This window comes from Vicugna pacos, chromosome 2 (assembly GCF_048564905.1).
Source record: "Vicugna pacos chromosome 2, VicPac4, whole genome shotgun sequence".
NCBI lineage: Eukaryota > Metazoa > Chordata > Mammalia > Artiodactyla > Camelidae > Vicugna > Vicugna pacos.
This window is the reverse complement of record NC_132988.1, coordinates 117,862,284-117,985,164: the sequence shown is the minus strand read 5'-3', so window position 1 is coordinate 117,985,164 and position 122,881 is coordinate 117,862,284. Positions and strand designations below refer to the sequence as shown.

Sequence of the window (122,881 nt, the reverse complement as noted above, 5' to 3'; positions counted from 1 at the left end):
AGGGGTGGGAGGGGAGAGGAGGAAGCCAGAGGCAGCCTGCAGGAGGGCAGGGCTGAGTCTCACCAACCCGCTCCCTAGCGCCTGGGCGGCTGCAGTTTCACCTCCACAAGCAACCCGCTGTGATCTCCACTTACATGTGAGGACACTGAGGCGTGGACACTCACCAGGCCTCCTCACTCAGTCTGGACCCCTTACAATTGCATACTTCATGGGGATTAGAAAAAGATCGCTTGGCATAAGCAGCTGCCCACCACTCCTTCTTACAGTGGGACTTTGGCAAGATGGAAATTTGGGAGTGTCAAATGGGCTTTGTGGTCACAGTGTCCAGTTTGAATCCTGGCTTCCCCATTCACTAAATGTGAGACCTCAGCAAGTAATTAACTTCTCACTGTGCCTCAGTTTTCTTGTCTGTAAAATGGGGCAATTGTATCTACTCCCTAACACTGAATATTGCTGAGAAGATAAGAATGCCAGGCACAGAGTGAGCCCCCGGTGTTCGCTGTCACTATTCCCGGCACAACGTCGACACCACCCACGTCCGCTGCAGCTGTCATCACCAGGTTGCTGGTTTGGTAAAGTTAGGAAACTGGCTCCGAAACGCTATTCACTACCTGTCAGTGACGCAAGGCCAGCAGCAGGTCTCCGAAGCAGAAGCTCCCGTCCTGTCTTCACGCCTGCAGCAGCCCAGCCTGAGAGGCCACTTGCCCAGCTGCTTTCGAGAGAAGCTGGGGCTGGGCCTCTTTCTGTTCCTGGACTGCGTGCAGGCGCAGCGGCAGCCTGAGCACTTTTGATATTTCACTTACGCACAGGCCTTTACACCCCTCCGTCCTTGGGGAAGCATGTAGCTGTGCCATCACAGCTCCAGGTGACCAGCCACCGTGCACAGAGCAACCCCACTGAACAGTATCTCAGCCCCCAACCCTGCTCTTGCGGGTGGGCGTGCTTGTAAAGTAATTAACACTCTCAGGCATTTAAAGAGCCACAGCGGAGAGTGGGACAAAGGGTTGTCATGGCCACAAGGCACCCGCCCGTGCGCGAGGTAGTGGACAGGCAGTCCAGGGCACAGCGGTGCAGGTGCCCGAGCACACACCTGCGGAGACCTCCTGTCGCACCCAGACACGGGGCCACCCTGCTGCACCAACAGCCCCCAGTCCTGCCTCAGGTGCCTCCGGGGAGGCAGCCGGCCACCTGTGCCACCTTGCCCCCGAGCTGGGCACTGCCACCAAACCACGGAAGATGTAGCTCCTGCCATTTCAGCCAGTGGTGACAGTAGACGCATCCTGGAACGGCTTGCCCACTGGCTGGTCACAGGCTAGCACTGGGAGGCTCAGCAGGTGCAAGGCACCTCTTCGAACTTTCTGCCCTGGGGTTCCACCCTGACAGCCCCATGCGGATGTCACCTCAACTACGGTTGGGTAAGGGCTTCATAGGAAACGCTGTTGAGGGGGCTGGCCAGCGGCTGGGGAAAGTGAGGCTGACTCCTTCAGCTCAGTCCTTGTCCACGGAACGTCTGGGGCAGAGATGCACTCTACGTAACAGGGGAGACCGTTTCTCTACTCTAAGGATGGAGTGAGCACTTAGAAACATGCTTACACATCCCAGAAACCATAAAGTAAGTGGGTAGAAGACAGTTCAAATCCTCCTGTAGAAAACTCCCCTCCCCTCAACCCTGACGAAAGGCACATTAAGTGCTCGCTTATGGGTGGTGAGAAAAAGGACGTTCAACCTCAAACTCAGGTCAAACCGGCCTCGTGTCTGCATGATGCTGGGGACACTGTGACGCGCAGCAGGCGGCGTCCCACAGGCTGGAGCCACCCTTCTGGATCGTATGAGACCCAGGTGTAAGGATGTCCGCAGAAACGCCACTCGGGATACTGAACAAGCATGAAACGAATAGTCTAAATGTGATCCACGAGGAACCTGTTAAATCTGTGTAATGGAATATGCTAAAAAATTATGTAGATCGTTACTAACGTAAAAGATGTCCGAGTAAAAGCCTATTTCTGAAGCTACACAAGAGCGAGTACGCTGTAACCCTTTAAAGTCCATTTCTCTCTCCATTCACGTATACACTCAGCTGTCCAGAAGGGTGTTCTGTACAAACGTCAGAAGCCGCCACCTTAGGGTGAGGGAGGGACTGGTGGAGTTCCCTTTACACTCTTTAATACCACGCTGATTTCTTTCTTACAATGTACCTTGATCATGTTAACATAAATACACAGATTATTTTTTCCCCAGAACAAGAAAACTAAGCTTTGTCTATCACCCAGGGACAAAAATGTTGTGTTCCTTGCAAGATTCAGGTGGTGGTTCGTGGGGCGGGGAGAGGTGGACTCGTGTCTCAGCAGGCCCCTCCGCTGTCCCCTCCAGCACGGCGCATGCCAGGCTCCCGGCACCACCCGTAAGAGGCACTAAATAGCCCCCACCCGGAGTGGTGTGACGCAGGCATGTTCTCTCCTCTGCAGACACGTAATTGAAAGGAGGCTGGGGTTCTTTACAAAAGAACCTTTGCTGTGATAAATGAAGACAACCACTTGCTTTTTAAATTTTTATTTGGTGTTAACTCCACAAGAAAACAAAAAAAATCAGTTACTCTGGTGTACGTGAAATCAGAACAATACAACCACGGGGAAAAAAATCTCAGCCCAGGAATGGAAAACTGATGCTTCAGTGCTACGGATATGCAATGCGCTTCATACCACAGTGCGTTTCAGCGTTTTGCCAACTTTTTCAAAAATGCTTTTCTTTGTAATTATCCATTCACAAAACTAAAAACCACACGTTCACCTCTGTCGCTGAAAGCCTCTGGGCTTCAGCCACTCAGCTACGAAAACAAATAAATACATAATCTGTTACCCACCTTGCCCATTTATACTCCATTCCCATTCCCCCGTGGAAGGTGCAAGGTCTTCCCACCAGCGGGGAAGGAAGTCAGCACCCTGACCACCTGGAGCCCTTTCCTGATAAAAAGCAGCTGTCCAAAACCAACCGAGCTCAAGGTTGTGTCTGAAATATATGTATTTGGTCTCTGCTACGTAAGTAACGATTTCTAAGATGATCGTCACTGTAGTGATTTTAGGAATTTACAACTTCCAACTCTTTTTTGCCTTTGCTGTTAAATTATATTTCAGTGCAGATGCTAATCAACTTTTAGGAAGCTCTGGAGAAAGAAAAATACATAAAACCTTATAAAGTCTGTAAATAAATAACAGCAACATAAAACCTTACACGCACACACACACAAACCCACTTTAAAGTGTCAAAGACGTGCTGTAAAAAAAAACCACCCGACCTGCGGCGAGCCCGAGCCCAACGGCCCCACGGGCCCCACAGCGAGGCCCTCACAGCCCTGGAGGGAGCTCTCTGTGTCGACAGGTACGAGAAAAGCAACAAAACCCAATGCTCGAAGCAAATCGCGCTTCTCAGCCAGTTCCGCTCCCGGCTACTACATTCTGTGCTTACTGCCTGCCAACGTTGGCGGTGAAGCCGGCTCGTCCGTGGCAGACTTCTCTGCCGCTCCTGATGCCGCAGACACTCTAAACTGATTCCACACATTTTTTTTTAAACAATGAGTTGGTTAAAAAAAAGAAAACAACTTTGAATGTTTAGATTTTGCAGCTATTGCTCCTTCTAACTTCAACCTGTTGCACAGAGGCATAAAAGCTCAAGGAGGTGATCGTCACAATGGACAGGACTGGACGAGACGGACCAACCCCCGGGGTTCCCCAGTGCAGCGGGGAGGCGGGTCCCACGAAGCAGTCACACAGGTATGGGAGAAATCAGTACTCTGCCCCCTGACCCGCCACACACTGAACTTGCTCGAACATTCTCTCAAACACAAAATGAGATCTAAGCTACACTAAGTCACAGCCACAAGAGCAGCTAGCTGCCGCAGCCAAGGTTTCTTTGGGGTGATGAGGTGGTCTTTATTGCATGTCAAACATTTACAATTTCAAGTTCTGGGGGCTTCAATTCAATGTTGGTCACCAGAAAAACCATAATTTGCAATTAAGGTCCTCACCAAGTTTTGTTAAGATCACCACGAATAACCCTGAACAGTGTTTTGGTGTAAGTGTGACTTTCACGTAAGAACAGGGCGGGGTGCACTCGCACCCCACGTGGCCCCATGTGCCAGCCCATGCGCCAACTCCTTGGCTGCTTCAGGTAGCCAGAACGTCACAAACCATGGTATTTTCCATGATATTCTAGAGGGAAATCCTAAGAGAGAAAACACAGTATTTTTTAAGTCTCTAAAAGCACACCCTCGTGGTTTCTATTCCAAATGTACAGGAGATTTTACTAAATGAAGACGGGGACGAGTCCCCGTGCTGCCCTTTCGCCTTCCGAAAGGCACTGATCCACTGCAGGGTAAGTATTCACATCCCAGTTCTTAGAGGACAAAGCCTAAATGTCCCAAAGCTCAAGTCTCTGAATAGCAGAAGTGGTTGCTGACACTGCGATGCTAAGAAGGTAACAGTGATGTGGCTGCAGCTGGAAGGGAAGGAGCTGCAGCTGAGATGCAAGAGGCAGCGGCACTTAAGACGAGCACATGCACACCCATTCTCGGTTTGACAACACAATCTAGTCTATTTCAAATAGCCAAGAATTTAACAGCTTGGAAAAAAAATCTTCAACAGGATAGCTGTCCTCAACTCTAAAATAAGCAAGAAGAGAAAGCTAATTACTGATCTGAGCCAGTTAAGTGAAGAAGAAACCTAAGTTGTTGTTTAGATTAACAGGCCTCACAAAAGGGAAATTACCCCTCACATAGCGATTTTAAAAATAATTTGTACTACTCTGCAGGTTTAGAGATGAGTTCGAGAAAAGAGGTCCTCTTCGCTGGGGTCCACCCACTCGCCTCCGCCTTCCGAGCCCGTGTCCTCCGAGTCGGAGCTGGCGCTGGAGTACATCTTTCTGCGGAAGCCGTTTGATTTTGCTCCAGAATTTCTCTCTCCTGTACACCTTGCTTCATAAACAGAAGACACCTAAGATTAAGAATAATTTTCAACATATCAAAAGTCAGATAATTTTCCAGAAGGGCTGTGCAAGATGCTCTTTTACATACAGAGATTAAGTAGCAAATTGCTGACGTTTTCCTGCGGAGAGTTACAAAAATATGAAGATCTTCCTGTTTCAAAGCAAAACAAACAAGCTTTTCTCCCTGATCCATAAAGGATCCCAAACCCTGATCCTCTGTGTTCAGCCCCTTGGACAGAACGTCAGCTACATCAGGGCTGGACGGAGACAAGTCTCTGAGCACCCACCAGAGGCCAGACTGCAGCCGGCACGACCTCCACTGGGAGGGCGACCGCCCGCGGGGGGCTCCCATTCTGAGGGAGACGACGGGGGACAACGACAAGCAAGCCAAGGGCACACACCATCCCGCTGCCAGACGAGCTGGGGGCATGGCAGACACATAAGAGAGGCTGGGGAGGTGGCTCTTCTGAGGAGAGGTCCCCTCGCCAGAACAGCCAGAGCTGGCCTGGGACCTGGGGCTGTGCTTCTGAACTGGGGGCCTTTCAGTCTCTGCTACCTTCCAGGGAAACTTCTGGCTGGGCGGGACTGTAGCCCACACCCCAGATGGTCAGCATCCCTGGCCCTACGACACGACATGCAGGCGGCAGTCCTGCCCCAGTCATAACACCTAGTAATGCTTCTCTCTCCCTCAGAGTGACTAGCGCGTCTGCACCCACCCCACCCCCCGTCATAGTGAGCAGCACCCCCACTTACAGCAACTAGCAACACTGCCAGGTCACAGTGGCTAGCCAGCAACATCCCCCGAGCGGAGTAACCAGCACTGATCCCATTTCCATGTGGTAGCACCGTCCCTGGCTGAGCCCCAGGAAGGAGCACAGAAAGACAGCCGCGCTACTGGGGGGGCGGGGGAGAGGTACAATGGCGGAAGGACAGCAAGGCCAGGGGTGGGAGCAGAATTGGTGCCCAGCTCAGGTCTGCACTTGGTTCTGAGTCTTCATGGGCCTTTAGCTTTCTCTTCTGCAGAATGGAGGTGACAGCCCCTACCTCCTGGGGTGGCTGTGAGACTAGATGAGGCAATGCCTGGGAGGTCATCTGCCTTGCGGTGCAAGGAGAAGACCGGGGAGGGACAAGTGGCCACAGGAGACCCAGGAAAAGACAGGGCAACCGTGTGGAGGGGGAGGCGGTGCCAGGGAGCAATGGAGGTGGAGAAGTGGAGGATTTGGGATGGTCAAGGGGTGGTCGGGATGATGGGCAGACAGACTGTGTGTGGAAGGTGAGAACAAGAGGAACAAAGAATGAGTTCCAGGCACAGGGGCTGAAGCTGGAAGGTGGAACAGGGCACTATTCACGAGATGGGAAGACTGGCTGGAGAGGCCCCACACATCTGCCTTGACGGGTTACGTCCGACAGGTCCATGAACACCAGCAGCACAGGGTGCTGCGGGAGAAGTTCCTCCCAGGACTCCAGCTGACACTGACAATCCCACTGAGAAGAAAAAGACGTTTCCTTAGGTTCGTTCACCTGCCTGCCTAACTGGGCGAGGTCTGGGCCTAGACTAACCGGGCACAGGCCCTGCACCTCCCTCAGGGAGCTCACAGGCCTGGGGCGGGAGTGGGGATGCGGGCCTGAGTGCAGCCAAATGCCACGGGGCCACGACCAGAGCTCTGCTCTGGGAGCAGCAGGGGGCACAAGGGGCTGGGTCTGTCCCACGGAGGCCGGGAGAGGCGGAGTCGGCGCACCAGAGGGCTCCCTCATGGTTGTGCTCTGAAAGATGAAAAGGGTGCCCACCCGAGGATTTTAGGGGTAGTGACAGGCTCAGGTGTGCACTGAGAAGCTCCCTCTGGCAGCAGTGTGACGGACTGGAAGGGGAGAGGGACATGACCTGGGAAGCCTTGGCAGTAGGAGGGGACACAGACCTGCGGGCCCGTCCACAGAGCGTGGTGATGGGGAGGGGCAGTCACAGGACCCCCAGGTCTCAGCCTGAGTGACAAGGGGGGGTGGCCATTTATAAGTCAGTAATAAGGAGGAGGCAGTCCACTTACCCTATTAAAATCTAACAGACGCTCTTCATTACTGGGTATTTCTTTAACATCTGGATATTCTTCTATACCATTCTCTCCCTTGGCATTTGTATAACATTCTTAATCATTGTGAATGGAGAAGGGAAAAGAGGGAAAGGAGGGGAAATTTCATTAAGACACAGTATGAAACACATATTCTTGTTTCATTTTTCACTGAAAAGTCAGATCGGTTAGGTCTACAACCCGCTGGAGACCTTAAGTAGTCACTAAAAGCAGACACGGTCGGGTCAGCCCGCCAGGCGTGTGCAAGGGACATGCTGGGCCAGTCTAAAACTCTTCCAACAGACTGTTAATGAGTTAAAAAAATGTAGGCCAGCAAAACATACATTCTTGTTACCCAACCATGAGACATTCACTCAACAAATACACACTCATGCCCGTGAGTGACGGGCCCCGGGAGCACGGGAGAGGAAGAGCACAGGGTCTGAGCTCTCAAGCGTGAGCGCCGTGGGGAGGGAGACAGACGACGCACCAGGCATGTGTTCACAGGACGGATGAACGAGCGGTTTCAGGCGTGAGGAGGGCAATGAGGAAACAAACAGGGCAACATCCGTCCTGTTCTTCCTCGACTCAGCAGCAGAGCAAACCATCCATGGAACAGGGGGAGAAGGGGGCTAGTCGTCTGACTGGGTCAGCGGCCCACAGGATGGGATGGGCTGTAAACTGGACTTAGAAGGAATCAAATCGTTCAGTCTAAGGGCTCTCAACCCTGGTTTCACATTCAGATCAGTGGGGGAGCCTTAAGGGAAGTCTGGAAGCCCAGGCCAGCGCCTGACACCGACTGCATTGGTCTGGGGCAGGGTCTGGGTATTAGCGTTTTTTGAAAAGCTCCCAGGTGACTCGAGACACAGCCAGGGCTGAGATGCTCCCACTTTCACCCAGATCAGCCCCCATTCCCCTCAAGGCGTCACTACAGAAAAGGCAGCCGGAGTGGAAGCACCCTGACGTCCCTGTGTGCCAGGCCTCTGCCGCACAGCTGGAAGAGAAGGCCCACCCCCGGAGGGTCCCGGCAGCGGCAGGGCCGGCTCCGTGACTGTGGGCCCTCCTCCCAGTGGGGCGCAGCCTGGGCCAAAGGGAAGGTCACCTGGGCCCTGCCTGCCTTCCCACCATGTACCCTCCATGACCTCTAGTTCTCACAGCCCTAGGCCCTCAAACTTCCTAATTTAGGGTCATTAAAAAAAATCCAGGCTCTGGGATTAGACAGACGTTAGCCGATTCCTGCTGGCACTATGTACTTGTGATGTAAGTTGGGCCAAATTACTGGCCCTATTGGAGCCCCAGTTCCCTCGTCTCTGTAACAAGGTTCCCATTTGCCCTCACAGATTTCTGTGCAGGTTAAGAGATGAGGTGTGTGCAGCCTCAAGTACAAGGCTGGCACACTCGGTAACATCTTCCACAGCTGCTAGCCTTGGGCTTGGGGCCTGTCCGCTGCAGGATAGCGGGGGAGGACGCCCTGCACTGTGATGAGGCGGGGGACCCCGTGCATCCGTTCTGGGCCACCGCCTTTCCCTGGCTGGCCCACCAAGCTCTCATCCACCGGGCGCCGCACCACATCTGGTGACCACTAGTACTTGGCGGGGCAGGCAATGACTTCCTTGACTAGGATATGCCCACAGGTGGGGTGGGACCCCTCCCAGCCCTCCTCCTCCTCCTGCTTTAGGAAAAGGGGTCTGCGGCGCTGCAGGTGTCGGGGCTTTCACGACCCTCAGGTGGACAGCTCTCATGTTCCCGGTGTGACTACGTGCCATGCCTGTTCTAAGCACTTTGGTCTTCACAGCCCTCCTTTAAGGAGGCATTATTTTTAGCCTCTTCCTTACTAACACAGACAATGGAGACACAGAAAGGTCTGGTCATTGCCCAAGGCCTAGCGTCGGGTATCGGAAGCACTTGATTCCAGTTCAGTTTCGTCTCCTGAGCACTTAACTGTGATCTATACCGTCTTCCTACGGGGCTCTCTAAGACTAAAATAACACAAACACAACGAGCCTTCCAAACATTTCGAATCCAGCATATGAACTCTGGAGCTGGGAGCTCAGGACGGGCCTGCCGTGGCGCACGTCTGCAGGGCCTGCGTGGTCTGGCTCCGCCGCCTGGCTGCCCTTGCCGCCCCTGCCCTTCGGCACCGATCAGCTTTGCCAGGCACCCCGGGGCCACACCAAGGGCACCCCTGGTCCTGCCCCAGCTGGTGCTCCTGCCAGCACCTCTCCCTGCAGGTAGCCCCAGCTGTCAAGTGGCTTGTGCCCTGATTCCTCAGGTCCCTGCTCAGACATCACCTTATCAGGACGGTGGGGACGAGGTCTGCGTGCCTCTGCGTTCCCAGCACCTAGGACAGCGCCCAGCACAAGGTAAGTGTGCCAGAAATACCTGCAGAATGGGTGTGTGTGGACACACAGCGAGGTGGGCAGTGGCTGGGCTTTCGTGCTGGAGGGACTCCCACACTGCTCTGGGGCCGGGCCAAACGGCCTCACTAAAAAAAAAGGGGGCAATCCTCCTCCTCCCCAGGGAGGCCGGGGGCTCCCAGGTGAAGCCATGACTCAGAGCAGCACAGGCGTGTTATTAATCATGAGCAATGTCAGAAGCTTCTGGAGCGGGGACCAGAGTCGGCAGTCGCGTCTGCTGAGTGGGTGAGCGACCACCTGCTCTCCGGGTTAACCTCCTCCTGAGACTACACGCGCCCCTACCCCACAGGCTGAAAGAATGATGCTCCATGACGTCACTGCAAGGCGACTGTGCAGGGGTTTAGCCCACAGTTGTGAGGTAAAGGTCACTCAAAAGCCGGGTTACCGTCATTCACCACTGAGAGTTTCTTTACTCTCCACTGCACAGCTGGCTTTAAAAAGCACCTCGTACTAACAACCATTACAGCGCCCACCGACGGGCTGCACAGATAGCCCCGACCTAGAGCTAAGGGCTGGAAGGGAGTCCTCACTAGTGACAGAAAACCGGCCTCACGCTGCCAGGACAGCCTGCGACACGGTAACGAAGCACGAACTGGGCACCCAGCGGAGACAGCTGCTGGAGAGAGCAAAGCTTCTGGACCACGAGAAGCCAGCCTGGACTCAGGGCTGAGCTTAATAGCTAAATGCCTGATTCTGGGCAAATCCCTGAACCTGAGACTCGGCCTCCTCATCTGAAACAGCGGTGACATCTCCCAAGGGTTTTGTGGGTTGTATAAAACATTGAGAGCACCTTGTAAGTAATGAAGAAGCAACCCAAGTGTTAGCTATTGGTAGAGCAACAGGCCTTTAATAATGCTGTTTAGTAAACAAAGATGTTAATAAAGAAGACTCTGCCCTGTACTCTCGTCATGACTCAGCCAAGGTTTGGGGAGGAGGAAGGCAGGGTTTGGGGAGCCATTTCTGTGCCCAAAGAACAAGCAAACAATCCCAGCCTGCCTCCTGCCACCCCGTCAGCTGAGGGAGGCCAGGCTGGAAGGAAGGCCAGCAAGGCATCTGGGGCCTGGGGCGGCGCAAGGGCGCTCTGGGCAGGAGGGCCACCACCGGCCCCAGGTTAACTCTAATGAGCTGACGAGACGCACACACGTGAACGTGCAGACAGTAACAAGCGATTAGCTGCCCTCAGGGTCTGACCCGGGACACTAATAAATACAACCTGCAGCTGACAGAAGCCCGGGACCAGCGGTCCGCGCACACTCGGCCTCCCGAACCGACTGCTCAGGTTGCCTCCTTGGTCCCACACTTAGCCCCAAACTTCAGATCAAAGTTTTTTTTTATAGCTTCTGGGTATGTCCACCTAGGAGGCTCACAGACTAAACCTGCTGCTGTCCCCGGGCCCTCTCTACCTGGCCTCCCCAAACCCCCTCCTGCTATTCACTCCTCACAGACAGGCATTCACCAAACTCTGGCACCCTCTGCAAAACCTCTCGATGCTATTCTGTGCTCTCCATCCCCAAAGGGGCTCTAGCCCAGGCCTTCCTCCTGTCCCACCTAGATCACGGCAAGGGCCTGAGTAGGCGCCCTTCAGTTTCCCTTGCCCTTCCCCACTCCAGTCTGTTGCTAGGATTGTTTTAAGACACACACCTGCCACGACACCTCCAGTCGAGATCTCTTCTGTGGTCTCCTCTCCTGCCTGTCTAGCTCCACCTCACTCAGCACAACCCCGAGCCCTAACCAGATCCGCTCGCCCCCCGCCAGCCTTTCCTGTCTTGCGACAACCCGGTTGGGCCCAAAGGGCCCCTGCTCCCCGCCAGCCTGTGCTCGGGCTGTTCTTCTCAGGGGGACCCCGATCCCCACCTCCCCACCTGGGCAGCTTCCTGCCTAAACACAGGGAGTGTGTGGGGCCTGTGTGTCCAGGCCCCTCGCCACCTCAGGCTGTGGTGAGTGTCAGAGCAGGGTCCAGTCCTCAGTCATCTCTGTGTCCCCAGTTCCTGACAAACTCCAGCTGCACAGAAGTCCCCTGGTAAACGTTTCTTGGACTGAGATTCACAGCAGAAGAATTTACTGCTCTTAACGACCAGACAGCTGAGTGAACGAATGAGTGACCCAATACAGGCCTCCTTACCTTCACACTCTGACGCAGGAAAAAGAGGAGAGTACAAGGCTTTTTCCCACCAGGTCTGTTTTTCTTGACTTCTATTCATTCCTTGTACATCAGTGTTCAATACAGGCAACTGTTTAGGTTAAACCAAATACAGAAAAAGTTTACAAACTTTCAAAACAAAGAAAAAAAATTCAAGCTTTATTACCTATGGATTACAAACCCAGGACTTTTAAATTGGTGGGGTTTTTTGTTTGTTTTTTCCTGCTCTAGACAAGGTGAATAAAAAAGCCAAAGTGTTCACAGCCTATAAGGGAAGTTTCTCTTAAGATGCTTTTACATTGGAAATGAAACAAAAAAAATCTTTCTAAAAAATACAACAAAACTCCATAAGGGAGGCAAAAACGTAACAGGAAATACACTCAGGTAAAGCAAATTCCTGGATTTTGGAAGTGCAGAGAGAGAACGGGGTAGCCCAATCCTCCACTAGTGTGAGGGGCCCTAGAGAAACAGGGAGGCCCCTCTGCTCCTTCACACATTCAAGCAGGAGGGAGTCAAAGAGAAAATGGAACAGAAGGAAGTAACTCTATAAATGAGTTAACAACCTCATGTCTTTTACAGCAGAATTATCTGCTTTGGTGAGAACCAGAAGGAAGCTGAGACTAAAACCAAATAATAAAGCTGACAGTAACTCAAATTCAAAACAGGAAACAGACATTGAAATGAGAGGAGGGCAGGACTCCTGAGAGCAGGAGACCCCATGCTCCGAACATGACCATGGCCCTGGCGGCGTGGAAGACACTCACGTCTGGGAGACCCAAGTTCGAACTGAGGCTCCATCCTTTATTGGCTGAGCTCCCAAATCCCAGCTGGACCTCACCCACCTGCCTGGGCAGTGAGGACAAGATGCAATGTGGCTAGTGTCCCTCATGATCAAGGAGTGTCCTCATGAGTGGTCATTAGAAGATGTGGCCCTCTGCGGCCATCACAGGTAAACCCTGGTTTGCTGGGGGTTGGGGCAACCTCTTCACGTTCCCTCCACGCTGTGCCTGATGCCAGGCCCTCCCAGGGTAAGGCCTGGCATGGGCATCTCTGTACCTCCCACAGCCGCTCAGTCTCAGCAAGTGTCTGCTCAGTCAGCGGACAGGACCTGTCAACACTGCCTGCATCTTTATTGTTCTACAAGACATTTCATTATGTATTCAAGTTTAAAACCTGAACTATCTTAGCAACTAATGATCTTCAATTCTCTAATAGGATTTTGTTATCTCTTATAAAGTATTTTTTATTAAAATTTTTTTGATTCAGTAATTTTTTTATTACTTAACTAAATGGGAAATGCATTTCAAATTTTCATTTTCACTTAACTTTTCAGACATACTCCTAAATTAAAAACCGAAGGAGAACTGTACTATCTACCCAGAGTGGTCAGTTAACTTTCACCATTTTCTCCTGCGGGTTATTCTAACAATAAAAATTAGTAAAGTTATTACACAAACAGGTAACAAGGCCAACAGCGCCGACAAGGCCAGGCTTAATGCAAATAAAGCCAGCAATATGCAAGGTCTGCAGTTAATTCAAGGTGATTACTGCATTCGGCACGTAATTCACAGCACCGTGAAACCGTCCTGGAAAGGCCTTGCACTCTCTTCCAAGGCAGACCTATTCTGTGGGAAGATTACGTAGTCTGCTCAAGGTGAGTAAGGACGTCGCCTGGACAGAACTCTGTCCATCATCCCCAAGGCACTACTGAGGAGATGGATTTGAGGGTAACAAGTTCTTACTTGAGAAAGAAAATGTCTGGGGGCAGGCAGTGGAAGGACCAGAGCTTTATTCACATGAGTGTAATGAGATTGCTTATCTTTTAATTCTTTAAAAAAAAAAACAAAACACGGGGGGTGTAATTAGGTTTATTCATTTATTTTTTAATGGAGGTACTGGAGACTGAACCAGGACCTCATGTATGCTAGGCATGCTCTCTACCACTGAGCTATATCCTCCTCCCTTAATCCTCTCTTGAGACCGTGAGAATGGGGCAAAGGGTAAGAAAAAGGAGAGCACTCATCAGGATGGCAGGACATGGTGGGGCAAGCAGGCTGGAAGGGTCAGGGTTCAGCTGGGGGGCTGGGTCAGCATGAACAGGAGGAGGTCAGATCCAGGCGGAACAAGGCGGTGAGCTTCTGCAGAGCAGGGGCCAGGTCTTATTTACCTTTGCATCTCCAGAAACAGGGCCCAGAACAAAGCAGATGCTCAGTGTCTGCCAGCCTTAAGAAGAGGTTCCACCTGTCGAAGTCCCTGATCACTGAGCACACCACTCTCTCCCCCTCTCTCTCCTGCTCACACCATCCGATCACGCCAGCTTCTGGCACAGTTTTAAGATCTGAGTGTCAATTCCAAGGGCAGGGACTGACTTACCCCGTTTTACACTGCACTGAATACGGAGTCAATGAATATACATTATTTTGACATATTTCCGCTTAGTTATTTCCAACTTTTAGGCTACAAAGATGACCATGCTTTGCTTAAATAGTGTTTAATGTATTAATTCAACTTCTGGTTTAGCTGAGAATGAAAAGAATGCAGAAAGAATGGAGAAATAGGAGAAGAGAACAGAGCACAACTTGGGATGACCTGGGTGCCCTTCTGCCTCTGTCCCGCTCCCCTCTGCCTCCAGACAGCTGGTTGGCTCACTTTCCACCTGCAAGCCCTCCTTAAAGTTGCACCTTTGCGAGGAAGCCAACCCTGATACCGTGGTTCCCGTGGAAACTCCTCCAAGCACCCTCGCCCCCCACACCCCTTATCCGGCTCTTCTTTTCCACGGCACTGGTGTCCTAGCACACTCTGTCCCTTCACGTTGCTCACTGCACGCACCTCCACAAATGCAGGGATCTTGGTCTGTTCCTTTATGCCCAGCACCTGAACTTAGTAGGCTCTTAGTATTTGATGAATGAATGAAACAATGAAAAAAAGGAGAGGACATGGACTTAACCCAGAAAACCTGACCAGAAATGTCTTCAGCAACAGACGTAATACTCAGCAATTCTTTAGAAGACGGAAGTTAGGCGAAGGCTCACTGCTTTAAATTTTCACTAACTATTCTTAGTTCAGGTTAGAATTCAGAAGGGAAAGGTTGGGTATTCCTCCTTGGGTTTTACTCTGGGAACAGAACCCTGAATAGTGCCCCCTTGCCACAGTCAGTTCTCTGTTACTTGGGTCACAAAAGGAAAAGAAAGCCTCCCTTGTTCTTTGGAAGAGGAGAAAGGAAACATAAATGGAGAGATACGTGTGCTACAGAGACAAGAGACACGGCACTGACCGTCATGAAGTTAGGGAAGGACTCGGGCTCTGGCCTCCGTGTCCTCAGCGGTCACGAGGGTAAATGAACCACCACAGAAAGTCACTATGGGCACTCAGGAGGATGATGGTGACAAAGCAGAGTTGGCACAGGGCCTGGCAGAAGCCGGCTGGTCGCCATCCCCCAGGGTGGCCTTCACACCTACTCCTCAGGGCCTTCTGACTCCCATGGCCCTTGTCTGCCGGGCAAAACGGCCTCTTCTCCTGGACGAGGCCATGAATTCCGGAGGACGAGACCAGGCTTTGTGCTGCTTCCCTGCACCTTAAAGCGCACGGCACGGAGTCAGCAATCACGCCAATGACAAAGAGCACACCTCTGCCACCAATCTGTGCACAAGTGGATGCCAGTGGCACACTAGGCTCCTCACCTGTCACTGCGAACTTCAGAAGCCATGACTTAACTGTTGGCACCTTTCCTGAACACCTGAGAGATTTCAAGCCTCTTTATCCTCGTGTATGCTATTCCTTCTGCCTAGAGCGTCCTGCCCACTCCTTTCTGCCCTGGACGCTCAGGTATGTTCAAAAAGCCTTCCTCAGCTCTCCCAGGGTGGCCCGGCTCTCCTCTGGGTTCCCGTGGCTTCCTGTACCCACCTTCCCCACGCCACCTACCATGGTGCTTAAAACTATGTTGGCCCAAATGCCCTAAAAGGTAAGGAACTGCCTAGGAAATTCTGGTACATCAACACAAAGGAGTAGTATGCAGAAAGTAAAAAAGGAAGTGTAATTATAGGAAAGTGCCATTTCAGTTTAAATAAACAGGAGAAAACAAATGTGAACATGTATTTATTTATATCTGTATACAGTGTCCTTGGAGGGTACACCCCAGGGCCCACACTGGTGGTTGCTGCTGGGAGGGGGGGAACTGGTTCACCATGCATATACCCTCCTGTAACCTCTGAATTTGAACCATGGGAGTGAATTACCTATTTCAATGAAAATAAATGATCTGTTCAAATTGGTCTTCATGACCAGCCTGAATTCTCTCAGGGCAGGGAGAGTGTCTTGTTCATTCAGGGCCTCTCATCTCACAGATGGACATGGACAGCTCAATGTTTAATGAATGTTTTGCTGAATTGAACTGAACCAAAGTTTTGAAAAGAATCATAATTTATGTTCCTGGGCACCAATTCTTCTGGAAATCCTACATTTTAGACCTCTTGCTCTGAAACAGGTTGGCAACCAGTGACTTTTAAAACAGGGCTTCCAGATCGCTGTTTGTAAAGACTGTCCTCACTCATGAAAGTTGGGGAGAAGACCCTCACAGGAACTCCCCAAGACTGACAGGCACCATGAGAGTGAAAAGGCACAGATTCTAGTCCCAGTCTGGCCCCAAACTGTCCCTTAAGGCTCTCTCAACCTTTCTGCACCTCAGATGAATCTGAAGCAAGCTCCGCCCTGGCCCCGAACATAAGTGACGCTGCTGAGGCCCACAGCAGCCGGCCTCTCAGCTCAGTGTCCTCTGAGGACGTCACTGGCAGCTAAGACCTTCCGAGACAACCCAGAACTCTGTAACATCAATACATCAACATACTAGAAAGCGAAGGAATATGGCAGTGGTATGATGCAGAATCTCGCTTCTTTCCTCTTTTTCTTTCTTCCCCATCTGGAACCAGGTAAAATACAAAGTACGTGAAGGAACATTTAAGGATGAAAAGTGGGGCAAGAAACAAACAGGTAAAGCTAACAACATTGTTTCTTTGTTCCGAGCAGTTCACATTTCAGTGTTTCCATGGGATTCAATGCATGTCTCTTTAAGGACCCCCAGGCAAGCTAATCACTGCAGTGACTCTTCAGTCCCCTGGGGGCTTCCCCCCACCACTTGCGCACAGGTCCACACCTGGGCACAGACCGGCCACCAGTAAGGCATGATCCTAGCCACGAGGAGCTTGTAATCTAACAAGAGAAAGTACATAAATAACTCATGAAAAATAGCAAGTGCAATTAAAAAAAAAGAGGCATAAAGCACATAAAAATTATAAGAAGGGAGAAATGACTTCTGATGTGGGTGGGGGTGGAGCAGGGGAGAGAAGAGGAATGAGGGACGCAGCAGTGAAGGAAATGGGAGCTGACGGGGCCTCACGGTGTGGGCAGGACCCAGAGGGGCCCAAGATGGGTGGGCTGTGCAGGAGGACAGAGGGGAGGGAGGGGACACGCTGCTGCTCTCCGGCTACAGGTGGCGGGACTTCTAAACACCTCTAGTGGTCTTTTTAATAAACTGCCCCTGGAACAAAGCCAGGCACTGCCGCATCAAATAGTGGCTGAGAAATGGGCTGATTGCTATGCTTTTTGGTCAAACAGGTTACAGCCTTAAATGTTATTTCTTGTAAACTCAATTTAAACTCAAATGACTTCTTAGGAATAATCAAATGGTATAGTGACTCCCATTAACAAAAAGATCATTGTTAGCCTCACTTGATAGACTTACCCGTGTAATTCACGTAGCTTCAGGAATATGCACTTTGTATAAAGCAAGGTAACATCTGTTCTGTAGAAGTTACTTTTTGCATTCGGATTGTGGGTTAATTTTTACACATACTACAATATATTTTAGAGAATTCTATATAGATATAATTTATTTTACATAAAAAACATAAGTTTCAATGAAGGAATCAATGTTTCAGAGGCAGATGGGCTTGCTACTTAAAGAAACCCTTCCCTGCCACTTCTGAAGAGCAAAGGGCCTTCTGAAGAAGAAACAACCACCTCCTGATTCACTGACTTTGAGAGCTGGAGCACTCACATATTAGATTTTGCTTTAAGCATAGTACATGCACATTAAGACATCACATAAAAATCTTATATCCTGTGATTTATTTAAAAATGTCTTTTCTCTGCAGAAAATGTCTGTCTAGTTCAAATTTATAAATATCAAATCCATTTTAAGTCCTTATGTAAAATCGTAAGAATCCTAAGTTTTATGACATTTAAGCCAAAGTCCCAATAATTTAACCCAAAACTTCACTGCCTGAAATGGCTGTTCTTTAAGATTAAAGTCTGATCAAATCCTTTTATCAAATACCAATACATACTGACACATACCTCATCCAGCTGTCCTGAAGAAGCTGGGTTATCTTCATAAGCAGGCAACTGACAACCTGCTTTGCAACTGCAAAAATTATTAATTTCTTCCTCACATTGTGCCATTATTTTACAATTTGCTTCTGAGCTTTCTAGATCAATTTCCAGAGCGTCATTCATGTTACACTCCAAACACGGATTCTGCTTTCCTCCTGGCAGAATCCCAGCTGATTCCTCCTGGGAATCCAGTGATGTCTGAGCACTCTTTTCCATTCCGGACTTTTTTAACCTGGGAAGGAATTTTCCAGACTCAAGCTCTAATTTTCCATAGTAATGGCCTTCTTTCTCTGCATCTTCTTCCAGTGGTTTGAGATCTGCCTGTGGATCTTCAAATGCATCAACTTGAGAAGGAATGGGAATGGTTGCTTCATCTTTTTCAGATTCAAATTCTGACTCGCTTCCTCCTCCTGGGGACAGTTCAGATGCAGAAATTGGGCGAAAGTGAGTCCGAGGAGAGATCCGGATAGCCCTGTACTGTGTTCTGTCAACGCCACATATCCTGGGGTGGAAAACTTCACTGTCTGAATCAGAGCAGAGGATTGATTTCGGTTTAAAACTAGGGCTGAAAGATGCAATCCCTTCAGGTTCAAATGAACATTCTACATGAAGAACTTGTGAAAATGGATTGCTTAAGTCAAAGGAAGAGAACGAATATTCAAGTCCAGGATCTTCAACTTGAAAGTTACCACAAGCTCCTAGTAAGTCTTCATGGAAGATAAAAGAAAATCCCTTATTCAACCCATTTTCCCCAGTCTTCGGCTGATCATTCTGTTCAAATGACATGAAGGGCTTCCATAACTGCCTGTGGCCAGGAGCAAAGCTGTTCCCTGGGGTCATAAAGACATCTGTACCAGCTATTGTCACCACGTCAGAAGCTGCACACTGTAACAAACTTCCTTTCGTGTGGCTGGGCGGCACGACTGCCCACTCCCCATCGCTGTTAAAGGATTTGAGCTCTCCATAAACTCCTCCGAGAATGAAGGAGTTCTCTTTATCCTGGGCCACATCCCAAGGTTTAGAGGGGGTGGTATAATCACCACCGTCCACCTTTGACAGCTCACCAGAAACAAAAGCCCCCTTCTCCAGGTTCTCCTTCTGCCCCTCCCACAGGTGGTACTCTGATCTCTGCACGGCCTTACTGGGCTCCTGGAGCGGCTCCACTTCAGCTTCGGCGTCCAAACAGCAGCAGTAGTTATTTACATCTGTCGAAAACAACTCGTCATCAATTCTCTCTGTTTCTACCGCAGCTACAGAGTTTCTGTCTGCCATCTTTGTCCAAATGTCTTTAATTACCCCTGAGCTGTAGCCATCTCCATGCGGACTGCTTTCACTACAAACCTGTGTAGCTTCAAAGGTTTTGTTTTCTGGTTTTTGTTCCAGCTGAATACCACAGACAGATTCTAGTTTAGATTTTTTTTTGAAAACCAACGTCGGAATTTCTCCTAAAGTTCTGTTTTGCTGGCAAGTTTCATCTTGCAAAAAATCTAGAAGTTCTTCATCTACATAATTTGACGAGACTCTAGGAACTACATAATTAATATCATCTGCGTTAAACTGTGTGGGTTCTTCAAACTGAATATTTAATGTCTCATTGTCTGAACGTGTTTCTTCTGAATGGGACCATGGACTACAAGTTCTCGTTGAAAGATTAGAACAGTGTTCGTTTTCTTCAAAGGCACTATTTTTGGTCCATATTAGCAATCTAGACTGTGTTTTCCCAAGCATATTAGCACTAGAATCTGTATTTTCATTTCCCAAGTTGAGTGTTTCAAAAGAAAATGGTAAAACAGAATTACTGCATTGCACTTCAAACACTGAAAAACAAGAGTTTATGCCAGATCCTTCATTAATATCTGAAAAGAGCTCTTGATTGCCAGCAAGCAAATGCGGACTGAGCGCTGTGCTGTCTAAGATCGGGGAGAGTCTAATAGGAGAGTCTCCTCCAAAGCTCTCTCCATCGGCATCGCCAGAGCTGGACGAACAGCACTCCCAAAACTGAGCCAGATTGCCAAGGTCTTGTAGGAAGAAGCCCTCGGCGCCCACAGAGCTGGTGGAATCTGTCCATATTGCACGTTCCCCTTGCAACTCCATTCCATCTAACACTATGCAACATTCTGCCTCAAAATCTGTTTTCTCTTTGCTTTTCTGTCGAATCATATTCAAAATCCGACTTTCTCCTTGCATTGTTTCTGAGGCACCAGGATCCAACATGGATTGGTCAATATCCACTTCATAGAAGTGCGTTAATTCTGACAGATGAATATCATCCAAGTATCTGTTGTCCTCTGGTAGAGAACAGAATGAGGTCCCAGTGAGGTCAAGGTCCTCATTTATAACTGCAGGCATTTCTACAAAATGACCATCAATGAAAGTACCCGCTGCGAGGTATGTTTTATGAATATTATTGTTGCTGATACACAGACCGTGCACTGATTCAGACAATTCATCTACTGCCTCAGTTGTCAGATCACTTGTGTCTTGTCTGTTTCGGTATGTGGTCTCTAGTTTACTTTTTCTGCTCAAAGGAACAAAATACTCCGCAATCGGCTCGGTGTACCACAGCGGCTCCTCCTTGTACTCTCTGTCGTTCCTGCTCTCTGCGCACAGGTCCCTCCCCTCGATGCTCCCAGTGTCTCTTCGCCCCGGCTCCTTCAGCGGCCTCCTGCCCCGCCTGCACAGCTGCTTGACGGACCCGCTGCTGCTGCTGCTGCCGCCCCCGGCCTGCAGGCTTCTCTCTGCCTTCTCACTGTGTTTCAGTGAGAGCCTGCTCTGCCCGTTCCGCCCTTTTTTGTTTCGAATTTCCCGTGTCTTGTGTCTCACTTTCACGCACTTCATGGATGCTTTCAGCTCTCCCTGGTTACCACTTGAGCTCGAGCCTGCCTCGCTGGAGCCGGAAGACCAGGAGCGAGGGCGGCCCTTCCCTTCGGGCTTGTGTCGGGTCTGCTTTCTGTACAGAGCAGGCTTCTCTGCACCTGTGCCGTCCCTAAACGTGGTCTCCTTCTCGCTGTGACTTTTGCTCTGGGCCTTCTCGTGCACGGTGTTGGGCACGTCACTGCGTCTCTCCTTGGTGGCCTCACCTTCGCTGTTGCAGTCCTTGGGGGAGGACGTGTCTGTGCTAGCTGGCGGGGCTGTGGATGACGAAGAAGAGCTAGAGTAAGAACAGACTTTAGACTTGTTCCACACAGTCATGATTTCTTGCAGGCAAACTGGTTTCTCAGAAAGTGGTGGGAATGCTTCATAGTACCTGAAAAACAAGTAGAGAATTCAAAAGTGGGCACTCAGATGTATCAGATACAGTAAAACAACATCACCAATCAGAGAAATGGGATATTTCATCTCAGAAGTCAATGTTTACATCGTCCATGAATTACTAACTTAAACAATTAATAATACAGTAAAATATGTCTTATATTTAGTTCTATGGATCAAGCACCTTTATGTTCAGCACTGGGATAAGCATTATAAGGGTATTTAGAAGACATGCAAGGGACGTGTTTAGTGTTTGGATTCTAACTAAGAAGTCACAAATGAGAGACATAACACAGTGGAGAGAATGTAATCTTTTGATAAGAGATATGTGGATTTGAACCTCAGCTCAGTCACTGACTGTGCCTGTGACTTTGAGCTAATCATGTGGTGTCTCAGTCCATTTCCTCAACTGTAAAATGGTGGTAGTATGACTTACCTCACAAGGCTGTTGTGAGCACTGGAAACAGGTGTAGGTGAAAAGCTGGATAACAAAGCAGTCGAGAGCATGAGCTCTGAAGCCACACTCCCTAAGTTTGAATCCTGACTTTGCCACTTACTAGCTGTGTGACCTTAGGCATGGTCCTTAACCTCTCTGTGGCCTACAAAATGGGGTAATAGTATCTGCCTTGGAGAGCTGTCAGTAAAGGCATTAATATGCGAAATGAGACAGAGAGCACCCCAGTGATTACTGCTGCTATCATGGCCTTTTCCCAGGAGGCCAGGGCAATGCCCAGCATCAAGCAGGCCCTCAGAAATGGCAGGGGTCATGGTATTCAAGTGCTCAGAAAAGAGGGTGCTGGTGAGGCCTAGAACAATTAGAGAAAGTGGACCACAGTGGAGCCTTCAAGTGTCAGCCATGCAGCAGTTTGGTGAGTACTGTGAGGCCTGGGACCCTGTGTGAGGACACGAAGATGCTGTGCTCATGGAACTGAAGCCCCACTAGACCAACAACTGCTGGAAATGCAGGGCAGGACAACCAGGAAGGCTGGTTTCAGAGGGCTTGAAAACAAGAAAGAAGAGTTTGCAAGAAACTAGTAGCCATTGAAGGTTTCAGAGCAAGACAGCCTGCCAAAGGAAGACTCGAGAGTCAGTCTGGCTACCAAGGTGGCCTAGACTCGACTCTCCTTTTCAGTCTATACCAGCACTGTCCAATAGAAATGTATTGTGAGCTTCACAAGTAATTTTCAATGTTCTGGGAGTCCCAATAGAAGTGTAAGAAGAAACTGGTGAAATTAATTTCAACAGTGTATTTCACTTAACCAAATATATCCACATTAGCATTTCATATGTAATCAATATTTTAAAATACTAATGCAATATTTTATATTCTTTTCTATATGAAGTCTGAACTCTGGTGAGTATAACACATACAGCACATCTCAATTTGAAGCAGCCATATCTCAAATGGTCAACAGGCACACACAGCTGTGGTTACCATGCTGGACAGAGCATGCAACACAACCAACTGAATGCTGTTTTTCCCTTAAGACTTAGGAGTTCATAAGATTCAAATAAAATGTATAATAAGGAAGTCTGCTTACAGTGCGGCCAATTTTAATACTAGCCATTTACAGAGAAAGACAGAAAAGCATCTTCAGGAAACAAGTCTGACGAGGTCATTGACTTGCTTGGCTTCCTTGTGTGTAAAACAAGAACAAGCATAATTTCTCACCACTGTCTCAGAGGACTGGCGTGGATGTCAAAGGTCATATATGAATGGATCATAAATAACAACCTTGCTTGTCTGATTGGTTCATTTCAAACACTGATTTAACATGTCTAAAAAGGAAAAGACCGTCTTACTCACCTTCGAATTCTCAGTGTCAAGTACACAATACGTGCTCAATAAATGTTTCCTGGGTTATAAAATATCAAACTAAACAGAAGATGACAAACACTGTAAACCATGCAGCAGTCATTAGTCTGATTTTAACAAATGCACACTTTATTACTGAGTACAAGCTTACATACATTTCCACTTGATCCTTTGCTGTAGGGGATAATTCTGCCTCTGGAGAGGGAGACCCCTCTAATTTTTTGTGAATCTTCTCTTCTGTTATGAAACAAAAATTCAGAAAGATTTGTCTTATATCTAGTAATGCTTGTGATTTTACAAGTTTCTCAAGTAAATTTAATCAGGAATTAAACAGGTTTTTGTGGCTTAAAAAGAACTCTATACCAGTTTGCCATTTCAATAAAAATCTCTCTCTTCAGTGTGCCAGAGGGAATTCTCTGGCTAAACTACATCAGCATTGGGCTGAGAGCTGAGAGGAGTTCATCTCAGCACTGACAGTGCTCTGGAGGTACTTAATTACCAGACTGAAATCCCCTGGGTACCTATTAATTACACCAGAAGGAGAGAACATCTATTTAGATTCCAAAAATACTTTCTCACAAAATTCTGCACTCACGGACTTTATATTGCCTCATCTTGACTAATACTAACATGAAAGAAAGTTATTACAATTAGCTCTGTTACTAGGTGAGCAAGGGCTGTGTTTCAACCAAAATAGAAGCAAAGGGCTATACTCTTAGCTTAGCTCATGATACTGACCTCAGATTAGAAACAAATAAACTGCGCCCTTGAAAGGCAGGCTCACGGCTTGCTGGACCGCAAAATAACCACGAAGAGGACGTGGGAAATAAAGATCCTTAACTTAACAGGTAACTTCCATTCTACAGGCTTGCAGAGAAGTTGGGAAAAGCAGCTGTGAGGGTGATTCATGAACCAAAATGACTTAATGAGTTTGTCAAGTCTGCCTGCCCCAAAACTTCCAGAGTCAAGGCAGAAGTTCCTTCCAAACCTGTAATGATTAGTTTTGACACCTTTGGAGGCCTTGATGTCAACAGGCAGATATTAATTAGGGTGTGTGTGGGGAGGGATGGGAAAGAGAAGAGATTATTGCTCCTGATCCCTGGGCTTCAATCTGAACAAAAAGAGAAGTCTCCTCTCCCTGAGGGCACCTGTGGATTAAGTCACTCCTCTGAGAACAGGGATGTATCTACGAGTGATGGTGGAGGGAGGGCTGACCCAGAAGCCACTTACAGATAGAGACACTGCCTGATACCAGGCCCCGGCCCCATGACACACCGAATACAAAGGCTTTGTTCCTGCTGCCTTTCCTTTTGGATCAATTCTATTTCCCCCAATCAAACTCCTTGTTGACTAGATCCTACTGCACACAGACAGCCTTTTGGAAGCGGTGCTCTCACCTTGCTTACTCTGAAGGTCTTTCAGCCTGGAGCAGAGCTCCTCCACTAAAGTCTCGATACCAGAGCTCTGCATGAGAACAAAACACACGTTAGTTTACTGCCAGGTATGCACAAGTCAGGGATTTGTATACTCTTGTTTTAGTACAAAAGTTTTACAAATCTTCCATGTTTCAAAAGAAATACATTATCAATATTTAAATGAACACAAGTTTAAAAATTACAGGCTTGCAGATCCAATTAAGTATAAATATTTTACTAATAAAGTATATTCAAAGGCACCTACTAATAAAAAGCGAAACTATCAATGTACCTCCCAGACAGATTCTGTCTTCCCAGGGATGTAGCATCTTGCCCACAGGGAAGCCTAAGGACCTAAACGCCCATCTTATGGTTAAGTCAGTCACCATCGAAAGCAGCATTCTGTACCTGTGGAGCAAGTGCTTGTAACCAGATTCAGTACAAATTAAAATCACAAAAATCTCACTGTGGGCCTCTAGGAGCTCATGGTCTGAAGAAAGCAAGGTGATTTTTTTTCTCTTTTAAAGTGCACACTCGTGACTGGAACAGAAACAGCAGACAGAAAATATACATCGTTACCGTGAACAAATGTGAAAGCTGTACTTCAAGGGTCATGAACAGGGCATTAGCCTCTGCACAGACCTGGGGTAAAACGCAAGAAGAGCACGTAGAGAGTCTGAAATCGGGAGGATGAGAGTAAGAGCCAAATTCTGAAGAAAAATGAGTGCTGGAAACAGGCATGAACAAATCTTCCACCACGCCGACTGCAAACTTCTAAAATTCTCTATTTCTCACAGGGGGAAGAAAGATCTTTTACAAGGAACAAAAAAAGTGAATGTACTTCCTAGGAACTTCACATTTATTCAGTGGCTGAAAGTCCTATGTAATGTGGAATTGAGTCTCTCGGCGGGCACGATCCAAACAGATGCACAGGACTCTGCTCGCCCGCGGCCCTCAGAGGGCCTTGAGGGGCTAAAAATAGAACGTTACCCCATTCACTTCCCTCAGAATGACTCAGCACAAGTACTAGAGAAATCCTAAACAAGAAACCGCACATTACACAGTTTGAGCAGTGAGAAAAATTACCATGAAAACGATTAATTATAAACACTGACAGTCACATTCCATTCACGTCATATCGCAGCTTTTACTAGGAGAAAGGACAGGAGAAGAAAGGGAAATGGGCCAGAGAAGAGCTGTCCTTTCCTTAAAAACACTCTTAAAAACCATGGTAAATACTAGTCACAAACCCAGCTCTGACTACACAATTCTATTGGAGAGACTTGGCTTACCATAATGTTCAAGGTGTGATGAGTATGGCCGTTTTATTCCACTTCCTCCAGGCCGTGAACCTAACACCGGCGTCAGCTGACACGCGGCTGCACGCTTTCCTATACAGCCAGTCTGTGTCCCTGTGTTTCTAAACCTGGTGCCAGTCTCCAGGGCAGAGCACCGAGCCCCTAGGGATCGCTTATTCCACTCCGCTCAGTGCTCTGAAGCGGCGGGCTGTTTACAGGTCTCCATGGAACAATCACCACAACCTAGTCAACAGATACTATTTTTTACGCCTCATCTTGGAAATTACCTTCACGCAACTATAACTTCAGTTGTTCTGGACAGTTAACGCAGCTTAGGAGTATACACGTTGCTGTCAAACATAAACGGAAAAGCAACAACGGGCTTACTCCTGATCTCTGTGACCAAGAGCAAGCTCTACCCACACCAGGCCTCTGCCTTTCTTCCTTGATTCCTGCAGCATCCTACATACACATACACATACACATATACATATATAAATAAAAATTGTTAGACCACTGGGTTCCCGTAATAGCAAACTGAAAAACTAAAGGGGGTAGCAAAAGCAGCACTGTACATTGTCATCTTATGGCAGCTGTTCTGAGGTGTTGATTTGCTGTTAATGAGAAGTTTTACTTACTTTCCCAATTATGATATAAACTACTAGATAAGTTTAATGATCATATTTTAATAGTATACCATATCCACAGGGGCATTCAAGAATACAAAGAGACTGCAGTATCTTAAGAAAGAGGAAGTACATTACACCCACATTTTAGGGAGAACTCTACAGAACATGTTGTAGGTGAAAAAAAATACCAACATTCTACCACTGAATTCATGAATTGTTTTCTCAACTGTAAAATGGATATTACCCACTTGCCCCTCAGAATCAAACTAACATGCAACAGTGCTCTGCAAACCGTAAGAGTGCTCTAAAGTTCACGTTATGCTCCCCGGGTCTGAACGCGTGGAGCTGCGCGCACACAGGGACTGCGCGGCGCAGCAGCGGGCCGGGAAGCAGTCTTCCAGGTGCACGGCCGTCCACTGGTTTCTCTCTCTCTCACCCTGTCAACAAATGGTCAGGGGCCCCCAGTGTGCCAGGCAGGACACCCGGGGAGACAAGCTCCCTGCCCTCATGGAGGCTACACTCTAATAACCCTTACTTCTCCAAGGAGATGGCCAGGAGGAATGGATGCGGGTCTGCACTCCCACCCTGCCGCATACTCCCCGGGCAGCAGGCTGTGGGCCTCTCCCTGTCTCTGAACACCTGCCTCTCAAGAAGCCCGCGCATAAACTAAGAAGATGAACGTGTGAGGCACCCATGAGAATGCCTGTCATATCAGTCACCTAAACACTGGTGCCTTCTCTAGATTTTGCGTATGTTTTTGATTTTCCAAAGTCTCATATTGGGATTCATTGCTTTTGAAAAGCCTTGAATTTCTGCTGCTATTTGAGCTGGAGGCTGGAGGAGGAAGAAACATAACTCATCTGACCCAGATAACCCAGAGGCCCCTGGATTCTGCCTGGGCTCTGGGTGCTGGCACTGCCGCGTCCCCTCCCCTGGGCTGCAGGCTGGAGTCAGACCCTCCCGTGATGGTGGAGACGGAGCCTGCGTCAAACACTGCAGCCACTGTCCCACTGCTTCTGGGAGTCTTGTGTGTTCCCAGACACATTTCTGTCATTTCCCATCCCACAGCATTTCCAGTGCTTCTCCATCCTCCCTGCCTCCCATCCTGCTCAACCAATGACCTTAATCATTAGGATAAAGAAAACAAAGGCAAGCTGATTTATTTTGCCTCGTTTCCTCTCCTCTCCATATTCAAAGGTTTCTGCAGCTATATGAGTCATCTCAAAGGTTAATCCTCTATGGAGAACCCTTTTGGACTGGATATGCTCCAATACTGGACAGGTACTCCCACACCAGCCTTGTGATCACTAAGCAGCATGATCCTCAGGGACATTCAACGGCCCGTTCCATTCAGGGGCGGCAAGGTGGGAGTCAAAAAGAACTGGGTTTGACTTTCACCCCAGAGTTAGCCACATGACTAGTGAGCCATAAGTCACTCACCTACTGAAGCCTCACTTTTCACAGCTGGAAAACAGTGCGAATACCACTGACACAACTCCTAATAGTCGGTTTGGGGGCTTCTTGCGTCAGTCCCCTCATTTCTTTTTTCTCTCGCATTTACAATTTCTTCATTTTTTGGTTCCTCCTTCTGGGAGATTTCCTCAGCTGTATCTTCCAATCCTTCTGTTGAGTCTTTTCATATTACTATTTTTCAAATTTTCAAGAGATCATCTTGTCCCTTGAGTATTTCTTCTTTGCAGCAAGCTTTTCCTCAGAGAGAAATTCCCCGTCTTCAGAGTTCTGGCAGCCAGGCAGAAGAAAGGGGTGGGGATTCCCCAGTCAATTTGCCAACTTTCATTTGGCCCCCAATGTTCATTATGGGATCTCATGATTTCCCTCAGAGGTGCCCAGTGTCCTAAGCCTGTCTGTTTTCCATCTCTCCAGAAAGTACCTGCCAGGATGGGGAAAGCCTATCCTTTGGGGCCCCAGGGAACCATGTCTCCTCCCTAGTGCAGGCTCCTCTCACAAGTCTGCTGGGATTCCTCAGTGAGACACTACCAAGTGTGAAGCATGCCCTCCTGGGCTCCCCTGCCAGGTGCAGAAGCCTAAACGAGCCATGTAGAGAAGGTGGCTGAGCTGCCAGACAAGTGAAAAGAGCAATCCTGGATGTTCCAGTCCCAGCTACCACTGACTGCGACAGCATGAGACCTCAGACAGGACCAGCCAAAGAACCTCCCAGCCGAGCCCTAGCCAACCCACAGGACTGTGAGCAGCTAAAATGGCTGCTGCTGTCAGTCATTAAGTTTTGGGGTACCCTGTCATGCAGCAATAACCAAGGAACAGACTTCCAAACATTCCTGTGTTCAGACCCACCCTGCACATGGAAGTCCGTCTACAGTTTTTCAGATCTCATACTTTAATGTCTAAAGCAGAGCTAGGCACTGATGGAATGATTACTGGTGACCATTCCCTGAGAATAAGGGATCAATTCCATACTTTACTGAGTGGAAGTTTTTAAAAGCCTTTTTAAAATTTAGAACTAAATTAAGGTTGAGTCATTAAACAAAAGAGCACCAATGAGATAACTGAGAATATACAGCAAGGTTCATAAACTCGTGCCTCAGTGGCCAGGGAAGTAACATAGACGTGTGACAACTAGGTCTAATGCAACAGGAAGCAGTGGTGCACGTGGCTATGAGGATGGAATAAACACCCCTGGCCATTCAAAGATAAAAAAAAATTTTTTTAATCCAAATTAAAAAAAGGCTGTCTCTGTCAAGGCACCTGCACGAGGGCTGTGATTCCCAACCTAAACACACGGGGGTCTACGAAAATCCACTCACTGGCCTGCCCCCAGCCTGGACTTGTGCTTGCTCTCTAGAACATGGTACAGAGGAGGAGAGGTGTCTCCAGTGGATACACGTTGTCTGCATGCCTACCACAGGCCAGGGAGGAAGAGACCTACGTCCTCTTGGAATGATGGACAAAACACAGTTAAAGTCTGTCATAAGAAGTAGAAGATGTCAACCTCTGTTACAAGCAATGACCAAACAGCTTGATTAAACAAAACTCAGAAAAGCGCAGCTCTGCTTTGCCTCACTCTTTAGCAGGGCTACGGTCTGGAGAGCATCACCTGGACAGGGCAGAGATGCCCGGGTCGCATAAAAGCTGGACAAGGTATTCAATGTCTCTGAGCCTCCGTTTCATCATCTACAGAAGAAAATACTTCAACTTGAATATTCAAGTCCTTCAACCTTCCTGGTTTCTGGTAGCGTCCTGGTGATTTAGGCAGACCATATTTTTAATGTATGCAGACAAATGTCCTGTTTCTAACTTTAATTTGGAGGTGGCAGTTTCTCTTCCCGTCAGATATCTCTGTTCCTCCTGAAACAACCAAACTTCCTGAAGGAGATTCAGGAAAAGGAGCTTGGAAGGCTCCAGGCTCACTGTCTGGATTCACTGCTTGTCACACCTCACTGGGGGACTGACAAGAATAGCCAAGTTCCTCAAAGCAGAACTTAGAATGGTTATTCTTAATCCAGGAAGCATGAACTCTTAAGGAGGCTACCAGTGGGCACATAAGAAAAGTTTATGTGTATCTTTCAGGTTAGGTCTGTAGCTTTCATCAGATATTCAGGTCTGTGGTGATGCCAAAATGGTGGGAAAAAACCAACAACTGACTTTAATGTAGCAGCTGATGCCTAAGGATAGACTCTGCAGAAAGCACGGCACATACACGAGAACATTCCTTCCGGCGCTCTTTATAACAAGCAAAACTGGGAAACAACTGAAAGGTCCGTTACCAGGGGAATAAACAGCTTTACGGTGTTACAATGGACAACTATTTAGCAGTGAAAAGAAATTATAAGATCACACTGTCAACACAGATCAATCTTTAAAAATGTTAACTAAAAGAAGCAAGTTGTAAAATACAGTATGATACTACTCAAGTAAAGTTAACATGCAAAATAGTCTCACATTTGTGTATCTCCTCAAATACCATTTGGTAAAAGTATAAAGGCGCACGCGGGAGAGAAGCACCAGTTCATAGCAGTGGGAACCTTGGAGAGCGGCGCAGAGAAGCACCGTCAGGAAAGGGTGCGGGGCCGAGCCACGCTGTGAGTGTTTCCCAGGCCGCATGCATGGGTGTGCACTGCTGTGTCTCTGCACCTGCTCCGTGTCTGCCTGTCCACCTCCCGTACCGGGTCGCTCACAGCCCACACCATAACCCCACATATACCTCTTTTTATGCCCTTTTGCTCACCTCACTCTCAGATTTTTATAGCAGCCCCTCCCCCTGGTTTCCTTTTTCATACCCTCACTTTCAGCATTTGATAGTTCAGGAAATTTCCTATAAAAATCCCAATTTTCTACCTTTTCTAAGAGAGAAGACCTGGCATCACCAGGACAGCACTCGCCACGGTAACCACCAGTGAGCGCCAGGGCGGGCCTGGGCCCTGCGGTTCACCACAGGCCTCCCCTCTCCCTCCCGTCTTACTCACTTAGCTTCCTGCTCAGCCCCGGGAGACCATGAGCCAGCGAGCTCTGGTGAGATAAACAAGCAAGGGGTCTGTTATTTAACCTCCTCCCCAAACCACCCACCCATCAGCCCGACATGCATATCCAACTGTGTTTTCAGCATCTCCACTGCACTCTCCTGGGCACCTCACATTCAAATCTTAATTCAGACCCATCCACCTGCAAATTAGTGTTCCATCCCTAGTTTCCTTTTCCTCAGTAAATGAAAATCCCATTCTTGCAGCTGCTCAGCCCCAAAACCCTGGCTATCCGCCTCAACCCTGCCCCTTTCCTCCACCTCACGTCCATCCTGTCAGTTCCAACTTCAAAACAGATTTGGAATCTAACCAGGTCCCATCCTTACCGACCCTCTGGTCTGATATGATGGATCCTTAGCTGCTCTCCCTGCATCTGCCTCGGCCACTCCAACCAGTCTTCCTGCAGCGGCCAGCGGGGCCCTTACATTACCCCTACTCCAAACTCTCCAATATTCGTGGTTTCTCAGAGGAAACGCCAAAGTCCTCAAAAGGGCCTCGAGGCTCCCCTGAGTGCTCCCGCTCCATCCACGCCCGAGGAGATAGGCCTGGGCTTCCCAGAGCAGGGCTGGCTGTGACAACACAGCAATTGTGAGCCTTCCCAGCTTTAATAACGTGGCTTCTCAGAGGGCTGGCCTGTAGAGGGCGCACAGCATCACCTCGTACAATGTACACAGAGCACCAGACAGGTACCACACACATTAAGTGCTCAATAAAGATTATCACTGTCTGATGCTCTAATTATCCAGAATGAATTAAGCTCTAACATCAGCATGCAAAGAAACAAGATGTATGGTCAAAATCAGCCCTGAAAGTACTCCCATGAACTACTTTACATGGTTTTTGTACATACAACCCTGCACAGCAGATAAACAACACATACACGAAATACTAAGATGTACTGTGTACTTTAACTGGCAGAAAGAATTTTACCGGCAGGCTTAGCTGAATGTGAAGATATGAGCAACTAGAGTAAGACTCCACTGTACCTGGAGCATAAGTCCTCTGTAAGGCTCTCTACAGAACCACAGGTGGAGTCAGCTACCCAGGGTATGCAGCAGCGCTGTTACTTTTCAAAACTAACTTAACCAAAACAAGTTATCATTGCATCCTAACTTCATTTACTCCCCGAACAGGGCCTTGTTGAGTTTCTGATATTCTTCCAAAGTGGAAGATGAAATCCTAGCTTTGATTCAGTTTTAAGTAGCTCAGTTAAAAATATATATATATATATAACTAATTATTAAAAATAAAACAAAACCAAACAACATAAAAAGCTTGAACTTTGGGGATAGAGAAAACAGAACCAAATAAACTTGAGGAGTCAGAAAGCAACAGCTGGCACAGTTCAACTTTGTTTCATGTTTTTAAAAGGGAGGAGAGGTCTGGATGCACACGCCATGTCCACTGACAACAGAAACAAATCAGCTTAGGATAACCTTCCGTATCTATAAAGTGCCCCATCACTGCGTCCCAGCCCCACTCCTCTCTACAGGCCCCATTACTAACTGCACTCAAAGCAAGTGCAAAATGTTATAGAAAACGAGCACCCTGAGAATTACCTCTTATCTGCATGTGTGAATGAAGAGCATTAGAAAGGCAGTTTCAGCTGGGACCTAACAATGAGGCCCATCGAAGGTCATGATGCCCTGGAGGGATAAACAACCACCACCCGCAGGTCTTCACAGGTGCCGCCAACGTACAAAATAAAAATTCGACATAACTGAGCTTCCATGTGGTTTTGGCAACATTTCTCAGATAAAATATTGACCTGAGCAGGTCAAGAGACGTGCTGTAATGTGGGGCATAACCTGATGCAAGAATTACGTGGAGGCACAGAGTCACATCACAGGTACATGAAAGGGAAGTCAGCCATTCTACTCACACCACGACGCGGTGAGGAGTCTGATACCTTGGGGATGCTTTTATAGAAACAGCTAACACTGCAGCTGTGACAGTCTCACACACACACACAGGAAAGTAACGAGAAAAGAATTCGTCTTATGTAATACATAACATCACCTCTACTTACCTGGCCAGCAGAGTGAGAGCCTATGTTACAGCCATGTGATTATGTCATTCACATTTTAACCAATTAGATTGTAAACTTATTAGTGGCTTTGGGTTCTGAGCAGTTTGTAGTGACTACACAGAGCTGCACTAAGAAGAGCTCTTAGTTGCCACTAGAACTGGGTGGGAAAGCAAAGCACAGAACCACGAGCACTGCCATCCTCAGCGTTTAGCAGACGAACACCACACTATACACAGACATCCACTGTGGTCAAAATATAAAACAGAACTTTGGCATTACAATTTCCTATGTAGGGCCTTCCTTGCTCCTTTCTTTTCACCGGAGCCACCAGACATTCTAGAAAGAAAAGCCAGGGGACACACAAATAGCCCACAGTTCATAAATGACCACACTGATTCCTTTCTATGGTTACAGGCCATAATTTAAGAGGGTTCTTTTCAACTTCTTTCCATTGGCTCCCCAAGAACCCGACGAGCTGGCTTACAGGGCCTGTGCACCGATGTACAAACAGCAGGTGGCTCAGGTACGGGGCTCTGGGCTTGAAGACTTCCTACTTCCTTTTCATTCTGTCCCCAAGCACTCGGTTGAGTTCCTGGTGTATGCCTGGCACATTCACTTCCTCAGCCAACTTTAATTCGATAAGATTAAAAAACAATCACTATTAGGAAAAAGCAATGCAATCATTTGCCATAAAATGAGAAGGACAGAGTAAGACACGACAAATAGACTTCATTGCGCTTGTAAACAAAAATCTTGCCTTTGACAGCCAGGCAAAGGAAAGCATTTTCCAAAGGAGCAACTCAGAGAATCAAAGATCTTTGCAACCCACTCTCCTTCCCTGTGCTGTTTCTACCCAACACCAAGCTCCTGTCTGCACACAGCCTGCTTGGCTAGGATGGATTACACACACTCAGCAGGCTGCAGGAGGAGCCGGGTCTTGCACTGCACTAGGACAAGGTATCCTGTGCTCCCTACTCTTCCACAGCTGGCTTCAGCTGTCCTTGTTTTTCACTCCGCTTCACCATGAGTCGAAGGCTAGAGTCATTTCTCAGCAACTTTGGTCTAAGGCAGAAATAAGATCCTGTCCCAGATTGAAACTCCCTGCTCATATTTTCCTCCCAACCATGACTCAGCAGCAGCTTCTCTGGACTGTACTCAAAGAATTTACCTGAACTAACCTCTCACTTTTAAAAAACATCTGCATTCTGAATTCCTTTAAAAGCTCCAAATTCCTTTACCAATCTATTACTCCCTTCAGTGTCCCCCAGAAGACACCTTTTGGGTAACTGTCCAACCACCCTCTTTTCTCTGAGGACTGCCTGTCACTGCTGAAAGGGTGGACCTCCAAGCAACTCTGTCCCCTCACCACAGCTTATCAAACCTGGGGTGGACACCTGGTCTAAGCCTAGCCAATCAGATTCTCCCTCTAACTGGATGGGGTTGGGTTCTACACTTGAGCAGTCATGCTGAGCCAGGGCTAGAATGGTTGTTTTCTCACCATGTGTGTGCTGAAGCGGAGAAAGCCAGACTTCAGGAAGAGAGGGAGTGACTCAGAAACAGAGAGAAGCAATGGGAGACTGTGGGTCATCAGAGAAAATGACTGGCTGCTAATCATTGCGCTCCCAGTTCAGGTTGCTCCCGAGGCTGCTGCAGTTCCAGCACTTCGTTTCAGTGAGGTATCCTGTATCCTTTATGTATATTTCCATTTTTTTCTTAAACTAGGTTACGTATGTTCCTACTCTTTGTAACAAAAAGGTACCCAAGACAATTATATGAGCAGTAACTTCCACATTCCTATCCCACAGTCTATGAGGCAGCCACTTCAAGAAATCAGAAGTTAAAAAATCAAAGGGCCCAGGAATCCCGCTCTTGGGTATATCCAGAAGGAACCCTACTTCAAAATGACACCTGCACCCCAATGTTCATAGCAGCACTATTTATAACAGTCAAGACATGGAAATAGCCTAAATGTCCATCAACAGATGATTGGATAAAGAAGATGTGGTATATTTATACAACGGAATACTACTCAGCCATAAAAACTGACAACATAACGCCATTTGCAGCAACATGGATGTTCCTGGAGAATGTCATTCTAAGTGAAGTAAGCCACAAAGCGAAAGAAAAATACCATATGAGATTGCTCATATGTGGAATCTGAAAAAAAAAAACAAACAAAAACATAAATACAAAACAGAAACAGACTCATAGACTAGAATACAAACTTGTGGTTGCCAAGGGGGCAGGGGGTGGGATGGGACAGACTGGGATTTCAAAATGTAGAATAGATAAAAGATTGTACTGTATAGCACAGAGAAATAAATACAGGATCTTGTGGTGGCTCACAGCAAAAGCGAATGTGACAATGAATCTATGAATGTTCACATATAACTGAAAAATTGTGCTCTACACTGGAATTTGACACAACATTGTAAAATAACTGTAACTCAATAAAAATAAATAACTATCTCGCAAAAAAAAAAAATCAAAGGGGTGGGGGAAAGGAAAATGGTGGGAAGAGGAAAAAGGACAGGATGAAAAGGGGCGACTCTTTGGAAACTGAGGTTCAATTCAGTTCAAGAGAAATTGAGTACCTTTTACACAATCGGCGCTCACTGCTAGGCACCGGGAGCTGCAAAGATGGGTAACTCACAGTCCTGGCCCCCAAGGAGCACAGTGGAGGGAAGACAGGAGGTGGGGCGTGCACGAGGTTCCGTGTGCACGGGCCCGGGAGCTGGGCTCCTGCAGACAGCGCTGAGCAGGATGAGAACGCAGAGCTGGGAAGGGCTGCACAGGCTTTAAGGCGTGTGTGACAGGTGGCAGTCAGACAGAATAAACTTCTGCAGATTACCACATGCAGCAAAGCTGCTTACTCCAACATGAGGCCATTAGATATTTAGTTTAGGAAGGAAGTTTGCAGAGGTGGGAAGCCTCTCTAGATACCTTGTGTGAATCTTCTCAATTTAACTTTACATTATAAAGGTACTTAAAGCACACTATTTCAAACAGCACAGTGAAAGCAAAATAATTTTCTAAGTAGTTATGGTCTCAGAGATTATACCTTACAGTGAGTAATTCAGTAAGAATTCATAGTATTCATTTAAAAAGGCAATTAAATTCTAAAACTATTGTTATTTCAGGATGCTGAAGGACATGAGAAATATTATATATGAAGTGTTAAAAGATCAATAAAATAATCTTACAATATTTTCTTAAAAACTAAAGCAGGGGAGGGTATAGCTCAGTGGTAAAGCACTTGCTTATTAGCACGCACAAAGTCCTGGGTTCAATCCCCAGTACCTCTATTAAAATAAATAAAAATCTAATTACCTTCCCCCCAAAATCAGAATTAAAAAAAAGAAGAAAAACCCCCAAATTATGAATCAAGCAAGCAGAGTGTTCTTAAATGTCAGAACTGCTATCTCAATTCTAGGAATATACCCAAAAGAAATAATATAGACCATGGAAAAAGCCACCCATGAAAATATTCTAGACAGCATAACAAAAAGTCAAGAGCAAGCTACATATCCATTAATACAGAGTATATTAGACTGCTATTAGAATATTATTTGATGAAATATAACTTAGCCACTAAAAAGAATAAAGATAATATAGTAACAAAATGAAATATATGTTAAATGGGAAAAATCTATATAATTTTTTATCCTGTAATTAAAAGTCCATAAAAAAATATAAAACTCAATATATAGATAGAAAAATGCTTTAAAAGAAGTGATAATGCTTATGTAGCAGTGGTAAGATAATGAGTAGTTTATTTTTCTAAGTTTCTTTTTAATCAAGATGTAGTAACTTACAATGAAAAAGAACATGAAAACAAATATATGTATGTATGACCAAAACATCATGCTGTACACCAAAAACTGATGTCCCTCCTTTTTCTCCCCAAGTATTAGAAATCAAAGGGAAACTTACTTCATCAGAAGCAGATCGAAGACACTGGACAGCAGCCTGCTTTTTCATCTCTTCTAGAGTTAGGTCTGAGCACTTTTTCTTACTCTTTCCCCATTTCTTATAAGCTCCTTTTTCCCAGCCCAGGAAGATGTCATTCTCCTAGAATAAGATTGTACAAGTTTCAATGACCAACACTAAATAACAAACTTCAAACACTTATTATTTCCCACATACTTACACACATTCCCCTACCAAATATTTTCATTTACAACAGTAGGTACACACTAATAAACTGAGAGACCACAGAACACCGTCAGCCAGAGCACTTCAGCGTAGGTAATCCATTGGTTTGGTTATCTATTATTGAGATTATTATAAGATTATTATTTAGGATTTATGATCTCAATAACTGACCCACTTATGTTTATAGTAAATGCTCATAAATAATTCAGACATTTATATGTAAATTCAAGTATTATCATTTAAATTTCAGCATAAATTCTAAACTTCATACACAATTAAATGTCCTCTCTTCTGTACTTCCTACTCTTTAATAATGTGTTCATATTCTATCAGATTTTAACATTTAACAGTTGAACGGCTCACTCCTATCTCTGTATCTTAGTCTAAAAATCAACAGATATAAAATATTTTATATTAGTATTTTAAGCTTATTTTCCCCTTGATTGTATATGCCTGTCATAAAAACTAAGGAAAATTTGAAAAGCAGGAAGAAAGCAAATCATCCAAGATCCTACCACCCAGCAAAAATTAGAACAATTTGGTCTGTTTCATTTGGTCTTTTTCATCTGCTCTAAAAAAACACATAGTTGAATTCACACTATTTGTACAATTTTGATTTAACTTCTACTGTAAACATTCCCCTTATGTTACTACAAATTCTTTTACTATATAATATTCCAAGATGTAGGCTTAGCTATTTCCCTAGACTGAGATTTTAGTATTTTTAATTGCTTTGCTACTTCATTTTGCCTTTTAAAAAGCGTTTCATTCGGTAAATTAAGATTAAAACCAGTGGACAGACAACAAGGAAAAAAAAACATTAGAAAGAAAGACAATAGCAAAATTAAGAAAATTACTTGGAAGAGTATTTGGCCTACAGTGGGCCCTCAGGAAAGATACAAATGAACGAATGAGATGGAATAAAGCAGCAGCATAATAATAATTAAAAGAACTTTTAGGATCAAGTCAGATACCATCAACTGTCTAGCCAATTTTAATTTTGTTCAAATACACAAAAATTACTTTCATGCCACCAAAGAGTGAGAGAAGGATCTCTCTCTCTAAACTCATCATAATTGACATGCTTTTTACTTAACTTCTTGGGCATGTTTGTAGATCCTCATGAACCCAAAAAACATTTTCTGGCTGAGTGGTGTCAATTCCATTTTCCAAGGGAAAATGTGTCTGATGGCCAAGTAAGACCTATCAGTATATCTCCACTTAGCTAACGTGTTCGGCTGGATGGCAACTGAAACCTGCCATTTCTTACTATCGGTATCTTCTAGAGATAGGGCTTGTCCTTTACCAGGAACAGAGGACAGAAGCATAACAATGTAGATTTGAAGCTTCTGAAGGCAGAGAAAAATGTTGTAATTTTCCTCTATTGTTCACAGTGTACAAAACAAAGAAGGTAGAAAAGTTGTGTAATTACTGAAAACAAGACTCCATTCTGTTTGAATTGCTGAGATTGGCTCTTTCTCCTCACGGAGCATTATAAACGTGCTTTTCTACTGAAGCTGTACTAAAGCTCAGCAGAGTTAAAATACACATTCAAAGGTCCAAATAAAGTTTTATTATATGGACAGAAGGGACTTCCAAAATTCACATGGACACAAAGTCCTTCTGGAGGGCAGTCTGACAATGTAAATCTAAAATCTTAAACATGTGTATGTACTTTTGACCAATAATTCTACTTCTGGGAATTTATCCTAAGGAAAAAAAAATCCGCAAAGTGTGCACAGATTTAGCTACAGTGATGTTAATCATACAGCTGTCAATAACAGCAAACATGTTGAAACCTAAATGTCAGCTGAGGGTGTGGCTAACTAAGCTACGCTATGTCCAGGCAATAAGACATTACAGCCATCAGAGATTATGAAGTATATTTACTAACAGAGAGAGCTATGCACAATATACATAAGAGAAGTAGTTTATACCACAGTATGATCTCATTTTTGGTGCACACACACACTGACTACCATGCATTAAAATGTCTTGAGAGAAATGTACTAAGGGCCACCAAGGAGCTCGTCTCTTGGTGAGCAGGAATAGGATACCTTAATTTTTCTTATAATTCAGTCATACTTCTTTAACAGTCAAAAGCTGTTGTTTGTTTGTTTTAATGAAAACCTTGTAAGTCAAGAAGAGAAACGAGAAGAGTTCCTGTCCTCTCCACCTAGACAGGTATGTCGCACTCGCTTTGTTTGCTGTCCAGCATCTCTGTTTACACGTGGATATGGATTCATGCATTCATCCAGCAACCATGTCAGTGTCTTCTTTGTGGCACTAGGGGTTATAACAATGACTACAACACAGTCCCTGGACACCACAGTCCACTGTGGAATAAAGACCTGGAAGCAAACAACTGTGGCACAGTCACTAGGATTACAGAAGTCTGCAGAAAGCACTTAGGAAACACCAAAGAGCCACACTCTATTCTTGGCCTGGTTGGTCGGCAAAGGCTTCCTACAGAAGGAGGAAGGGTCACTGAAGCAGAGTCTCAAAGAGTGAACACAAGTTCGGGCCAGGGTGAGAGGGGAAGACTAGGCAGAAGAAACACCGTGCCGAAGCAAGGGATAGCAAACTTCTCCTCTAAGGGCCAGAGAGTAAATATTTTAACTTTATAGGCCAAGAGACAAATTAAGGATTCAATATAGGTACTTTTACCAAAAAAAGAGAAAACAAATTTTCACAATTATTTATTGCTAGAATCCAGAATATAATTCAGTATAATTTTTAATACAGGTCTACTAATGAGAAGAATGGAATTCTTTTGTGGGGGGGTGTGAGATAATAATGCTTAATTGGGGTTCAAATTAAGTGTTCTCTATCATCAAAATCAATTATGTTTATCTGTTTATGCTCATTTTTTAAATAACAGCTTTATAGACACAAAGTTGACATACCACAGAATTTACTTTTAATGTATACATTTCAGTGGCTTTTAGTATAATTCAAAGGGTTATGCAACAATCACAAATATCTAATTTTAAAACTTTTTTCATCACCCCTAAAAGCAGCACTGTACCCAGTAGCACTTACTTCCCATTCCTCTTCTCTCCAGAGTCACTGGTAAATACTAATCTGTTGTCTCTATGGATTTGCCTGTGCTGGACATGTCATAAATTATACACGTACTTTTGTGCCTGGCTTCTTTTGCTTAGCATAATGTTCTAAAGGCTCATCCACGTTGTAGTATGTATCAGTACTTCACTTTCTTTTATGACTAACAGTCCACTGCATGGATATACCACATTTTTTTAATCCATTCATCTACTAATGGATGCCTGAATTGCTCCTACATTTTGGCTACTGTCAGTACATAATACTGCTATGAACATTCATATACAAGTTTTTTACGGACACATTTTCCATCTTGTTGGTACATCCCTAAGAGTGGTCCTGCTGGATCACATGGTAACTCTATGTTCAACCTTTTGAAGAGCTACCAGGCTATTTTTCAAAGCAGCTACACCATTTCACAATCACACCAGCAGTGTCTCAGGGTTCTAATTTCTCTACATCCTCACCAACATTTGTTACTGTCTGTGTTTCTTATTTTAGCTCTAGCCGTCCTCGTGAAGATGAAGTGGTATCTCATCATGGTTTTGATTTCCCTAATGACTAATGAAGTTGAGCATCTTTTCATGTGCTTATTGGCCATTTATGTATCTTCTCTGGACAAAAGTCTATTCAAATCTTTTTCCCATTTAAGAATTATCTATTCTGAATACACATCCCATCTCAAATACATGATTTGCAAATATTTTATCTAGTTCTATGGGTTGGCTTTTCACTTTCTTGATGATGGCCTTTGAAGCATGTTTTTCATTGTGATGAGTTTAATTTATTGATGTATTCTTTGACTGCTTGTGCTTTGGTTTCTTATCTAAGAAATCACTGCCTCCTCTAAGACACAAGGATTTACTCTTCTCTTTAAGTTTTACAGTTTTAGCTCTTCCATCTACATCTATAATCCATTTTGAGTTAATATTTGTCTGTGGTATGACACAGGAGTCCATTCTTTTTACATGTGATTACCCTGCTGTCCCAGCACCTTTTGTTGAAGACTGTTCTTTTCCCCACAACCGGAATGGTCCTGCTGGAAACCAAGTGACCAAAACTATAAAGGTTTATTTCTGGACTCTTAGTTCTGTTACATACATCTAGCCATATGTATGCCACTATCAAACTGTCTTGCTTACAGAAGCCCAGCAGTAAGTTTTAAAATTGGAAAGTGTGAGTCCTGCAAGATTTTTTTCTTTTTTAAAACTGAATTATAGTTGGTTTACAATGTTGTATCAATTTCTGGTGTACAGTATAATGTTTCAGTCATACATACACATACATATATTTGTTTTCATATGCTTTTTTCATTATAGGTTACTATAAGATATTGACTATAGTTCCCTGTTATACAGAAGAAACTTGTATACTGATTTTATATATAGTAGTTAGTATCTGTGAATCTCAAACTCCCAATTTATCCCTTCTCATCCCATTTTCCCCTGGTAAATAAGTTTATTTTCTATGTCTGTGAGTATGTTTCTATTTTGTAATTAAGTTCATTTGTGTCTCTTTTTTAAGATTCCACATATGAGTGACATCATATGGTATTTTTCTTTCTCTTTCTGGCTTACTTCACTTAGAATGATGATCTCCGGGTCTATCCATGTTGCTGCAAATAACATTTTATTCTTTTTTATGGCTGAGTAGTATTCCATTGTCATCTGGTGATGAACATTTAGGTTGTTTCCACGTCTTGGCTATTGTAAATAGTTCTATGAACACTGGGGTTTATGTATCTTTTTGAGTTAGAGTTTCCTCCAGATGTATGCCAAGGAGTGGGATTGCTGGATCATATGGCAAGTCTATTTTCAGTTTTTTGAGCCATCTCCATACTGTTTTCCATAATGGCTGCACCAAACTACATTCTCACCTTCAGTGTAGGAGGGCTCCCTTTTCTCCATACCCTCTCCAGCATTTATCGTTTGTGGACTTTCTAATGATGGCCATTCTGACTGGTGTGACGTGATCCCTCACTGTAGTTTTGATTTGCATTTCTCTGACAATTAGTGACATCGAGTTTTTCGTATGCCTATTGCCATTTGTATCTCTTCACTGCAGAATTGCTTATTTAGGTCTTCTGCCCACTTTTCCAACTTTGTTCTTAATTTCAAGATTCTCTTGGCTATCCTGGGTCCCTTTCATTTCCATATACGAATTTTAGGATCAGCTCTCCAATTTCTGCAACAAAGGCAGCTGGGATTCTGATAGAGACTGCCTTGAATCAGTACATCAGTTTGGGGAGCACTGCGGTCTTAACAATATTGTCTTCTAATCATGAACATGGGCTGTTTTTCCATTTATTAGGTCTTCTTTGATTTCTGTCAATGATGTTGTTTAATATTTAGTATGCAAGTCTTGTATTCATGTTAACTTTATTTGTAAGTATTTTATTCTTTTGATACTATTGTAAATGGAATTTTCTTAATTTCATTCCTTGTAATTTTCTATATACAACACCATGTCATATGTCAATAGGGACAGTTCTAGTTCTTTCTTTCCAATCTAGATTTTTTTTTTCCTTAGCTAACCTCCCTGTTAATATGCTAATGTGTAAGATTTTATGTATTTCATCTTTGAAAATGTTTTTCACACATAGATAAATACTGCCAACTATTGATATTAATCCACAGGCATGGTTTACTGGAACATGTTAATTCTTTAGAAGGTATTTATGAATTCTGGTACATTCTTTCCTTACTATTTGCCTTTTCACCAGTCATCATATTGCAGATCAATCACTCCCAAGCAAAAGTTAGGTGGAAGCTTCTCATTGAGCAATAGATGGATTCTGAGATACAGACACTTCCTTTGCACTGTGCCAAGGTGTGAAAATGCTGCTGGAACTGCAGTTGACCTAGGACAACGTACTGTTGCAAACTGTGAGGAAATGGAGATTTTGCTTCTTGTTCTAACTTCTGACAAAACGAAAACGTATAAAACAACTTGACATTATCTGTGAATCAAATACTGTCAGCTGTTAGAGTGACTTTACCACATCATAAATTTTGCATGTAAGTACTGTTTGCCTTGTAATTTTAGGCTGAATTCATTAAGAAACACCATCAAGTGTACAGAAAAATCTATATAAACAACAGCATACTGGACAGACTTTTCTGCATTCCTCTTCCCACTTCTATTCAAGAGCTCCCTTATTCTTTTTCTGGCTTTGTGTACTGGGTGAATGTATGTATTGTGACTTATTTATTAACCATTAGCATTGAACTAATAATCAGATTTTAAAAGAATATAGTTATTAAAAAAGCTCAAGCTATTTCTATTTCACTTGTTGCATTTTTAGTCTTCTGTGCTATACTAATTAAAAGTCCATGTAGACATAAACATATAATATTAGGTATGTGCCAAATATTTCCTCAGTAAACTCAGTGAATCAAGTATGATTTTTTTTTAAAAGTCATAATCTTAAAGACAGAATACAATCATCAACTACCAAAAGAAGACACGGCTAAAGAACTTCTCAGCCTACGAGCCTATCATCAGGTGCTTTTCCAGACACTAACTGCTGTGATGTAACATAAGGCTAAAGTTTTGATCGACTTTCTCTCGCTGTCTTCTATGAAAAAGGAAATTAGGAACTGGAGGAAGAAAAAGAACACAACATTCTGAAATACAGCTGGGATCAGTGACGTCTATTTGCTGCTCAGCACCCACCCCCTGCCTCCCACACCTTCCCGTTAACAGCGTCCTGAAAAACCAAAACTACTAAGTGTTTGAATGGGACTAATGCCACCCCCATCTGGGCCCTAATCAGCTTAATGCAAATCAGCATGTTTCATCCCTTTGGCCACGAAGACTGGCTCAGAGAGAGGCATGGGACCAATCAGAAATCAGCGCTTGAAAATGAGACACCCCTCCACCACAAGATTTTTGCTGGGAATGTAGGGAACACATCCTCTGGACAGTGTGAGAACAGGATGTGGAGAATGCTGTGCTCGATGACTGCCCTCCACCCTCCGGGAGTGGATGCAGAAACAAGTTGGCAGAGGGAGGCAGTCAGAGAGGCAAAGAGGACACCCCAGGGACACTGTGAAGCTCTGAACTGAATCAGGCTTGGGCCAGTCCTAATTCTGGACTTTTAGTGATATGAGACTTTTTTTTTCTGCCCTAGAGGCCAATTTAAGCCAAAATCTTTGCTTGTGAATGAAAGATACAGCTAAAATTTGAAGAAAGGCCTCAATAATAAATTCACTTGTCAATGCTCAAAGAAACTGTAAATTGCCTCTAAAAAGGAGTAGCACCAAATAAGCACAATTCAGGTTAAGTACATCCACTGTTTTCTCCTACTAGTACTTCAGCCAACAGTGACAAATTCCTCACTGGCCTCCCTGCCTTCAGCTACCCAACCAGCTTACCCACCACCACTCATGCCCTCTGGTACAGCTGGCTAAATATAGCAGTGGGTCTCTTTGCCTCCGGGACTAAAATATCAATCCCTCGCAGAGTGTATCAGGTTCTTCCGAATCGAATCGGTTTCCTGCTGGCCTTGCTCACTCTAATCTCCTCCCACTCCCTCACTATACTCCTCTGGCCCTACAACATCAGGCCCTTCCTGTTTCTGTGACCTTGCATGCACCCTTCTTTTCTTCTTCCTTCAAGGCTGTTCAACTGTTATCTCCTCTGCATTCCTGCTGCCACCGTCCCCCACGCACAGTGTCCCAGGCTTGGCACAGGCAGAGCGCTTTACAGATTCCAAATCTAGCGCTGTCCCTCAGTCCTGGTGCCTCGGCAGTCCTGGTGCCTGCCTCGGTGTTCGGCATGTCATGATGCTCATGTGGTGAGTAAAAAACCAGAAATGTGCATTAAATGCAGTATTTATGCCCAAAACATTTTCTCTATTTCATGAAATTTTATGAAAGATTTTATCAAAGTACCATTTTTCAACAAATGACACCGGGAAAACTAGATATCCACATTTTAAAGAAAGAAATTGGACTCACTACATTGCATGTACAAAAATTAACTCAAAATGCATCAAAAGCTATAACTGTAAAACTCCTGGAAGAAACACAGGGCAAAGCTTCACAGCACTGGTTTTGGCAATGAGTTCTCGGAAACGATACCAAAGGTACAGGAAACAAAAGAAAAATTAGAAAAACTGGGCTTCACGAAAATTTAAATTTTATACACTGAAAGACACTATAAAGAGTGAAAAGGCAATCTACAGGATGGGAGGAAATACTGCAAATCATGTATCTGATAAGGGGTTAATATCCAGAACCTAGAGACGTTGGTCGTATAGTGGTGGGTATAGCTGCCTCCCAGAACCTAGAGAGAACTTCTAAAACTCAACAACAACAACAAAACAACCAGATTCAAAAAATGGAAAAGAACTCAAAAGTCTCCAGAGAAGATATGCAAACGGCCAATAAACACACAAAAGATGCTCAGCATCACTAATCATCAGAGCAAACACTGAGATACCCTTCGTACCAATTAGGATGGCTACTATTTAAAACAAAAAAAACCCCAGAAAATAAGTGTTGGCAAGGATGTGGCAAACTGGAACCCTGTGCATTACTGGGGGGAATGGAAAATGGTGCTGCTAGTGTCAGTTCCTCAAAAAAATAAAAACAGAATTAAGAATTACCACATGATCCAGCAATTCCACACCTGGATATATAACCCCATAACTGAAATCAGGGTCTTGAAGAGGTATTTGTACACCACATTCATAGCAGCATTGTTCACTATAGCTAAAACATGGAAGGAACACAAGTGTCCACTGATGGGACAGATAGATAAGCAAAATGTGGCATCATCCACATGACAGAATATTATTCAGCCTTTAAAAAGGAAATTCTGACACGTGATATGACATGGATGAATCCTGAGAAGACATTATACTAAATGAAATAAGCCAGTCACAGAAAGACAAATCCTGTGTGATTCCACTGATACGAGGTAGTTAAGAGCTACTGAAATCATAAAGACAAAAAGTACAACGGTGGTTGCCAGGGGCTGGGGGAGAGCAGAATGGGGAATTATAAAGTTTCTGCTTTACAAGATGAAAGGAGTTCTGGAGATGGTGGTGGTGGCTGTACAACATTATGAGTGCACATAATACCACTGAACTATGCACTTAAAAATGGTTCAGATGGTAGACCTTAGGTTATTTATGTATATTTTATCACAATAAAAAAATGCTGGGGGGAGGTGGTGAGGGAGAAACTGCAGTAACTTCTCCGAGGGGCAGGCCCAGTGTGTAGCTGTGGCATCTGCACTCACCTCCATCATGCCCCATACACCTGAGAAAGAAGCATACATCTATCTATTCATTTCTCTACTAAATATCTGAGCATCTTCTACATCCCAAAAATTGTCATAAGGGCTTGGAATACAGGGGGAAACATGGCAGACAATGTCCCTAGCTTCATGAAATACACATTCCAGCAGAGGTGACATACAAATAAATGTAAAATATCACAAATCATCATTAATTCCAGGTGGTAACAAGTGTTACGAAAAAAAATAAAGTAGGAAAGCCATACTACCCAAAGCAATCTACAGATTTAATGTGATCCCTATCAAATTACCCAGGACATTTTTCACAGAACTAGAACAAATCATCCCCAAATTTATATGGAATCCAAAGACTCAGAATTGCCAAAGCAATACTGAAGAAAAAGAACAAAGCTGGAGGCATAACCCTCCCAGACTTCAGACAATACTACAGAGCTACAATAATCAAAACAGTGGGGTCTGTCACAACGGATCAATGGAACAGCACAGACAGCCCAGAAATAAACTCACACACCTACGGTCAATTAATCTTTGACAAAGGAGGCACGAATACACAATGGAGGAAAGACAGTCTCTTCAGCAAATGGTGTTGGGAAAGCTGGACAGCCGCATGTAAATCAATGAAGTCAGAACACACACCATACACAAAAAAACTCAAAAGGGCTTAAAGACTTACATATAAGACAAGACACCATCAATTGCCTAGAAGAACACATTGGCAAAACATTCTCTGACATGAATTGCAGCAATGTTCTCCTAGGTCAGTCTACCAAGGCAATAGAAATAAAAGCAAAAATAAACAAATGGGACCTAATTAAATTTTTAAGCTTTTGCACAGCAAAGGAAACCATAAATAAAATGAAAAGACAACCTATGAACTGGGAGAAAATATTTGCAAACAATCTGACTGACAAGGGCTTAATCTCTAGAATATACAAACAGCTCATACAACTCAGTAACAAAAAAACACATCGCCCAATCAAAAAATTGGCAGAAGACTTAACGACATTTCTCCAAAGAAGACATACAGACATCCAATAGACACTAAAATAACCATCAATGTTGCTAATTATTACAGAAATGCAAATCAAAAGTACAATGAGGTATCACCTCACATCAGTCAGAATGGCCATCATTAAAAAGTCCACAAACAATAAATGCTGGAGGTGAGAAGAAAAGGGAGCCCTCCAACACTGTTGGTTGGAATGTAATTTGGTGCAGCCACTATGGAAAACAGCATGGAGAGTCCTTAAAAAACTAAAAATAGAGTTACCATATGATTCAATAATCCTACTCCTGGGCAAGTATCTGGAGGGAACTCTCTAATTTGAAAAGATACACACACCCCAACGTTCATAGCAGCACTATATACAATGGAAGCAACCTAAATGTCCATGGACAGGTGACTGGATAAAGAAGTTGTGGTATATTTATATAACGGAATACTACTCAGCCATAAAAAATAATGAAATAATGCCATCTGCAGCAGCATGGATGGACATTGAGATTATCACACTAAATGAAGTAAGTCAGACAGAGAAAGACAAATATGTGATATCACTTATAATGTGGAATCAAAAAAGATGATACAAATGAGCTTATTTACAAAATACAAACAGACTCACAGACATAGAAAACAAACTTATGGTTACCACAGGGGAGGGGTGAGGAATGAATAAATTGGGAGTCTGGAATTAGTGGATACAAACTACTATATATAAAACAGATAAAAAAGGTTCCACTGTTTAGCACAAGGAACTATATTCAAAACCTTGTAATAACCTAAAATGATAAAAAATGAAAAAGAATATATATATATATGAATCACTATGCTGTACACCAGAAACTAACTGTAAATCAACTATATTTCAGTTTTTCAAAAATCACAAGGAAAAAAAAAGTTTCCAAGTCCTGAATTCTTGACTAGTTCCTAAGAGTACTCTGACCAACGAGCTGAATGTAGACAGATTTTAGAGCCCACTATAACCAGATCTAATTCACAGAGTCATCTAGTGACTAAAGAAAATGAACCGTTCAGTAACACAGTATTTTCCAGATGGCACAATTTTAAATCTCACCCACTGGCAGTCTTGATTTAGTAAATATTTCTTCAGAAATAAAAATAAAGAAAGTAGGAAACAGGACTGAAATGAAAGGTTTCTTTGTAAATGTCAAAGAAAGACGGAGGATAAGACAAGCAAAATGAACACCAAACTAAACAAGTAAACAAATGAATACACTCTTTTAAAAAGTAACTGGTGGTCAATCCATGAAAGAAAAAAAATAGGTAAGTTGAACATCATTAAAATAAAAACTGCTGTGAGAAGAACAATGCTAAAAGGATTAGAAGACAAACCACAGGCTGGGAGAAATTTTTCCAAAAGACACTTCTGATACAGGATTGTTATGCAAAACACACAAAGAACTCTTAAAACCCAGTTATCAGAAAATAACCTTTCTTTTTTTTAAAAAAAAAAAGAAGCCAAAGACCTCAAAGCAGATATACAGATGGCAAATAAGCATCTAAAAACATGCTCCACACCATATGCCATCAAGGAAATGCAAATTAAAATGACAAGATACCACGACCACCTTTAGAACAGCCAAAAACTAGAACAGTGACAACACCAAATGCTGGTGAGGACGTGGAGCAGGAGAACTCTCACTCGCTGCTGGTGGGAATGCAGAAAGGTACGGACACTCCGGAAGGCAGTTGGGACGTTTCCTACAAACCAAACATACATTTACCACTCGGCCCAGCAATCAGGCTCCCTGGTATTTACCCAAAGGAGCTGGAAACTCATATCCACACAAAAAACCTGCACATACATGTTTATAGCAGCTTCATTCATAATTGCTAAGCTTGGAAGCAGCCAAGATGTCCTTCAGTAGGTGATGGATAAATAAACTGTGGTCCATCCGGACAGGGAACGTCACTCAGCACTAAAATGAGATGAGCCAGCAAGGCAGGGAAAGTCACAGAGGGACCGCAAATACATATTACTCAGCGACAGAAGCCAATCTGAAAAAGCTACAACACTGCATGATTCCAACTCTGTGACGTTCTGGAAAAGACAAACTATGGAGACATTAGGAAGATCAGCAGGCACCAGGGGTTCGTGGAGAGGGAGGGATGAAGTGGTGGAGCACGGGGGATTTTGAGGGCAGTGAAACTGCTCTGTGTGATACTATAATGGTGGACACATGGCATTATACATTTGTCCAAACCCACATAACCCGCAACACCAAGAGTGACCCCTCCTGTAAACCATGGACTTTGGTGATGATGACGTGTCAATCAGATTTGTTGACTGTAACAAGGTACCACTCTGGTGGGGGACGTTGATGGCAGGGAGGCTGTGCATGCATGTGGGCAGGCAGTATAGGGGAACTTTGTACCTTCCTCTCAGTTTTACTGTGAATCTAAAATTGCTCTAAAAAAATTAAGTATTTAAAAAAAAAAAAAGTAACTGGCAACAGATCAACTCTCCTGCCCAGACTAACCAGAAAAGATAATATACAAAACCAAACCAAACACACAACACCTGTGCTATGGCATCAGCGACCTGCTGACGCACCCAGGCCTTGAGAACACCAGGAGGGGCAGCTGCTGGCACAGGGGTACTGACACCTGAGGCTGCTTTCTCCCTGGGGAAATGTACCCAATTCCTGGCCTGCGGCAAGAGGCTGAGAAAAATCTGGCACTTTGAAGAGGCAAAGAAACCAGCGGCACTGGGGGCAGTCTCTCAGGGCTGGAAGCAGAAACTAGCGATGTAGGAGTCAGGATCTCAGAAAAAGGAAGGAGTGAAAAACAGAAGCCATAGCCTGCTGATTCCCCTCTGGACATGGGAGGAGTTCTAAAGCTGTGCGAGGCATAAGGGGGGCTTCTGTGTTGATGGAATGTTGTATTTATTTTTCTGGGATAATTACATATATATGAGCTTTGTGCAAATTCACGAAAATTCGTGATGCCAAGAATATTAAACTATAAACAGATAAGAAACGTTTTTGTAAACTCTTGGATGGTGGTTTTAATTTAACTGGTTCTAAAGGAAAACTAAGAATGTTTGGGGTTACATATGACTGCCATAGTGAACAGAAGTCCCACTTTCCTAAAATAACTCTTCCTACTCATGACAGATTTTGAGGAACTTGCTGTTGACCATCAACCTCAAGGCAAAAGTTAACTCCCATCCTTCAATTACAGTTCTACTACGGCTTCCCTTGTAGCTATTTTAAGTAAGATTACAAAATAGTTTGAAATAATGCAACATCAATCTATTCTAAGAGTTACAGGGCCCAGGCTTAATGCTCCGAGTCTCTGGGCAACGCACACCGCAGTGTTTGCCGCTCGCTTTTACTCCATCTGGACTCAACTCGTAGTTCAGCTGTGAACTGAGAAGACGAACTTTCCCCACCTCTAAAAACCACACTGCATTAGAACGTGGTAAACCAATTCCAAATAGGTTCTCAAGTTTTCCTTTACAGTAGAATGTTCTTATGTTATTCATTCAAGAACTATTGGTTGCATATGAAAGCCAACAAAAACAAAAACAAAACTCTGATATAAAACATGGGCACAGGACTTGGGTCTGACAGACAGGAGTTTAAATTCTGACTCATTACTAACCACATGGCCTCAGGCAGGCACCTAACCTCTCTGAACATACAACTCCAGGTGAGCGAAAACAGGGAAACACCATTTGGCTTGGAGATGAGGCGCGAAGACAGAACAAAGCAGTCCTTATGTATTAAATGGCCAGCTCTGCACTTGGCCTATGATAATGTTCTCTAACAGCAGGGCTATTAATTTTAAAAAGATTGCATTGCGGCACTGTGGCAGAAAGCTAACTACTCAATGTACGTGGGGAACTGAATTAGAAAAATTACCATCAAAGTAATGGTTCAGGCGGAAGCCACCTATGGATGGTAAAGTCAGTCTCTCCGCACAGGTCAGTTGATAACTACACAGAGAAGTGTATGGCTTTACGGTGCAGAAACCTGGCTGCCACCATCTGAACCAAAGTCAACGTCGCCAAGAATGAATCAGACCCTCAAAAAAAAAATTTTTTTTTAAAAAAAGAGTGAATCAGACTGACGTAGTGCTGTCCACTGTGACGCACAGAAAAGAAACTCATCGCTTGTGTAATGTTACTGCCATAAATGCGTAAGTTGACTCTAAACAGGAAGAAACATCAGACAAACTCAAAATAAGGGATGTTTTGCAAAATAACTGGCCTATATTCTTCAAAAGTGTCAACAGTGTCAAAAGTGTCAGTGAGATGCAAAGGAAAGATGAGGAACGATTCTAGATTAGAAGAAATTATAGAGATGTGACACCGAATGAAGTCAATGCACGATCCTCGATGAGGGAAGAAGTCAAAATGGAGGAAGTCATTGGGACAAGAGACAAAAACCAAACACTGATGGAACGTCAGATAATAATGTGCACTGTTCATTTCCTGAACTTTATAATTGTACTATGGCTATCTGAGAGAAAGTCTCATCTTAAGAAAAAAATATGATTTATTTAGGAGAAACAGGCAACAAAAGGAGAGGAGAGAAATAGAGCAAAAGTGAAAAAATACTGGCAATTGCTGACTGAGTGAAATTCTTTGTCCTATTCTTCTGATGTACGAAATTATTTCACAAAATAAGTTTTAAAAAGTTTTTAAGATGAATATATGATTCCTGCCCATAAGGATCTTATAAACTACTGGGAAAGATAATACATTCTAACAAGTGTAATGAAGGGCTCTACAGTAGAAATGCAATCAAATTTGGAAGAAGACACTGTTTTCATCGGGAACTGTCACAAGGAGATTCACAGAGAAAGGTGACCTGGGCCTTGAAGGATAGGTTAGAAAAGTAGTTTATATTTACATTAAAAATGACATATAGTGAATTCTTGATTTATCTGAAATACAGTTACCAGAGTATTGTAATCTTGATCCAAATAAAAAAAAAAAGAATTTGTGCAAATAAAACTACTGTGACCCAATCATAATACCTGCATATTGGAAGGCAACTGTTCTCCAGAACCACGCAGTAATCTGCCGATGCCACCACTGCATTTACAACCCTGCCCAAATCAGAAGTCTACACATAACTGTTTGTTATTCAGCCTCAGCCAAGGCCAGGGCCTCCTGAGCTGTACGTACTTCCTACCCAATTATCCCAAGCAGCGAAGATCAAAGTACAAAACCTGCTTCTTAGAATTCAAGAGCTGTGTGTGTGTTTCTTTTAACCAAAACTAGAAAAAGCCACGAATTCAACGAGGCCGATAAGGCCAGTACTTGAAGCAATGGCCTTACTATTAGCCATTTTCAAGTCAAGGTTAGACTAACTTAAGGACTGAGGGTTAAGATGTGAGGAAACAGACACCTAAAGTGGGAGTAATTTGGCTTCCAACTGAGGGGCGAAGCCACCATAACTCTGATCCAGGGATCAGGAAAGGTGGTGAGCTTAACCGTTAGCTGGAGTCTGAATTGCAGAGGGTAAGCTCAGACCCTCCCTTGGCTGTATGCCCTGACTACTCTTTTGGGGGGACATAGTGAGCACATCCTCGTCCAGCAGTGGTAGTTATGCAGGGGCTAACTCACCCTTAGCTCAGCTCCTATGAAAACAGCTGTTATTTTCAATTTGACCTTCCCATCAGCGTGGGACTCGGCACTCTGCTACCCTGGGCTGAGGGGAAAAGTACTTTAGGGGCCTTCTATTTCTCTGTGGATTCTCCTTGTAACTCTAGACATGTTCTGTTTTCACTAAGCTTTATCTGTCTTGTGTCCTAAAAGACAAATCAGAACTTTGGAGGGAGGATCAAACACAGCTGGGCACCGGTAGCTGCTAAGACCCCTCACCGCACCCCCCACAGCTAGTAGAGAAATCGATTCTCATCAGACAAGTGTCGAACTACAATCTTAACAGGAGGCCTACGTTTCAGCCCTTTTGCAACGACCTAAAGCACCCAGCATATAAATTTCTTGTGCTAACAAATCTACTGGTGTTGATGAAGTATTAAAGGCTGATATTTTAAAATACAATTATAAGAAATGAGAAGTCTTATTAGAATCCAACTAAAAAACTACTCATTTCCTATAAGTACATGTTTATAACTGAAGTACATGATTTTTGAGTTATGAGAATTATCTTCCTCAACTCTGGAAACAAAAACTTCTTCCATGTTGGCAGCTTTAACATTTCACTTGCCCCTGAAGGAAAGATGATGGAAAATAACAGACCTCTGGTAATACGGACCACCAAAACAGCACATTTTCTGATTATGAGGTTTTAAGTCAACCCCCTCAAAACCATACCTGACCCAATTCTCACCAGCCAGAGCAGTAAGCAACCTGGAAGCAGGGAAAATGTGGCTGTGTCCAGCCAGAAAGGATGAGAAACACCAGCAGGGAAAAATCCTCTGCACAACTGCCAGGTGACAAATGTTAAGCGTGCTGAGAGCCCCAATGCATTTACAGGGCTCTGCGGCTTCTCTGTGGTTTGGAAGGGCAAAGCCAGTATCTTCTGTGAATGAAACTTTGTTCCTGCTTTCAGTGTTAGTAACAATGGTTTAAAACAACAACAACAAAAACTGCCCACAGAAAACTTTTATCTGAAATTTCTACCCAGAGGTCACCCAGACCCCATTCGTCCAGTGTTGAGGACTCTGCTCCCTCTGACAAGCCTGACTTTCAGCAGCTCCTCTTGGAGAGGGAGCCTGAAGTTGAGATCTTTTCAAGAACCTAGATTGAGGAGGAGAGTATAGCTCAGTGGTACAGTGCACGCCTAGCATGCACAAGGTCCTGGGTTCAATTCCCAGTATCTCTGTTTAAAAAAAAGAAATCTAAAATTACCTCTCCCAATTAGGGGGAAAAAAAGAACCTAGATTGGGTTGCTTTCTTCACTTTAAACTCAGCATCTCGGTCAGGTCAAATGTATAATCGCCAATTTAAAGTTACGCGCTTTACCAAACTTTTAAGTCTGCTGATTTGAAACACACACTTTGATTAATAAGCAGTTTATCATCACTCTTGCAGATAAAATGAAATATTAAACTTCAGAATGTTAAGAAGTATACAGACACGGTGATTATGATGTGTGATTTTCCTAAGCAGCAGCAGCCCCGTTTGGAGCAGTGCTACTCAGAGGCGGCTGGTGATCACACAAGTACTGTCTATGCAGTCAACACTGAGAAAGTCTCAGAGAAGATGACTGAAATAAACAGTCATGTTTGTGCTTGTGACACAGCTCATTCACATCACTGACAGCTTAAGTTCGTGGACTACAGCCATCTGCAACCCTGTTGTAGAATATGAAAGCACTTTCTGAAGAAAAATGCAGACATGCAGACACAATCATGAATTTTCACAAAACATTTAACATGTGTAAATACCTGTTCCTGCAGGTCGTAGTCATAGCTGTCATGCAGCAGAAGACTGAGGACATAGCGAGTGTAGATCATGGCATCAATGCCACATTTCTCTAGCTCTTGTCCTAGCCAGGTCTGCACTGGACCCAAAGCATGAAGCAGAGACATTTCAGAAGCAGATACAGGGCCTGGATAAGAGCTTGAGGCGCTTTCAGATGGTAAACCACCCACGACAACAGTACAGACAGGGCGCATGAACTTAGGTTGCTGACATCCTTAAAAGCGGGAGCATTTTCTGCAGTTGATGTTCTGTTGGTATCTGGAGGGGATTTTCACTCCAGCAAAAAGGAGAGATGCTGAACATCTAGGATGAGCATTTATTTTTGCTAGCAGTCAGCCATCTAGAACCAAATCTCCATCTTTAGGTATGACCAATGACTCAGCATCCTGATAGCAACACACATGTAGATGTGATTTTCTACTTTAGTTTCACATTGAGGCCTGATGTCAGTTTTCAGCAGAACCTGTAAAGACAAGAGAGAAAAAAGGTATGCCTTATGTATAGATATAATTAAATTATTGATCTTCTGAAAAAATCCAAATGAACTGTTTCTCTTTATTAAAATACCTTTGGTATCTTAGAATGCTGATTTTTTTAAAACTCTGCTAAGCTATGACTCACGTGTATCATAGAAGCCATCCTTTCAAAGTGTACAATCCAGCGGCTTTTACTGTGTATACAAGGTTGTGCAGCCACAGTAACAGTTCCAGAACATTTCCCAAAACATTCTCTCCTAAAAGAAACCCCATCTCCACTGGCGGCGCCCTTCCCACGCCCAGCCCCCGGCAACCACTCACCTGCGGTCTGCCTCCACAGACCTGCCTATTCTGAAAGCTTCATATAAGTACAATCCTACAATAGGTGGAAAAAAACTCTGATTTTTTTTTTTACTATAATCTTTGACATTTTAAGCTAAGTGACATTTTAAACTTTTAAAAGCTTAATATAATTTAAAACTGAGGAAAATCCAGAAACGTGTGCTTGGCGCTGTGCTGGACTGTGCTGATGTTCACCTGGCTGCATCTCAAGAGACTGAACTAGCAAAATCTTCCCTGCTCTGCTGAAAGAACTTACCTGGTAACAAATCATTAGTTCATTTTTAAGTATAACAGAAATAAGCAGTAATTTCACTGAAACACTGGTAAAAATAATTAGTCCCCTAAATTCAAGTTTTACATAGGTAATCAGTTATTTTGTATGGCTAAAAACTCTGGACTGCTCATCATCTATTTCATAAAAATTAAGGTGAAACATGGACTTGTCTTATAGCTCTGCCATGCTGTAGTGTTATATATCTATTGTAATTTTTTTCTTATATGTATCTGGGTTGATGTTCCGATTACTTGTGATAGATGCCATTCTTAATTTAATAGCTTTTCCTGCTAAATAAACATGCTTTCAATATGTCAAACTAATCTAATAATGGCCTTATTAAATCATAATCTTCTTTATGCTAGAGTTCTGATTAATCTATGCCACCAGAACATGAAAACTAACAGTGATTCCTAAGTCTCATAGAATCAGCTTTTGCATGAATTTTAGCAGAGGACCATCAAAAATGACTTTTTAAAAAGTATTAATAATTATTTTTAGTAAAAGCGGCAAGTCAGAAAGATACTTTTCACCAAAGATTTAAGACTCAGTTTCTTGCATTTTCCCTAGAACTACCTACTAAATTTTACATACATTAAATATAAAGAAAATGTTTATTAAATCCACCACAGGACCAAGTTACTAGATTAATGTATCATTAACATATATCCTGCTACTTTCTAAAATCTTCTCTATCACACTATCTTTTCTGAATTATGAAAATCAGATAAACTGAAGCAAAAATTTTCTATAATTTTTACTCGCTGAAAATTTCCAACTGACTTGCAAAATTAAAACCCTTTCCATAAATTCTTTGGTATGTTTGGATCTCAGGATGCCAGACAGATTAACAGTTAAATAATACATTCAATGCTGGGGACATCACTTGAAGCAAGGTGACAAGCTGGTACTCATTCAATGAAGATCCACCAAGACAATGAGGAGACTTGAAGCAACGGCCAAAAGAACTAGGTGAGAGTCTAAGGCAGCTGGAGTTCACAGGAGAAAGTACCAGAGAGGAGAGAGCTGCACAGAGAAAGAACACCAGAGGTCTGCAAAGGGTTGCTCTTAAGCATTCAGCAGAGTGTTAATCAGGGCTTGCATGTGAGGAACCAGCCAAGGCACAGGAAAGGATCACCATAAAGGAAAGCAGGGAACAGGACCTGAGGCTCAGCATGGCTGGACGGCGCCTGCTTCCCAGCAGCCAGACTGGAAGCCCCCCAACCCAGGACACACAAGGCAGAGCACTCAAAAGGTCTGCTCTTAGTGTTGAGGAAGAGCTAGCTCTATACCAAACACTGCTCCTGTTCGCCTGACAAATCTTAAAAGAAAGACCCTAAAGAATCAAACTGTTTCCAAGCAATTTCATTATGGTCCCAGAACAACGCTCAAGAAATTTATAGGAATACAAAACTATCTACCACATAAAATTCCCAATGTTTGTCATTCAATCAAAAATTAGCAGGTATGCAAAGAAGTGAGATATGAAGGGAGTGGAAATGAGAAAAAGAGATTAATTGAAACCAATCCAAAATTGACACAAAAGTTAGAATTAGCAGGAAAAGACTTTAAAACAGTTATTATGACTACACTCATGTTTGAAAAGTAGAGAATGAAAGATATAAAATTAAGTATTTAAAGATGAAAACCACAATGTCTGAGATTAAAAATAAAGGATTGTGATTAATGGCAGATTAGACATGTGAATAGAAAAGACCACTGAATCTTAAAACCACAAACACACACACTACATAAAATCAAATAGAAGAATTTTTAAAAATTAACAACGCTTCAGTGATCTGTGTGATAACTTTAAGAAATCTAACATGTAACTGAAAGAAAGAAGGGGACAGAAAAAAAAAATCTGAAAGAGTAACGCCAAAATTTTTCCAAAATTGATGAAAACTAAAACACAGAGGTCTAAGAAATTCACTGAATTTAAGCACCAGAAACATGTAGAAATCAACACCTGGACACACCATTAAAAAAACCCTATTTAAACCAGTGATAAACAGGAAAATCTCAAAGTCACCAAAGAAAAAAGAAACATTAGGTAAAACAGAATCAAAATAAGGATGACATCAGCTTTCTTGTTGAAAACAATGCAAATGAGAAGATAATGGGGCCAAAACTTTACTGAAAAAAAACAGCAACCACCCTGTCAACTGAGAAGTCTATACTCATTAAAAACACATTTCAAAATGAAGGTGAAACAAACTTTTTCAGACGTGAGAAAGCTGAAATAATTCATCACCAGGAAACTTGCCCTAAAGGAAATGTTAAAGGAAGTCCTTTAAGAAGAAGGAAAATGATACCAGAACAAAATGTGAATCCTCACAAAGGTACAAAGAGCACCAGAAACAGCAACTGCATTTTTCTTGTTATTTACATAACTTTAAGGTAATCGAGTATTGAAACAAAATAACAGTGTATTCTGAGAGTTGTAACATATATACAAATAATATATATGAAAACAACAGCATTAAAGACCAGGAGTGAGAAAATGGACCACTACTAGATGGGTTCTAATGTATTACACGAAATGGTATCTCTCTTGAAGACTATGATAAGGTAATGTTAATAATCATAATAAATTTAAAAGGTCTAAAGAACCAATTAAAAGGCAGAGATGGTCATAATGGATTTTAAAACACTAAGACCCAATTATAAAAAATATATTAAAAATTCTACATTAAAGGCACAAGGAGGTTAAAAGGATGGAAATAGAGATACCATGCCAACACCAACAAAAAAAGCCAGAGTGTCTACATTAATATTTGACATGGTAAGTTTCAGAGCAGAGAGTAACAGATAAAGAAGGTCATTTCTAATGATAAAGGGGTCAATCCATCAAGAGGACAAAACAGTCCTATATATTGTATACCTAGTAGCAGAGTTCCAAAATACATGAATAAAAACTGATAGAAATGCAAGGCGAAGCAGACAACTTCACAGTTATACTAGGAGATGTTAATACCCCTTTTTCTCAACCACTGAAAGAAGCAGAAGTCAGAAAATCAGGAAAGCCTTCCATAGAAGATTCAAGCAACATTATCAACCAACTTGACCTAAAATAGACTATATTCTGGGTCACAGAAAAAGTTGCAACAAATTTTAAAGGATTCAAGTTGTATAAAGTATATTCTCTGACCACCTGGAATTAAATTATAAATTAGTAACAGAAAGATGTCTGGAAAATCTCCCAAATATTTGAGAAATAAAAAACGTATTTCTACATAACAAATATGGCAAACATGGAATCAAAGGAGAAATTAGAAAGTATTTTGAATTGAATGAAAATAAAAATACAACATATCAATATTTTTAGGTTGCCACTAAAGAGTATTTAGGGGAAAATTTATAGCACAAAGAGCCTATATTAGAAAAGGTCTCAAATCAATGACCTGAGCTTTCATCTTAATAAACTAGAAAAGGAAGAGCAAATGAAACCTAAGCTAAGCAAAAAAAAGGGAAATAAAAGATCAGAGCAGGGGGGAGGGTATAGCTCAGTGGTAGAGCACATGCTTAGCATGCATGAGGTCATGGGTTCGATCCCCAGTACCTCTGTTAAACAAAAAGAGAATAAATAAGTAAATCTAGTTACCCTCCGCCCCACACACAAAAGATCAGAGCAGAAATCAGTGAAATAGAAAATGAAAAAACAATGAAACCAAAAGCTGGTTCTTTTACATAACAGAATGGACAAACCTTGAGCCAGACTGTTCAGGAAAGAGAGAAGACAAATTACCAACATCAAGAATGAGAGGTGAGAGCACTACAGATTCTACACATACAAAAAAGATAATAAGGGGATACAGGAAAAATTTTACACCAATAAAATATACTTGGATGAAATGGACAAATTCCTTGTAAACATAAATTACCAAAGTTCACTCAAGAAGAAATAGAATGAGTAGCCCTGTATCTATGAAAGGAACTGGGTTTAGTTTAAAACTTCCCTACAAAGAAATCTCCAGACCCCGCTGGCTTCAAAGGTGAATTCTACTGGATATTTTTAAAAAGTAGAATGCCAGTTCTGTACAAACTCTTCCCAAAAACTGAAGAGGAAATATTTCCCAAATCATGTTAGAGGTCAATGTTATGACATCAAAACCAGACTAAGATATTACATGAAAAGAAAACTACAGATCAATATGCCTCATGAATACAGATGCAATGCAAAAAGTCTAAACAAATTTTAGGGAGTTGAAGGGGGAGGTATAGCTCAAGCACTAGAGCACATGCTTAGCATGCATGACGTCCTGGGTTCCATTTCCAGTGACTCCTCTAAAAATAAGTAAATAAATACACCTAGTTACCTCCCCGCCTCCCTCTGCAAATGAAATAAAATAAAACACATTTTAAAAAATTCTAGGCAATTGAATCCAACAATATACACCAGATCCAGAGAGTACGGAGGTATCAGAAGAATGTTGTTAATAAAATTTATATAATCATCTTTGCCAGAGAACTTCTAAAATACTAGTTTCACCATGAACAACTTAGCATAAGGCTTTTTTCAATTATTTAAATGCATGAAGGCCTTAAAAATTCACACCATGACCAAACTGGTTCACTGTAAAGACTGATAAATACTGTTGAAGATTTTTATCATGCTTATTTTAAACATGGTATCAATCCAACCATGGGATTCTCTCAGTTGTCAGTAAGAGATTTAGCCAAGTGAAAGGGTTCAAGAAGTAGGTGAGAAAAAAATAGGCAGATAGGCAGACAAATGAAAAATAAAGCAAAACATCGAACCCCCATGATCTCATCAAAGTCAGTTAAAACCGTCCCTTGCATCATTACCCCAATGGAACGCTTGCTGTAACTTGTTCAATAGCTGGAAAAAAAAAAAGCTGATTCCAAATGATTTTTAAATTGGCCATATCCCTAGAGCTATTAGTGATTAAAATTAGTTTTTACTCTCTATATAGTACAGACTCAGAGGACTGAGGAAAACGCAGAAAAGCCTGGTATGTCTGGGAGCTTCAGACTACTCTGCAGTCATCTGGGCAGCCAGCACCTGTCAGTGGACACTTATAACGTGGGTCTGAGACAGAAGCACCCCACGCTGGCTTCCTCTTGTATCATGAAGACGGGTCCAAACACTCTTGGAGCTCAAGAGTGTCCATCCTCCTTATGTGAACTTAAACTGTTAGCAGAAGACCCAGGTATAAAGTTCTGGGTCATAACTAAGCTTCCCCTCCCTAAGCTGCAAGCTCTGGTAGAGGGGCCAACATTTGACCAAATTAGACACTCTTTATTTCTAGTTCTGAACTGAAAATTATGTTTAATTTAAACTTATTTCAGGTGGCCAAAACAATTCAGGGATCTGACAAGCACGTGCAAAACCCATTTAACATCCATTTGGCAAGTTTAAGAACAGAGCTGGAAAACTCTTGTCTATTCGCCTTTATACACATTCCGAATGTGAAGTTTAGTCAGTATGAAGTTAAACTGCATTTTAGTTTAAATTCTCTAAAAGAGTTTTAAAGAAAAAGCACCACTGTATATACACGGTATATTCTTTGCTTTGCTTCATTTTTTCAATCCTCCCTTCTCCAAAGGATTACGCTGAGAAAAAAGGACCTTCAAATCACCTTGAGCATCCTTCTCCCATGCAAAATTAACCCAAATTATCCTAAAGATTGGGTTGTATAATGATAATTTAAAAGGTCCAACAATAATACACTTATTTTAAAATTCCTTTTGTATTTTTTACTTTAAATTTTAAATGGTTTCTATTAAAGATACCAAAAAACACATATAGCTAATTAAATGCCCATGGATGCGTGTGCCTTCTTTAATTCACAAAGGAGGAGGCAGAGTAGACAATGCGCCAGCCTAGTGGCCCATAACATGTAGGCTTCCATAGTCTGTCCACCGCAGAGTTTTGTGCCCATAACTTCTTGGAGTCTTTGTTTTCGCATCTGTAAAGTAAAACAAATACTTGCTCTCCCTACTTCTCAACTTCTCACAATGCTGTTGCAGCGAGCAAATGAGGAATGCATCTATGTACTGGTGGCCTCTGCATTTCACAAAATGTCATACAAATGGAAAGCAGCATTATGACAAGCTACCCCCTCAAACGGTCTGTTTGCTTACTCTTACAGCGTCCCTCAGTAATACGAGTACCTGAAGAAGTTACGTAAAATATACATTCAGAACAAAAAATAACTTCCTCACTATCCTTGCAAAAAAAAAAAAGTTAACTATAAAATCACCTTCATTTGTAATAATCTAGTTCCAGTCACACCAAAGCCTTTCCCCTTATTCAGTAGCAGTTTGGTCTCTCCTAGATTCACGTATGGCACTGCAAAAGCCCCAAGTGGTGACACGCAGGGGACGAGCCTGGAAACACCATGGACTCCTCTGCTGTTGTTCATGTTCTGGAAGTGCACATCTGCAGCTCGGTCTGCACAGTGAAGCCACACTATCCCCAAACTGTACAGACCCAGGAGCTGAGCACACACTGGCTTCCTTCTGAGGCCTAGTGTACAATTTCTAGACGTTTTAAGGACTCTATGATTAAAAACAGCCCTGGTGGTGAATGAAAATCATCTCCCAAAGACTGGAGCAACTCTGTGCAGGCTTGGGGATCAACGGAAGCCTCAGGTCTAATATTAATCAGAGCCTGGAAATAAAAGTGGTGGAGTGAGCAAAATGTCGGTCGAGCCCTGCTCACTCCCACGACACCCCCGTAGAAGCCTCGTGCCAGCCCCTCCACCCGCCGTCTCCAGGGGTCAGGACCCTGGGGCCTGTGACACTTTCAGTCAGACCTGGGACTAGAATAACCAATTGAATTTTAAAAACAAAAGCATTTAATTCTTTAGTCTACATGTGTTTAGAGCGATATAATTAGTCCCAAATGATTTGTCCATTAAGGAGAAAAGAAAACAGATCTAGGTAGTTAAGTAGTTACATAAGTACTTTTCCAACAAATAGCCAAAGCATGGTAATCCCACAATCTTTAAATGAGTGATTTAATAACGAAAGGGGTTTTTTTGGAGGGAGGGGCAAGGGGGAAACTGAGGAGTAGTTTTGAAGAAGTTCACTGATCTTCCAAAATCTCATCCCTTATGTAACAATGTTCTAAGAAATGTGGCATCTTTTTTATACCCGTTTGTAACACCACATACATTACTGAAAATAGTTCAGATAACAGCTCTCATTAGTGTTCTTAGCCATTCAGGATGTAAAAGGAGTGTCTCCCACAAGCTGGAAGAGACACACCCTGTACAGTTAAGTGTCTTCAGTGCTCACGCAGAGCAGACACATGGCAGACTGATTAAGGCACTTCCCTTCCTTTTTTCTAATACATTGTACGTAGATTTAGGTTTGCTCAAAACTCATAAAAATTACTTCAAAAAGCATAATCTGATACAATGTTTGTGGAATGTTTCCTCAATGTACTTGTGTTACAGTACAACTGATCATAAAGAGCACCTGACAGTAAATAAATCTATCCAGCCAGTTATAATCCGGCTTCTCTGAGCAAAATGTAAAACGTGGATCTTGTCGAGAAATACCTGGACAGCTCTGTTCAAGCAACATATTCACTTGTTGAAGCGTTCTTTCAGGCTCAGAGCACTTTTTTCCTGCTCAAATTTATCATATATACTTTTAATATATTATATACTTCTATTATATATATTATTCATATTACATAAAAGTATATTATATATACTTATATCATTACAGTATTTTTAATATGAAAATAGAAGGGCACCAACACAATTTCTCTACCCTATCCACTGTTAGTATGTTGGTGGGATCATCGGTGTTTTTTCCTTTGCATAGAACTTAACATTTTTTATTATTTCAATATGTTAAATAATAATATATACTTTTGTATCCTGCATTTTTCACCTAACATGTCATCCTAGTGCTGTTCTAGGGTCTTATTACACTGTCCAATATGACAGACACTAGTCACATGTGGCTATTTAAATTTAAATTAAAAATCAGTTCCTCAGCCACACTAGCCACATTTCAAGTGCTCTACAGCCACATGTATCTTGTGGCTGCTGGGCAAATACAACAAATAGGTCATCTCCATCATCACAGAAGTTCTACTGGACAATGCTGGCTTTCTCTCCAACAAGTGACCATGTTGGGCTAAACAAAGAATCATTAGCTCTTCTCAACAGAGTTCATACACCCTTACTATGTGCCTGCAGACTGTACAGGACACTCTTCCATACACCCAGAAAATGGGGTGCTAATTACAGCTACTATTTTCCCCAGGACCCTAAATTAATACCTTCCAGGCAAACCAGAGCATGTACTCCTGTAACGAGGTAGCTGCACACATACACGTAATTCTTGCCTGTTATTTTCTGATCTCAGTGCATCAATTTGGAATACAAAGTATTACTTTTTCCCTTCAGTAGGTGGCCTGGCTAAAGAGGCAATTTACAGCCACAAGAGAAAATCCACAGATAATCTATAACCTAAATGAGAATTCTATCACTAAAGATAGGATCCAGGGCTAAAAGCTGATCATGCATATCTGTTTAGCCGGCATAACCGGAAAACTACATAGAAATGGACAATCAGACCCACAGTCTCCTTCCCATCTAGAAGTGTGTCAAGTCCTCGGATATGATTAAGGCTCTGTTTTAAAATAATACAGTCAGTAAATCAAGTGTGGGACATGAGTTCCTTCTATGCAAACTGGAAGAACTGCATAATTAATTAAGAAATTCCATTTTTATTGCCAGGTTATCAGAGTAAATTCTTCAGTGACAAATAAAATGAATTCTTTTCATGAGTGCAGGGTTGTTCTTACAGATAAGGCAACTACTTGATAGTTAACAGGAACTAGCAAATGCCTTCATTAACTGCAGGCATATAACAGGCCTGGGTTAATCTATACGTTTAAAAGATAAGGAAGAAAACCAGAACCAACTACATGATGATAAAGCACAGGTGAAAGCACCTAGTTCTCCAGAAAATCAGAAGTACTACACAGACTTCCATGAAAGCAAACAAATGAGACCTAGATCAAGTGTGTAGTGAGACTGAATAAAAGGAAAGAGCTTTCTGTCCAATCTGGATGAATTCTCCTCTACTGACTGTGCTACTGTCAAATGCTTACAGAAATCAAAGTTCGGGTCAGCTTCTGTGTTCTTAAACTTTTACCAGTTACTAAGGAGATGAACAGCTTATGTAAAGTAACATTGCTTTACTTCTAACTTTTACTTGAATGGAAGTTATTTGATGATTCATACTCATCTGTTAATACTTCTGGTTTGAAAAGCCAAACTGCTTTTCGCAGATCAAAATTTCTTTGCAGGTTAACACAGTACAGTAACCAATGACGTGTTTAGTTCATCAAGATCTATTACATGTCAGAATTCTTTAGCAGGACTATAAAATGGTAGTGTTTTCATGCCTTCAAAATAGTCCTTCTGGAGATTTAGAAAAGTGCCCTTTTTTCCCTAGAAGGGGCAAATTTCATGCCACAATTTACAGGATCAAAAAAAAAACAATGCATGAAGCCATTTGGGTTAAAGGGCAGGGGGAAACGTACACACTTACATCTGAAATAAAGAATTAGTGCTCTGGAAAAAGATTAAAAAGCAGCTACCAAATAAAATCCAAAAATCAAAACAAAGTTCATTATCATGAAATTCTAAAAAGCATTTAGAAAAACTGTTGGAAAAGTGATAGCACAACTAAATTTTAGAGACCTAAAAACTTCAATTAGGAGAAACAAACTGATCTTCACTCTAAGAAATGCAAATTTTCACAAACCCAAAGCAACCCAAAGCAAGTTTATTTGGAAACAAAAAATTCAAACAAGTAGATTTTTATGATTTGTGAAAATGCACAAAGCTCTAACATGATGAAACCCACGCTGTCAAGGATGAGACATTTTATTAAGTAAAATACTAGACCATTGTGTATTTTTCAAAGTGATGCTGTTCCCTGTCAAAACGTCTGTGCATGAGAATTCTATAGCTTTCAACTACTCATCTCAAAACTACAAAGTGACTATCTTCTGAGTTTCAATAAGCAGGGGGAAAAATGGCCTGAAATTCTACAACTCACTGGTAAGACAGTGGGTCAATTTTTTTATTTACTATTAAAAGCCATCAGCTAAGTAATGCACATTATAGTTCTCCAAAATGAACTTGGGTAATAAGCAATACTTGGTAATGTTTTAATATTTATCAGTAAGATATCTGATTTGGTATAAAAACGTTATACGGATTATCAGACTCATATTCTACTTACTAGTTAGAATTTTTTAAAAATCAGGATAAAATTCTCTATTTGATTCTGCAAAAACATATACATTTGAGAACTCAGAATAGGTTCCAAGTACGTATTTTCATTTTGCATCCATTATATATGCTTCGAAGATTAAATCAAGTTTTTAGATGTGACTTTTAAGATAACCATTGTTATAGTTAGTTACAGCACCTAGGAAGCTATTTAAATGAACAGTAATGTCATCATTTAAAATCGATAACCTGCTACAGTTTCCCCAAGGTGTATTCTGGGTGATATAAAAATTTATTGTTTTTGTTATAGAACTTGTTCCTTTTGCACAAATTAGGGAAATAGCAGAACTGAAACAAAAGTAGGTTTGTTTATTTTAGGACAGCCTGAAACGTTTATTATGATACTGTGCATCTAGAACCTCTAGGAAGCAAACAAAGAAGATAGCATTTTCCATACTTGTTAAAGATCCCTTTTGTATTCCTCAGAACACACTTTGGTAAATATAACCTTCTAAGCAGAAAGAATTAACATTTTTCCCTAAGGCCCAAGTTATAAGCAAGACATAGATTAGGTAGGATCCTTAACTTCTGAATTTTCCAAGATTAAAAAGTTAAACTGAAGATATAATTTGCAAACAAGATCATTAAGCGTACCCTCTCTTTTTCTTTCTTTTAAATAACCCGCATAAACTGTACAGTTCTATATAGTAAGTCAATCACTATTCCTTTTTTATGGTATTGGAAGCTTCCAGAATCTCCCTTCTCCCCTGGATGGGCTGCGTTCCTCATTTATTATCTTTGATTACATACACCAGGGAGCTCTTGGCTGATGTATGCATTCTCTGCAACACTGCAAGGGCAGGGTCCACTGTGACTTCCCTCCCTGGTGCACACGACGTGCAGCAGCAGGGCAGGCACCTGAGCATCAAGGAGCCACTGAAATAGCCTTGGGTTTGCTCCTGCTTCACACAGCAACCAAGCTATTTTTTAGTGGATCAAAAGACAGACATCTGACAATACAATGTGAACAGCAGAGCCGCCACTAAGAGTGACCCCAGGGGCTGGTGGAGGGGCAAGCTACATGATTGGTACTTACATTTAACAAACTTCTGCTGGATGTCAAGTATAGTTACTAAAAAAGATTTAGAAATGCTGCCAAATGTAAGTGTACTCTGAGGCATTCCTGAATCTGGGAAACATGCTGAGAAGCCCTACTACACTAGGAGCCCAAGTGACTACTGACCTACGGCATTCTCCCTAGTTCAATGAAATAGGCTTCCTCCTCAAAACCCAAAACATAAGTACTTTAAAGACAGGTTAACCATATTCTTGAAAAATATATTTAAAATACTATATTCAGCAAAGTATGATACTCAACAAAGGTGATACATTTTGGATTAGAACTTTACACTAATTAAAACCCCTCCCCTCAAAAAACAGACTGAAATGACTATCTGTAGAGTCCACTACAGGTCAAAATTCTTTAAAACTTCACAGATATGTTCAAATCATAAATATTACATTAAAAAGGTAAATGTAAAGGAACAAATAAAGGTAGCAGAAACATACACAGCATGGTTTAGAAAAGCATACAAATAAAGATAGAAGAAAAATTTAACTATACAAACACTAAACATAAAAGTTAACTTTCAAATTACTCACGTCAAACATAAAATTAATTACTCTTTTCTTATAGATTCTGCTCAAGTCTTCTACCATGTGAAATACTTGATTTGGGGGTTAGTAAAGAGTATTCTACTCAAATGAATATGAAATTACACAATTCTAGAAAAAAAGAGATTACCATCCCTTGAAACAGTTAATACATTAATCTTATCCAAATGCATCTTCCAGGTGTTACCTAACTACTAGAAATTAGAACCACTGTAGTGATTTCTGCCTAGAGTTGTGTTATAGACCCTTTGAACATTTATGTTTCAACTACTGAATGACCATGTTAAAGATCTATGTAATTTACGCAAGCATCAAATACCTACAAATCAATTCTCCTACTTGGACCTCTCAGTCTGATATTTCCAACTACCCAGAGGATATTTCCACTTGAACTTAAGCTAGCTGGGCCTCAGTCTGTACAGGAGCTGCACACTCATATTTGACTATTATCCTTCCTTCAGTGTTCTCATTCTTTCCTTCCCTGAGATAATGTCACAACAATTAATTTCATTCTTCTGGGCTCCCTACATCATCAACCTACTGCACCTAGCTCTATACCTGAATCACCACTGTGTATTCTATTATGTTGCAGCAAAATTTCCTTTGTGCCTTTTTGTCCTTGGGGGAGGGGTAAGATGAAGCACAGTGGAGCCAACACTGCCCAGGCCACCTAGAAGGCTAATTAGTGCTCTAACATGACTGTTGCTGGGAAAGAGGCAGGAATCTTGCAAGTCTGAGAAAGGGTTAACTGAAATATAAGGATACCACCCCAAAGATCTGTGATCTTTACAACAGGAGCAATTAGGGGTTGGGTTGAGACGGTCACCTGAGGGTGAATTTGATGCGTCAACTTGACTGGGCCAGGAGCGCCCAGATATTTGGTTAAATGTGATTCTGGGTGTGTCCGTGTGGGTGTTTCTCAATGAGATTAGCCTTTGAATCAGTGGACATAGCAGAGCAGACTGCCCACCCCAGCATGGGTAAGCCTCACCCAGTCCACTGAAGGCCTGAATAGAATGAAAGTCTGAGTAAGAAAGAATTCTTTCTCTCGGCCCGTCTTCCAGCTGGGACATGGGTCTTCTCCTGCCTTCAGACTTGCACTGGAACTTCACCATCAGCTCTCCTGGATCTCAGGCTGAAACTATACCATCAGCATCCCTGGTTCTGGACTTCCCAGCCTCCAGAATCACGTGACTCAATTCCTTGCCCCACCCCCCTCACCCCACCCCAGCCCATCGGTTCTGTTTCTCTGGAAAAGCCTGCCACAACCACTCCAGGCAAGCCGCCCCGTCTCCTTCAACTGTCTTCTAGAACGCAGCCTGCTAGTGAGATTAGCGTTCGCCCTTATTGCAGGTAAAACGTCTGTGTGTAGCACTTTTCAGTCACAAAACATAAAAACACAGTAACTACCACACAACCAAGAACTAACACCTTATATTTACTCGTCCACTCCTCCCCGTCCCATGCCACCGCCTCGCCAGCCAGCGGTGGCCACTAACCTGAACTGCGTCATTTGACTGTTTTAAAATAAAACTTGCCACAAATGCACACACGCTTAAATGATAAGCACGTTGTTCAGCTGTACTTCTTGAGCTCTATAAAACGCTATTACGATGTATATAGTCTTCTGGGAGTTTCTTCTACTCAGCCATTATGTTTACTCAGCAGTACGTTTCCAAAATTCACTAGTGCTGTATGCAGTTTATTCACCTTTACTCATTTTATAATACTCCTTTATATAAATGCCATTTTATTCGATCTCCTGTCAATGAACATCTAAACTGTTTCCAATATTCTGCCGCTATAAACACAGTAGCTATGAACAGTCTTGTATTTGGCTCTCAGTACACATCTCTCCTGAGTGCACAACCAGAAATGACACTGTCAAGTTACAGGATACCCAATGGTGAACTGTGGGAAATAATTTTACATTATCTTACAAAGTGGTCATACCAGTATCACACGCCAATCAGCAACATACGTAAGTTACTGTTTAATCCACATACGAACACACAGTACTCAGAGACATGAATTTTTGTCAATGTGGTGAATGTTAAAAAAAACTTATTAGATTTAATTTGCGTTTCTCTTACCATTGATGATGAGCACCTTTTCACAGATTTATTGGCTGTTTCCTCTTCTCTGAACTACTTGTGCGCAGTTTTTCTCATTTTTGTTAGACTGTTTCTTTTTTATGAACTTTTAGACATTCCTCACACATGGACCTTAATCCCGTGTCAGTTACATATACAGTAACTATTTTTGCCAGTGTGTGTCCCATCATTTTATTTCATGCTATCTTTTGATAAAAATGTTTAACTTTAATATGCTGAGTTTATTCATCTTTTCTTTAATTGCTTGCACTTTGTGTGTCAAGACTTTGCTCATCAAAATGTGGAGCATGGGCAGCATTTAGCATCTCCCAGGAACTGGTTAGAAGTGTAGACTCTCAGGCTCCCTGAATCAGAATCCACATTTTACCAAGTTCCGCAGATGACAAATACACTTCAAAGTTTGAGAACATTCTCTTCAGATATCCTTCCTTACCTAAAGGTCAGAAAGATACCTGTATTTTCTTCTAAAAGGTTTCAAGTTTCTCTTCTCACACCTGTGGCAGGCTCAATCTGTTCCCAACTATCCTTTTCCTCCCCTTACCATCCCTTACTCAGCCATTCCCTCCTGTCGTCATGGGATGGACCTCCCCGCAGGACCAGTACATGCCCCTGCACCATTCCCCATGATTGGTTTAGCCAAGAGACTGCAGTGGATGTGACAAACAGAAGCTTCAAAAGTGACCACGTGATTCAGCCTGGCCTCTTCTGGTAACACAGGAACAGCATGTCCCAAGTGGGGAAGCCTCTTCAGCACAGATCCCAGAGCGAGATGACACCTAGAACAGAGCCACAGCAGTGGATCGGCAGCAGCCAGTATGCGATTTGAGCCAGGAAAAATGCCTGACATTTAAGCCACTGAGATTTGGGGTTTAGGTCATCAAAGCACAATTTCACAGAATCCAATAAAATATCCAAGTCCTTATTCATCTACAACTTACCTATACCTAGAATGAGAGAAGCAGACTGTGAAGAGGGCATCTGATCCCATTTTTCCCACACGGAAAACCAACTGTCCAGTATCACTAATGGATCAGCCCTCCACCCTGATCTGTGACACCCCTTCTCCCCCACACCAGAGTTCCCTACGACCTCAGGCCTCGTGCTCAATATATTCATCCTGTGCCAACATCACACTTGTCTTCATCACTAGACCTTTACACGAAGTCTTGAGATTCCTCTTCAGGAGTGTCTTCCTATTCTTGGCCCCTTGTTCTTTCTTATCATTTCAGAATCAGACATCACATTCTATGCCAAGCTCTGCTGGGATTTTGATTGGAAATGCATTAAATATACAGAACAATTTGAGGAGAACTGACTGCTTTCTAGTATTGAACAAGGGCCATTTCTCCATTTATTTGGGTCTCCTTTTATGTCTTTCAAAAAAGTTTTGATTTTCAACACACAGACTGTGGCTGTTAGATTTATTCCCGGATACTCGGTTACAGGTTCTCTTAGGTCTTCTACACAGGCACTGTCTGCACATGACCAGAGTCCTGCGTCCCAGCACCTAAGCCCATCACTGCTGTCCTCTTACTGTGCGGGCTGGCCTCCAGGAGCGCGGTGAGAAGTGGCATCAGTGGGGCGTCCTTTGTCTTGTACCAGATTACACAGGAACCATTTCCACACTTCCTCACCAAGACTGATGTCTCTTGGTTTTCTGTAGACATTCTTTTTATTAGTCAAGACTATTTCCTTCTACTTGATGTTTGCTAAGAGCATAGACAGAGCTCAGTCACCTGTATCTAGAATTAGTGAACAAAGACACTTTCTTCGCTAAAACCTAAGTGTGATTTTCTTCCAGCAACAGAAGCAGCTTTGTTTACTGTATCCCTACTACCTAAGTGTTCCCTTTTTACAGATGACGAAACTGAAACTTAGAAAATTAATTTCCTCAAACAGCAAGAAAAGAGGAAGAGTTGGGATTTGAAAGCAGCAGACTGAGCTAACTCCAGAGTCAAGCTCTTCACCACTATAGACCATCTGACAACAATCACAACCACACAGAAGGAGATTTCTGGTCCTAAAAGGAATGACTTTAGCAGTAACGGTCTGCATCTAACTGTGGCTTTCTAGGAATTACATTCTGCTTTAAGGTAGTCCCAATTTGACCACAGATTCCTTCAGGGGGCCTTCAAATCATCAAAGCAGGGCCAACAGGGGAAAGATTAAATGAACTGAGAATTTGAAATTTAGAGTCAAAAGGTTTCAAATTTTTGAGAATGAGCTATTGCTCCAAGGACCTAAACGCCACTGATGAATATTTGGAAACATGCCGACAGATGGCTAAAGAACACCAAGGAAGTTTCAACCTAACCAAGAGAATAGCAGGTTAGCACAGAAGTTTAAGAAGACCAGTAGGTTTAATCTGGGAAAGAAAAGCCAAACGTGCCCTGTGACCATTCACCGCCCCCCCCACCGCTGCACACGTCTACACGTTACCTATGTGGGGCGAGGGCTGGAGGGCGGTCACAGAGAAGAGGGAACAGGCTTACCTTGTATTTCTCCACAAGGTCAATCAATGAATCGAGTCAAATCAATCAAAAATTTTCTAAGAAAAATACTGTCCAACCGCAGCAGACACTTACGTGCCACCCAGACCGCCAACCGAAGGCTGCACTGCCGGCTGCGGGAAGCGCTGAGTCAGCCCGCAGGGGCTTCCTCAGCTGCAGAGAGCTGGCCCGACCTGCCCTCTCCCAGGAGTCATCTCCAGTGACTGATGAGAGAATACACGTTCTAGTCTAGGTTAGTCAAGGACTAGACTAGGTTAGTCAAGGGCTAGTCTAGCTGCATAGTCTCCACGGGTGGGCCAAGGCTGTGGCTGGGCCTGCATGGCAGCCCAGCTCCTCCCTTCTGCGGGTGTGGACCCCTGGGGTACTTGTTAATCAACATTCTGCATGCTAAACTGCCTGCAGCTGCTTTCCACAGGCCCCACCTACCTAAGGACCCATAAAAGACCTGATGCCCCATCGGATTCACATGCCCCTTAAATGTATTTAAGTATCAGAAACCACCACCATTTGGCATACCTTTACTTTGTGCAAGACACAAAGCAGCTTAATCTGGAAGGCAATGGTGGCATGCTGTCTAGTAATTTTAAAGTTAAGAGAGTGTGACTTCAACACATGCATGAAATGATCCTCCTCATACATCACTGCTCTGCAGAAAAACCAGAATTCACAGTTCTACTCTACTGAAACCCTGTGTTTTATGTTTAGGAACACGGATATGCTAACCGAAGTTCTAGGCATAGCCATCACTTTCAATTAATAACTCCTTTCCATTCTCTTACAACCACTACTTATATTCATTTTCAGTCTACCTCTCTTCAGGCCATAATCCAACGAATCATGTTCTTACAAGATGGTAATTTGGACAGAGACACACAGAGGATGCCACATGAAGACAGAGGCAGAGACTGGACTGATCTGTCTATAAATCAAGAAATGCCAAAGACAAATACCTACCAGAAACTAGGAGAGAGACACAGACTCAGAACCTCCAGAAGGAATCAACCTTGCCAACATCAAGACTGCAGACTTTTCTGGCCTCCAGAACTGAGAGACAATGTTTGTTGTTCTAAGTCACTCAGTTTGCAGGACTTTACTCCAGCAGCCCTAGGAAACAATACAGCACTTCCCACCCGATGTATGATTGAAACTGCATTTATTCTTGAACAGCTTTTATCTTGGTAAAAAGTATACAGGGCTGTGACAGTGAGGAGACAGAAAAGGCTAGTTTTGGCATCAGAAGCATGCCATCTCTATGCTCAGAGAAAGAACACCTACTCTAGTGTTGTTCAAACCTTTCTCAAGATGGTAGAACCCAATACTATACCAGAAACAGGTTAAAACGGCACAGGTGAGGGGGCAACTGCCCAAACACCCATCTTCCTGTCACTCCACCTCCTGCCTGCAGCCATAAGTATCCAGGCTCTCTAGAATTCTTTTATTCACCCATTTTTCATTCATTCATTCAATAAATATTCGAGCATCTACTCTGTGCCAGACAGTGCTTTCACAGCATGAAAAAAACAGCTAAGTCAAACCTCATTTTACGGATTAAGAAACTTACAGCGTATTCAGGGTCCCAGGGTGAGTCAAGACCAGGGCCATCATGGGCCTAGGTCCGAAGCTGGTGCCCTTCCTATCACACCACTCACCCCTCATCTAACCTGTAGATGTGCTGTCATGATTTTCAAGGATCAAAGCAAAGCCTTTTTACTGTGCATTCAGCATATCCTTCTTAATCAAAGTTTCTGGTTGAGCCATTACTGTTCACTGTCCCCACATGTCCACAGGCATTCTGAGAAGCTGACAGACCTGATGCCTGAGCCAGTGGGAAAGTGAGACCAACCCTATCCCACTGCAGCCACCGCAGACTGCTACCTGAGCCTTTTCAAGGTGATGGTCTGCCTGCCCTGGCAAGGACTGAGTACGTTCCACTCAGGAGTCTCGTTTCCATGACAGCTTCCACCGCACGGCTAGGGGAAAAACTTATAAACACTGTTCTTAGATGTACAAGTGTGTTCTTTATGGAAATGGGAGAATAAAATGCAGAGGGGGAGATGATAACATCTAAGGGAAAAAACATTTGCCCAATACACCTATTGAGATAATAAAAATGAGGCCCACGAGCTGCACCAGAAGGTCCTCAGACCACCCACTGGCAGTGGAGGGCCAGGCCTGTGCTGCAATCCGGAGCTCCAAGCAGTGACCAGGACCGAAGTGGATGGGGGTGCCAAACCACAGGAACTAACGGAACCAAATGAAAACCAAATGATCAGTTTAGATAGCGGATGGTAACACTGTAGCTAGGTCCACGCTAGGGCCTTAGTGAACATTAAAAGGTAACCTATGGAGCTTAGAAATGGAAAAAGGAAGGTAAGATATTCTCACAGTAGTTTCATCAAGGGAAGGTTGCAGGATGAAAGAAAGCCCGGAGAGCAAGGCTCCGAGGTCAGTCACTTGCCTGCATTGACTGTGTCCAATCTTCTAAACGTGGGCTTCTTCCTACTGCCGGGCTGATTCCCCGGAGAGGCTACATTACATCTCCTGCTGAACAGGCTGCTTTCTTGTCCTGATGACACTCACTTAAAAAAAAACAAACAGTACAGGGAAAGATCCCGATCTCACAAACCACCTCCAGGAGGCAAGCCCATCCATGACCTGGTGCTCAGGCCTCCCTGCTCTCTAGAACTTTCCTTTACTCAAGTTCTAGAGAAACTAGTGAAGCTCACTTGCCCGGAGACCACAGCTGTTATCATCCGCAATCACGCCGCCTTTATCGGCCCCTCCACCCCAGGCTCCTCCTCCTGCCCTAACTCTGCATGCTCAGTCCTTGGACTTGTCTATTTACATTCACTTCTTCCATCGGCATCACCCAACAGAAAACTTGGGTCACACCTCTGTAATTTAAAATTTTCTAGTAGCCATATTATACATTAATACTATATTTTATACAACTCAAAAGATCCAAAATGTTATCACCCCAAATAGAATCCCGGTAAAAGATTACTGAGCTATTTTACTTCCTTTTTTTCTCATACTAAGTCTTTGAAATTCAGTATGTATTTGATGTTACAGAACATCTCAAGCCAAACCAGTCACATTTCATGTGCTCAAAAGCCACACGCAGCTCATGGCTACCTTACTAAACAGCACAGTCCTAGATGGTCTCCAGCTCCATGATTTTAAATACATCTATGTAGAGATTACTCCAACTTTCTCTTTACTCTGCTTCCCTCTTGTGAACCCAAAAATTCTAGAGCCATCAAGCTACTAGACAGTTAGGTGTCTAATTGGCATTTCAATTTATGTCTAAAAAACAAACCTCTGGGGGTGGGAAGGGATAAGCTGGGAGTTCGAGATTTGCAGACACTACTATATATAAAACAAATAGCAACAACAAGTTTATACTGTATAGCACAAGGAACTATGTCCAATATCTTATAGTAACCTATAATGAAAAAGAACATGAAACAAGTATGTATGAGTTTATGTGTGATTGAAACATGCTGTACACCAGAAACTGACACATTGTAAACTGACTATAGTTCAATAAATAAAAATAAATAAATAAAATGAAATAAAGTAAAAGCCTCTGAATTCTCACCACAATCCTTGCCATGACCTTCCCAATGATGGTCAAGGGCAAGTCCATGCTTCCACTGCTCAAGCCAAAAGCTCTGGCATCATCCTTGACTCCCCCCACTTCCGCTCACAATTCACACCCAGCCCATCACAAACCCTCTTATTTCTGCCTCACAACGATCCACCACTGGGGTCTTTCACCTGTTCTGCCCTCCCCCTGAACATGGCTCTGCTCCTCAGGTATCTCCACATCTTTCCCCCATCCTTCCCCCAGGTCTCAGCTTAAAGTGTCATCTTTACCAGAAAGCCCTTCCCTGTCCACCCTAAACAGCACAACACTCTTACGTTCTACTTTATTTTTCCTGTCAGCACAAAATTTTCACTCGGCATGTGTATCCATTTCCTTACTCGCACTGTCAGTCTCTCCCAAACCCCGGTCAGGGCAGGACAGTATGGTGGCCACGAGGTAGTCAGACAGCCCCTCAGGAGAACCTGCCCTGGGGAGCCCAGCTGACTGACAGCGTCATGCTGCTATGCATTCAGAGTCACCACAGCAAGGACATCAGGCCACGAGTCCCTTAGGCTGCTCCCAGCAATGCTGACCAGGAAGGGGTACCAGGCCCTATCTGCACAGAGCCCAAAAGCCTGGCCAAGGCTGTCTCCAAACTGCCCTGGCCTGAGGCTGTTCCCGCCCAGCCCCCTCCATCGCTCCCTGCACAGGGTGACACCCCCACAGGGTCACACCTGCATGGAAGTCAGGAGACCCTTCCTAGCACTCTTGCTCCCTCCCTCTCCTTGACTCTCACTGCCAATTCCTCCGGTAAGTCTCCTGCATGTCAAACCATCTTGGCATCTCTGCCTAGGACACTGTAGGCAGTCAAGTACTGGGTGAATGGATACACCTGGAGGAAGGGTCAGGCAGTAGAAAGTACGTGAACTTTAAGTTGCAAAGATGGAAGTCTGGGCCCATGCTCTGCATGCATTATGTGTAACCTTAGGGAAGCTTCTCGAGACCTCGGAGCCGCAGTGTCATCCTCTGTAAAACAAAGACAGCACCACCTCTTCAAGGTTTTACCTGAGGGCCCAAACAAAACCTCACTTGCGGGAAGTGCTTTAACAAGCCTGAGCTCATTCTCCTCCTTAGGCATTTTCTGCAGCTACTTTTAAGGATCCTTTACCTTTTCCTTCACCACGAGCTCTGACTACTTTTTAATAAAGCCCCAAATAATCCTAAATACCCACTAGTGAATCCCTCATTCAACTGAGCCTAACTGATGAATAAACTTTATTTTCACTTTAGACTTGCTCTGATGGGCTTAGGGTTTATTTGACTAGATTTTAGACAGTGAAATCTCATCAGAGACAGGTATCTTAACACTGTAACTTAAGCTGTTTCCCTAAAGCTTCAAGCACACTTAAAAAAAGGCAACAACCAATACAAAGTCTAAAACTGCAGTTCAGTACCAATTTCTTACTAAGGTTTTTAGGGCTCTTGAAATTTTTTTTTTTTAAGTTTCTAGCAGTCTACATCATTATGGAGTTTTCCAAAAAAACAGAGTACACTGACTTTACGTATTTTAATTTAGCAGTTTTTTAAGAAGACTCAAGTGTGACGTGTGTGCACTTGTACTTGCATTTCAAAAAGCCCCTGAGTGGAAGCTCTAAACTGTGGAGGAAGTCACTCACAAGGAGCGGGGTCAGGAGGCGTGAGGATGAGGGATTCTTCCGTTTCTATAGGGCTGGCTACATAATGCGTGGGGTCTGGTGCAAAGTGAAAATGCAGGCCCCTTGCACACAAAAGAGCATCAGGACTGTGACAGCCGAGCATTAAACCAAGGGACAACCCTCTGTGTCAGTACAGGGTGCTGGCTCAGGAAGCCAATCCTGAGCCTTTATAACTTTTATTAATCTGGTATTTAACATGAAATACAAAGAACTGCCTTCCTTGACAGTACAAAATCGCACCACAGGACTACTTCAGAGAAAATATCCTGCCTGATGTCTAGAATTAATTTAAAAATGTAGCCACCAAGAAAAATTTTAACACGATCAATGATCATTTAGAGAAGTTAGAAACTTTTTGGTCAGGTTTTTTTTTTTTATTTTAAAGCTGCTTAGAGTAAGATGGTTTCTCACCCAAGTTTCCCAAAACATATGGATAAAAATGCTCACTGCCTCACTGTAACTAGGAGCCCACCCCTTCCAGTTAAACAGATTCCGGCTGGTGCACTCATACCGTGGAATACTAGGCATGTTAAAAAAACACACAGTGAAGTAGATCTGTTTGTGCTGATATGGAAAGCACTCCAAGATACAAAGTTTAGTGTTTGTTTAAACAGAACACTCTCTACCATGACACCCAGTTTTTAAAAGCATAAGCATAAATTTTTTCTATGATAACCAAGAAGCTTATCAGTGATTTTTCAAGATGACTACAGGACAGGAAGGGGCACAAAAGAGATTTATTTTTCATCTTGTAACTTACTATAACATCTTATAACTGCTGTTTTAGATTTTTCAACATGTACTTCTTAAAAAATAAATAGGCTTTATAAGAGTTATTTATATTCAAAATAACACTTTGGTCAAACATACAAAATATATTTTGATAGTTTTAAATTAATCTTTACATTTTATAAAAACAAGAAATTCCTTCGATGGTACCAGCAAAAAATTAACAAGAATACAACCAGTACTTAATTATCTATGGTGGTAATCAAAGGAAGCAGTGACAAGTAACAACCACCACCAAAAAAAGGATCAAAAAATGTGTCTATTTAATTTCAACTTTTTCATGGTGACCATTCTGTAATGTATAAAAAGAACTGAATCACTATGCTGTGCACCCAAAACTAACACAATATTGTAAGTCAATTACACTTTAATAAAACATTCGTTTTCAACTTTCCCATCATTAAAATCTTCAGGAAAGATGCTAACAAGGAGCAAAATGTTAATCAGATACCTTTGAAAAGGCTAGTAATTGAAGAAAAAAATAAAGAGCTTGAATAAATCCACAAACTGGGAAAACAATTTTGAAACAGTTATGTACTGGCTATTACAATTCCAAAGGTACTTTGGAAAATGTAATTGAACTAGAAGCAAAGTCCCAGCTGAAAGGGAAAATAAACCTCTCCCCACTTTGTACCTCCCGCTGTGATTAACAGCCATATTACCAAAAAAGAAATTTCAAAGTATGTTGAGGCCCATTTCTTTATACTCACTTATCTCTAAGTATTTTTTCCCCCAAGAGGTGACTGACCCATTTTATTTCAAGGTGTACTGAGTGACTGCTCCCGGTGCCAGGCACTACAGACATACAGCTAGTTTCCAGTCACCAGACAACCACATACACACAAACACACACATATACACACGCTGCCTGTATTCACAGGACTCACATTCTTTTATCACTCTAGCTAGAAATACACACACACAAAGCAACACACTCTCAAGCCGCTGTGCAATTATTAATCCTCTAACTGTCCGATTGCTTTTATTTCTAATAGATACTAGTCCATCCACTGGGACAGGCCTATCATCCCCAATTCTTGGGGACAGATTTTAAGAGAGATTTGTTAGAAATATATAGATTTCCAATGACTAAAAAAGCTCATAATCATATATGTAGTTAATGTAAGTTAAATAGCAATCAATACATACTCTTATGTTGCTGCAAGTGGAGAATTCCATATTATATTAGAACCAACAGATAATCAATCACCTTTTAAAGTTTCTGGATACAACCTGACAATAAGTCATGCATATAGATTTAAAAATAGTAACTAAATATTTAATTAAGTTTCAAAATTACAGCTGGTTTTCCTCATCAGCTTCTCCCTATCTAGCCGGGGGGGTTAAGACTACTGAGCAGACAAATGGAGAGACAGAGGACTATGGAGAGAGCCTACCAACAGGAAACAGCCTTGGCGATGACGTCAAAAACAACATGTCAACAGTCATTCCAAATACTAAATAGGGAGATTCTATTGCTCAATGTATAATTATAAGACATAGATTAAAATGAAAACATGTGCTTTACTGAAAATAATACACAGTGTAAAATCTGACAATCCACTCACACTCACTTTCTTAAGCCACATGCAAAAAATCTGGCTCCCTCCAACCAGATATGCATTTTTCTGCTTATTCTCAAAACTAATCAAAGAATGGAGGTGATGTTGGAAAGACCAGATGATTCTTTTTTCCTTTACACATGAACCAGAAATAAATCTGTCAACAGTTACAGTAACCGGCATATACAATCAACCAACTATCCATCCACTAGTGTTCTCCACACCTGCTCCAACTAATAGCTAAAAGCTGCCACTTACTGAGCACTTACTAGGCCCTGTTTTGAGTGTGACATGTGGATACATGAAGGTCTCATATAAAGCCATTCCCACAAAAACAGACATATGGATCCATGGAACAGCACAGACAACCCAGAAATAAACCCACACACCTATGGTCAATTAATCTTCAACAAAGGAGGCAATAATACACAATGGAGGAAAGACAGTCTCTTCAGCAAGTGGTGTTGGGAAAGCTAGAAAGCCGCACGCCAGTCAACGAAGTTAGAACATTCACAATGCACACAAAAATAAACTCAAAATGGCCTAAAGACTTAAATAAGACAGGACACCATAAAATTCCTAGAAGAGAACACAGGCAAAACATTCTGACATAAATTGTAAGGTTTTCTTAGGTCAGCCTACCAAAGCAATAGAAGTAAAAGCAAAAATAAACAAATGGGACCAATTAACCTTGTAAGCTTTTGCACAGCAAAGGAAACCATAAACAGAACAAAACAGATAACCTATGGAATGGGTGAAAATATTTGCAAACGATGAGACTGACAAGGGCTTAATTTCCAAAATATACAAACAGCTCATGCAACTCAATAACAAAAAAACCAAACAACCGAATCATACTAAGCCATTCCAACCCTGTTTCCCGTCTCTGAAATCAAAAATGGAGGGTGACTGAGTTAATTCAATCAAGCATTTAATGAATACGTACTACGTGAAAGACTACATCGCACACTAGAAGGAATCAGGAATGGATAAGATTTTCCTCTTCCCTTAAGGAGTTTAAAACCCACGTAAAGAATAAACTAAAAAGTTAAAAAAAAAAAAAAGCTGAGTGCAAGTATTATCCAACACTGGGGGGGGGGGGATAATGACAAGTTAATTCTGAAAATCAGGGGAAGCCTCTTTCATAGAAGTAGAAGCATTTAAGCCAAGCCTTCAGTACTAAGGATTCTGGTAAGGAAAAGGCAAAAAGGACATTCGAGTAAAGGAGTCCAACAAACAACCGTGAAAGTGGCTAGAGGTCTAATGTTAAAATATAAGGTGATGAGGAGCAGTAAAATTTGAAGCTAAAAGTTACAATGAGGCCAGATGGCACAGGTCTCAGAATGATTTACTAACCCTTTAACACTAATTCTCAACTGGCCAGGTGGTGGTGGCTCCAAGGTGAAAATCTTCGTAGGAGTAAGCCTACAGTCAGAACTAGGTCATATCCCACAGGTGTGATGGAGTCGGGGGAAATGCTAAGAACCTCTGGTATATATCTGGGGGGGAAGGGCATGATATGATTTGATTTGCATATTGAATAATTCTGGTAGCAGAACACAGGAGGACTAGAGAGGAGAGAAATCGGGAGGCCAATCTGCAGGCCTAAATAACAACCTACACATGGCCTGACAAGAGCCAGCGAGGGCAGGGGTGGAGGAATGACTGAGAAAAAGTAAAAAAAGTTGATGGAAAAGACACATTGACGCAGACCTGATAAAAATCTGGTCAAGAAAGGGAAGACTCAAAAATTGTTCCCAGCCTGAGTAACAAGGACAAATGTGTTGTAAAGTAATACATCTTATCGCCTTATATCTGAACAAGGGTGTGCAGTACACACAGTACAGCCCACTTTAAGTGACATTGCAAAGCAAACGTAATGCGGACAAAGCTGTTCTCATTTCACGAAATAAACTGGAGTCCAAGAGTTAAATGACTTGCCCGTGGTGACCCGGGGGTGAGATGAGTCAAGACACAAACCTGAGTCTTTCAAATACCCAGGTCTGATGCTCTGTAAATAAGCCCCCTCAAAAGCAGTTTACTTTTTATGGATATAATAAATCTCTCCAAAAAACCACCCAGTGTAATGGAATGTAATCTGCTGGGAGTGCAATTATATTTCACAGATAAAGAATACTTTAAAACTTGTCCTCTGATCCCCTCTCCCAATAGACAGGGGCAGTGACTTCACTCAGCAGTGCTGGCTCATGGACCCTAAAAGTTTCAGCACAGATGGTAGAGGTGGACATTTGTACTTGGTATAAAAATATCACTTGGTATTTTGTGAGAAGTCAAAAATAACTGAAAAGAAATATGCCAAGTATTAACTATCTTCAACATAATAAAACTGCATTTCCAGTGTTCTGGTTGGTATTCTGACGTTTGTTATTAAAGCACCTTATAATAATAATGCCCTCCATAAGGTGGATTACAGACTTTGACTTCATTTGGCAAACATTTGAACATTTTCATGTTTAAACCCCTGAACAAGGTATTGGGGGTAAAATAATGATATGGTCACCACAGCCAGAGTTCAACATACACAACATGTGACACAGGCAATAATGAAAGTGAAAATTTCAAAGTGAGGATTGTGACTGCAGAAATAATTCATTTTGATAGGATTTCCTAAAGGCTCCAGAGAGGACATAAAATCTGATGTGGACTTTTAAAAAGTGGAGGGGGTGGAAGTGAGACAGGGCATTCCAATCAGAGAAAAGGACAGAGGGAGGAAGGGGTGAAGCAGTTGGCACGCTCAGAGAACCAGGAGTGGTCTCATTTAGCAGCACAGTGTGGAAAGGGAACAAAGGGGACCAGCAAAGTTCAGAGTCTGACTAGACTCAGACTGGGAGCTGCCTTGAATGTGAGGCTGGTGGTCTGGATTCTAGTCCAAACAACAGGCAATCTTAGAAGCTTTCTGAGCCACAGACTGACAAGATCCAATCTGTGTTTAGGAAAGATGACCTCACAGCCAGGCAAAGTGTAGACAGGAAGGGGTGGGGAAGAGTCTGAAGACCAAACTTTAAGCCAAGAAAGGAATCTGAAGCTTTGACGTAACAGCACTATCTAATATTTTTAAAGGGACTGAGTGTTGATGGAATGATTTCACATCTCCCCTCACTTGATCATCCCAACCATCCTGTGAGACAGTTATCATCACTGTTTCCAATTTACAGACAACAAACTGGCTCAGCGGCCATTAATGGCTCCAAGTCAAATGTTGCTAAAACAGGGAGAGTTCTACTCAGGCTCAGTACTTTTCCGCACAATGCAAAATAAAAACAACCCAATTGGTTCTGAAAAGTGCTACCCTAAAATAAAGCACAGAGTGATGGACGATATCATTAGAGAAATGCTAAAAATCCATTTAATTTTCTTAAATGCTTACAACTTGTGTAACAAATAAACTATCTTTAAAATAGTTACAGACTTGATTATGTTAACACCATGGAAAGTCTGTACTTTTCTTTAAAAAACAAACAAAAAAAATCCGCACCTCTGATTCTACTTCCTACAAAATTAAACATTTAAGAGTAATATTCTCTTCTCTCTTCAATGTTTCACTGGCCAAACTGGCATTTCATTTATGAAACAGGCTTAAGTGAAAACCATTACACACGTGCCCAAACTGAAGCGGTAAATATTTTTTTAATTACTAAAAATTCATTATTTAGCAAGTAGAGCTGTCGACTCTAGAACATAATAAGTATTAATTGCAAGAAGCTTACCTATAGGTATGCAAAGGCACAATTTCAGAAATAATTTTTGTCACAAAGAAATGGCATAAAGATCCTGAGAAGCGTTTATGAATGAATCAAGACAAAATAATCGATGGGAGAGTATTTGACCTTCAGGATGCAGAGTGGTATTTTCCCCCGTTAAATTCAAAGTCCAGGCAATGGTCAAGGTGTTCTGGCACGGGTCTTAGCTTGCACAGGAGAACCCTAGCTTAGGGATTAGATTGTACAGTTAAGTTTTATCCACAACATCACCTATTATCAAAATGCTTACCCCCGACCCATCACCAATCTTCCACCACGGTTTCTCTAAACAAGCAAAGACTCAGAGATGCAAAATCGATTCTTAGGAACTTGGACGAAGTACCCAACCTAGATACCCAAGAACCCAAACCAGGTAATTATTAGCAGAAATCATACTTAGTTAAACCATTCCAACGAACCGCACGTCCCCCTACCCGCTTAATCTCCTACACTTTTTATTAGGTTAAGTCTCCACAGCTTGCCTATAGAGGACAAAAACTCTAAAGTGGTGAAAGAGAAATCAAGACTAGGTTCTGCCTCGATTGGGGTCTGCTGCTAAGACTGGGCAGGCCCTGTCACCCGCGAACCGCCCGCTGCACGCTAAACCCCGGGGCAGCTTGCAGCACTTCCCCTGCGACAACCCGTTCCTCGGGAGCCGAGCTCCGAAAGGCAGCCGGGGACGCGTGCGCGAGCGGGCTCTGGTCCTCTCCCACCGCGGCCGCGGGTGACTTTGCGGGCCCGTGGCTCCCGCAGGCGGCCGTAACCTTCGCCGAACCTTGCGCCGCAGGGCCCGCCCCGCCGCCAGGGCCCGCCCCGCGCGCGCAGAGCCACAGGCCCGCGCGCCCGTCCGTCCGCGCCGGCCCCGCCCCGCTCCGCCCCTCCCCCGCCGGCGGTTTCCCTTCCCGGGCCCCTAAAGGACAATGAGGAGGGGAGGGGGCGGAGGGACGCAGCGGGCCGAGGGCAGCGCAGCGAGCGCCCACCCGCCGGCCGGCCACTCCGGGAGTCCCGCCGCCGCCGCCGCTCCCGGGCTCCACGCCCGGCCTCACGTCCGCTCCCCTTCTCGCCTCGCCTCCCCCCTAAAGAGCCGCTCCCAGCGCGGCGACACCGGCCCATTGTGCGGACTCATCGTCCGCCCCGCGCCCGCCCGGCGCGCGGCGCGGGGGTCCCCAGGGCAGGGGTCCCCGGGCCCGCAACCCACCGCACGCCCGCGGCCCGGCCGGAGTCCTCGCGGAGCCCACGGCCCGGCGGGGCGGCCCGGCCTCCCTCAGGCCGCCCCAGGAACCTCGCGGCGGCGGCGGCGGCCGGCCCGCCCGCGCCCACCCGGCCGAGGGGCCCCAGCCCGCCTGCCGTACCTGCCGAGCGGGCGGGCGGCGCGGCGGTCGGCGGGGGCGCCTCCTCGCTCCGAGGGCTCCGAGCGGCTGCCGAGCGCCGGGCGGCCCTGGCCTGCGCCTTACGTAAAGCGGCGGCGGCGGCTCCGGCGCCACTCGGCGGAGGGCGGGAGGCGGCGCGCCGCGGCCGCTCCGCTCCGTTACCCGGCAACTGGCCTCAGCGCCCCGCCAACCGGGCGCGCTCCATATCCTTCCGCCCAGGCGCGGGGATTACATCAGCGCCGGCCGCCCCGCCCTAGCCCCGCCCCTCCGACCGGCCGCGGGGCCTCGGGGCGCGGGCCCGCGAGCCGAGGGCGCTCGGGTCGGGCGGATCCCTGCATCCGCGAGTGGCTGCTGGAAGCCGCTCGGAGGTTGGAGGGCTGGGAGCGTCGGAGCGGAGACGCCCCCTGCGGAGGTGCGCGTGGGGCTGCTCTTTGCAAAAGCCCTAAACTCCGCAGCCGCCCTTCTCCGCCCCCGGGCCCCCTTGGCCCCCGCCTTCCCGGGCACACGCTCCACCTGTCTGCGCCCTCTTCCTCGCCACGTCCTGGGATGGCTGGAGTGGGCGGTTTAAAATAGAGGCTTAAAAAAAATTTTTTTTAACCCAGAAGACAAGCTAAAGAAATGTGACATGGCTCTTTTTATTAAGTAGGCAAAAATAAATTCTGGAAGATTCGGAAGTAGGAACCAAAAATGTGCACTAACCTTTTAATCAAAGTCTCTTCACACCCACTCACTTTTCCTAAATGTAATTCTTAGTCCTGTCCTTAAAAAGGCAAATAAGTATCAAAGAGGGAGGAGCCTGGGAGATTACCTACTTACAAAAGATGAGGAGAGACCTGCCTGGGGGGTCATTGTTGGTTGATTTATTTGTTGAGCACCTATTAGGCGCCAGATACTGAGATTTTCTATTCAGAACTTCAGAGGCAGGTTCCCGCACCAGCTCACAGGACTCGCAGGAGAAGCTGGCGTATAGACCGGAAGGGGTAAACTGGTCGTTACGGACTACGCAGTGCTGGAGGGTTGGACCACGAACTATTTACATACTATCTACAGTGTGGTTTTCTGTACACATGCCTTTTGTTCTTGAGAGGAATCCTGGGTCAGGGCATTATCATCCCCATTTCACAGGAGAGGAAGTTGAGGCTCAGAGAAAGTAAATGATTTCACCTGAACTACTGCTCCTGAGCTGGTGAGGTCTTCTGACCTTTCTAAACCTCTTGCGGGAGGCGGGATGTGAACTTAGACTCCTGGCTCTGAGGTCTGAGGTCTTTCCCTTTACCCAGCTCTCTCCCTTCATCAGTTTGCTCCCAAGTTTATCCTCTGAGGTTCATTTCAATTGAATGTATTTCACCATGAATCACAGTGTATTCAACCAGTGTTTTCTGAGCACCTGTTCTGGGCCTGGCTGGATGCCAGGTAGAGATGGCCCTGCGCTCTTTGAAATCAAACTCTGAAAAGAGGAGAGGATGAAAGGGTGTGGGAAACTAAGAATTTTTGGAGTTTCTTTCCCAGGTGCGCCCAGACCTGCGATTTCACAGACCAGTAAAATTTTCCCCCCAAAATAGGGGATTTGTAAAGAGTGGTCAGCTTTTAATTTTTGCCACATTGGTAACTTTGCTGTCATCTGCACTCATAATTTTGTGAAAAGGACTTAGTAACAGCAAAAAGTAAAAATATAGTCGGTCCTCTGTATCCATGGGTTCTGAATCCATGGATTCAACCAACCGTGGATCAAAAATATTTGAGAAAAAACAATTCTTAAAAAAAAAATTCCAGAAAGTTCCAAGAAGCAAAATTTGAATTTGCTGCAACTATTTACATTGTACCCATGACTATTTATGTAACATTTACATTGTATTTATTACTATTTACATTGCATTTACATTGTATTAGGTGTTGTAAGGAATCTAGAAATGACTTAAGGTATGGAGGATGGAGATGTACACAGGGTATATGCAAATACTCTGTCATATTATATAAGGGACTAGGGCATCCTCCAATTTTGGTATCTGAGAGGTCCTGGAACCAATCCCTGGCTGATCCAAGGGATGACTATAGAAATAATATAGCTCAGATATTCTCAGAATAGAGGAAACACAGTTGGCAACTTTATAGTCCCCCCCCCCACACACACACATGGTTTACTGATCTTATTTTTCTCATTTTGCCACAGACTAGTTTTTATAAATCACAAACTAGTGGAACTGGAAGGCTTCTTGGTGGAAGAGATATTTAAACTGAATAGGAATTAACTAGGATTGGTAGGATTTCAAGGTAGTGGGGGGAGATTACAGATTAAAGAATGAAAGTATTTTGGTTATTGTGTTTCCTTAACAAAATAGCCCCCTTGCCTTATTTGTTTTAATCAGAGTCCTAGAAGGCTTGGCTGACTCCAGCCTCAGGGCCTCTGCACTTGCTGATTCCTCCTCACAGATCCCTCTCTCCCCAGACCCTTGCATAGCTGGCTTCTCCTTGCTCAGGGCTCAACTACAATGTTACCTGCTTGGAGACACCTCCTATGATCCCCAATTTAGAGTAACCAGCCTTCCCGTGATGCCACCACCATTCTGCTTTTCTGTTTTGCTTTTATCCACAGCTCTTATCAGTATCAAGTTCTCTTGGATGTATGTTTGTTTACTCTTTAAGCTCAGTCTTCCCTCCACCTAAGACCTGCATTCCGGAAGAGCAGGCATCTTGTCCATAGTGTTCTCCAGTCCACCACAGAGCCTGCCAGTTTGTAGATGAATCACTGAAAGATCATCTGTAACATAGTCTAGTGGATATACAGAGAGAAAACAGCCCTGTGTTCATGGGAGCAGTTGGTAACGGGGATCTCAAGCATGAACCCTTACTCTTTAGTGAACCACCTTGCCTTGACCGTCCTTAAATCTCATGGGTAGTAATTAGCCAAGTCAAACTCGGGATTATAGTAGCTTTCTTGCTCTTGTGGGCTGAGACCCAGGGAATGCAAAGGGGTCCAGGGAACTCTGGCATTAGAGCACAAATGCTGTGGAAATGGAGGAATCCCACTTCAGGATTTTCTAATAGAAACCATCTTGGCCTCTGTGTACGTCCATGATCACTGATGTCTCCAAGCTCAGAACCATCTACCTCGGCTCTTTAACGCCTGTACAAGGACGAGACAGTGAGAGGGGGAAAATGACAACCCTCAGTGCCCTCTGACCTGGGTGTTCTAGATGCCAGCAAGGATTCAGGCGGATGCCAGCTGGGGCGGTAGTTTTGTAACCCCAAGCATGCGTGTTGAACAGCAGGATGAGTGTGATGCTGTGCAGCCCACATTGACTGACAGAAATTAGGGGCCAGGCTTCCCTGGCTCTGTGACCTTGGGGATGCAATCTCCCTCTCTGGGCCCCGGTTTCCCCTTCTGCACAGCAAGGGACTTTAGAAGGTTTTAAAAGTCTCCTCCTGTTCTTTTTTTTTTTTTTTTCTGTGAACTTTGGAAACAAAATTTCAAATGAAGTTACCTTTTGATAAAAGGAGGAGGCTATGTGTGGGGGGCAGGAAGTATATGGGAAATCTCTGTCCTTTCTGCTCAGTTTTGCTGTGAACTTTAACTGCTCTAGAAAATAAAGCCTGATTTTTAAAAATAAAAGGATGTGTACAAACCTGAGCTGTGTCCAACCCTGCCAATACCAGCCCATTTACTGACCCCCAGCTGCGGGCCAGGCGCTTTCCTCACACCATTCTGATCCCCACAGGAGCCAGCCGTGGGGAGATTACCCCCAATTGCAGCTGGAGACCCTGAGTGCTCTGGAGAGGCCGTTTAAGGTGGCTTGTCCCCGGCCCCGCTGCTACTTCATGGCAAGCACTGGGATTTGACTGCAGCCCTGCTCTTTACAATGCGCCGACTGTGTCCTGAGATTCCATCTTGAATTAGCTTTTTTTAAAATTGAAGTATAGTTGATTTTCAATGCTGTGTTAAATTCTGGTATACAGCATAGTGTTTCAGATATATATAGCCCTTTTCATATTCTTTTTCGATATAGGTTATTACAAGTTATTGAATGTAGTTCCCTGTGCTGTACAGTAGAAACTTGTTTATCTATTTTGTATATAGTAGTTAACATCTGCAAATCCCAAACTGTCAGTTTATCCTCCATCCCTTCTTTCTCCCCGGTAACCCTGAATCAGCTTTTAAATGAATGATCCCCCACCAGAGAAGCTCCCCATTGCCTCCTCTGGGGACCAGTCCCCTCATTTAAGATTCTAATGTTCATCTCAGCTCAAGGCAGTCAGTCAAGGAGGCCGACTGGGCCTACAGCCCGTCCTCTCAGCAGCCCTGCACCCACCACCCCTGGTGGCAGATTCCCTTCCAGAATCTGAAGAGTTGAGGTCAAGCCCCTGACACAGCCTAACAGTATGACCAGAGGAGCTCGCTCACCCTGGCAGGGCCTCCATTTCCATGAAAAGATGGAGGGATAATGGCCCCCCCACCCTGCTTGGCTGTTGGTTGTATTCAAGGCCAAACAAAAGCAGAGGTGCGGCATCCTCTGCAGCCTCTAAGATACCGTATAAATGTCAAGTCTTGCTGTTATGCTTCCAAATTTGTTCCAGTGGCTGCTGGCTTTGTGCTCATTCCTACCCCTCCACCCCCATCCACGGAGAACGCAACAGTGAGGCAGCATCGGCCAGTCTAGAGGTGGGGTAGCATGGTGGTTAAGTACACTGGCTTGACCACTGGGTTGAAGCCGGGCTCGACCACTAGTTAGCTTGCTGACATGGGCAAGCTGTTTAGCCTCTCCGTTTGCTCCCTTGTAAAATGGTGTCATAATAATAGTGCCTCCCTGAGAGGGTCCTTGTTGGGGAGACACATGAAACCAGGGAGAGGATCAGAATAGTGCCGAGTGCATGGTAAGCCCTCAGTGAGCACTGCTGCCTTTCTGCCGGCTCCTAGCCTGCCCCAGCTCTTCCCCATCTTCCTCCATGCCCCTCCCTCTACTGCTTCACCCCATAACTCAGCATGCTCCTGGGTCAGTTTCCTCCACTCCACAGCTTGAACTAACTGGGGGATGAAAGGACACGTAACATGTCCCTCTCCTCACTCTGACTGTCCTCCGAGACCCCAGACTCGCCTGCACTTGTCCACCTTGCCGGGGTGCCCCCACCACAGCACATCCGCAGCTGCCTTCCCCACATAATCAGTGCCCCCTTCCCAGGGCCGTGCGCTGTTCTATGGCCTCGCCCTCACCCCAACTGCTGAGCTGCAGCCCTCACCACTGCCCTGTGAAATTTGCTCCAGAAACGTCCTTGCAATCAGGCTCTGGGGTCAGACAGACCAGGGTGTGAGTCCAGTGCTGCCGCCTGGCAGCTGTGCAACCTTGAACAAGTCATTTCTCTCTCTAAGCTGACTTCCAAACCTCTAAAACAGAAACAAACAGAGCACTTTCCAGGAGCAAATGCCTATCTCTTGATTGGGCTGCCCAGGATATGAAGCCCCTTTCTACACTTGGGGAATGCTCCCACCTTCTGAGTCTGGGTGTTCCTTCCCGAAGGCTAATGTCCCTCTACAGGAGCCTGAAGGCTGGGCGCTGACCACACACCCTCCCGACCTCCCGGCCTCAGCCCTGATGGTTTGTCATTATTAATAACAGAGGCTTCCTCTGTGCAGTTTGCTCTCCCGTGCCCAGGAGGACCCTGCATCTGGGTGACTGGCATGCAAAGGGCTTGGAAGTGATTTTTAATCAAAGTATTAAACCGTGAGCATAGCCTACCAGCAGCTTGTCAGCAACCAGGCCTTCTGTAGGAAAGGATGTTCCATCCAGGTGATAATTAAAAGCCTGGAGCAGGTCAGCTGGAGGGTCGTCACCCACTCTTCTCCATCAAACAGGCCCCCCAGCTCCCTGTGGTACCAGGAGAAGCAGCTGGGAAGGCTTAGGAGGGAACGCTATTCAGAGAAGCAGGTCCCACCACCGGGAAGCCTGGGCAGACCCAGATCCTCTCTGTTTACTTCTACGTCTTGGGCCAGACCAGTTCTGCACCTTTCTTCTCAACGCACAGTGTGGGCCAGTTCTCAGCCAGGCAAGGACGACAGGAAATCAGCCCTTGTCTTCCAACCACTAAGTGCACAGAGTCCTTACGACGTCACACTTCCAGCACTCACGGGCCTGCTCTGCACTCCGTGGATCAGACACAGACACTTTGGGGACCACACTGTCTCCTGGGGACTACGTGTACATGACAGAACATGACAGATTAAAAAAAAAAAAAGACACATGGACCAGACATTTGTTCAGTGCCTACTGCATCCATTTCTTAGCAATGTTATAAAAAAAGTACAAGAGTAGTTTGGTGTCTCATAAAAATGGAAGCAGGAGCAGGGAGTGCTCCGGCTGAAGGCTCTAGGGAAGGATCCCTTCCAGCCTCTTCTGGCTTCTGTTGCTCTCCTGCCATCCTTGGCGTCCCAGGGCTTATAGCGGCGTCGCTGCAGCCTCTGCTGTGGTTGTCATGTGAGCATCTTCTCCCTGTCTCTCTCCCTTCCTATAAGGACTCAAGTCACATTGGGTCAGGAGCCCATCCTACTCCAGTACGACTTCATCTCAGCTAACTACATCTTCAAAGACTCCATTTCCAAATAAGGGCACCGAGGTGCTGGGGATTAGGATTTCAACATATCTCATGGAGGGGTGGGGGACACAGCCCAACCCATAACCCCTTCTGTGTTCTTGGCCCTGCATGTCACACACATTAGCTCATTTAATCCTCACAAGGAGGGAGGGACTATTATTATCTTTGTTTTACAGATGGGGAAACTGAGGCTTAGAGAATTGAAGTAATTCTCACAAGGTTACAGTTCAGCTGGTTCGCAGATTCAGGACCAGGAAACAAAAACAGGTCCCTGTCAACCCCAAATCTATTTCTCTTCCCTTCCATCCTTCTGTCCATTTATTCAGCAAATATTTTCCAAGCACGGTCTGGCAGGCACTGTGCTAGACTCTTGGTAGGCTTTGGTAAGCAAAGCGAGCATGGCTCCGTGGAATTTACAATCTAAGGGTGGAGACTGACTACTAAATATATTATTACTAACCTTATAAATGCTGTAAGAAGAAACAAACAAGGAGGTCCACTTAGCTATCTACTTAGCCTTTCATCAGCAAAAAGCTTCTCTGAGGAAGTGATATTCAGCTTGAGGCTTGGAGAATGAAAAAGGACCAAGATCTTTGTGATCTGTATGGGAGGGGAGGTTGAAGGGAGTGTTCCAGGAAGAGGAATAGCACATACAAAAGTCCTGAGGCAGGAAAGGACACAGTGCACCGAAAGCAGTTTGGCATGGCTGGAGGATTCCAGATGACATTGGAGAGGTGGTGCGTGTGTGTGTGTGCCCGCGCGCGTACAGAATGCAGATCAAGTTTAGCCTTGTAGGCTATGGCAAGAAGTTTAGATTTATTTTCAATACAGATGGGGACTGTGAGTCTATGGTGAGTGTGCAACGAGATAATTCATTTAGCTGGTCAGCTCTTTTGGATTGAGCACATATGGTACGCTTCATGCTCTGGTCACTTTAAAGATGAAGCAGACTAGTTCTTGACCCTGGAGGTGTTTGCGGAGTGTCAGATCTCTCAGATGCCAGGTCAAACCTCAGTTCAAAAATGTCCCCAAGGCAAGGCCACCTTTCAGGACTGTGCATGGGGAGAAGACACCAGACTTCCGAGTCTGGCTTGCGAGGTGATCCTGGGCAAATGATGTCCTCTTGTGAGGCTCCTGCCTCCTCCCGCACAAAGCCATCAGTGCTGTGTGTGTTCTCCTAGAGCCTCTGGGGGAGAGAGTAAGAGAAAGGTCCTCCTGGTGACACTCCGCCCTTGACTTCTGACTATATCGCAGACTCACATGAAGTGGCAAGTTTATTTAATGCCAAGAATCAGACTGTGACTGAAGCTGTCTGATTTTGGGTGGCCACAAGCCTCAGTTTCCTCATCTGTAAGAGAGACTTAATACTACACACCTGGTTTAGAGAATGAGCATTTAGAATTATTGCGACACCTGGAATTGCCTCCACGAAGGTTGTACATATTTGGACTGTTATCAATGGATGCTTTTACTGAGCACCTACTATGTGCATGTAGTGTGCTGAGAACTTTCACCTATACTATTTCTTTAAAAAATTATTATTATTATTATTACTATTATTATTATTTTAATGGCAGTACTGGGGATTGAACCCAGGCCCTCATGTATGCTAAGCATGTACTCTACCACTGAGCTATACCTTTCCCACTACCTACACTATTTCATTTCAACCTTACCCCCACCCCACGAGCCCCCATTTTACAGGTGAGGACAGTGAGGCTCAGAGAGGTGAAGTGACTTGTCCCAGGTGACTGGACCCAACATCATAACCCATTCTCTCCCTCCAAATGATCCGACCCCTTTTAACTTGGGTCATGGATGTCCCTAGACAGGACTGACTTTCTCAGGAGCGGTAAACAAGTAGTAAGTGGCATATCTGATTGTTACGGAAACGACAGGCCAGTCAAGAAACAAGCACCACTCGGAGGGTTGGAGTACTCAGATGTATTACGCTGGCGGGCTCAGAGGGGCTTCTGCTCCGAAGCTCTGAGCACCTCCAAGACGTGCACATGAGGTTTTATAGGGTAAAGTACAAGCTTGGGGTATTTGGCCAATAGGCATGGAACAGCTTTAGCAACATTATCATCACAAAAGTGGAGGCGGGGAGGCAGCAAACCAACATTCCAAAGCCAGATATGTATCTTTGAAAACCCAGCTGGCTAGCAAAAAACATGAACAGCAAACCAACACTAATTAACCTAGATTTACAAGTTAGTCCAGAGGAACTCAGATCAGTATTCCAATACTTAGATTTGTGAGTTATCTTGTTAGCCAAGCCCAGTTTTTCCTTCACATGACCACTTAGCCAAGATTCCATAGGAGCTGTTGAGGCACTTGGTATGGCCTGGACAGGATGAGCTCCAAGGGCCCCTCCAACCCTGCAAGTCTGGGACTATGGGACTGAAGGCTTGCTAAAGAGTGCATTTATTAAACCACATCCTGAGGAGGAGGCAGGGAGGGTGGTGGTTACAGTTGGAGTCTGGAGGCCAGAGTCCCAGTCACATTGGACTCTACCCCAGAGGCCTAGAAATTCCTGATACCAGGTGTCAGACCACTGTTGAATCTCCTGGCTGCACTTGGTCACTTCCAAGGCCGCTGTAAAAACCCCGTGGAAAAGGTGGCTGGTGGAGGCCTTTGCCAGTTCGTGCACCTGCAAATACACATGGACATGACACTTTGCCGCCTCAGTCCCTTCGAAGTGAAATTTACATTAACGCCCACATTCAGAGGACTGGCTCCTCCACTCGTCAGTTGCATTAACTGCCCCTCTCTGAGCCTTAGCTTTCTTATCTGTAAATAGGAATGAGGATAATAGTTCCACCTCCTAGGTTGTTGTGAGTTTGGAGGAAGACAGATAATCTATATAACATGCTGGCACAAAGCCTGAACCACAAGCAGATAATGTTGACAGTGATCATCGGGAAACCTGCAGTCATTCCTGCGGCTTTGCCTGGAGAGAGAGAACCCAGAGTTTCTATGGGAAATGCATTCAGAAAGGGATTGAGATGTTTAAAGGGGAAAGAGGGTAGCATTTGCTGGGTGCTATGCCATGTAACTGTCCCCTCCATCCTGTTTTCCTACCAAACTTGAGTAAAACGTGAGAGCTTGATGATGCTTTTGGAATTGGGTTTGACTTGGGGGTCATGCAAAGTGGACTGCCACCCCCCACCCTTCAGTCTAGTCTCATCACAGCCAGCAGAGTGGTTTGATTATAAATCACATTAGATCCTGTTGTCCTCCTACCCCAAGCCCCCATCCATTTCTCACGTCGTGCAGAGTAAACATCAAAGTCCTTTTCCCACTAGGCTGCTTCTGACCTGCTCTCACATCCCTCCCCCCACACCTCTCTGTGTAGATCTATTGGCTTTTGCTGTTCCCCACATCTGCCCAGTCAACTTCAGGGCCTTTGCACTTGCTGTTCCTCGACTCTAATGCTTTTCTCCTACCTACCTGCATGATTACTTCCTCACTGCCTTCAAGCTTGAGTCAGAAATTATGCGTATTAGTTTCTTCCAACTGCTATAACAAATGACTACAAACTGGGTGGCTTAAAACAGCAGAAATTGATTTTTCTCACAGTTCCAGAAGTCCAAAGTCGAGGTGTCATCAGGGCCACACTCCTTCTGAGGGCTCTGAGAGAGAATCCCTTATCTCTTCCAGATCCTGATGATTCCAGATATTCATTGGCTTGTGGCCACACATCACTCCAATCTCTGCCTCTGGGCCTTCGCATGGCTGTCTCTGTGTGTCAGTGTACTCTTTTCTTCTCCTAAGGACACTTGTCATTAGATTTAAGCCCTGTCTGGATAATCCAGGATGAACACATCTCGAGATTCATAACTTAATTATGTCGGCAAAGACCCCTTTCCCAAATGTGGTCCTGTTCACAGGTCCTGGGTGAGGGTATCTTTTAGGAGCACTGTTCAACCCACTACATTGTGGCCCTAAAAATCTTCCACGGTCACAAAATAGCACAACCCCTTGTCCTTCCAGCTACGGTACCTAGTTTTCCCTTCTTAGCACTAATCATCATGTGCTTCCTTGCTCTATTATTTCTCTGCTCTAACTGTGAATTTCAGGATGGCAGGCAGGCATCTGTCTACTGTGGGCCCTGCTGTATTCCCAGCCCTAGCACTACAGGACCTCAGTCCCAGCACAGGGCCTCACACACAGCAGACACTCAAAATAAATATTTGTTGAATGAACAAATAAAGATTAGAGGATGCCAGAGATTTACAGCCTGCTTTGGATCATTCCTAAGAGACAGAATTGTTAGTAACAGCTCTTGATGCTATGGTGTTTACAGGGAAAATGGATATAATGGATGCTTATTAAGATGGACATTATACTGGTGTTTATGTATTGTAATTATGTCACAGTCTGATGACAATGCTTAAGTATCCTTAGCAGAAAGCTGGCATCTTCCAAAAAGAAGCAACCTTAGGTGAGAAGATGGCCAGGTAAAGCTCACAGCATAGAACCTGCCACCGAGCAAGCTGCCAGTCAAAGGCAGGTGGTTTTGCTTCTCAGCCTCTGCTTCCCACGTGGGGAAGTTGGACTGGGTGGCAGATCCCTAAGGCCCCTTCAGCTCAGACTGGGAGACTCAGTGGCGGGAATATCCAACTGCCCTGCCTGTCCTGAACCCCTCTCTCCTGCCCTGTAGCTATATGGTGATGCGTTTGCATGTCTGTCTTCCCCACAAGACTGGCCTCCTGAGTCCTTTATCTCTAGCACCTCTGGCCGGCAGACACAGTCTGTGCTCAGTAAGGTCTTGTGGAACCAGGCTCAAGGTCCGCCCGAATGCCACCTCCTCCAGGATGCCTTCCTGGGACACCAACCAGAACATTGCCTTCCCTTCTTGGGAACTCTGCTGGCCTTGCCGCTGAAAAACACCCTACCCTATTATCCGTGTTTCTTTCTTCATGGGATTTATTCCTATTTATTTACTTGTCTATCTTCTGTCTTCCCCTATAGGACTTCAGTCCCAGGGCAGGGACCTGGCCCATAACGGAGCTTGATACATGATAGGGGCCCAAGGGAAAAGCAATTTCCAGTGCCCAGCCAGGATCCTTGCAGGGGGAGGGCACTCAGGCCTGTTCGAACTGTCAGAACGTCCCTGGACATCCCATCTCACCCCTGCCTGGACCTTAGAGCTGGAAGGACCTGGATGCCCTCCTGACCTAACCCTCATACAGGAGCCCAGAGAGGGTGAGTGGTGTGCCCAAGCTCACACAGCAGAAGTTGTCTGATGCCCCATTCTCCTTCACGCCCACTGATTGTTCCTCTCTCCCACGTCACCTCGGTAAAGTTCTCAGCAATTTTTCTGGATGCCACCCTTTCCCCCCAAATCTTACCCATTGAACAGACATACAGCAGGGAGGTTTGTGATGGGGGGGTGTCACTCTCTCCTGAATCTGAATCCTGCCTCTCATGCTTTCCAGCAGAGGGACCTGGGCAAGTTGGGTCATTTCTTTTACTTTTTGAAAAAAAAAATTAATTGTAGTAAAATACACATAGCATAAAACATTCTATCTTAACTATTTCTAGGTATCCAGTTGGGTGGTATTAGATATACTCATAATGTGCAACCTTCACCACCACCATCTCCATAGTCTTTGTCTTGCAAAGCTGAAACTACACATTGAACAGTAACTTCCATTCCATCTCCCCTGAGCCCTTGGCAACCACCGTTGTACTTTCTGTCTCTATGAGTTTGACTCCTCCAGGGACCTCATACAAGGAGAATCACCAGGCTTTATCCCTTTGCGCCTGGCTGATTTCACTTAGCATAATGTCCTCAAGGTCCGCTCACGTTGGAGCTGGTGTGAGAACTTCCTTTCTAAGGCTGAATAGGATTCGTTGTACGGGTCTGCTTTGCTTATCCGTTCATCCATCGATGGACCCTAGGGTTACTTCTGCACTTTGGCTGTTGTGAATTATGCTGCTATGGGCTGTCTCTTTTTAAGCCTCATTCCTCATTTGCAAAATGGTGTCCCTGTCCTGCTATTTTATTATCAATTAATTTGCCTGCTGTTTACTAAAGGAGCCACAGAGGCCTCATAAACAGGGTAAAAATGAGTGTCCTCTGCATACCATGTGCACGTCTCCAGACTTTGTATCACAGCCCTGTGAGGTGGGTGCTGGTGCCATCCCGTTTACGGAAGCAGAGAGAAATGGCAACATTTCCCAAGGTCCGACGGCCAGGAAGTGGCAGAGCTGGGACCGAGACGCTCTGGCTCTAAAGCCCGGTCTCCCTCAGCCACATATTCTTCGTGTGCCTGGGCTGCTTCCATCCGCGGGGCTGAGCGTGGCGTGCTTACAGAGTCACAGGGGACCTTCACACGACCCACCGCTGCCGAGTCCCTGGCTTGTCCCAAGCATTCCTAGAAGCAGGAAGTGAGCCACCAAGGGGGGGTCAGTTCTGGCTGTCCTGGGGAGGAAGATGGAGAAAGTCATCAGAAGTCTCTACAGTCCATCCAGTTGCAAAAGGTGCCCAGTTGTTCCTGTGAAGTAGATGTTCCTCCAAGACATCTTTTGAAAAACAAAACAATAAAACCCATTCAGGAGTCGTGTGGAAACTCATATTTCATACATCTCTTTTGAAAAAAAGTCTAAAAAAACTATATTCTGTCTAGTTGACATGATCAAGGGGATATCTAACAATATTCACAGGGACAGCACATCAGTTTAATGCTAAAAAACATCAAAATCCGTCATCTAACTAATTTTCACAGTCAAATGGAAAAGAGCACATGTGGTCCATGGAAGTCTTACCTGAAGGGGGAATTGACGTAAGTCAGACACCCTCCCCATCTGTGCGTTGATTTATAGCATTTTGGGGGTGAATAGAATTTCTACCTCAAGACCATCTGGCCTCATTACCCTCATGGCTGGCACAGGGCCCACTTTTGAAGCAAAGGTGCTTGTGGGTCCTCCAAAGAGCCCCCTCCTCCCGTGCTACCCCAACATGTCAGCCACCTCCTTGGCAGTGCGGGCGCTGTCTGGGATAATTGTCAGTTGCACCAGGCTTGGAGAAATCAGCTGGTGCTGGTTCTCTGCATCCAGGAAACCACCCAAACAAACTTCTTCTCCCCCTAATAAGATTGGCAGTTCAGGGTGTTAACAAAGTACTTATGCATTTATCGTTATTGTTTCCTGTAAAGAGATGGCAATGACCAAGGCTAGAACCACCTGGTCACTGACAACAGCTCTTGTTTCCTGAGAGCCTACTGTGTGCCAGGCACGTCCCAACTGTCAACTCTCTAACCTGCTTAGTGACCCCTGGAGGCCCCTCACCCCCTTTGTCAGGTGAGGAGACTGAGGCTCTGAAAGCACCAGCAAGTCTCCCAGGCTGCAGAGGCGGGGTTTGAACCCAGCTCTGGCAGGACCAGAGCTGTGCCCTCTTCTCCATCCCAAGTGTTGCTTCAGTTCTCTGCCTGGCCTTTTACCTCAATTGTCCTAATTAGAGAGCGACTCCCAGGGGCATGGGCGAGGCCTTGGTCAGGAGATGCAGACTTGGAGGAGGTAATTCAGGGTGAAAGGTCAGGAAAACGCAATGTCTGTTGGAGGCGAAGCTGCCAATATTCTCAGAGAAGGGGGAGTGGTGCCAGCTGGAGTTGGGGTACATGGAGGGGAGTGAGGGGACCAGGATTAAGGTTTGGGGCCCCCAGCAGACCCCGGGGTGAGCAGTCAGTGCAAATGGCTTATTACAGAGGTGAGGTCAGCAGAAATAAGAGCTCCCAAAGGTATCTACTTCTTAATCCCAGGGACCTGTGAATCTGTTACATTACACGGCAAAAGGAACTTGGCGTGTATGAATAAGGTTACAGGCATGTGAGAAGGACTTGACCTGCTGGCTTTGAAGATGAAGGAAGGGGCCATGAGCCAAGGAACGCAGGAAGCCTCTAGAAGCTGGAAAAGGCCAGGAAATGGATTCTCCCCAAGAGCCTCCAGAGAGAATCAGCTCTGAAGATGCCTTGATTTAGAGACATGCGTGCCAGACTTCTGACCTCCAGAACCGTAAGATAATAAAAGTATGTTGTTTCGGTTGCTAACTTTCGGGTCACTTACTACAGCAGTGACAGGATACCCACATAGCAGGTGACCTTAGGAAAGGCTGGCAGGGGAATAGGGAAGCCAGGCAGGTGTGTCATCAAACCAGTGGCCAGGGATCACCTGGTGATCAGTCACCCCACCCAAGGGGCTAGGTCTCCTGCTGGCAGTGGCAGGAGGTAGGGAGGGGGCATTAATTCTGGCAGCCAGAGAGAGCTGTCTGGAGAAGAGCCGCAGGTGCCAGAAACTCGAAGTTGGTAAAAGAGGCCTCAGTAGCATCTGTGGCAGGAACACGCAGGGACCTGACTGACAGTGGGGTCTCAGCCTCAGTGTGATTGTCTCATTGAGTTCAGGAATCCCCAGTCTTCTAAGATTCTGACCTGACATATCACCCCCTGCCCCACATCCTCCCTTGGCTCCCCATTGCTCCACAGTCTCACCCTGTCCCCATCATGGGGCCTGCCTGCTTTCCCAGCCGGACCCTGACTCCTGTCCCAACCAGACCCCACCCTCCAGATCACCCAGCCATTTGCACCTCCTGAAGGGTTATATTTGTTACACCTCTCAGCCTTTGCAAATGCGGTTCCCACTGCCTGGAATGCGCTCCGTACACACCCCGCCTTCTTAACTCCTGTGTGCTCCCATGTGACCTCCTTCTGGAAGCCTTCCCTGCCCCGCCCCTGTGGCTGGGCCAGAGGCCTCTCTTGCACGGTCCACTGCACCCAGCCTTTGCTACCCCGCCCCGGGGCCCCCACCCCACGGTGCTGCTCCCGGCGTGCCCCGCGCCCCAGGCAGCTGTGCCTGAGTCGGCTCTACCCGGCAGGCGTGCGGCCCAGGGCACCCAGCAGGGCAGGGAGGGCCTCTGCTCTGCAGAACCCAAGTCATGGGAAAGGCATGTCTTGCTGCCCGCAGCCCAGCCGCTGGCCGCTGGGCCCAGCTATTTTTACTTCTTCCCCCTGCAGAGCTGAGGCCTGCGGGGCAAATTCTCAAACCAGGCCAGTGGGACCTGCCAGACGAGCGAAGACACTTGCGGGTGCTGCCCCAGCCAGGGGCCGGCAGGAGCGGCCGCGGGGGCTTCTCCTCTGGGGCACAGCTGCAGGCTCCGGGCCGCCCCGTAAGACGGCTGCGCTCAGGGACCAGCTTTGCCACCTTTTCCCTGAGAGACCTTGAGCAAGTCACGTCACCGCGTCTGCCACACAGGCAGGAGTCTAGCTCTCTCTTGCAGGTCATCCTGAGGATGGAATGATAACCAGGGTAGATAGCTGAGTCTAATTCGAAGGATACTTTAAAGAGGCAAAACAGTTGCATGAATCAAAATTCAAAACACAGATGGAGTATTTACTCAGCGCCGATCCAGCCCTTATCCCCAGATAGCCAGCCGGCCACCCTCCCTGAAGTCAGCAACGTGGCTGTTCTTTCCACCCAATCCTTCCCTCTCTCCTTTTCTCTGTCCCTCTATAGGCACATAGTTAGATAGATGGCAACAGACAGAAAGCAGAGCAAGCCAGGGGTTGCTATGAGAATACATGTTTGTATTTATATTTACACACACACAGTCACACAGACGCACACACACCATCACGGAGTCCCTGTGTGGGGCTGCGTGCTTTGGCACTTATTGTGCTCACAAATGAAGCTTTCATGCTCCACCCTCTGTCGTCATCAGCTCGTAATTGTCAGTGTTAACCTCTGCTCACTGACTGACCAGCTACCGGGCACCGTGCTAGGTTCCCTGCAAATACTACCCTCATTTTAGGGATGAGGAAACTGAGGCTCGGAGAGGCTGGGTGACTTGGCCAAGGTCATACAGCTAGCTGGTGGCAGAACCAGGAGCCAAGCCCCGGCTTTGGACCCCAAAATCTGTATTCAGATCCATTTGGCTTCCGGGGACCCGGCCCCAGGCAAGTGTCCCAGGCTCCAGGCATGCCAGGTGCACTGAGGCTGTCTCTAGGGGTGCCCCATATCCTCTGGACAAGCATTAGGGAGGGATGGAGCCGATGGGCTCCAGTTCCTCTGGGAGTCACCAATGTCAGACTGGAGGAGCCCACACCAGACAGCCTGTCCCCTCGTGGTACCCTAACATTCAGAGAGGGCAGGGCCTTTCTCCAAGTCACATGGCAAGGGAGTGACAGGCCCAGAACCAGAAGGCAGGGTCAGCCCTGCCCTGCCCTGTCAAATGGGAGGTATTTAATCAGTGCCAATGTGGAAAGGGTGTTCACCCATAGCTTGTTGGGGCACCCCAAAGCATCACTGGGATTCTGGCTCCTGGATCTGAGCTGCCCTCATTACACCCTGAGCTCCTGGAAGGCAGGGTCCCCCACAGCTCATTTATCTCCAGGGTCCCATCCCCACCACACCCACCCGAGGGCTCCTGGGACGGACCTAGAACAAGGTGGGACGAATACATGAAGGAATTCTACTCCCCGACACCAGGTATCACTGATTTGAATCTAAACTCGTAAAAGAAGAACTTTCAGTGTATTTAAATCCTATAACATGCTGTGTTCCCTCAGGAACAGGAGGCCCTGGACTTAGAATCAGAGGGCTTTTTGGAATTCAAGTTGTCCCACTTACCAGCTGTGTGATGTTGGGCAAGTTGTTTAACCTCTCTGGGCCTCAGTTTCCTCATCTATAAGATGGAAGTAATAAAACCTACTGTACAGGTCCTGGGCAGGACAAAATCAAATGGTACAGATGAAAGCACTTGGCAAATAAGGACAAAAGCACATTAACCACAATGATCCTAACATACCCTGAGCAGATGTTGTGCTGGGCTCTCGATATCCCTTCCATGGAGGACAGGCTCATTCATAGAGCCACTGTATTTCGCTCTGAGTGTCCACACCTCTCACATCACTCAGTCCTATCTAGAATATTCTTGCTCATTTGTTCACCATCTGTTGTTCCCCTACTCGGATGCCAGTGCAGAGAGGACAGGGTTTATCTGTGCCGTTCCCTACTCCATCCCTGACACCTGGAACTGGACTGGCTAGCACATGGTAGCTCCTTGTTAGGGATTTATTGAATGAATGCTCCTTTCAGTAGGTGGGTAAGGGAGGCATCCTCTTTCCCACTTTACAGATGAGAAAACTAAGGCATAGATGGGTAGGGGTGGCTTCCTCTACAACTTCCTCTACAGTCCATGCTCCTCCCACCACAGCTGGACTCAGGAGCTACAGGGAGTGGAGGGGCTCAGAGTGCAGGCCCAGGAGCCAGACTGCCTGGGTTCAAAGCCTGGCTCTGCCACTTACTAGTTGTATGACCTAAGGCAAGTCACTTGAGCTCTCTGGTCCTCATTTTCCTGTCTGTAAAATGGAGGTGATAATAGTTGTGATAATAGTAGCTGCCTATTGGGTTGTTAGAGAATTACACGAGGTTATCTCTGTAAAGTGACTGACCCAGGGCGCGGCAGAGAGGGATGTCGGCTACCAACAACAGCACCTGAAACGCTAGGAAGAAGCAGGCCCAGGGGGTGACACACCCACAGTCATGCTGCTAACTCCAGGCTCCATCCACCACCCACACATGCGTCATCACCTGCACCTGGAGACCCACCACTCTTGGGGAGCAAGCCAGGCTGAGCGATGGGCTCCCAGGACAGTTGGGGTGTTGGGGTGCTCCATCCTGGGCTGGGCCTGGCCTGGGGCCTCTGCTATCAGCACTACATGCAGCTCTTGGAAATGGGCCCATATTGGTCTGTATTGGCCGCAGCTGCTCTGGCCCAGACTGGGTAGGGAGCAGAGGAGGGTTGTGGACCTGGCAGGGAGCCCAGGACGGGGGAGCCAGGGGTCTGTGCAGCAGAGACAAATAATCACGTCCACAGTCACCCTCCTTTGGGACAGAGTTAAATTCTGGTTACGAGCTTGGTTGTAGATTTTCAAGCCCCTTCTGGAATGAAGATCACTTCTGGCGGGCTTGGGACAAGCTTCTGCAAAGAGTGTGTGATATGGTTCAAAGAATGAAGATAGACCTGCCTCTACCACTTACCATTTGTGTGACCTTGGACAAATAATGCCCTCAGTTTCATCTGTAAAATGGGCATAATGCCTGTTCTTCCTCGTGGCCATGTCAAATAAGAAGGAGCATGTAAAGCCCTTTCTTCCGGAAAATCCTCTTCCCAGCAAGGACAGCAGACCAGTGCATCTTTAGGCACCCTGACTGGGCTGGGGTCCCCTTCCTTGCCCTGTGACCCTGCCTTGCAGCCGTCAGGCATCCTGATTAGAGAGATTTACTAGGAGGGCAGATGATCCTCAGAATTCTGCATGGCCGGGAGGGCTCTGGTATTCACCCGACTTGGATTCAGTGCCCAGGGGAACGGAGCTTTGTATGGCCCGCCCCGCTGGAGCAGACCCGCATGGGGGTTGGTGCTAAACAGGTGGCCTGAAGTGTCAGCGCTAAATTAAACTAGGTCCCGACTCCACTCTGTGACTGGGCAAGCTGCTTAATCTCCCTGAGCCTGATTCCTTTTTTGGGAAACAGCATAACTCATCACTCTGGAAGAGGCTACTCCATGTCCATGTTGAGCTCAACACAGGAAAAGTATTTCCCGCTGTCTCTGAAGAGGTAGGCCCTTCTCATCCTGCTCTGGGGCCCAGCGTCATCTAGGACAAGAGCTCAAGGCCATGGGAGGGGTCCCCAGATGGCAGGAGGATAGGCGATGCCTGGGGAGGATGCCTCAAACACGTGAGCTATGAAGACAGGACTCAGGGGAGCACAACTTGTGCCAACAGGCTCCTTCTGTCCTGTGGAGGGGCCTTCTAGGAGGAAGGGCAGGGGTCATGAGGACAAGGATATCTGACAAGCTCAGGGTGACGAAAGGAGAAGCTGGAAGTCTCTGATGGGCCCAGGATCCTCTCTGAGAGGGACCAAGGGCGGGGATAATGACCCTGAAAGCCCTGAACCTTGGACTCTGCCCGTATCCTGCTGTGTCCCTTTAGAAAAAGAAGGGTGGGTGTCATTGGTCCCCAGGGAAGGAGTGGGCAGTGGCCAGGTAGGGAGGAAAGGAAGGGGGCCCAGCTCCATGCCAGCGGGAGGAAAGGGAGATGGGAAGGGCCAGCTGGGTCCTGAAAAGTGCTCTGGGCTTAACAGTCTTCAGTTTCCTGTGTGTCCCCGACAGCCTCCCACAGGCCCCCAGCTTTGGTGCCATGAAACAGCCTGTCAGTTTCAGGACAGGGGCTCCCAACCAGGGCTCTACACACAGACACTAGAATCCCCTCCCCTGACAGCCAGTTGAGATGGGCTACTCCCTCCAGAGTTGGGAGAGAGGAAAGAGTGGCCGTGCTCTCAGGATGCAGGCCTCACTGTGCATCAGGAAGCTCCCTGGATGTGGGGTGACTGGCCACCCCAGACACTCTAAAGACACTGGGCACACTCTGGGGAGAAATGATTACAGCAGGGACCTCAGAGAGGAAAAGAATTCTCACCTAAGACGAATGTGTTGGTCAGTGTTTATGTGTCAACTCGGCCAGGCTCCTGTCCTCATTTACTCAGTCAAACATGCTGGTGGGTGCCGCTGTGAACGCTTCTGTTGATGTGGTGTGCAGCAACAATCAGTGGACTCAAGTAAAGAGATCAGCTCCATCATGTGGGTGGGCATTGTCTAATCAGTTGAAGAGCAAAACTGAGGTTTCCCTGAGAAGGAAGAAATTCCGCCCGTGGATGGAAGCTCCTGCCTGAGTCTGCAGCTTGCAGACTGTCCCAGCCAGACCCTATAATCACATCATCCAATTCCTTGAAATGCGTCTCCATTTCTCTGCGGACCCTGGCTGACACAGGAGGAAACAGAGGTCCTGTCCCAGGTTCATCTCCCCTTTCTTCTTTCTGTTCATTCCTTAAGTGCTGACCTGGGGCCCATGATGCAGCAGACACAGTGCTAGACCCTGGGTATGTGATGGTGACTACAGCAGACACCTTCCAGACCGACGGGAAAGACTGATGGTGAAAAGATGCAGATACGGTGTAAGTGATGATTCCTGTGTCCTCAGTGCGCTGTGACTCAAGGAGTTGGCTCATGAAGTCACGTTGGCTTGAAATTGGCTTTGGTGGGAGTATTTGCACCGTGGACATTGTCAAATGCTGCAAATTAGGGCTCTCCCCACCCCACCCTCTACCCCCTGCTCACCAGCACACCACTGGCTGTAAGAATATAACAAGGGACCAACTAAATTAGGGGGTTGGGGGACTCAAGAAAGGCTTCTCTGAGTGAATGACTTTTGAGTGAGGTCCAAAGACTAATCAGGACTAAACTGAACGGAGAGTGAAGGGAAGAGCAGCTAGGCAGAGGGAACAGCACGTGGGGAGTCCCTGAGGAGAGAAACAGCCTCATTGTTTCATCACCATCTCACTCACCCGGGTTTCGCACCAGGGGCTCCTGGCAGGGTCGTCACCATGCCTCGTGTCCTTATCTGCAGACTGGGGGTTAGTGGCAGGAGCTGAGGGAGGAAAGGTTGGCCTTGGAAGTCAAGGTCAGGAGCACAGATTCTTCTCCAAGTTCAGTGGGAAGTCACAGGGCAGGAACATGATCTGATTAACATTTTTAAAGCACCACTGAGGCTGCCAGGAGGGGTGTAGAATCAGAGAGAGCATCCCAGGTGGGAGGGGATAGCCGCCCGGTCAGACGGACAATGTGGAGGAGAGCGAAAGTGGGCTGATTAGAGGTTTATTCAGAGGCACTGCTCATGGGGCTTACAGACGAGACAGAGGGGTGGAGGATGACACCCATGTTCTGGCCTAAGAAACTAGGGGTGGTGGTACATTGACAGAGATGGGGAGGTAGTTGGGGAGAGGTGTTAGGAGGTAGGTATCAAGAGTTCTGAATGGGGTGTGAAAAGCTGAAGGCATTTCTGCTTGGGACAGACAAAGGGTTAAGCCACCAGTCAGCCAGACAGCCTTGGACTACTGGCCACTGGCTTGGGGTCAGGAACAACTAACTTATCTCTTTGCTCTGTCCTCCTGAGCCCAGGCCTCTAAGCTAGAGGTCACCTCAGGGTCCAAAATAACTGTTGGAGCTCCAACCATCATGTCTTCATCCCAGGTGTAAAGCAGGAGGAAGGGAAGATGGGCACAGTAAGCTTTCGTCAGCTCTCTGTTCCCTTCTTTAATGAGATTTCTGCAAACCCCCCCACTTTACCAACTTCTCCTGTGGCTCACTGCACAGAACAAGGTCACACACCACACCTGGCTGCAAAGGAGGCTGGGAAACGTAGTCCTTGGTGAGACATTTAAATCGGGGTTTTACTGGAAAGGAAGAAGGGAGGACTAGACAGCAGGGAGGCAGCAATCTGGGCTACTGTCTTTCTTCCATGGCTCTCCCACTCCCTGGCTTAATAATCTCCCGTGCCCCTGGTGTGGACACGTAAAATTCAGACTTCTTGCTGGGACCTGCACGGCCCTCACCCTCTGGCCTCTACTGCTGTGTCCAACCTCTCCCCAGACCCCTTCTTCCCTTGTCACAGACCTGACTCTCTTTCCAAGGTGAAAGTCACGTTGTGATCACCCCGTGTATCCTCAGTACCCTGACCAGGGCCTGGAATCAGGCCAAGGTCAAGGTGTACGGAAGGAATAGGATTGTGGTGCTTTCCAGGGATGCACACGATCCCGGGATTACCTTGTCATGCAGTTGTCACCACTGTCCCTGTGAGGTGGAAGCAGGGAGAGGGTTCTGAGACACCAGGGTAGATGGTGCTGAGCCTTGACCCCACGACAGAGCATGGTCCCAGTGAGACGGAGGTGAGTATGGCCCAGCTGCAGATACTGCACTACAGAAAGCAAAGCAGGGTTGTAAAGGTTGACATGGCCAAGGTGGCTGCAGGGCAGGGAGGCCTGTCTTGGGCAGAGAGCCTTCCAGAGCCCACAGGAGCCTCTCTAAGCTGCCATCGGTCCCTCATCCGGGTTTACGGTGAGGGTGGTGAGGTCCAGAGCTGGGGACAAGCGACTGGGTGGGTCCCGTGCGCAGATTTCCAAGTGAGTATTCAGTTCTACAGATGGAGAAACTGAGGTTTAGAAAGGTTAAACAAGCAGGTGCAGTTACTATTATTTCATTTTTCTTATACTTCATCTCACATTATATTTTTTCTTAATTAAAAAAATTTAAAACCTCATCTCATATTATCTTATCACAGACTTTTCTTCCCTTCCTCCCTGCCGGCCTCCCCCCCTCCCTTCCGGCCTCCCTCCCTCCCTTCCCTCTTTCTTCTTTCCTACCTTTCTCCCTCCCTCCTTCCCTCTCTCTTCTTTTAGGGACAGTTTCATGCAACAAAATGCACAGAGCTTAAGTATTCGATGAGTTTCTCGAAATGTAGACACTCTGTAACCACCGATCCAATCAGGGTAAAGCGCATTTCCGGCACCTGAACCCACTGCCCTCACATCCCTTTCTAATCGAGTCCCCTCGCCCTCCCAAAGCATCCCCGTGAGTTGGTTTTTGCCCGTTTCTGAACTTCATACACATGGATTCAGGCTGACTCTTTTTTTGTTTACTTGAGAATGGCGAGGGGAACAGGGGTGCGGGTGCCGAAGGGTTGCGGTCGGGGACTCTCAGCTACGTGCCCACATCTCATCCCCTCCTTCCCCTGCCAGCCCTGCTCCCTGCCTCTGCACAGCACACTGACCCACTTTCTCTGCGGGACACGCTTCCTGACCTGCCGGCTGCTGCGAGCTCCCCTTGCGCAGAACGTCCCTTCAGTGCCCTGGGCACAGCGGTGGTGAAATCGCTGGTTGCGTTATTTTTCCCTCAACACCTGCATCCCCGCTATGAGGTCAGGGTGTTCTGGCCACCTCACATTCCCAGGTGTAGCTTGCCCTGGGCTCACATGTGCTCAGTAAAGATTTGTTGAACAGTTGATTGCAGGAGAGTGTGTGTGTGTGTGTGTGTGTGCGTGTCTGAGGGAGAGAGGAAGTGGGTTTATGGGCCGAGGACCACAGAGGGGCACAGGGACGGTCCTGCCTGGAGAGGCCACGGGATAGCACCCCAAGGAGGGCTTATTGGGCCTGGCACTGACCCATGTTTGCTCCCTTGAAATGCTTCCCAGCATCCCTGAGAAAGTTACCTCCATCACTTCATTTTATAGAGGAGGTATGAGGCCTAGAGAGGTTCTACCGCTTAACACCAGGCTGGCTTCCTTTGTTTTGGCTGAAGCAGCCACGAGCCCACTTTTGGTCAACAGGCAGCCCCATGGACCCCACCTCTCAGTGCAAGAAGTATCAAGGAATTTCAGGGCTGTGTTTTAAAACCACCATTACCATTATTCATATTTAGATTGATGAAAAAATATCTAAGATTGTATTGACTCCTTACTCAGAAGCAAGCACTGTGCTAAATCTATGTAGACAGGTGATATGACAAAAAAATGTACTTTGTTAGATAGTTAAAATAAATAAATGTAACTGGAGTCTAATCTGTAAACATACTAAATACCATGCTGCACACCTTAAACTAATATAACACTGTAAATCAACTATCCTCCAACAAAAAATAAACAAATAAATGCAAAAGTAAAACTATGCAGATACAAGTCACAGGGGCTGTGCTTCCTCCCCTGGACACGCTGGTTGCTGGTCGTGGGGAAGTGGCGATGGGTCAGGGGGCACTGTGGCCCCCCCACCAGCCGGTGCCCCAGGCAGCCGCCCAGCCCCGCCCTGCAGGCCTCCCCCAATGTCACTCAGGCGTTTCAGCTTCTCCATTTCAGACGGGCTGCCCAGCTCTTTGTGAATCAGAGCCCTGAACACCCCTCCTGCACCTCCTGGCCCCTTTCCTTGCTGACTGCCAGGCTGGGCTCCAGGCACAGCTCGGAAAGCTTCTGAAGGCTCCAGGCGTATTTCTGCAGCAGGAAAATGGATCAGCTGTCCAAGCTCGAGCCTGAGTCCACCCTCAAGGCCTGGAGGTAGGAGGGGAGGACTGTGTGGTAAGCAGTCGGGCCTGCACACTGACACTTGGTAGCCACCGGGCTGGGGGACAGGACAGAGCTGCCTTTGTCCTTGGCCTGCCAGGGGATGCCTCCCCTCGGAAGCTGGCAACACCGCGTGGGTGTAATCGAGCAGGACACTACGGGGCCTCCCCAGGACGACCCCTCCTCCATATCCTCTGCTTTAGCTCCTCTCTGAGGTACCCCGATAAAGTACCTGATGCACATTTCCTGAGTATTTCCAGGGGATGGAAGAAATCAACTCCCCAATGATCATGAGCACGTAGCCCCCAGACTTTCTGGTGCTTAAGTACTGATAACATTAACCACCCTATCACCTCGCCATCAACCAACCAGAGAATTGTTTGCATCTGACCACAAGCCCTGGGGCGCCCCTCCCTCACCCGGCCTTTAGAAATGCTTTGCTGAAACCCTTTAGGGAGTTGGGGGGTATTTGAGCACAAGCCCCCTGTTCTCCTTGCTTGACCTTTCAGTAAACCTTTCTCTGCTCCAAATTCGGACCTTTCAGTCTGTTTGGTCTCACTGTGCGTCGGGCACATGAACTTGCGTCTGGTAACATGGAGGGGACAGTAGGGTAATAAGAACCACGTGTAGGTTGCTTAGCTGACTAACTTAATAGGGCTGCAGACATATCAGTAACAAGGAGTCACTGCCATCCGAACACGTCCAGGGAAGGACCTTTGCCACTTTTAATTGAAAGATGAAGCCAGATTCTTCTTCTTGGAAAAGGCGTGTCTGATAGTCTGATGGGTAGACGTGAGGACCGGCTTTGCCATCTGGTTACGTGGTGGATATTCTCCCTAAATTGAATGAACTAAATCTGTAGCTCTGAGATTTTGATGAGAATATACATGAAGCACACAACAAGAGCATTTAATGATTATTTGGGGAAAGCTATGCTGAACTTAACACCATCAAACTTTCTCCAATTATCTCTGAATTTAAACAAGTTGACTTTAATGAGAGAGTAACAGGTATGATCACCAGCTCCTGGATGACTGTCTGTCCACTCTTTTTGGTGCACTTCCCCAGGAACTGAGACAGTGAGGGACTCTACAACTAGGTGACAAATCGCTGTACAAACCAGGTGGCTTCCAACAAATTGAGGAGAGTCTAATCAAACGATCAGTAAAAGTAATTTAGATAATGAGTCATAATTGTGCAATTTTGGGGAGGCCACGTATCTTTGAAAGAGTTCAAAAAATTAACTGACACAAACGGACTTATTTACAAAACAAACTGGGTGGGGAGGGTATAGCTCAAGTGGTAGAGTGCACGCTTAGCATACACAAGGTCCTGGGTTCGATCCCCAGTACGTCCCCACTAAAAATATATATAAATAAATAAGTAAAACTAATTACTTCCCCCCAAATTAAAAAATATATATATACATAAATAAAAAATAAAACAGAAACTGACTCAGAAATAGAAAAACAAACTTGTGGTTACCGGGGGGAGAGGGGAGGTGGAGAAATAAATTGGGAGTTTGAGATTTGCAGATACTAACTACTGTATATAAAATAGACAAACAGCAAGGTCCTACTGTACAGCACAGGGACCTATATTTAATACCTTGTAATAGCCTATAATAAAAAAGAAAATGAAAAGGAATATATATATGTATATGTGTGTGTATGTATAATTGAATCACTATGCTTTATACCAGGAATTAACACAACATTGTAAACCAACTATACTTCAATTAAAGAAACAAAACCCAGACTTAAAATAGCAGGACACTGGAAAGCTGAAAATAATAGTTATTTCAATAAATAAAATGAATAGTTTTACAGGAAAAAGGCGAGGAAAAAAAAAACCCCAAAGAATTAAGTGACATTTCTATAACAAAATTTCTTCCCTTCCATAGACATATTTATATGGATGAATTATTTCCATGCTTATTATCTATAAATACGAAAAAGAGGAATAAAACTACCTTAAACCATGTCTCGTTATCTATAAGCAATACACATCTGTAGACGCCATGAGCCAGTTCAGCGAGCTCTATTGGTGGTATTAACAAATTTCAAGTGAATTTTTACTTTTATGTTCAATAACTATGTATTGAAATGTATAACAGAAGACATTTTTTACCAAGTATTTTGGTAATGATAACTTAACCCACAAGTAAGTTTTTTAAGCTCATAGAGCCTTGGAGTCAAAGGATATTAATTTCAATTTATGTAAGGATTTTTGTTAGAGAAAATAATGATTGCACAACAGTAAAATACCTTAAGCACAAAAGTATATTTTATTAAATTAGGACAAAATTCTGAGGGGAGAAGAAAGGAAATATAAAGCCACAGAAGCAAAGAAACAAACTAAGTTTGATTGTCAAAGAGCTTGCTCACAAATTTGTAAGTGGATGATAGTGGGTATCAAATTGCTATGGAATTTAGATTCCATTGATTCTAATTAAAAGAGTGATGTAAACATTATATTTCAAAATGTCAGTATTGTCAACACTTGGGAAGTTGCAGCTATGTGAATTTAAGATGAAAACCCGAGAGGGTCAACTTAAAAATACACGAGGGAGTACGTCAGGGGTTCCTCCCCCAAATTTTTAAGGCTTATGTGAGCAAAAAAGTTTTGAGGTCATGACTTGAAGGATAGCTCTTTAAAAGGAGACCGGAGGAGGATGAGCTCATTTTCCTGAAGTCCCTTCATATAAGACTGTGACATGTGCTTCCTGCTCCTTGGTTTTACGGCACCGGATGATGCTTGCCATGGTGAGTGTCAGCCGAGAACACGTCTGCTAAGCACAGAGCGGGGCTGCAGTCAGCCTGCTCTGGACAGGCCCGGCACTCGGGCAGCGCTGCTGGGCCACAGGCTGGCCGTTGGCCTTTGGACGGGCAGGCTGGCTCGCCAGCAGGGCGAAAGGGTTGCAGCCAGGCCACGTGCTGCCCATGAGATGGGTGGAGCTCCTGGAGGCCCCCCTCCTCTCCCAGGCAGTTCTGAAGCCTGGTCCCAACTCTTGCTGCGATGGGGGAGAGAGCCGTTGATTTTTCCTAAAGGGCAAGTGGGCAGACGTTGGGAAGGTCACCAGTAAAGGACATACACACCCTGAAAATCCATCCCTGCAAAGCACCGACAGCCACAGTCTTGCCCTGTGCCAGGCCCTGACCTGAATGCCTTCTGTATCTAATCCTCAGGTAGCCTGTGAGTCAGGAGGGACTAGGGACCCAGGCAGTCTGACTCCAAGCCACGTCGAGCACAAGGCACCCGTGTGCACACAGCCACATTCTATACTCCGAAGGGCCCACCTGATGCTCGGCTCTTCTACATACCACTGTGATCTTGAGCGAGGCCTGAAACCTCTCCCATCCTCAGTTTTCTCATCAGCAAAATAGCCCAGGCAGTGGCCCCTGTTCTGCCTGGCGGGGCCTCTGCCATATAAGAAAAGTTCGTGCCTAAACTTAGACGGCGGAGATCTCCGTTTTGAAGCGTCAGGTAAGACAGCGTAGGAGGACAAGCCGCCCGGGTTTTTGTGGCTTTCCCGGTGGCCCTGCCTGGAGGGCTGCCGGGCACTTCCCACGCCTTGGGCCTCCCCGCTGCCTCCTGGGCCTGAGCAACCTTTCCTCCCAAACGCCAAATACCAGAGCGGCCACCTGAGGGCTGGCAGCTATTGGGACAATTCCCAGGTGGCCTCTTTTGGAAACTTATGGCGAGTGGGCAGGAACCGTGTTCCTGCAACCTGGAGGGTGGGGCCTGCCCTGGAGAAGTGGGGATGCAGTGGGGGCGGTGGAATCTGAGTCCAGAGACCTGCGTCTCGCCCTGCAAAACCACTTACTGTGTCATCTCGGGCAGGTGGCTTAACCTTTCTGAGCTTCATTCCTTCACTCAGCTGTGCGCGAGGCCCTGGGGACTCAGGGGTGAGTCAACAGGCCCTTCCCTACAGGCGCTCCCAGTTTCATGGGAGAGGCAGCCAAGCAAACAGTGGCAGGCAGTGGGATCCTTCTGGGGCTGAGAGGCAGCGTGCCTGGGTATCAGGAGGACTTCCTGGAGGAGGTGAGTTCTGGGTGCCATGCTCCTCTTCTGTTAATTGAGAGGGCAACAATACCTAACATTTTAAAATTTCAGAGTATAATTTTATTTTAAACCATCTTAACAAAAGTATTACATGCTCCCGGGGGAGGGTATAGCTCAGTGGTAGAGTGCCTGCCTAGTATGCATGAGGTCCTGGGTTCAACCCCCGGTATCTCCATCAAAAAAAAAATATATAAGCCTAATTACCTACACTCTAACAAAATTTTTAAAAATATAAATAAAAAATTTAAAAGTAAAAAAGAAAATTAATGCATGTTCCTGACGAAAATTTTCAAGAGAACAGAAAGATATTAGGTGAAAAGTCTTCTTCCCTGCTTATCCCTGGAAAGAACTAAGCAGTGTCCCTGGTTTCTTGTGTAGCCTTCCAGAATTTTCTATGTGTGTGGAAACCGACTTGGGCAAAACATGACAAGCCCAAAGAAACAGTAAGAATAGCTTCCACTTGTTGAGTGTTCCCTAGGTGCCAGCCCACCGATGGTGCTTGCTCTTTTCGCTTAATATCTCTCGGACATGTTTCTTTGTCCATAATCAGCTTTTGCAAGGTCTGGTGTGTCCCCGGGGTGGGGCAAGTGACTTGACATTTCCCAATGCTTTTATCAGAAGTGCCTGGCTCCCGGCGAAACTTCCTTGTGGTTGAGTTACTGTTGCCTCCGTTTTCAGGTGGGGAGACTGAGGCTCAGAAAAGCACAGCGAGGTTTTGAGTCCGTGCAGCGACCAGAGGCAGTTCTGCGCCCTCATCAACCACGTGAGGCTCTGGGGCCAGAGGGAGGCCACACTGTCCTCCAGCCCCGGTTTCTGGAAGAGAGCAAGATTCAACAGAACCCAGGCCGGCAGGAGGCGAGTGTCGAAAGCCCTGGCTCAGCTGGGAAGTGCAGGCCAGAGGGCAAGGCCGCCCTCCAACCCCCCCCCCTCCCCGGGCTCTGGGATCAACTGCACCTACCAGGCTCTCAGGATTCAGGCTGGTGACCCTCCCTCCTGCCCGCCCAGGTGCCCACACAGGGTGAGGCTCCGTCCCCAAATGCGTCACGCTGCATCTTTGATGCTGTGACTCCACTTCTGCAAATTGGGGTCACAGTGATGCGTGCAATTCTTGAACAAGGGCTCTGCAGTGTGGGGCAGTCATTGCGCCTGCTTTGACTGTCACTGGCTGGAGACCCTGAGCCTGGGCAAGTCATTGGCCTTTCTTCTTTCTTTTTTTCCCTTTGTTTTTAAAAACGGAGGTGAAATTCATGTAACACAAAATTAACTACAGTGTCCTTATTTAGTGGCATTTAGTACATGCACAATCTGCAACTGCCCCCTCCAATTGGTTCCAAAACATTTTCGTCACCACCACGGGAGACTTGTACCCATGAAGCGGTCACTCCCCCTTCCCCTCTCCCCCAGCCCCTGGCGGCCACCTATCTGTGTTCTGTGTCTAAGGATTTGCCTTTCCTGGGCATTTCATAAAAATGGAATCACAAAGGACGTGGTCTTTGGTGACTGGCTTTTTTCACTGAGCATCCTGTCTTCCAAGTTTATCCGTGTTGTCCCGTGTGTCAGAGCTGCGTTCCTTGTACTGACTGAGTAACATTCCAGTGTATGAACAGACCACGTTCTGTTTATCGGACATCAGGGCTGTTTCCACCTGCTGACTTTTGTGAGTAGTGCTGCTCGGATACTTGCCCTTCCTCAGCCATCTGTGAAATTCACATAATAAAGGCACTGACTTCGCGGGGTTCTGGGGAGGATGCAATGGGTTATGGATGCACAGCCATCACCTCGCATGCTGTGACACTGCACTGCAGTGTCTTTTGAGTGTTTCCTGCACAACCTGACACTGACTGAGCACTTACTGTGGTCTAGGCACTTACCTGTTTTCACTCATTTATGGAAATGCTTTTCATTCATTCGTTAATTCCTCCAGTGCCTTTATGGGGTAGGTCTCTCTGATCAATTCCACTTTATAGAAAACCAGGCCCAGAGAGATCAGTGAATGAGTTGCCTGTGGAGACAGAATTTGAACCCAGCCCACCTGATCCTGCAGCCCATACTCTAAATGCCTCAGCTGGTCTACACTCGTGGGGGAGTTTACACAGCTCTCCACAGTGACGTCGGGGCAGTCACCTCTGGGCTGGAGACTGTGGGGTGCTTTCACTTTCTTTTCCCCCAGACTTTCTCTGTTCCAAATCTCTGTAATTACTTCATCTGTTTGTTTTCACAATGAGCAGATCATAATTTTGTAGTCGGAAAGAAACAGGGATGATTTTAGATGATGTTATGTTATCTGTCAAGTGGAAAGGGCTGATCACAAAATTCCAGGTGCAGCCTGAGCCCACCTGTGTTGAGGAGGGCACAGAAAACATCCGGGGGCTGTTCGCCAACATGTTACCAACGTTAGTCTCTGGGAGGCTTACAGATCAGGTGAGTATGTGATTTTTCACATAAGTTCGATGTCTTTCTAGCTTTTCCAACTTTGTTTTGACAGCAAACAAGTATCAGCTTTACATTCAGAGAGAAAGTGATTCTAGAAACCAAAGACAGATGTTCTCAGCTGGGACTCCTGTGTGTTTCTGCTTTGGGCCCAGCCAGGCAGGTGCATTTGGTCTGCTGACAGGCTGGGGCACTCATGCGGAGGCTGTCAGACCAGGGGCTCCTGCCCTGAGGGACATGCCCAGGGATGCCAGCCTGACACTGTCATTTGTCACCTCACCCACCCCAGGGACACAGAGCGGACACTCTAGCCCCAGGGCCTCCGGCACAGCACCTAGAGCAGGCCCTGGGCTGTCCTGTCCTGTCCACCCATCCCGGCCACCTTGCCTTTGCTTACGCACTGCCTCCGCCCCCACCCGATGGTGCATTTCCCAAATTCTCATTATCCTCAGGCATTATCAGTAGGGCCCAGTGGAGCACTAAACAGAGCTGTGCACAGTTAGAAGAAGGTGTTTGTCCCGGCTGCCGTGCACAAGGGACTCCCACACCAGTCTGGGGTGGTCCCCACCACCGCGCCGTGAGTCAGTGTTGCCTGCCCTGATCATGGCTCTGTTCGTGGGTTTTGGAACAGGGCCTGGCACACAGCAGGTGCTCAGTACATGCCAAATGTATTGTATTGTCCCAGTCTCGCTCCAGAATGGAGATACCCGAGGCCCAGAGAGGTTAAGTAACTTGCCTAAGCCCATACAGCCAGCAGGAGGCTGGACCAGGGGAGATCTGTCGGACTCAACACCAGTGCTCCTGGTCCCACACTGGCCTTGCTCACTCTGGGTTCTGATTTCCAAGGGGAGTTGGTCCCCGGGGATGAGCAAAGAGCTTTCTGTGAAGGAGCGGGGCAGTACATGGACTCTTGCCCCAGATAGCTAGAGTTTCAATCCCAGTTCTGTCATGTAAGAGCAGTGTGACCTTGAGCAAGCGTCCTCACTGCTCTGTGCCCCCCTCCAGTTGCCACATCTGTAAAATGGGTACAATAGTATTACTCTCCTTGCACAGCTGCAGTGAGGGTAAGTGAACCAGGCTCAGTACAGAGTATGTATGATATTTGCTGATTAAAGGAAATTGATCATCCTAGCAGGTCAGCTGAACTACTGGGCAGAGCAGGGCCATCAGGGCAGAGGCTCTTGGATTTTGGGCTATGTGATTGCCGCCAGGCTTCCTCCCCACCTTGAAGTGGCCATTGAATCCCTGGACCTGACTGGACATCTCCATAGCTCCCTGTCTTTGCTTGACACACCCTTCAGTCTGGAGACCGATACCCCCATGTGCCCTGATTTAAAGTGACCCCCTCACCTAGGAAAAAGAGGAAGTCGAGACCCCCTGGACAGGGCCGGGGACCTCTGCTGTAGCCAGGGTGGCCAGAGAGACAGTTAAACCCACAATGACAATACAGAAGGGCCAGGACAGCCAGACAAATTCCATCAGGGGGACCCCAGAAGCTTCCTGGAGGCGGTGCTATTCCAGCCGGGTTGTGACAGCTGGGTGGGAGTTTGACACAAGGGCCAAGAGGAGAAAGATTTCTCAGGCATGGAAGGGTGGTATGGGCAAAGGCAGGGAGGGCAGAGGCCGCTGCATCTGACCCCACGGCCACCTCTACCTTGGCAGGACACCCAGGGCTGGCCTGACCCAACCCTGACAGCAGCTGCCAGGAAAATAGGTCAGAGTGGGATGGACCCTGGCGGCCTTGCACGCGAACCCAGCTGGGACACGCAGCCGGGGCAGAAGAGGGAGGGTGGGCTGAGCGCAAGTGTGGCTGGGCTGGCCTCCCTGGCCTCCCTGGCCTCCCCGGGGCTGTGGCTCCCGCCCCACCCATGTCCAGGCCACCCAGTGAGTCTGTAGGCAGTCGTGGCTGGCCAGCTGGCCGAGGGGAGCGAGATGGCTGCCTCCAGGCCCGCAGTGGGTGGGAGCCCCATCCCCGCCCAGCTGTCCCGACACAGCTCCACCCAGGAACCGGGCCCAGCCTGGCGTGGGCTGGCTCGGCCCCTTCCCACCAGGCGGGGCCTGGCCAAGGCATGTGGCTACTCTGAGCCTCAGTTTCCCCGCAGCTCTGCAGTGAGCTCCCGGGGAGCCAGTGTTGGAGGCAGCGCACGGGAAAGCAGAAGCTCCTTGTGGTTGCTGCTGTAGCTCCTCCTTCAGTACGCGTGACCCACGGGAGGCTGCTGCGATCCGTGGGAGAAGTCAGACCCAACTGGATTTGACTTCCAGCTCTGCAGCTGGACAGCTGTGGGTCCAGGCAAATCACTTGTCTGAACCCCGGTTTCCCTGCCTGTGAACTCTGCAGTGGCGGTGGCCGGCCTCCAGGAAAGGCCACGGTCACCCCAGGAGGGCAGGGCCCAGCTGGGGCAGCTCCAAAATCAGAAGCAGCGTCCTCGTGGACTGAGTCCAGGTCGCTGCCCTGGCCTCCTGACGCCATCCCTGGCCCTGCTGAGCCCTCCTTCCCCCTGCCCTGCGCCCAGCCAGCCTGAAGGGCTAAGTGTCATAACCCCTCACCCGTGCATGAACCCTCGCTGTTTATAGGGCGTTTCACATAAAAGACGCTGTCATCATCCCCTTATACAAACAGCACTGTTCAGCCGCTGCTGTGGGCAGGCCCCGTGCTGGGCCTGCGCAGGCCACAGGCCAGGAGAGACAGACGGACGCACAGCCGCAGCCAGCATCCTCCACTGAAGCTCAGGCAGGAGGGCTGGAGGTTGGGGAGGGGCCAGACAAGGAGGCGGTCTCTGGCTTGGCCGTGAGGGACCGGCGGCCTGGGCTTCTGCCCCTCAGACCACTTTGCAAGTTTGCTGTTGGTTCTCAGGGCCCAGCGCAGGCCTGGGGTCGGGAGGGCCCAGCAAGTGTTCACAGAGTGAATGAGTGAGTGAGTGAAACGGGGTGGAGAGTGCTTGACTGTCTTCATGTCAGACTCAGAATTCTTCTCAGGGAGAAAACTCGGCCCTGGGAAGTGACTTAGTCGAAACTCTTAGGCTGGTAGTGGAAGCGTCAGGGACTCTGTGGTGACTGAAGGGTGGACAGGCCCCCTGGCTACCAGGCCCTCTTCTCACTTGGGAGGTGAGTAGGGCTCTCCTCAGTCTAGACGGCCTGAGGGCAGGGAAGGCCCGGCAGCTGGAGTCTTTACTGTGCCCTGTGGCCTCAGGCCGTCCATTGACCTCTGGGCCTCAGTCTTCCCATCCACGAGATGGGGTGGTGACCGCAGTGTGCCCAGGGCATGCACAGGGCTGCGCAGGGCGGGGGGTGAGCAGACAACACGGCCATGCCTGGGTAGGTGTGGGTCTGGGCACCCCGCTCTCTAAGCCCTCATGCTTGCTGGGCAGGCCCCCGCGGGGAGTCCAGACCAGGCAGCTCCCTTTTCGTTCACGCTCCTGGGCACCCTGGTGCCAGACATGCTGGCTGCTGGCACCCCCTTTAATTGTCATGTCTGCACTGGTACAGCTTGTCCACCTGAATGCACTCATTTAGGCCCCATAAAACGGGTGACAATGAGCCGTGTCAGACAGGAGGAGAGACAGCTTCACAGAGGCCTCCGGACTCAACAGACTAAGCAGGCACCGGGAGGGAAGGCTGGGCTCCTGGGGGAAGCTGGGCGGTGCCCGCCAGAAAGCCTGGCAGGGCCTGGGCCAGCCCTTCCTCACAGGGGAGCTGGGTCAGAAAGACAGAGATAGAGAGACAGGGAGACAGAGGGAGAGACGGGTAGAGGGAGGCCCACAGACAGGGTCAGAGACTGAACAAGAGAGAAGGGGCGCCCAGGACGGGGTGGGAGAGAGGCGGTAAGAGGAGGAGGGAGGGAGGGGAAGTCTTGTGAGAGGCAGCCTGGAGAGAGCAGGTCTGGCCCCCTGGGCCGGGCCGCCCTGCAGAGCACACAGAGTCTTGGGCCGGAGGTCCCCTATTGCCTACCAGCAGTCCTCTCCCTCGTCCCAGCAGTGGCCAACTCATCCGCTCTCTCTCACTGCCCAGCAAACACACACGTGCCCACCGACACCCCTTCATGCATACGCAGCTCTCAAACACACACACATACTCACCACCACTGACCGACGCTCAGGCTCAGCCACATGCACACATGGTTGGCTCCCCAGGGGCTCCTGGTCTGCCCTGGAGGTGAGAGTAGACCAGGCACGCAGGCCCATGCCTGGACCCTGTGCGCCGAGGCTGCCGGTGCCCCGGGTCCACATACACCCCTGCAGCACCCGGCGGGGTCCTGGAACCTCCTAGAACTTCGGCAGGGTGGGCTTTCCCCTGCTTCAGAGCCGATTCTGCCTGCCCCACATTGACTACACAACTCAGAGGGCAGCTGGGGCCCCGCCCCTCACAGATCATGTACCAAAGATTTCTGTGGTGGGCGATTCGGCTGCTCCCCGCGTTGGTCCTGGTGTGACACTCGGCTTCTGGTTCACGGTGAACACCAAAATCCAATCCCAACAACATGGTGGACAGAGCAGGGCGCAGGGGAGCGGGGGAGGGGCAGACAAAAGGGGCTTCCTAGGACAGCAGCACAGACATTGCCCAAGGGGCAGCACCCACCCCCCTTGCCCCCGCCGAAGGTGTCCAGATGTGGACGGCAGCCTTCCGAGTGGGCAGCAGCCGTGGTCCGTGCTTCGGGCCCCGCCCAAGTCCAGGGCAGACCTGAAGGGCTGGGCTGACCCCGCCCAGCAGCCCTCGACCAGTGACAGCTCAGACAATGGATCTGCAACAGTTACAAAACCCACGGAGCAGCGGAGCGGAACAAGCTCAGGGCTCGCATACAGTCCATGGAGCGGGTCCCCACGGCGGGCAACCCCAGGCCGCGAGGGTCACAAATAACTCAAGCTTGTCATTTTAGTCACTTCACAAAGTCTTTTCTTACATTTACTTTTTAAAACTATTTTTTGTTTAGCTAGAATTCACGGAACATGAAATGTGTCATTTTACAGTACAGCATATAATTCAGTGTGTTTTGGTACATTCACAGTGTTGTGCAACCATCACCTCTATCTGATTCTGGAACATTCTCGTCACCCTCAAGAGAAACTTTGTACCCATCAGCAGTCACGCCCCACTCCTCCTGCCCCAGCCCCCGGCAACCACTGGTCTACTTTCTCTTTCTCTCGATTTGCCTGTTTTGGACACTTCAGGTAAATGGAATCATGCACCGCGTGACCCTTTGTGTCCAGCTCCTTTCACTCGGCGTCCTGTTTTTGAGGTTCTTCCACCTCATCGTATGGATCAGGGCTTCATTCCTTTTCACGACGGGATACATTCCATTGTGTGGTTACGCCACATTTTGTTTACCTGCTCATCTGGCGATGACTATTTGGGCTGTTTCAAACAAACTTTTTTTTTCATTGAAGTACAGTTGATTTACAGCTTTGTGTTCGTTTCTGGTGTGCAGCACAGCGATTCAGTCATACACATAGATATTCCTTTTCATGTTCTTTTTCACTATAGGCCATTACAAGGTATTGAATATAGTTCCCTGTGCTCTATAGTAGGACCTTGCTGTTTATCTATTTTATATACATATATTTTATACCTCAGTATCTGCAAATCCTGAACTCCCAGTTTTTCCCTTCCCACCCCCTCCCATCCCTGGTAACCATAAGTCTGTGACTCTGTGTCTCAAACAAACGTTTGAAATATGTTGTTCTAGAACAATTCCGGAAACATCAATATGCTGTTGAAAACTCTCCTGTCTTATTACTGTCCCTGCTCTGAGATTAAGTCCTTCCTGTGTTTAAATGTTTAGTCCTTCCTATGCTTAAATGTTTTTTCTTTTAGGAAACGATGGTGACTCTAGATGAAAGTCTTAAATGAAATGTCCCTGATGGGGAGAAACAGAGTTCGCAGCCCTAAAAGGACTCCCAAACCTTGTCTTCTCCCCTGACCCGGAAGCCATGGGGCTGACGAACTGGCAGATCCTGTTCAGCTGTGACATTATTGACAGCAGGGCGCCTTCCTGTTTCATTAGAGTTGCATGGCCACAGTGTTTTCAGGAATATGCATCTTGGTGGAGAAGGAGATTCCCAGCCCATGGGGAAATAGACATTCCTTGTGCCCACCTTCCCCACCCTGGGGGCAGCTCTGTGCCCGGCCAGGCTGGGAAGGAGAAGGGTGATTATAGCCACTGAGTCATGGAGATGTGGGGAGGTCAGGCCTGCTGGGTTCACCTGTGCACCTTGTTCCCTGCCAGGGATTTGCTGACTCAGAATAACAAGAAAGGACAGTTGTCAACTGCCACACTGTGGTTCCCAGATAAGCTTAGGTCTCAGGCCATCTGGAAATGGGCTTGGGGCAGGGTGGTGGGAAGGTGATAAGAAAGTGGCCCCATTGGATGTATTAACAATTATGTGCACAGAGAGTTGACTGTAACAGTGATATAATAAAGCAAATCAAAAATTTTGAAAAAGGAAAAGAGAAAAAATTCACCTCTAATCTCACCCAACAGGAGCACACTTTTGCATTTTGATGAGCTTTCGATTTTCCTGGGAGAAAAAAAAAGATTAAGAAAAACTTTAAAAAATTATAACAGCTACACAGCCTCCTTGTGATAAAGATGTTAAAAGAGAAAGAAAGAAAAAGGCGGGGATGAAAAAG

The 122,881-nt window shown here is 45.7% G+C and overlaps 1 protein-coding gene and 1 non-coding gene across 6 annotated transcripts; one reads left to right on the top strand and one right to left on the bottom strand.

The window, feature by feature from the left end:
* Window positions 1–2,534: 2,534 nt before the first annotated feature.
* Window positions 2,535–85,418, bottom strand: KIAA0232 (KIAA0232 ortholog). Of its 5 annotated transcripts, XM_072946558.1 has the most exons (11): window positions 85,224–85,418; window positions 74,914–75,034; window positions 54,794–55,293; window positions 36,853–36,990; window positions 24,450–24,516; window positions 23,208–23,289; window positions 17,949–21,231; window positions 16,441–16,512; window positions 11,580–11,688; window positions 7,020–7,117; window positions 2,535–4,985 (listed from the first exon to the last, which is right to left on the bottom strand). In XM_072946558.1, exons 3-11 carry the CDS (start codon window positions 55,022–55,024, stop codon window positions 4,806–4,808), a joined length of 4,260 nt encoding a protein of 1,419 aa, XP_072802659.1. In that variant the 5' UTR covers window positions 55,025–55,293; window positions 74,914–75,034; window positions 85,224–85,418; the 3' UTR covers window positions 2,535–4,805. The 5 variants fall into 5 exon arrangements, with proteins under 5 accessions (XP_072802659.1, XP_072802654.1, XP_072802663.1 ...); XM_072946553.1 differs by lacking the exon at window positions 74,914–75,034; XM_072946562.1 differs by lacking the exons at window positions 16,441–16,512; window positions 74,914–75,034.
* A 28,511-nt stretch (window positions 85,419–113,929) lies between these two features.
* On the top strand, window positions 113,930–114,002 carry TRNAT-AGU (transfer RNA threonine (anticodon AGU)). Its single transcript has one exon. It is a non-coding gene; the product is annotated as a tRNA-Thr (tRNA).
* Window positions 114,003–122,881: the final 8,879 nt, after the last annotated feature.

Coding starts and splice junctions, on each gene's coding strand:
- KIAA0232 (XM_072946558.1), bottom strand. CDS start 55,024: ATGCGCCCTGTCTGTACTGTTGTCGTGGGTGGTTTACCATCTGAAAGC. Junction 36,991..54,793: donor ACTACGACCTGCAGGAACAG/GTATTTACACAT, acceptor ATCTTATTCTAG/GAGAATGACATCTTCCTGGG. Junction 16,513..17,948: donor CTTCAGGACAGCTGGATGAG/GTATGTGTCAGT, acceptor ACCTGGTTCCAG/ATGGGGAAGAAAGAAAAAGA.